Here is a 132,972-nt window from a genome sequence, read left to right on the forward strand (position 1 = left end):
ATGAACAAGACAAATATCCACAGATCCTTTCACCAGGTCAGCCTCCAGCAGGACAGAGTAATCCAGCTGTTTATTCGGGAAAGAATGTAATTTCTGCTGGATCCTATTCCCTGCAGGCCTCGAGGACTTGGCCTGTGAGAAGAGGCCATTTGGGTTTGTCTGTCCACAACAATGGGAAGTTGGACTGGTCGGTTCCTTATGAAAGCCATTGGTCCTGAGGAGCTCAAAAGACAATGTTCTGCCCGTGGTAGAGGCTCACACCTTTCCCAGAACTCAGGAGGAGAAGGCAGCAGGGTTTCCATGAGTTCAAGGCTAGCCTGGGCTAGTAAGACAATGCTCAGGACCCTGTCTGACAATCACCCAAAACCCATAGGAATCATGGATAAAGCCCTTCTCTCATCCCTCATCTTCAAATTCATCATGCTTTAAATTTTCCCTATCATTCTTGTAGGAACTTGCTCAATACAACTAAATATTTTTAAAGTAAGCAACTTTGGACTTTGCTGATTTCTGTTTCTGAATTGTTTTTGTTGTTGTTGTTGTTGTTGTTGTTGTTGTTTTCTGTTGTGATTTTTTACATTTATTTTTATACATTTAATGTGTGCATGTGTTTGTGTTTGCGCATGCGCTAGCACTAGCCCTTCTAGCCTGCTACCGCTAATTGTGTCTGAATGAGCTCTAACCAATAATTTCCGTGTGTTATTTTTAAAAACTATCTCGTCTGTGGTTGTTCCTAAGTGGTCACTATTCAGGGCATCTGAGTCACACATGACAGAGGTTGACTTCTTTTTCTTTTCTCTCTTTTAAATAATCAGCTCCGATAGAATCCAGAAAGACTTCACTTTATTGACATCAGTGAAAGCAAATGATACACTGTCACTTGCCTCCCAAGAGTTCTGATCCTCTTTGTTTCTGGAGTCCTGACTTGTCAATCACAGTGCACCGCAGAGGAGCCTATGTGGCATGCCTGGGCATCTACTGACTACCTTCTGCCCCATGCTGGAGTCCACATGCAGTTAGGTTTGGGCCTTAGTGAGGCTCTTCACCACAGGACCTAATGCCGAGGGACAGGTCACCATAACCTCCTTATAATACAGCAGAAGGGGACCAGGCTTAATTCCCGAGCCCTTGCCCTCAATTTGTATGCCATTCCCTGGCCCAGTTAGTAGTTCAGGGAAGAGTCTGCTGTGAGTGTGGGGGCTTCAGGTCACATCTTCCTTCTGTGACCATCCTGCCCCTTCCCTAAAGCACATGCCCAAAGGGACATCAGGGTAATCTCGCTAATGCACTTCCACCAAGCCCCCACATCCTTGTCACTCTCACTTTACGGCAGAGGGCCAGTGCCATCCAAATTCAGACGATTGTTCAAAGAAATTGACTACTGTCTTGCTTATGTCACAGCAGAGTGACGATGCCACTCAGCTATGATGATGAAGGCTTGGGCTCCTTACTCTTGGGAGCTGCTAGAAGGTACACTTGGGTGAAGCCAACCATGTGATAACATGAAAAGGATGCGATGCAAGGGGACAACCACGGAGGGAACAATATTTCCAGGTGGACTGCACACTAGAAGGCAGTGCCAGAGCCCCGCTACCTGGCTCATTGCTGGGTCCTCAGTTAGTCAGACACTTAGCTTCCCCCTGTTGCCACTGCCTCCCAAGTGTGGAGGCTGGGCCTGGGACACAATAGCATGATCTTTGCTGTCCTCCGTCCCCATGGTGTCTAATTCTCTGGCACTGCCCCAGGTTGTAGGCCTCACTTGACCACAACATGTGCAGCTCGGGGACAATCAAGCTAAAGAGCTCTGAGACAATTGCCCCTGTCTGAGCGCTCTTGCCTTGGTGCTATCACACTCCGGAGAGAACAAAACACATGAGAGGCGCTGAAGGAACAGCAGCTTCAGACAAAGCTTCCTTTCACCACGCCCGTTCCTGTGTCAGCCTGGGGTCTGTGGAGAAGCAGCGACAGCGGAAGCGTCATTCGAAGAACCCTTAGATGTGATCTCCTCATCACAAGTGCCGCCGACTGCCACAGAAGGGTGGGCACTGAGAATAGTGGCACCTACCAAGGAGTTCTCACATTTTCAGACCTAAAGGATCCCAGGGGCTTGTGTTTCCTGTAGCTGTCACTGTGTCAGACATTTTAGGGGTGTGTCTAGCTAGGTTGAGGCCTTAGCAACTTCTCAGCTACACCATGCTTCTGCCCCACAAATGATAGGAACTTGTGCTGGGGATTCGAGGAAACATGTTACAATTGCAGATGGGGGTGGGGTGGGCTCTCACACCAGCATAAGAAGAAATCATACACAGGTGTCCCTCCTGTCCATCACACACTCTGTTGTGTGTAGAGATCTGGCTGGAGAAGCAAGCGAGGAGCCAAAGAAAGATGAAGTTTTGAACTTCAGGGTGATGGACTGAAAACCGCTGTACCGACATGAGCTGGAGTCAGCAGAGAGAAGGGAGCCTCAGTTGAGAAAATGTCATCATAAAATCTGGCTAGAAGACATTTTCTTAATTAAGGATTGATATGGGAGGGCCTAGTGCATTGTGGGAGCAACACCCCTCCATGGCCTCAGCATCAGCTCCTGCCTCCAGGTTTGTGCCCTGTTTGAGGTCCTGTCCTGACCTCCTTCAATGATGAACAGCAATGTGGAAGGGTAAGCTGAATAAACTTTTTTCTCCCCAACTTGCTTGTGGTTATAATGTTACATCACAGCCAGAGAAACCCTGAGACAAGTTGGCACCAGGATAGCGGGGTGTTGCTATGACAGACCTGACCATATCGTTCTGGGGAGGATTGGGAAAGAACTTTGGGCTAGAAAAGCCATTGAGTGTTGAGAGTTCAGTGAGCTGTTATGTAGGATCCAGGGAGTAAGAGTGTTGAGGGCAGTATAGACAACAGCAGCCTGGCTTGTAAAGTTGTAGAGGGAAACAAAGATTCTACTGGGCCCTTTGTGTGAATAATGTGCAGTTCTGATCCCCTGGAGCTGGAGAATCATCTGTGATTAACAAGACACCAGAACTACCAAAGTGAAACCTTTGCTTTGCTGGGATACTCAATGCTTGTCAACTGGAGCTAAGAAATTAGCGGTTATGTTTTTTATTTAAGAGTTATTTATTTATTACATATACAGTGTTCTGCTTGCATGCCAGAAGAGGGCACCAGATCCCATTACAGATGGTTGTGAGGCACCATGTGGTTGCTGGGAACTGAACTCAGAACCTCTGGAAGAGCATCGCTCATAACCTCTTAACCTCTGAGCAATCTCTCCTGCCTGAAATTAGTGGTGATTAAGAAGAGAGCAGCATCACTGAGATGAAATCTTCTGGGAAGTGTTTCCTCAGGGTCACACACAGAAGCTATGTTCCAGAGGTGGCCAAGGTTATAGCTTGTGCTGGCAGCTGAACTTGGTGATGTAAGAGTCACCCAGGTGGTGCTGGTTTTAAAGGCGTGAAGGGGTCATGGAAAGCAGCTGAGGCTTGGCACTGCGTGGCAGGGCTGGAGTCCCTGAAGAGATCCCAGGAGAGGCTATTGGTGAAAGTGCACCCCAATTGCAGCAAGGAACCCCAGTAGTTTGAGATGTCAGTGCCATGGGATGACCACCAAGAACAGCAGCAGCAGTGGAGTGAAGTCAACCAGAGCCTAAAAGACAGGTTGTGTGTGCTGCGGAGGACAGAGCTGGAGAAATGATCCAAGACCCTTGGAGGAGCCCAGGAGATTGTGAGTGTACCCCAGACACTGGATATTGAGTTATTTACACAGTTGGAGTTTGGTTTTGCTTTGTTCATATTGTGGCTGCGCCCTGGTTCTTCCCTTTTGAAGAATGTACTTACTTTAATTTTCATTTTTATAGGAACCCACAGTTGAGAGACTTTGAACTTTTAAAAGAGATTTTAGATTGTTAAAGAGATTGGATATTTTAAATCCAGAGACTGAACTTTTAATGTGTTCGAATTTGTAAAGACCGTGAGACTTTTAAAGTTATTTGTATATTATATTGTGGTATTAATATTAGCACTCCATATTGGGGATAAATGAAAAAGGAAAGGTTCTAATTAAAAAGCAGTGTGTTTGTGTGTCAAATTGACAAGGGTCAGTTATACGGGCTACTTTTATGTTAACTTGACACAGCCAGATTTATATGAAAAGAGGGATCCTCAATTAAAAAATGCCTCCAGAAGATCCAGGTATAGGGCATTTCCTTAATTAGTGATTGACACAGGAGGGCACAGCTCATTGTGTGTGGTGGTCCTGGGTTCTACAAGAAAGCAGGATGAGTAAGCCGTGAGGAGCAAGCCAGTAAGCAGCACCCCTCCATGGCCTCTGCATAAACTCCTGCCTCCATATTCCTGCCCTGCTTGAGTTCCCGTCCTGACTTCCTTCAGTGATGAACAGTGATGTGGAAGTGTAAGCCAAATAAACCCTTTCCTCCCCAAATTGCCTTTTGGTCATTGGAGCACGATCTGGTGCTTTGTATTTGTTAATCGTTTGACCACGAGATTCTTACTGTTTATGAACAAACTGTCATCTACCCCAAGTATTGCTCTTAAACCTACCCTAAGAAATTATTCCTGATTGGCTGATTAAAGGCCTAAACCTGGGCAGGGCAGAATGGGGTAGGCATGGCCAAAGTTCGAGGGCTTTGGGAGAGGAAGGAGACTGAGGGGAAGAGAGGAGAGAGGGGGATGCCAAGATGGGTTAGTGTGGAAAAGAAACCAGGTGGTCCAGGAGGAAGGACTCCAAGAATGATGTGGATGGAGGGAGAATCCAGACAAAGGTTAAGCAAGTATTTATGGACTTATGGATGGGAGGCATCCCAATTAGGATTGGTTAAAGCAGATGGAATGAGATGCAGGCTGAGGGTATATGAGGGAGCATAGGTAGAATTATCTGCTCTGCCCAAGGTAGAGTAAGGCAATTGTAAACTCTACCAGATGTCAGTGTTTTATTGATTTTGATATCGGGTTAGATACTACCACCATCATAACTATAGGGCTAATAATAAACATATATAGTCCATACCATTTTATTGTCAATAACAGGTCATGGTATTTCATCGCAGCAAGAGAAACTCTAAGAACAGCAGTAGACCAGGGGTAAGAGAGGTAGCTCTGTATAGAGTACTGACCTAGCATAAAGCACCTGGTTCCACCCCAGCACCCCTCAGCCAGGTGCAGAGACGCACACCTGTATTCCCAGTGCTCAGGAGATGGAGAAGGATCAGAGGTTCAAGATCATCCTTGGCTGTATACAGAGGCTGAGGCACACGGGAGGGACCTTGCCTCAAAAACAAAAACAGGCTGGAGATCAAGGCAGTGGTGGTGCATGCCTTTAGTCCCAGCACTTGGAAGGCAGAGATAAGTGGATCTCTGAGTCTGAGACCAGCCTGGTCTACGGAGCCAGTTAGAGAACAGCCAGAGATGCACAAAGAAATGCTGTCTCAAAACCGAAACCAACCAAACAAAAACAATAGCAAAAAGAGGCTGGGAGTTGGCTCTGAGGTTAGGGGTGCCTGTGTGGTGTCTGGCACCTGGAGGCAATGAGAATACCCAATAGGCTTGTCTACTTGCAGCCCCATGGTCTGGAGCCGTTTTCCCCATTGGGGTTCCCTCCTCTCCGATGACTAAAACCAGTGCCGAGTTGACATAAAACTAGCTAGCGAACCAGCCATCTCCTGGTCTGAAGGTAATCACAGAGGTTCCCAGGGGTGTGCCGCAAGGCTACCATTGGCAGCTGGTGTGCTCTGTGGTGAGTAACTGATGCCTCAGAGGGTGGAGGGGAAGGGTGGGGAGGAGCTGCTGTGGCAGCACAGGGGAGCAAAAGGGGCAGTAGAGTCCACTGTTCTCTTACCCAGTGACAGCTGTAACTGAGGCGCTGACTGGAGAAATGGCTGCCTCCCTGCCCCAAGAGACCTTCAGGGCTAATGTTCCTGTGTAGGAGGCAACAACGGGTAAATGCCGTGGGGATAGCATAAGATCAGATGGCTTACTCAGTGGGGGAAGAAACAGCAGATCAACCAGCAGGGCCAGGGTGGGGGCAGGACAGGATTAAATTAGGTGACCAAGGAAAGACTTAGACAATGTCCAATCAAACACTGGGGGATTCTGGACTAGCAGAGTACAAGGAAACAGAAGGCCGAGCCACAAGCCAATCCAGAAGAGGGCCTGGGTGAGGTAAGGTGAGGCAGATCACAGTCGGGCAGGCCTTGCCTTCCAGAAGGCACAGGCACAAATGCAGGGAGTCCCTCGCCCTTGATGAGGTGTGCACCTGTCGGAGGCAGAGCCAGAGGGACAGCCTGTGGCTCAGTGGTGAGCACCAGACCAGCAGAGTATCCTGAGATGACCCTGGAATCCTCACCAACTAGCCAAGCATGAGAGCATAGTCTTTAAAAACTATATTGTGTGTGTGTGTGTGTGTGTGTGTGTGTTTTGCTTATGTGTATGTGTGTGTGCTGTGTGTATGCCTGGTGCCTGGGAGGCTAGAAGGAGGCACTGGATCCCCTGGAGCTGGAGTTACAGGAAGTTCTGGGCCACTGTGTGGAAACTAGGAACAGACTGCAGGGCCTCTGCAAGGGGCCCTTACTGGCTCTTCCTGGTGGAGCCATCTCTCCAGCCGCAAGAATGTCCTTAATAACCTGAGCCCTCTCAGGTTCCTGGGGGAAAACTCTTCTCAGTGCTCGGTGGAGGAAAATGCTGGGGTGAGTAGGAGTTCCTCAAAGCCTGAGGGAGCTGGGATCATTGCAAGCACAGCACACTGAAGATGGGGAATGGTTGGACCCAGGATAATGGCTGTTGGCAGCTCTGCCTGGCAGGCAGCTGAACTCAAAGTGGTTGCCTCCTCTACGTTTTCAAGGAGAAGAATAGACGCAGCATTGCTTGTATTTCCACAGTTGGCCTAACTAGGCATGGAAGGGATGTTAGCGGCATGCAATGTGCAGCAGCTTTCTGGGGCGTAGGAGTGTGATTTAAAAATAAAAAAGCAAAGAAGGTGTAGCTGGGAGACCCCAAGTCTCTCCAGAACCAGAAAGCCTGTGCCACAGGGCCAGAGGCTGAGCGATGGGCGGGCAGAACACACCAAGTGCCCTGCATTCATTACCAGGGCTGCCTTGTTTTGACAACAGAGTGGCTTGGAGCCGGTGGTGAGTCTGCCTGAATCTGACTGTGGGAGCCACAAAATCCCAACCTCACTAGGTGGGCACAGCTGATACCCTGGTGTAGAGGTGGGTGGGATGTGGAGGAGGGAGAGGAGGACGAAGCAGGGGCACACACCTGCTCTCAGGGAATCTGGACACTGACTACATGGACCCAGAAAGGACCTCTGGCCTGATGGTCTCTCTAGGGACTTGGGGTGGCAGGCCTGGAGGTGAGGGTGTGTACAGTAGCCCTGGCTTTAGCCAGATGTAGGTAGTTGGGTACCTGGTAGAAGAGATGTCTTTTGCAAAATTAAATCTAGCTGCTGATGCCAGATTGCTCTCCCCTCTAGTTTTTGGGAAGGTTCAATTAAAGAGATGTCAGGGGCTTGGGTTGTAGCCCAACTGGCAGAGAAGTTTACTTAACAGAAAAGCAGGAATTGGGATGGTACAGACAGGAGAATGGGGAGGGGAGGTTAAGGACATCCTGGGCTAGATAATGAATTACAGGCCAGCCTGAGCTACATAAGACCCTATCAAAAATACGTTTTAGCACATCCCTAAATATTCTGGGTAATCTTGTGAATTCCCACCCCATTATAATGACAAAGAACGACAGTGTCAAACCACTTTTCTTCCTGTCAGTGTTCTGTGTGGACTTCCCATGCTCAGTCCTGGCTGCTTAAAAACAAACAACCCAGGCCAGCAGGCAGTTCGTCTGGCTCTAGGAGGATGGCCAGGATGACGTCACTGGGCTCCTCAAGAGTCTACCCTATCAGGCACTTCCCAAGTTCCTTCCCTCCCAGGCCTCCTAAAGATACCCACTCCTACAACCTGTATTCCATGTTTGCTTTCTTCCCTCTTCATCCTTCATGAAGATACAGGATGGAGAGAAACTCCATGCTTGGGGAGGGGACAGAACGTTCCAGAGAAAAATTAGTTCCCAATAAATCCGAAAAGAAAAAAAAACAAAACAAACTGCGGTCTGAGTTTCTGCACAGTTGAAACATCTATAAAGTGGTGGTGAGGAGTCACATAGATGAAGCTGATGCGGGGCCTGGATAGGACACACCCCTCCCCCTTCCAGATAGTGGATCCTAGGGCAGGACCTTGAACTGCTGACTGAGGTGGAGCCTTTCCAGTGCTTCTGGCAAATGAAACTTTGGGGATCTACAGGGAGACGGAGTGGCCCTCAAGTGTTGGGCACATGTAGCCAGGTGGCTTTGGGGATCAGTAATCGAAGTCACGTGGCTATATTTGATGTGCCTGAGCCCCACGGCTGTTGCTCTTCCCATCACCCGTGGGCCTCTCTCTTCGGCCAGGTGACTTCATTCCCTCCCCACAGCCACAGGCTGTCTCTGGGCCTGCCCTGTGCTGAGCGTGCCCTCTGTATTTACAGGTGTAGTTCCTCAGATCATGGCCACAGACCTCTACACTGACCGCACGGACTTGAAGCGGCCTCTCCCGAGACGTCGCCTAGCACAAAGCCCTCACCAACAGGTAACTGCATTGATGGGAGGCCATGGAGAATCAGAAACGACATCTAAGTTGGAAGGGACAAATGTGCCCAGCGCCTGAAGCTGTGGCACGCCCTCCTTCTGGCTGTTGGCCATAGGGGTAAAGCATTTGTGTAAACGTTAACACAGCTAAAACTCCTTATAGTCGGGCATTGTGTGTGTGTGGAAAATCCCGAACTCGACTCCATGGCACCTACAAAGGTCCCAGCAAAACTGAGTAATCCGAAGTCCTGTTCTGGTTCTGACTGGCCTGTGCTAGAAACACACCTTCCAGTGGTGAGGCCAGGTCTGTGAGGAGGAGGGAGGAGGGAGAGTCCGCTGAGAAGGGGGAAGGAGACTTTGAGCACCGCTTGCCACCACCCAATCCTGTAGGCAGCTGCCTTCAGGAGCGGGGCTCTGTTCAGGTATGGCTGCGTGGCTTAGTGGCTCCCCCAGCGGAAAGCCTCCTGTGGCATCTGCCTCTCAGCGCTCACATACTTAGGGAGCTTGTTCTCACTCTGCTCTGTGCGGTGCTCCTTGTCAGAGGGGAAAGCCTTAGGGACGCCTGAGCATGTGGGGCGCAGCACGCCCATCATCGGGCTACCTGACCGCTTCCTTCCTCTGTTCTGGAACGTTCATATCTGAGGCTGCACTGACCTGAGTCAATGGCACCTTACCATGAAGAGACAAGCAGCCTGGCCCCAGTCCTGGTGAATGAGTGTTTTTCTGGAGGTACCCAGACGTAGAGAAGAAGACAGCTGCTCAGTCCTTGAGTCAGAGGGACAAGCTCAGCCAGCTGACAACCAGGGTGTGTGTGGAGGCGGTTGGAACTCTGACTTCTAACCTCGCTGTGGTGGGGGAAGGGGATGCAGCAGGCCTGCTAAGGGTTATCCCAAACTTCTCAAATGGAGGTGGCCTGTCCAGCAATAGCAGCACCCCAGGGAAGCCGGCAGGAGGCAGCCAGAGAAAGTTGCCACACTCAAGGGTGAATTTTACCTTGTGAACTGTGGCTCTTCAGAGCTGAGGGGCCACGATTCCATTTCTGGGGGGTCGATTCTCTAAGTCCTCTGAGGCCTCCTCCTTCCTGCTCACCTGGCTCCAGCTGTGCTGGGTTAGCACAGTGCAGCCTTGCCGCCTGGCACCCCCATCTGGATGTGAGGTTTCACTCACAGGTTCATGTGTTTAAACACTGGGTCCCCAGATGGGGGCGCTGTTCGAGGAGGCTGTTAAACGAGGGAAGTCTCAAAGCTCATGGCCACTGACTGAACTGCTCCAGCTGTCACACCATGATGGCTGCCATGATGGATCCTCCGAACCCTGAGCCAAAATGAGGTGTTCTGTCAGGCACTTCTGCCACGGCAAGAAGGGTTGTGCTGAGTTTGGTCCTGGGTGGTCCTCAGACTCACTGACCAGGCAGATGACTGGTCACTCATGCTCCCCTCCCAGCCCGTGTTCATGCTGGTGGTGCTGGCACATGACCTCTGCCATGGGCTGTGGGCCATCTTTAGTGACTGAAGCACGCAGGCCTCCGGACAGTGCTTCACCGGGTGGGTGCTCCGTCTCTCCTTTCTGCATCGAGTCCCTCTGCTAGGAAGGGCTTCTGTCCCCTCTGATAGCTCCACTCCTGTACAGCGTCTCTGCTAGGAGGTTTCAAATGCTTGATGACTCACTGGTGACTTTTAAAACTGAGGCATGGATTCATGAACAGGGGACAGCCCTCTTTCCTTTGGTCCTGATGTGGTGAGCACTGGCTGATCCTTTGCCCCCGGACATCCAGTTCTCATCCTGCACGGGCACAGCTCCTAGTGTCACCTAGATGGTACCTTCAGCACAGGAGAGGCTCTCGGTTGCCTGTGGATGGCACTGGGGGTTGGATGCAGAGCTATGTGCTTTAATTAGCCCCTTCTACTGCATCCTCAGCCCAGGTAAGCCTTTTACATGCTATTTCATATAGTATTCGTATGCTAAAAATTTATTTTAAAACACCCTTTAACTTTACACGAAACAAGAAGGTTAAAAACATGCTGGCAGACTGTTTCTCTGTTCACGTTTCTGTGAACATTCCAAGCTGCCTCACTGCCAGTTTCTGTGCCTGGTTTCTTGAGACCACATGGAACGCTATCTTTGTCAGTGATGCTAGGTCTGCCTTTCAGTGTGTGTGAGTGTGCATGCATGCATGTGTTGTGTGTGTATGTGTGTGTGTGATATCTTGATTCTTTCACATACTTGCCTTTAAGATCAAGGAAACCAGGGCTGGAGAGATGGCTCAGTGGTTAGGAGCACTGAATGCTCTTCCAGAGGATCTGGGTTCAATCCCCAGCATCCACATGGCAGCTCACAACTGTAACTCCAAGATCTGACACCCTCACACAGACATACACATGTGAAGCAGGCAGAATACCAATGCATATAAATAAAAAATTAATTATAGCCAGGTATGGTGGATCGTGCCTTTTATCCTAGCACCCAGGGAGAGAGAGGCAGGTGATGGCTGTGAGTTCAAGGCCAGCCTGGTATACAAAAGGAGTCCAGGACTACCAAGGCTACACAGAGAAACCCTGTCTTAGAAAAACAAAATGAACAAAATAAATAAATAAATAAATACGAAAATCTGTTCTTGGGCTGCAGAGATGGCTCAGAGGTTAAGAACACTGGCTGTTCTTCCAAAGGTCCTGAGTTCAATCTTAGCAACCACATGGTGGCTCATAACTGTCTATAGTGAGATCTGGTGCCCTCTTCTGGTGCACAAGCACACATGCATGCAGAATGCTGCATAATAAGTAAATGAATAAATGAATGAATAAATGAATGAATGAGAAAACCTGCTTTTCTTTTTTTATTTTTATGTTTAACTGTGTGTATTTGTCTGGGTGGGTGGGTGGGTGCACATGAGTGCAGTGGCAGTGGAGGCCAGCAGAGGGCATCAGATCCCCTGGAGCTAAAGTTGCAGGAGAGCATGAGCTGTCCTATGTTGGGGGTGGGAATAGAATTTGGGCCCTCTGTAAGAGCAGGAAGCACTCATAACTTCTGAGACACCTCTCTAGCCCCAAACCCTGCTTTAGATAAATTTGAAAAGAAAGAATTTACTTAAAAATTACTCGAATGTGTGTACTCTAAAGTACAGGTGTTGCAGGTAAACAGGATTTAGAAATCAGCCTCAGGAGGCCATTAGACCAGGAGGTACCCTCCTGAGAGTGAAGTCAAGATCCCTGTGAGAGGGGGCTTCATAGTGCCCTCCCCCATCTTGTTCTCTGCCATTCAAGGATGCAGCTATGGCCATCACCAAGCACTGTCTCGAAAAACCAAACCTAAAACCAAATGAACAAACAAAGATTTGTTTCAACAGTGCTTTGTTCCTACTGGACCATGAACACTGATGTTAATGTTTGCAGGTTTGGGCCTGCCGCCTTTGGCTCTTGAGTGAGAGGTGCCTGTTGTATGACCCATGCTTGGGTGAGGCTCCCAGCTTCAACTCTGTCTCGGAGTCTGGTTGGTAACCCAGTGTGCCTGCTTAGAAGGAGTTACCACCCAGTCCTTGCTGCCCATTCGAGGCCCAGTAGCACCGCTGAACATATTCACATCCGCCTGGTTTGTGTACAGACGGATCCTTCTGTTTTCCTTCTTGGTAACATATACTGTGTTCTTTCCAGTGCCAAGTACATGAAGTATGTACATGGCCACAAGCTCTGAGACTTTCCAGGAAACACATTTCAACACTTGATGGGCCAAGCGTGGGCCGTAGACAGGTTGAATCAGCCAGAAAAATAAAGTTTAGACAGCTCTGGTTGACTTTGGGAAGTGACCCCACATCCTGTAGAAGTGGAAGGCACAGAATAGCTATAGCTGGGGACAGGGGGACCTCAGGACAAGTGGGGAAGATGAGAGAAGTTTACCAGGTGGCAGAGGACAGAAATTTGGCAATGGCGCAACTAGCCTCGCAGGTGGCGACAGGGCTGCAAGCGTGTGAAGGGGCAAGGCAGGGACACCTTCCCTCTGTGGACATTGGGCTGGGGGGACAGGAGTGGCTGAGGCCAGCAGAATGCACATGGCTTGTTGAGGAGAGGGTCACACCCTCCCACCAGGGCTGAGGAGACAGTCACGTCCTCTTGGCTGGGCCTCCTCCATCACACACTGTGGGTGTTTTAGGATGAGAACTCTTGGTGGAGTTGGGTGAAGGGGGAGCATATCAGGGGCTTTCTTGAACACTGTGGGATGCTTGGCGCACTGCTCCAGATGCTGCTCCTCCCCCCCCCCGCCCAGAAACCAGTACAACCCACCCTTGGCCTTGGATACAATGCCCAGGAAAAGAGATAATATGCAGGAACAGGTCCCAAGGTTCATGTGGTAGAAACCAGAGCATAGTGGAGATTGGTGGAAGTGGCGGAAGAGAAGGTGGCAGAGAGAACCGGGCAGCTGACGGTGGTGTGGAGCCTACAGAAGCTAAGAGGGGCTTTGGCTAGCTTCACAGTCTTTCTGGGCTGTCTGATCACACAATGCATCGTCCATCCCAGGCCTGGGCTCGAACACATCCTGACAAGGTGTACCTCCCAATGCTGAAACAATGACTACACCTCCACCCTGTTCCCAGGGTCCCTTGAGGCTCTCTTTTCTGCTTATTTTAGCTGTGCACTAGAGCAACCTCCAAGTGGCTTTTTCATACTACAGCTTAGTTTGTATTGTCTGGAATCCTCCGTGTGAAGTCCTCCAATATGGACTCTTCGGTCTCCTTGGTCTTGGGGAGCTGACCTCGGGAGTGTGTGGTATCCTGATTCATCACTGAGAAGTTTGGATATCCAGTCACATCTTGATGGACATCTGGGTTGTTTCCAGTCAGGGCTATTCAAACAGGATGGCTGTGCTCGCTAGTCCCAGGCTTTGTGCACACGAGCTCTCTCTCTTGGGCAGCTACCCTGAGTAAAGGAGTAAATGAATTGTCTTAACTATATTTTTCTTTCGGGTTTTTGAGACAGGGTTTCTCTGTGTAGCCCTGGCTGTCCTAGAACTAGCTCTGTAGACCAGGCTTACAGAGATCCAGCTGCCTTGGCTTCCCAAGTGCTGAGATTAAAGGCATGTGCCACCACCACCCTGCCAATTGTCTTAACCACTAAGGTGACTGTGTGGAGTGGTCATACATATGAGTCCACATATATGGTATTCCCACCAGCCAGTGAGAATTAAGCCAGCTAGCTCTGTCTGACTCTACCTCGTGGGTGCTGGGATCAAGGATGTGTGCCAGGCACACCCAGCAATCTTATCTGTGTGTGTGTGTGTGTGTGTGTGTGTGTGTTTGTGTGAATGGATTACGGTTTTCCCTGCATGTATGTATACCACGGGCATGCAATGCATGTAGAGGTCAGAAGAGGGCATCTGACCTCTGGAACTGGAGTTACAGAATGTTATGAGCTGCTGAGAACCAAACCTAGGTCCTTTGTAAGAGCAGCCCATGCTCTTCACTAATGAGCTCTTTTTCCAGCCCAGTCTTAGCTTTTCTTAGAAGTCTGTGGCAGAATCTTGCTGTTGTTTTCTTTTTCGCTTTATGAATATAAACTGGTGGCTACTATTTTTATTTAACATCCCTGTAACTTTCCAGTAACATAATTTGACTGCTTTTTCACGCGTTTCCTGTGTACATAGGCATGTGCTGAGGTCAGATAACCTCCAGCACTGTTCATTCCCCACGTGTCATTCACCTTTTGTTGTTGTGTTGACACTGGGCTTCTCACTGGCCTGAGTCTTGCTGTGTAAGTCAGGTTGGTGGGCTGGTGGGCTTCAGGGATTTGCCTGTCTCCGCCCTCCGAGTTCTGGGATTAGAGTGCATACTAATGTGGGCTCTGGGGATTGAGCTCACATCCTCATGCTTGTGCAGAAAGCGCTTTTACTCACCGTGTATTGTCAGGCTCCTGACTTGCCCATGTTAAGATGAGTCCCTGGCCTCAAGGGAGAATGATGGAGATGTAGTTTCCTCTTTTGACAGTCAGATAAGGATAAGAGGACCCTAGACAAGAAAACCCTGCCACAAGCTCCCAGACTGGATCTGGTGAACTCTGTGCAGCTACAGGCTCAACGCTTAACCCTGAGGGGGACCCTGTAAACTTCCAGAAGCTTTCTGGGTGAACTCTACTCAGACAGTTGATGCATAAGCTGGACCCCAAACACTGTGGAATTAGCTCAGAAGCCCTGCTTCTGCCTATGAGACCTGGACTGTGCCCTGAGAGCCCAGTGTCAGAGTGACATCATTCCCTGTAAATTTAGATCAGAGTTTTGGTTTGTTCATTTTTGTTTTTTGAGACAAGGTTTCTCTGTGTATGCCAGGCTGTCCTGGAACTTGTGCTGTGAACCAGGCTGGCCTTGAACTTAGAGATCTGCTTGCCTCTGCCTCCAGATTGAGTGCTTGGAGGTTTGCGCCCCACAGAGCTCAGATAGCATTAGGCTGAACACTGGCCCTTACTCCCTTCATTTCCTGATTCTTCCTCCCTCTCAAAACTTTTTAATACGATTTTGCTGATGCTAGATGTTCCTCCTCTATTGCCCATCCAGCTTCATGCACTGAGCACAAAAGGGACCCAGCCAGGAGGCCAAACGGGCAACTCATTGTCAAGCCCCCCTGCCTTGTAGGGACTTGCCGCTCTCTCTGCCTCAGTAAACTTTTGCTGGATCTTCTACTGTTCTCGCTCACTTATCTAGCCTTAAGCTCGTAGAGATCTGCCTGCCTCTGCCACCCGGGTGCTAGAATTAAGTCCATGTGCCACCACACCCAGCAGTTTTAGCTATTCTTTTGAAAAATATATTTATCTGGGGGCTGGAGAGATGGCTCAGCAGTGAAGAGCACTGGCTGTTCTTCTGGAGGAACGGAGTTCAGTTACTAGCACCCACACGGCGGCTCACCAACTGCCTATGACTCTCCCGCCAGGGCATCAGACACCCTCACAGACGCACGTGCAGGCAAAACACCAATGCACATAAAGTAATCATTAAAACTCTTTCTTTTTACGTGGGTCAGTATTTCCCTGCACGTGTGTGCACTATGTTGCGGGTATAATGATATGACCAATCTGGCTCTGAGTGACTCTGGTGGCCATTGCATTTCCAGAGTCCTAGTTTATTGTGTTAAACCCATCTAAGCCAAGAAACAAGCTGTCACATTCAAAGACCCTGAAACAGAAGGATTCAGTTTTTGGTGGCAGGAACGTATAATGGACACAGAACCGTGAGGAAATGCAGGCGCAGGCACGGAGCGTGTTTTTCTTAAACATTTTAATTTGTAGCGTTTGCTTTAAGAGCCTGAGTTTTCTTTCCTCGGGTGACTGAAACATCAGCGTGCAAATGTGTCCTGGGGATGAAAGCCAGAACCTGCTCCCAAAGCCAGTCCCTTTTCTACACCAGCATCTGCAGCTGTCTCTAGTGTGCAAGGGGCGGTCTTTGTTCTTGGAGCCCTTGAATCACACGGTTCATCTTCCTTTCTCTCATTTCATCATTGGTGAGTTGTAGGGGACTGGCTTGAATCTACTGCTGGGCCTTGATCCAAGTTTCTGCTGTCACCGAGAAAGCGGGGTTGTGTCTGCCCCTCCCCCCTCCTGCGTCTCTGGACCAGTCTCTGACAAAAGGGGAAAAGATTTGTCAGAGCCGGCTGCCAGGGCCAGGCCTGTGTAGCCTTGCCAGCGTCCTCTTTAGGCTTGCGATGCCTCCCCTCCTGGCTGCCCCGTGGAGGTGGTGATGACAACTGGAGGTTTGCAGGGGCCCTGCCTTGGCAGCCAGTTTTCACAGCCAAGGAAAGGGGCCTGATGAGATAATAGTGACATGGCCATGGCAGAGGAGATGTTGCTATGGCAACACAGCAGCAGGCCTCTCCTGGGATGCCGAATCATAGCCCTACACACCACAGATGACGTTGATACCATGTTGGCCTCCGCAGGGCTGGCACACTTTCCCCTCCTGCTCAGGCTCACCAGAGATGCTGCATTCAGCTTCAGGAGGAAGCCAGGGCCGGACATCGGTGCCTTCTCTGTCCTTGGTATGGCCATTTCACCATCATGGGAGCACCTGATGCAGCCTCTGCTCAGCCGTGCAGGCTCTTCTTTCCTCGTGCTCGCTCTGTTTCCAAAGCTAATTAACACCAGGCTGCACTCACGTGCTGTCAAGTTCCCTGAAGCTCCCCAGGCCCCACCACCTGCTCTTCTGCCTCTCTTTCTGGTTTCCCTACTCTCCTCTAGCAGGAAGCTGTGCCGACCTTGTCTCCGACCTGGCCCCTGGTACAAATGTGTGTTGTTACATGGTGATCTTGTGTGTACACTTGGAACAAAAGCTTAAGGAGACAATGTTTACTCTCACTATGTAAATGCAAATCTTTCCCACATTGTGTAGAGCATAGTACATGATTTTTCCTTCTATTACATAATATTTTGCTGGTCACACCTACTTGGTTACGTGACCCCAGTGGTTTCATAGTTTAAATGCCTTGTTCAGGTCTATATGTCTGACCATGGATGGCTCAGATAGCTCTCTCCTTGATCCCTACTCCAAGGCTGAATGGGAGGGGTTAGTTGATGTCATTCTTTAGGGAGTACCACAGATGGGACGAACATGAAGTCCTTCCTCCAGTCACACATCTGTAGGTTTGCAAGCTCATTGTTTGACCAACAAAGTGACTGGTGTTTCTGCAAACCATAATAAGTCATTCAAAAGAAACAGCCAAACTCTAGTTTGTTAATATAGATTCATCATGCCTTCTCTCTCTCCTTCCCCACTCTCTTCTTTGGCTCTCTTCCGTTGTTTTCATTAGAGGAATACTGGATATCCAACACAGAGCTTCATGCATGCAAAACAGGGGCTCTATTATGGCCTGGCATAATAGTCTTAGAAGAAATTAAGGATAAAGAGTGTGGGAAAATAGTTAGAATATATTTACTTCCAACTCTTATCTTAAATCTTGTTTGGGACCCAGATACTAAATCAACACTTATTTCCTCAAATTCTACTAAGATATTAGTAGAATTTTTCTCAAGATCCAATGACAGCTGGGGGTGGTAGGACACACTCAGAATCTGGGCACTCAGCCCAGGAGATCGGCTTCCTGTTCAGAGCTAGCCTGGGCTACATAGTGAAACCATGCTGCAGATGAACAAAAACTACAAAGATTCTGACTGAGCAAATATTTCTAAAAGTTTAAATAAAAAGTTATGAGAGGTTAATGACACCACACTCTGGAAAGAAGCAGGAAGTTTCATCTTGAGTTTGACAGGGTGCCTGTCAGTGACTGTGAGTTAGCAGACCAGGTATGGCTGCCCTCTTGGGCCCTGGGGTCTTTTGAGCCACACACTCTACCCTCACGCACATACATGCAGAAAAAAATACCTGCACACATAAAATAAATCTAGTATTTTTGGTAGCAAGCCTAACTTTAATGGATGAGCCATCTCTCCAGCCCCAAATAGATAAACAAAAAACAAAAACAAAGACAAATCTTTAGTTGACTGTTTCTGCTCTTGGTTTCTGCCTGTCTTAGTGAGGGTTTCTATTGTTGCGATGAAACGCCATGACCAAAGTGGAAGTTGGGGAGAAAAGGGTTTATTCGGTGTACATTTCCACATCGCTGTTCATCACTGAAAGAAGTCAGGATAGGAACTCAGACAGGGCAGGAACCTGGAGGCAGGCTCCAAACGCAGTCATATTCTGAGGTGGTGAGGTTGGAGCTTCAACGCAGTCATATTCTGAGGTGGTGAGGTTGGAGCTTCAACTTGAGACTACAGGCGACAATGACTCAGCCTGAATCATCTCTAAAACCAGAGAGTAGATGAGGCTGTGAGTGTTGGAGAAGTGGGGCTGGGGCAACCTCTGATGAACAAACACTGTGTGTCTTTGGGGGGTGATGAAAAATGCTCAGAATTTGATTATGGTGACTATGCACATCTCTGCAAAACGCCACTGAAGCCCATTGAATCATAGGCTTTAAAGACTTATTTTATGTATATGAATGCTCTATCTGCACGTACACCTGCATGCCAGTAGAGGACATCAGATATCATTGTAGATGGTTGGGAGCCACCATGTAGTTTCTGGGAATCGAACTCAGGACCTCTGCAGAAGCAGACAGTTCCCTTCACCACTGAGCCATCTCTCCAGTGCTTGGGAGAAGTCTTTTTTTTTTTTTTTATATAAGAGAACATCCTGCAGAGGTCAAGAAGAGGTCATATGGGTGGCTGAGGGGAAACAGAAGGGGAGGTGAGGATGAAATCATAAAGGCTGTCTTTCAGGTGCCCTGTGATAGCTGTCTGTGATGGCTACCAGTCTCCCACAGAAGCCCTAACTCAGAATGCCCTGCCTCATTTCCAGTGCCTTTGATAAAGCACCTGCCAGGGTTCCATTCCACCCTCCGGCACCCCTCAGTCCTGTTGCTCAGCTACAGAAATCAGAGCATTGCTAGCTGATAGGATCACAAAGCCAAGAGACAGAGGGAGCAAGGTTGGAAGGAGGGGGATGGACTTGAGTCAGAGCATTAGGTCAGCCAGAGCCAGGCTGGCGGCTTCTGTGGTTAGCAGCCCCTCCCGGCCTAGAGGCTCTGTCTGTTGGGCTTAGGAAAGCAATTTCCTTTCCAGTGGCATGCGGGGGGTGGGGGTAGGGGGGAAGGGTGCTCAGAATTGCCTTCCATGCTTCCTCATCTTCTGTGACTGTTCCTGTGTGTGTCCACTTTGTGCCTTAGCCAGCATGGGAGGATGGCCAGTTTGCAGCATCAAGGAGCTGTTGTTTCCGTGTACTTTGTGAAAGGGCTTCCTGCCTATGTTCCTAACTGCTTCCAGAACTGGCTTGTGCATCTTTTCATTTCTTAGGACACACATGCCCAGGCAAGCTAAGTGTCCAGTGAACCACAGTATAAAAAAATGTCTAACTCTTTTTTGAAAAAGGCTGTAATTCAAAATTTGATGTGCATTTTTTTTTTTTTGGTGGATGTTATTGTTTCTGTGATTTAGGATGTACCAGATCTTGAGAGACTATTTAAGAACATCAAAGGACAGAAAGACAGGGCCAGTCAGGCCCAAGTGGAGAACAAAGAGGAGGCAGCGCAGCAGAGCTTGCCCGAACAGGTTGCCACTGTTTGTACCATCATGAACAAAGGGCGTCAATCTTGTGTTTGCTCTTTGTCTGTTTAATATCTCAGTACATATTCTGACCACACAACCACACTGAGTGGCCAGACATTTCACTGCACACTTGGAAATGCACTGGTAGCTCCAGAGAATTAAAATCGTAAGAACTGAGAGAACATAAAATTACAACAAAGTTGTTTTTGCTTCTGTTTTACTTTTTAAAGTTAGTTGCATTCTGTCATCCGAGGTTGCACGCTGAATCAAAATCACCCAAAAGAATGATATGGAAAGTCTATGAACAAAGGCTCCTTGTTCTTCGCCGCCCTCTGGTGGAGCTGAGAGGAAGTAGCATATCTGAAGCGAGGGGCACAAGCGGCTCAAACCAGGACCCAAAGGCTCCCTTCACACTCTAGCAACCTTGACACCAAAGCTCAAACCATGCAAATCCCCCTGTGTTCTGTGACTCCATCCTTGATTTCTTTCTTGTCTGTTTTTGTTGTTTCGATACAGGGTTTCTCTGTGTAGCCTTGGCTGTCCTGGAACTCCTTCTGCAGACAAGGCTGGCCTCAAACTCACAGAAATCCACCTGCCTTTAACACCCAACTGCTGGGATTAAAGGTGTATGCCACCACTACCAAGCCTTTGTAGTTGTCTTTCTTTTAAAAATTATTTTACCCTTCAGTTTCAAAATCCAGAAACGTTAAGTCTGGAGAAGAGATTGCGTCTACCTCAGGTAGATGTTGAGACCAGAGTTCAGTGGCTGTTGAGGTGGGTGATGGGTCGGAGACACTGGCAGCCCTAGATGGGGCTGCTGCATCTGGGGCAGCAACTGGGCTGGCGAGCACAAGGACGCTGCCAGGCATAAGAGGTCCATGCAGAGGCTTAGTCCTGGGGCCCTGGTCCTGCCTCTGCTTGGCAGGGGACAAGCCTGTGAATGGGCTGGGGCTGTGCCAGGACTTGGCAGCCTGTGGACCAGTGTAACCAGAAGAATGAGGCTGGCAAAGACAAAGAATGGATCAGAGACATGCGACCATCTTAGGAGCCATGCTGGTGCTCCTGACAGGGCGTGCTCTCATACGGGAAGGGATCCATTTGACCTGAGATGTTTGAAATCACTGTCACCAGCTGTCCCAGTTTTCTGTATCTCACAAGTGACCACATTTCTGGTTAAGCACAAGAAAGAAAACACCCCCTTTATTTTTGTTCACAGATTAAAGGATACCAATGAGAGATCCATGGATTTCTAAACACACACACACACACACACACTACCCCCAAATGTCATTACTAGAAAAAGTATAAATTTAGTCTCTGACACCACTTGCCCATCTCACAGCCCCTGAAGCCCACATGCACGTACACACACAAATGAACACACACACAAAGACAAAGGAAACATTTTGAAAAGAGGGCCAAGATGGTTGGTGGTGTCCCACACCTTTAATCCAGCACGTGGGAGGCAGACACAGGTGGAGACACAGGTGAGTCGATATTTTTGAGACTAGACTGGTCGATGGAGTGGGTTCTAGGACAGCCAAGGCTACATACAGAAGCCCTTTTCTTGGAAAAAGTAAATAAATAAATAGATAGATAAATAAATAGAGAAGTAAATAGATAAGTAAATAAATAGACGGAAGCCAAGCTTCCATGGTGTAGGATGAAGAATGCATGTGAGCTTCAGCATTAGCAGTCCCCTATTTAAAAAAAAAAAAAATTACTTTTTTCACTACGAAGATAGTGGGTAAAACATTTTCTTTGCAGGGATAAGCATGTGAGTTCTATCTCCTAAACCCATACAAAGCAGCCAGGTGTGATGGTACACACCTGTGAGTCCAGCAATGGACAGGTGGAATGGCAGGATCCCTGGGCTCACTGGCCAGCCAGCTTAGCCTGCTTGGTGTGTTCCAGGCCAATGCCAGGTCCCTTGCAGAAAACAAGGCAGATGGCATCCTGAGGAACAAGAACTCGAGGTTGACCCTGGCCTTCACATATACACATTAAAGGTATAACATTGGCCACGCTCTCTCACACACACTTACTAAAGAGGAACAGGGCTGGGAGATGGTTCGGTGGTTAAGAGCCCTTGGTGCTCTTCCAGAGGACTTGGGTATGAGTCTCAGCAAACCCTTGAGTCATCCTTGACTCAAGTTCCAGAGGATCTGACAACCTCTTTTGTTCTCTGCCGCAGCCAGGAATACAAGTGGTGCATAAATATAGACTCGGCAATAAAGCACCATGGTCCAAACAACCCAGGGATGAAAGTGTTTATTCCACCTCACAGCCTGTACTTCATCACCTAGGGAAGTCATTGCATGAGATCGAAGCTGGAACCTGGGGGCAGAAACCGCAGCATAAGCCACAGAGGGGTGCTGCTTACTGGACCGATCCCCACAGCCTGTTCGGCAGGACTGCCAGCCAGGGGTAGCACCACCCACCTCAGTCACCAAACAAGGAAATGTACCACAGGATTGCCCACAGGCCGATCTGGTGTGTATGTGTGGGGGGGGTGTGGGGGGTATTTTCTCAATTGAGATTTCCTCTTCCCAATTGACATAACACACCTCTAGCCAGTTCTCATTCCCATATTGAGAGTGGAGCTTACCCAGCTTGTGTCAAACTGACATAAAACTAGCTGGAACAATACTCATACACATTAAAAAATAGTTAAATTAAAGTACAGGAGGAACAACTTACAGCCCTCAGTGGTCAACAGCTTGTCTGGTCTCAGGAAGGCCCCTAAGAGCCACTCAGGCCCAGAACAGGACTGCATTCTCAAGAGCCACAGACATAGAACAACAGTTGCCTGTAGCCTCCAACCTAGCAATCTTCCTTCCACAGTTCCTTCCAGATGCTATTGGCACAGGGACAAAAAAAAAAAGGACCGGGAGGCAGTGTTGTTAAAGACAGTTTTATCTGACAGGGCACAAGATGGAATGACCCTGAAGTTTTATACATCTGAGGGAACAGTAAAGCTCGGACACCCTGGTCTCCACTGTGGTCCTTTTCTAGCAGGGACCCCAAGCTGCTGCTGGGCCACCAAGCAGACCCCTCCAGCTCCCCCTCAGGAGCACACTCAAGTTTGTGAACCCCTACCAGGGCACCATGGGTAAAGTACATATAGTTTCCTGAAGGCTCTAAAGGCAACTTTACACCTTTCAGAAAGGTCACTGATAAGGAAATAATTCTTCAAAAATCACGGGCTCTCCAGGCCTGAGTCAGTCCCCAAACCCATTCCCTGCCACTGGGAGATCCCACCTGTGCCCTGCCTCCCCCCCCCACCTTGATGGGATTAAAATACCCCCATACTTTTTTGTTGACAAGACTTAGTGTCAAATGCCACTGTCCTTGCAGGAGGCCGATTACCATTTGATTAATATGCACATAAAATGTTGTCTGAGCCCAAATACACAAGTTGGGAAATCAAAGGGTACCCCTTCACACCCTTTTCTGGCTTCATCCTGACCGTTTATTTTGTTTTGAAACAACTTCCTCGGTTTCCTTCCTAAAAGAAAAGGAAATCTCCATTTGAAAGTGAAGTCAGTCCCCCATCCCAACACCTCCTCCACCCCCCCGCAAGAAACACACACACACACACACACACCACACCACACCACACACACCACACACACCTCACACACCTCTAGCCAGTTCTCATTCCCATAATGAGAGTGGAGCTTACCCAGCCCTTCCCGGGTCCCTCTCTAAGGCTGTAGGTGAGACGCTTTAATATATATTCCCGGGAAATTTAGAAGCTGCAAAGGGCTTGTGTTTAGCCTGGACCCTATATTAATACCTAAGTGATGTTTATGGTGTGTGTATCTTTAATAATTACTAAAATACAGTATGTTTTGAGTTACAATCCCATAGATAAATGTAAAATATCTTTAATGAAATATTTGTGGACAATAAAGAGTGGGATTCCTCCTGAAAGCTCCATCCACCATTGTGTTCTAAAGAGCACAAACAGGAAAAGAGGGACCTACAGAGCACATGGTTCATGAGCTTAATTACGCTCAGCAGACAGATAAACGGCTGACAGATGAACGGCTAATGCTTCCAAGACATCAGAATGATTTGTCTGGGTGACAGTTTGCTTCTGAGAAAGATTTTTTGGAGACTTACAGTTATAACAACTTGTTGAGTGACTGTTTTTTTCTCCTGACCAGAACGAGACTTGTGAAAAACAAAGCAAAACAAACCAAAACCAAAAACAAATAAATACACTTTTGAAATCCAACAAACTTTAAAAATATTTCCCCCATTTATTATTTTCCAACAAAGGTAAGGAAATAAGGATTGCCAGAAGCTATGAGTAGGTGAAATCCCAGCCTAGATATTTTGAATGAAAAGCTTCACAGATGATTACTTTTTGGAATAGTACTTAATAATTTTCATTCACTAAAACCATCTGTTGTTTTACAAATTAGCAGTGAGTAGAAGTTGAGTCCAGGGTATGTGTTTACCCTAATCTGGGATGAGGCATTTCTGTCCTTCACTGGTCTAATTAGGCCCTGCTGCTTCGTGTGTGTGTGTGTGTGTGTGTGTGTGTGTGTGTATGTGTGTGTATGTATGTATGGTCTGTCGGTCTGTCTGTCTGTCTTTGAGACACTCTGGCTATGCAGTCCTGGCTGGCCTGGAACTGTTTTTTCTGCTTCGTTTTTTCTGTATTGGGACCACAGGCCTTAGCAGCTGTTTGTAAAATCTTCAGTAGAGTTTGAGGTCCGTGTCATTGATACCTCGGAGCTCACATACATACACGCCACACATACATGAACACGTACCATGTGCATGCAGTGTCCTTGGAGGATAGAAGAGGTGTCAGATCCCCAGAACTGACAGTCTTGAGAGGCTGTGTGGGTGCTGGGCACTCAACCCGGGTCCTCTGTGAGAGCAGATACTTCAACTCTCAGAGCTAACTCTGTGAAGCCCAGGCTGTCCTCTGGCTCCAGGGGGTCAGAGGTACTTGTGTGTTACCATCTAATTGATAGGAATAGCAAACCAGTATTTATTTCTCTTGTATTTATTTATTTTGGTGTTTGGCGTTTTGTTTGTTTTTCGAAACAAGGTTTCTCTGTGTAGCCTTGGCTCTCCTAAACTCACTTTATAGACCAGGCTGGCCTCAAATACACAGACTCTTAATAAACTTCCTCTGTTTCTAATCAGCTGCAGTATTTAAGTGGGTTATTTACTCAGCAGTACGTTGTATTGATATCCCTCTCTAGACTTGCCTCTTGAGGGCGCTTTTCCAAGACGTACTAAACAAGGGTGCCTTAAAAAGAAACATCAGGGGTTTGTGTAACAAATCGCCCAGTTTAACTTTGTTCTCACTTTCCCACTTTCTTTATTTTCCTTCATTCAACCAAAACAAAAGGCTTAGGAGATAAAACAGGGAGATTGATAGAGGACAAGGGCCATTAAAGAGAAGCCCAGGCTTGTTACCACAGGGAAGCTCAGAAGTGTGGCTGCAGCTCACCAAGATGGCCTGCGCGTGCGCCCCCCTCCCCCTCCCCCGCACGCCACAGTACTCTCTGAGATAGCTCTAGGCTCCTGGGAGGACAGTGAAGGGGGCTCGGAACCAACAGTACAGCGTATCCATTAGAAGCCTGGTATAAAGAGCAGCAGAAGAGGAAAGCGGTGCGGCATTGGTGACGTCCCTCAGCTCACGCCCTGTACCTAAGAGTAGGATAAACGACAAAAGCCCGTTAACATTTTTAAATGTTTTTATTTATGTGCGTGCATGTGCACACGCACACATGTGCCGTGGTACAAAGGTGGGGGTCAGAGGACAATTTAGGGGAGCAGGTTGTCTCTTTATACCATGTGGATCCCCAAAATTATACTCAAGATAGCCAGGCTTGGCAGTGAGTGCCTTTACTCACTGAGCCATCTTGCAGGCTCCCCAAAGTACATTTTTAATTTGCTCATCTAAATGATGGAAGGGATGGTCATTTTTGCCTGTAGGGGAACGGGGTTTTAGGCTTCCCCACAGAACATTATCAAGACTTTGGTATATAATGAAAACAACTTTCCCATTTTAAGTAAGACACTGAGATTAAAAACAGTACATGTAGCCGAGAAATGGCAGCACATGCCTTTAATCCTATCACTGGGAGACAGAGGCAGGTGGATCTCTGTGAGTTCAAGGCCAGCCTGCTCTATAGAGCGAGTTTCCAGGACAGCCAAGGCTACACAGAGAAACCCAGTCTTGAAAAACAAAAACAACAACAAACAAAACAGTAAATGTCGTGATAAATTCTGACAATTGAATTGATACTACTTTACAAACATGATTACACAACTTGTTGAGAAAATTCTCAAAGAATGTTTTCTATTCTCATCAACAGCACTGTATACATTGTAATAGTGACAGACTACTTTGTGACTGCTGCCGAGGCTGGGTTGCAGGGCGCTGGCTTCACTGGCTTTCCGTGGCACCTGTAAGAGAACCCAAGGGTGCAGAAGTAGAAAGAACAGACTGAGACATGAAAACATTCTGCAGTCGTGGGATCTCCAATTGTCACTGCTCACGAAGCAAGAAAACAGTTCCCACACAAATGGAAAATAAACATGGCAGACACTGGAGAGATGGCTCAGAGAGTAAGAGCAAGTCGTTGCTCTTGCAAAGAACTTGGGTTTGATTCCCAGCATTTGTATGTCAGCTCACAACCATCTATAACTACAGATCCAGGAACTCCAACAGACATACAGGCAATACATATGCACGCAGGCAGGCAAAACATTCATATACAAGGTAAAAGAAATAAATCTAAAAAAAGTATGCATGGCAAGGATTTGATTCAACAAAGTAGTTGCCAAAAGGATAAGTTAGATGTTAAGACTGACTTTCCTGTGGAGTTGTTGCCCATTAAAGTCCTAGACCCACAAACATTACAGGCTAGGTCAATGCTCTAGAACACAGAAGCATTACAGGCTAGGCCAATGCTCTAGGACACAATCATTACAGGCCAGGCCAATCAATGCTTATTCATCCTCCAGAACTTGACAGTAAGACCTTCTTGCATAATTAAGTCATAGACCATAGAAAGGGATGGGAGAGACAGCTCAGTGGTCAAGAGCACCATGCTCTTCCGGTGAACCCAACTTCAATTCCCAGCACCTCCATGGTGACTCATTAAGTCTCCAGCTCCAGGGGATCTGAAGCCCTGTCTGACATCCGCAGGTATTGTGTACGTGTGGTATACAGATACACATGCAAGCAAACACTTGTATACATAAAAAATACATCTTAAAAAAAAAAAAAGACACGGAGAAACCATGCTGGTACTATCTTAGAAGCTTCATCCCTCTTGGATAGTGTTTATAGCTGGAAGATGCTGTGCACACTAACAGAGGAGAAAAGCAATCTTAGCTGTGAGCTGTAGTAATGACTGGCCTGGCAAGACATGACCATTGGTTGCAATAGTGGCACAAATGTTTTGGGAGTGAGCAATGGTTTTCTGATTGGATTTAAGGCCTACTCCACCAACTGAAATCCATATCTGGTCTCCTTATTGGAGCCAAGAACCTGTGGCTAGACAGGTCATAGGCCCCCAAGGATGAAGTATTTAATTGAGTCCTACTGATGTATTATTATACCCATAGATTAGTGCATTGGTCAGCTCTCACGACAGAAGCCTTTATCAGTAGTAGATGACAATTAACACAGAGACCCACTGCTGGCCAATGTGCAGAGACTAAGAAACTTTGAAAGGCTTAACCCTAAGTGGGACATCCACATCAAGACCCTTCTACCCAAGGAAGAGGGGATGGAAGGATTGTAGAAGCCGTAGGTGGTCGGTGACTACGAGAAAACAATGTTTTCTGGCCGTGGCAGGGCAGTTGCACACATGAATTCACAGCAGTTGAGACAGTGTACACAAGACTCACTCAGGCCAGAAGAAACCACAGCATTGAGGAGAGGAGGAAACCACAGCATTGAGGAGGGATGCAGCCCCTCCCATCCTTGGTTAAGGGCTATTGGCAGTTGACAGCTGCTTGGAGAGGGAGAGTCAATTTTCTTTAAGAGTGTGGCCTCTGGTGGGGGGGCCACTGTCCAGTGAAGGCCACTCATCTAAGAGTGTATGAGCAGCATACACCGTACTTGATGAGTTAAAACAAAACAAACATGCAAAAGAAAAAAAAATAACAGAAAGTTGGGTAGTTAAAAGGGGGGGGGGGAATAATTTGAAAGACATTGGAGGAAGGGTAAGTATCATCCAAATGCTCTGTACAAGGTTTTCAAAGAACTAATGAAAATGAGAAAAGGAGTTGGTGTATGAAGATTTTCGTGGTCAATAGATGGGCTTGCCAATAACGTAAAACAGGTTATCATCCTACACGGCCTTGAACTATAGCCTGTGGAGATGTCCTTATGTTGGAAAGACATCTTCACCTCTAACCTTAGCTGGAGGTCTGGTTAGGGGTCGGAGTTCAAGTTAAGTCTGCAGTAAATCACCAAGTATGCCCTCTTTATGGGCAAGCTAAAGAACACATACATCTACCCAATATCACAGAAGCGCCCTTTAGACGCCTAGCATTTAAAAAAGATTTTATATTTATTCATGTGTGAGTGTGTCGTTGCGAGTGTGTGAACCTATGGTGCCTTGTGGCCAGAAGAGGGTGTCAGATCTCCTGGAGCTGGAGGGTTCTGAGCTGCCTGTGGTGGGCGAGTCTGAAATACGAAACACACCTAGCCTCTCTGTGGCCTAACATTTCTCCAGACCCATCCTCTGCCTTTCTACCTTCCTCTCCAGCCGCTTTTCTAGCTTTTCCCAAGTTTTGCACAATTTACCACAGCCTAAAAGGATCTTTAAACTTTTTTTTTATAGTTACAGTGTTTTCTGTGTTCCTGTGGGAAAATATTTTCCTAAAATATTGGAAGAGTCAGCACACACCTTTAATCCCAGCACTCAAGAGGCAGAGGCAGGCTAGTCTCTGAATTCAAGGCTGGTTTACAGGACAGCTGGGACTACACAAGAAAGCCCTGTCTTGAAGACAGACAAACAAACACCCCCCAAACAAATGTAGATTGAACAAGCAAAACTTTGTATTGCAGATTTTAGTTTATAAAAATATAGCATGTAGATACCATAATTTATAACAGCTGAGAGTTGAAATTTCCCTCAGTAATTGAATTTCCATCACCCTGTGGATGGCCTTAACTTCACTCTCAGGTGTGGGCCCTGGAAGTGAATTAAGGGGTAAAGAGTAGCAGCTTTAAAAATTCTGATCACAAACTGATAAGAAAAAAAATAAAATTAAAATAAGTAAATAAATAAGTAAATAAATAAATAAATAAATTCTGATCACAGACATAAGCCAACAAACCTCCAGGCTACTGAGTTTCTCTTTGGGTTGAGTGTCTGATGTGGAGCATTCTGGGAATTTGGTATGAGTGAGTTCCTCCTCAAAAAATAAAGGAAAATCTCCCAGGAGACCTGAGATTTGTATAAGAAGGAGTCTCTCTGGAAGCCATGCATTGATCTGAGAAGGCCCTCACAATAAACGGGACCTGTAAAACGATGGATCCAAAGAGAAGAGATGGGGGAAATGGGGTGCACACCTTTCTCTTGGGTGGTGGTTAATAGGTATGTTCCTTTCACAGTCAGGGGTAATATTCAGTGGAACGGACAATGGGAGAGTATGGTTACTCTACTATGGTTACTCTGCATGGGATGAAGTGGGTAATCTGTGATGTTTTAAGATTTCTGAGCACTTGTGTGTTTGTGTGTGTGTGCGTGTGTGTCCTGTATTAAATTCCTGTGTTTCGGGTTCTAGTTCAGTTAACTAGATGTTAACTAGTGTCAGTAACTCCATTCCAAACTGGTAATAGGCTGCTCAGTGCACGGCACATGAAATATACAAACGAAAATATATTTGGATTTATTTTTGTTGAGCAAAATGAATTGACAGGCCTGTGAAAGCGGAGTCATGTGTGCACACACTCACTTAGGGACCCCCGGGGAAGGCAGACTTCATTGGTAGGAAGGCACCCACTCTTTACTACATTTCCTACCGGCTTGTTTAAAGTGATTTGCCCTGGCTCTTTAAATTGGACTAAGGTATTTATGACGATCTACTTATATGATACAACCTCGTCTTCCCTTCGAGGATCATAAACAAGTTTTTGGCGATGCTAAGAGAGCATCTGCACAAACATCTAGAGCCATCCTGAAACTGACTCTCAGCTGGTTTTCCCACACACTTCCTGAACCATCTAAGTTGCGAAGGCTTGAGAGGCTGGGAATTCCTAAGCCCCTCTCTGTGTGTGGTCTGGGGAAATGACCTGGAGAAGGACCTGGGAGGTGGCCCAAGGCTCTAGGTACCCGGGACCGGGAATGGCATGTGCGAGGGATGGCCGCTGGGTGTCGCTGCTGCAAGGGCAAGAAGGTGCGAGGACCAGCGTCCCTGAGGACCCTAGCCCGCCGGTCATCCGGACAGTGTCTGTAGGAGGTCCGACAGCTTCGTAGGAGCTGGGACCCACCCCTGCGGCGGAAGAACGCCAGCTCGGCGGCAAGCATTATGAAATCTCTTAGACAGGCCACTACTCTTGTCTAAGCAATTTGGAAGTGGGGGATTTACAACTCGGAGAGACCCTGAGGAACATTTGGGAAGTCAAATGACCTCTTTTAAAAGGAGAAACTGTTTCAAAAGACTCTGGAAAGTGGGTTTAACACCCCCGCTCTCCCACTCTGACCAGCAAAGGTGTGTGTATGCAGGAGCAGGGTTGGGGGTGGGGGCAGCAGGCAGTCCTTTACCTTGGAGTTGGGAGCCCATCTGCCCCCTGCCACTGCGGGTCCTGAGAAGAGATCACAGCAACCGAAGGTCCATCCTACTCACCCCTAAGGACACAAACTTGAAGGGGAAACCGATGGAGACTACAAACAGGTTTATGGCCTGCCAGCGGGGCTCTGGGCTCCAAATTGCCGGACAAGGCAGTCCCCGGTGGTTTTGGCAGGGGGCCGGTGCGCAGGGCCCCGCGGTGCTCTCATTAGCGCTCACTCTGCTTAATGGCTTCCTGTGGCTGCTTGTTTACTTCTCCTTTGCCCGAGGCTTTGTTCCTGGCCACTGCTCCTCTTGCTCACCACTTCTCTTTGCTTGTTTGCAGCCACAGCCTGAGGCCAAGTCAGCATCCCCGCCCAAGGCCTCAAGCGCATTCCCTCCAAGGTCCAACGCCTACCTGGTAAGAGAGTACCCCAAGCATGTAGTCCTCTGAGCGGGAGCACACTGAGCACTCCAAAGGCTCAGGAAAGGAGGACCCGGGCCCCTGCTGTGCCAGGCAGGCCTTTGCCACAAGGCCATCCATCAGGGACAACCACCAGTCACTTGCTCAGGAGCCAGGAGGGAGACCCTCCACATTCAAGCTCTACACACGCCTGGTCATCTGGGCCTGGCTCTAAGGCTTGAGGGATTCCCCCTGGTCCTTTAAGCACTTCCTGTAGAGGGGGTAAGAGTTCTTCCTCTAGAGAGTCACTGCCTGAATCAGAGGTAGTCCACAGTCTCCACAGAAAAAGCAGCTTAACCCGCTTCCCATTTCTGCGTTAGAAACTGGACTCTGGGGTGGGGTGGTATCTGTGGATTGTAAACTGCATTTTGATCAACGAAAACAGACTTAAAGAACGCTAACCGACCCCTAGCTGGGGTAGCAGTTGCGCGGCCGATTTTATTTTACTCTTGGATTTGTTAAATCCCAGGCCATGTTGTTTTGCACGAGGGCCTGCCCAGTCCTCCCCCCCACCCCCTCCCCTTACCCCCACGCAGATCAGACCAAACCTCTCGTGCCAGGTGTCATGAATTCGGGCTAAGCTCTTACTCTGCCAGTTTCCAGAAGAAATTCACTTACCGGAGGCTGCGCCAGAAGCCCAGCTGTCAATGTCTGCTCGGAACGTGACCTCAGAAAGGCCCTTTCACCAAACAACTGTGGGCTTAGTTGCTTGGTTCCAGAATCGCATATAAAAGCCTCTGAGAATATGTAAATGAGTACTTTTGCCTTTTCACAAACCGGCCTCAAGTTCTAAGTCCCTGGGATGCCTCTCCCCAAGCCAGTGTTGGAGGCAGCTGTTCCTCCATGCGTGGTGGCAGAGATGGACCCCTGTGTCTACAAAGCAGAGCTATATTTGAGAGGGAGAGTCCTGCTGAATCGGCAAGCGTTTTGTGCCTCACAGCAAATAGCATATTGCTGTGTGGCAATTAGGGTAAAGGGTGGTGGTCACACAGGGCTGGCAATGTTAGAAGCTCCCTTCCTCCACTCTCGCTCCTCCCGTCCAAGGATCCCCCAGTGTTAACTTCAGGCTACTACTAATTAGCTTTTTTTAAAAAGAAAGAAATCAGACTGTCTGCCTTCTGATGGGTCCCTCCAATCATTTGAAATGTAAATAAATGAATAGAATTTGGGGACAAAAAACTTCAGAAGTGTGATGGGTCATTTTAATTCTTGTGTCTCTCCTGACAGTAAGCCTGAGCTGAGGTAAGCCAACGTTTTCCAGAAGTTATGCCCTGATGTTTAGAAACAGGATTATGTTTTCACTCGTCTTCTGATTTACAATCTCCCTTTTAAAAATGTCGTTCTGGAGCTGACACACGCCTTTAAGCCCAGCTCTCAGGAAGCAGAGGCAGGTGGATCTCTATGAGTTTGAGGCCAGCCTGGTCTACAGAGTGAGTTCCAGGATAGCCAGGACTGTTACACAGAAAGACCCTGCCTCAAAAAACAAGCAACAAAAACTCAAAACAAAACAAAAATGTCATTCCAGAGTATGTATTTATCTATATACCCATTCTCTTTGAAAATAAGATTATAGGCTTGCAAAACGAGCTGATCAAACGTGGAATCTTGAAGAACATGAGCGACTATGAGGATTTCTGGAAGCTGGTTCAGGAGAAAACTCCAGGAGAGGAAATTAAAGAGAAGCTCCAGAAGATAAAATTAAAGTGTTTGTATATTTCTATTTTTTCTCCTCATTGGGGATTTCTGTTACTTTTAGCAGGCAGTTCTAGGAAGCAATAAGCGGTCTGTTCTGCCAGGTTGAGCTCTCAAGACAGCTATGGTTAGAGGTTTTAAAGCTGTGTTGATTTCTAATCATTTTATTAACCCAACAAAGACTTTGGTGATGAAACGAGCACCAGGAAAACTGTGTTAAGCTGGGCGATGTTTTCCTTCCGGGTGTAGAGTCATCTGAGAGTTGGCTCTGCCGGGTCCCGCTAAGGAATATTACAGAGTTTTCCCCCTGGATTTTGTCAGGGCTTCCCGCCTCTTTCACTCGAGTGAAAAAATTCATTTTGATAACTATTGATTATTTGTTTCTTGCTAAGAACTGAGTGTGCATATATGTGGCAAATGGGTACGGTACCCTACCGGCCCCGAGATTGCTCCATGAAGCTCCAGGAAGGTGGTCCAGGTCATGCAAGGTGGCATTGTTTTTCACAGTGAGCTCTCTGTCTGTGTGTCATCAGGACTGAAGTCTGGGGGAACTCATAGGCTGTACATCTTTTTGAGTGAACACAGAAAGCCACGGAGAGAGCCATGTGACTTGGGCAAAGGGTTTAAACAGTTTGTAAGAGTTAGAGAACACAAACTGTTTCCATTGTTGAAAACACCTTTTGTGTGAAGGTAAAAGGCGCAATTTTCAAGGTCAGTTTGGAAGTGTTGTCTGCTGCCAAAGCTGTTCTTGCCCCTTAGTGATTGCATATATATATATATATATATATATATAAAAGCAGTGTGGGGTTGGGGAGTTGGCTCAGCCAATGAAGTGCCTGTCATGCAAACATGAGACCCTGAGTTTAATCTCTAGTGTCCATGTAAAAGCCATGTGTGGAGCAGGACACATAATCCCCACACCAAGGAGACAGAGGATCCACAGGGTTCAGGCAGTGCCCAGCCAGGAGAGCTTCTGGGCACTGAGAGACCCTAGCTTAAAAAGGAAGGTGGAGAGTGATTGAGGCAGTTGACCTTTGGTCTTTACATGTACCTATATACATGTACACACACACACACAAATACGCAGACAGCAGTGGCACCTTTTTTAGAAAATATTTATCTATATTCATACAGCATTCTGCCTGCATGTGTGCCTGTGCACCAGCAGAGGGCACCAGATCTCACTATAGATGTTATGAGCCACCATGTGGTTGCTGGGAATTGAACTCAGGACCTTGGAAGAACGGTCAGTGTTCTTAACCTCTGAGCCATCTCTCCTGCCCCTCCTTTCTTTTTCTTTTTCTTTTTTTTTTTTAAATTGCATCTGGTGCTTTCAGTTGAACCCAGACTCACAAGCATGCTGGACAAGTGTTCTACCATTGAGAGACATCCTCAGCTCCCCATTAAAAAAACAAAACAAAACAATAAGGAAAACATTTTGAGGCACATTGCCCAGACTGACCTCAGAACTGCAGACTGTTACCAACCCCTTCTCTATCACATCAAGCATTTTTTTTTTTTTTTGAAGACAAGGTCTCTCTATGCAGTGTCTTTGGCTCTCTAAAACTTGTGCCTTTCCTCCTAAGCTTCCTGGGTACTGGGGATTCGGGTGTAGAATGCCTCACCTAGCTCTGTAAATAAAAATACCGATTATCACTTACATATACCAATCATATAATCGAATGCTGAAATTAAAAAATAAATCTCGCATAGGTGAAAGGCCTGGAAATTTCCAGTTTTATGCCTAAAGGAACAGTCTGCTCAAAAACAGCTGGATTTTCAGCATTCAGCAGCCTATCTCTACATTAATTCACACTTTTATTTATTTATTTTTACCCAGGGTAATGGATATTTATACAATTACAGATTTGGCTGTTGCTAACCCTCCAGTCTCTCTCCCCAGTGATGAATCCCAGGCCCTGGCTGCCAGCTGCTTCTAAGAAACAGGAAACCGGGAAGCCAGTCAATGCCGATCAGGACAGTGGGGCATGCCAGGAGACACAGGTAAGAGTTCCTCATGGGATGAAAAATGCATTTTTCAATGCAAAATTTTAATTTCTATTGTGTTTCATATCTACCACATTTCAAGGTCCCCCCCATTGTTTTTAGTTAGCAGTAAAACAACCATTTAAGAAAGTAATTCATGTGGCCTGTGTTTTAAAATTCTTATTATATGAAAAGCAGTGTTTTTACATCACCTACCTAATTTCATTTGAGTTAAAAAAGAGCAGTCTTGATTTCCTGTGTTCCTGGGGCATCTTGGGAGAAGAACCATGGGATTGAAACCACTTGTAGAGGGGAGGTGAGCAAGGTAACTGTGAGTTGCTTCTACATCACTATGACCAAAACACTGGACACAGTGGGACAGAATACATGCTAACTGTGGGAAGGGCATGGCACTCATGCCTGTAAGAACATGTAGTGAGGTGGCTCCCATCATGGCAGAACAGGAAGCCAAAATCAGCTGGACCCAGGGAAACCTTCAAAGGCCCACCCCTGGGGAACATACTTCCAACAGCCAGACATTACTTTCTCATAAGATTCACAGTCTCCTGGGTAAAGCCAGCAGCTAGGGAATGAGGATGTAAAGCATGAGAGTCCATGGGGGAGATATTATATTCAAACCGCAGCAATTACCAACCGGAAGCAATTGTTTGAAGTGAAAGAAAATTATTATTTTTTATTTTTTTATTTTTTATTCTGTAAAATCACAGTGCAAGCAATTTAGGAAACCTTGTTGGGGATGGAGAAAGACCCAGCAGTTAGGAGAACTAGCTGCTTTTCTAGGAGGCCACTAGATCAGTTCCCAGCACCCACATCAGGCAGCTCATAACCACCTATAACTCTCACTCCGTCCTTGCTGTTCTGTGCATTTCCATTCCCTTCAGCTAAGTGAGTGATACCATGCTGAGGAGCCCCTCCATGCAGTCAGAGGGCCAAGGTTTGGATATTAAAGACTGAAGGATCTCGGGAGCCAGTATGGACTGAGCATACATGTCGGGGCTGCACTGGGCCAATGGTATTTCAGTTTTACTTGCTGAGTTTTAAGTTATAGGCTCATCATGGCGACGTACAAGCCCAGTTCTGGGGAAGGAAATCTGAGTTTGCCTTTTGACCTTACTCCCTAATAGGTGGTTTGGGCAGGGCTTTAACCTTCCCAAGTCACTTCTTCCTAGAGGTACAACAACCTCTGTTTAAAAGGTCTTCATAAAGCCATGTGATGGCACAGGGTACTCTTTCATTTATTTCACTCGGGATGGCAGAGGCAGATGGATCTCAGAGTTCAAGGCCAGCTTGGTCTACAAGTTAAGTTCCTGGACAGCCAAGGCTACACAGAGAAAAACCTGTCTCAAAACAAAACGAAAGCAAGACAGACAGACAGATAGACAGATAAATAAGGTCCTGGAAGGGCTTGCACAAAAACATTCTGGAACCAACTGCTTGGAGTATAGTCATGAAGAATGATTGCTGCTGAGAATATTTTCTTTGACCACAGATGGTTGTAGTAACTTTGAATGTTTTTTTGTTTGTTTGTTTGTTTGTTTGTTTTAAATAGGGGCTTGCTATCTATCCTGGGTTGACTTCACATTTGTAATCCTCCTGTCTCGGCTCCCCAAATGCTATGATTGTAGCTGTGAGCCACTATGCAGCTGAAATGATCTTACTAACTTAGCACATTGTGTTTTGAACTTCTCTGCTGGAGAGCTCTGGCCAGAATGGGAGGCAACATACTTAGACACATTCTTTCCACTCTGCGCATTGGCAAACAGTGATGAGCCGCGCTCTCCTGAAAGACTGCCTTACACACAGGTGCAAGGAGCAACTCATTTTCGGTTTGCTACCCATATTGGGAGAAGGGCAGTCTGCCAGATGGCTGACCTTGGCTGAGAGTTTAATTTATAGCCAATGGTTTCATTTACTTACCAACTGCATTGGCTGGAGTGGGCACATGGGCCTTTGACTGTAGTAGACTCCAGCTCCGTCAAGTAATTTCAAAACAAAATAAGCCTTACACACAGTTCAGGAAAGGTGGATTTCTCGATTTGTGGTAGAAACAGGCAGCTGTCAAAGACAATCCCCACCTTTATCATCTTGGTGGAAATCTCAATACGGTGGGGTTTGAGGTGTGTGGGAGGTGACTGGGTTTAGCTGAGGTTCTGAGGTCGTGATGACTGTCTTCATCAGAGGAATCTTGAGGGGGGTTCTTGCTATCCCTCCCTCTACATGTGGGTTCATGGAAGCGGGGTATGGGACTGTCTCCATCCCTAGGACATGCTGTGCTGGCTCCATGATCTCTGACTTTATGAACCAGGGGAAAACAGATTTCTGCTATTTAAACAACCCAGCCTGTGGTAGTCTGTGATAACCACCAGAGCTAAGACAATAGTTCAGTATTCACATTGCGTGGTCTTTCTTTGTCATGGGTAGCTTCAGAGACCAGAAAGAGGACCCATGGGAAGATGGTCAGGGAAGTAAAGTTAAGGTCAATATGAGTGGCATTCTCTTGGTTTGCTGACAACTGGCACACACCTTTAATCTCAGCACTTGGAAGGCAGAGGCAGGTAGATCTCTTTGAGTCCCAGGACAGCCAGGGCTGTGTAGAGACTGTCTCAAAACAAAGGGGGGGTGGGGATCATTGACCAGGCTGACTTTGACACTGTGGTTCTGTACATGCTCCACTCTCCCAGAAAAGCATATGGTTCTGCCAGGAAGGGAAGGGTCACTGAAGGCTTCAGCTAACTCCGGATGTTTAATAGACAGAAGCAACTAGAGAAATGGACACATAATGTGGAAGGCAAACGCCCTACCACCCCTCTCTCAGCACCTATTAGTTACCAATGGCTCTAGGGGTGGGGCCTTGTGAGATTTCCCCCACTTGTGTTGGTATGTCCACTGGTATCATTGTTTGGGTCTTGTTTAGGTACCATATTTTTGGGACTTCATGGGTGAAGCTTCCTTGTCAGATACAGAAGAAATAATCTTGCAACAGATGTCCTGGGCCTCTGGCTCATACAGTCTCTCTTCTGTGATGCTGCCTGAGCCTTAGCCGAAGGAGTTGGGTTGTAGATATATCCATTGGGGCTGGTCGGCTGGTCTCTGCATTTGGACCAGTTATGGATTTCTGTAATGGTCTCTACCTGCTGCAAAATGAAGCTTCATTGATAAGATATATATATCTGTTTGTTTTTAATAATTTGTTTATTTTTATTTTATGTGCATTGGTGTTTTCCTGCATGTGAGAGTGTTGGGTCCCCTGGAACTGAAATTACAGACGGTTGTGAACTACCATGTGGGTGCTGGAAATTGAACCTGGAAGAGCAATTAGTGCTCTTAACCACTGAACCATCTCTCTAGCCCAGGACATACACGAGCCTCCCAGTGGGTTCTAGGAACCAAACCCAGGTTCTATGGTAAAGCAGCAACTGCCTTTACAGCTGAGTCATTTCTCTACCCCATGGCCTAATCCTTGATCCTCCTGTCTCAGCTGGGATGACGGGCCTGTATAATCACACCCAACTTGAACTCAGTCGCTTTCTATGGGATGTTAATGTCATTATAACCCCCGAATTTAAACGGTGGCCATTTAGAGGACCATCTGTAATAATTCAAGGGCTGCGGGAAAAGACCCAGGAGGATGAACTGAGCAGTGTCCTGGGTAGGTGACCTGGGGAAGCCTGGTCCTCATGGAAGGCAGTGAGCTGCCAGCCTGGCACGTGACTGACAGCACTGGATATGTACTAGACACGAGCTCGACTAATCTGCTCTCTCAGCCGGGGCACTGACGTACTTGAAACTCTCAGCAGACTCATTTTAGAGGTGAGGAAGAGGATTGTGGAAGAAGCTGGTCACACATGTCCACCAGCTAACCCCTGGGTACAGTTGGCCTTGGATCCAAACCCAGCTTACCTTTACAACCCATTGGCCTGCCTAGCTGTGTGCCATCTCCCCAAACTGGGAGGTCACCAGATTTGCAGGACAGTGCATATAGGACAATGGCCATGAGTTTACTGATTCCACCAATGTGTTTATTGATGTTTTAATATTTATTTACTTATGTATGTATGAGTGCTCTGTTTTCATGCACACCAGAGGAAGGAATCAGATTCCAATACAGGTGGGTGTGAGCTACCCTATGGTTGCTGGGAATTTAACTCAAGACCTCTGGAAGAGCAGCCAGTGCTCTTAACCACTGAGCCATCCCTGCAGCCTGTATTTATTTTTAAGGATACATTTTGTTATTTATGTGCGTGTGTGTGTGTGTGTGTGTGTGTGTGTATGTACATATGCATGTTGGAGAGAAGGCCAGGACAGAGTGTCAGATCCCCTGGAGCTTGAGTCACTGTGAGTGCTGGGAACAGGACTCTAGTCCCCTGTAAGAGCAGCAGGCACTCTTAGCCACTGAGCCATCTTTCCAGCCTCCAATGTCGAAATTTATGAGTAAATCATACAGAGCGACTTTTAAGCCTGAAAGGCCTTCCTCAGATTGCTTTCTGCTGTGTAACTCTTCTCCTCCCCGCTGAGGAAAGTCAGGTGGATCTGAAATTAGTTTCTATAGAGAGGCTGATGCAGCTCGCACCAAACTGTGAGAGAGTCCCCCGCCTTTAATCTGGCCTGGCCCTCGGGAGGCCAAGCTCCTGTTTGGTCTGAAGGAGCAAGGCACACACATCTGGGCTCCACACGGTGACTGAGGAGGCCGCCAGGAGGAGGGGATGGTTCACAGCAAGGTGAGAAAAAAATAAAACTGAAATGAGGCAAGACTCTTTTAAACATGAAAAGGGGAAGAAGTGCCACCGAAATTAAATTCAAAATGAACTCAAGGTAATGGTCCTAGCATCTTGTCAACAAGCAGGACCATCCAGGGATTACACAGGCAGCTGTGGAGGTGGTCCAGATGAGGAGAGGAAAAGACTGGGCTGCACCAGCCTGGCTCGGGTCCACACGTGCACCTGGAGACACAGTTGTGTGCTTTCACAGCTTGTGTGTGTGTGTGTGTGTGTGTGTGTGTGTGCTCATGAACACTCGTGGGCGCAGGCTCCGGACATTGTCTAACCACATGGCATGGGATGCAGTTCTGTTTGGAGGTGAGATTTGGGTTGATGTGTCCTGAAGTTGGAACTAAATGAGATGTAACCATCAAGCACAGGTCTTCTGAACTAGGAGTTCCATGGTGCCTGTGATGTGATACTCTTAGGCCTGACTGTGTGGACCAGGAGCAACTCCCAGTAGGCTTTGTCCCATAGGGATGGCCATATCTCCTCCCACCGTCAGAGATGCCTGCAAGATGCCAGTGATGCTGTTAAGGGAAAGCCTGAGAGCATCCTCCCTCTCTCTGTCTGCTGTGTCTGTCAGGTCCAAAGCTGGCTGGGTTCCATTGGGAGGCTGGTTGCGGTCAGCTCCTTGCTATTGCTTTGCCTTCAAACAATGCACACCCAACGACTTTGCTATAAGTAGATGGATGTTACCCTTCACCGTTGAGGAGTCAGTCTGATCGTATAAGAGGAGATAGCTGGTAATTTTGCAGCAGACTGATGCTCCTGTCAGCCTGGCTGATGACCAAATGCAGGTCAGCTCCTAGGACCCTTCTCCACATACATGTCCTAGAGCAGGTGGCCCTCTCTCAGGAAAGCGGCACAGTGGGTTACTGTTTACACAGATGGCACAGTAGGCCCTGAATCCACCGATGCCGTAGACACACTTCTAAATATACAGCTCAGTGATTCTAGATTGATGACCCTGAGGTATGTTAGAATGTAAATCCCCAGGCCTTCCTCACTTTCTAAATCTGAAGCTCTGGGCTTAGGACAATTCTCCGGTGACATCTGAGGTAGACCCTAGCTTGAGAACCAGGAGCTAGGCACCAGCTCAGCTCAGGTGTCCAGGCATCCATGTTGAATTAGGAGCGCCACTCTGGGCCTGTCAGGGACAGACTACCTGACTTCTGCGTTTTGCACACCAGCCCTGTGTGGCACCTCTCCGGCTTTCTCTGTCACACTTCCCTTTCCCTGGACTTTCCATAGACCTGATGAATGCCAGAATGCTTCCACCTGAAATACTTCCTCACAGGTGGACTGTCCCTGTCCTGGAACCTATGGATCATGGGACAATATGGGAATTATTTCATTTGATTGTTGCACTGGGTTTTGAGACAAAGGTCTCACTAGACAGTCTCTCCCAGACTGGCCTTCCTGCCTCAGTAGCTGGGAGTTAACAAAATACATTGCTAACCAAATACTCTGTCACTGAGTAAATACAGCAATCACCATCCCCCCCCCCAAATTCACTTGAGACCAGGTTGCTTTGTTGTACAACTTGTCTGTGGGATCACATGGACTATGTGGACACCTGTGGCCATAGGGTGAACTATCGAAGGCTGTGGTGGCGTAGTGTGGAAAGCTGAGGGAGACTTAGCCCCACGTGTGTAAGATCTATGGCTGCCAGTCCATGATGCGCTGCGGTAATGGAATGTCAGAGGTCCCATTTCTCACACTTCTGAAGGCTGAGAGGTTCAAGGTCAAGGGGCTTGCATCTGGGGAGGACCTCCTTGATGCATCGTTCTGTGGAGGAAGTTGAAAGAGAAAGAGATTATGAGAGGGAAGGTGTGGGGTACTTGTGTGCCCAAATTAACCTTACTGTCAATAACCTGCTTCGACTTGAAGAATGCTAACCCATTCCTGAGGGCAGAGCCTTGTGGTCCAGTTACCTCTTGGCAAGTCCCACCTTTCACAGTTATTGTAGTTACCCCCAACAGGTGGATCTGACAGCCCATCAAACTGCTACCTGCCCTGCCTTGCTCAGCCTGCAGGCATCCAGCCTGAGCAGAGGGACAGTGACCTAAGCTGGTCACTAACAGAGCACCAGTGTGCTTCCAAATCAAACAGAGGGCCTGGCCCTCAACCTCAGGCATTTCTTAGTCCCAAATCCCCTGTTGACAGGCCAGTGAGATCCCGGCACCTGAGCAATGTGTGTGGCCCTAGTGCTGTGAGGATCCTCAGATGGCCAAGCTCGTTGGGCAAGTGCTGTGTTCTGCTGTGCCCTTGTCTTTTCCTGAGTGGGTGTGTAGCTCGGGATGGGCACCCGACGGGCCACTCTGCACAGAAGCTAGGCAGAGGTGAAGGAAGACGGGACGAGGAGGAGGGAGGAGACCAAAGTAGAAAGTAAAGCATCTGGAGGCATCAGTCCTTGGAGAGAGTGGTTGGGGGCTTAATTTGGTTTGACTTTGCTATATATGCGCATTCGAACCCGTGAGGGCCAGGAGCCCTCCGGCAGTAGCTCTCCGTCTTACTTTTTGAGACCAAATCTCTGACTGGCCTAGACTGGCCAGTAGTGAGCCCCAGGGAGGCAAAGCCTCAGGTTGCTAGAGGTTATGGCCTGTGTCTCTCAGGCAGTGACCCAGAGACAGGAAGGCACCATGTACCCTGTGCGGGCATGATGACGGGATATATTTGCCTCTGATTTACCAGGGTCCTCTGCTCTCAGCTAGTGTGGAGCTCTGCGGTGAACCCTGTGGTGCAGTGGTTACAACCAGGGAAGACTCTCCCCCTCCCCCTTCCCACCGGTGAGCAGGCGCTTTCGATTAATTTGGAAAGAAGACAGTTTTCGTGCTTTAAAACTTATTTCCTTAGTGCACTGCTTCCCGTATGCTGGGCAAGTGCTCTGCCACTGAGCTGGCTGCCCCAGCTTCAGCCCCAGCCAGAGCTCTCTGATAGATCTCCAGACGCCGGTCCCCCATTCTGCCCATGTACATGGTCTACCCAAAGCATCAGCTCCCACCCAGGGGCGTCAGCAGCACAGTCCTCACCTGTGTAGGGAGAGATCCTTAATCCCCACACTCTTGTGGGCACTTCTGCTAACGTTTTAGTGAGGAAAGAATTAAAACAAAAGCAGGCTGAGGTAAGTGTGAGTGCTTTTAGAAGCACTTAGCAGGTACTCTAGCTGTGCACGCGGAGGATTTATTTTTATTTTTATTTTTGGAAAACAGTTATCTGACCATTATTTATTTTTTAATTTTCATTTCTTTCAATTTTTAAATTTTATTTATCTAGATCGTGTGCCTATTAAAATTTATTTTTGCAGTTAAAAAAATCAAAATATAATTACATCGTTTCCTCCTCTCTCCAACCCCTTTCATACCCTGTCTTGTGCCCTTTCAAATGCATGTTCTTTCTTTGATTATTATTTTTACATATAAATATATAAATAAAACCTACCGAGTCCATTTAGTGTTGCTTGTGTGTATATGATGTCAGGGCTCACGATTTGGTATTGGGTCACCAGTCCCTGGGGAAGATTGATTTTCTCTCAGCATTTCTTTGGTGCCTGTAAACTAGTTTGTCATTTGGCAGTGGCATACAGCTTTAACCCCAGCACTCATGAGGCTGAGGCAGGTAGATCTCTGAGTCTGAGACCAGCCTGGTCTACAGAGTGAGTTCCAGGACAGCCAGGGCTACACAGAGAAATCCTGTCCCGAACAACAACAAACACCCATCCATTCCTTAAGATCTCTTTCTTTCTTCTTTTGGACCCTCTCTAGTCTCATTGTCTACACACACACACACACACACACACACACACACACACACTTAAATCTAGACTCTGCACAAGAGAGAAAATATGTGCTCTATTTCTCTCTGAGTCTGGCTTATTTGATTTGGCCTCTAGTTCATTTTCCTAAAATTCCAGTGTGCACTTGTACTTGATTTTTCTTTCTCCTGTCATCTGTTCTCTAGCCTTATTTTGCCTACACAGCTGCTGTGAAGGCATATGCCACTGTCTGGAAAAGCAATTAAAAACCATAGCTTTAAGCTGCGGCACATTCCTTTAATCTCAGCACTCGGGAGTCAGAAGCAGGCAGATCTCTGTGAATTCAAGGCCAGTCTGATCTACAAAGCAAGTCCAGGACAGCCAAGGCCACACAGAGAAAGCATGTCTCAAAAAAAACAAAAACTAAACCAAACCAAAGAAAACAAAACAAATCAGCTTTAACAGAGTTAGTGCAATCAGTCATTAATATCCTCTGACAGGGACATTTTCTTCTTTATAGCTTTCTTTTCTTTTCTTTTCTTTTCTTTTCTTTTCTTTTCTTTTCTTTTCTTTTCTTTTCTTTTCTTTTCTTTCCTTTCCTTTCCTTTCCTTTCCTTCTTCCTTCCTTCCTTCCTTCTTCCCTTTCTTTCTTTCTTTCTTTCTTTCTTTCTTTCTTTCTTTCTTTCTTTCTCTCTATCATCTATCTATACATATATTTAGTATTACTATTTGGGGGGAGGGGGCATTGTGCAGGTTCACACTGAAGCCAGAAGAGGGTGTCAACCTATAGCTAGGCTGCAGACAGTTATATGTGCTGGGAACAAAACTCCAGTCATCTGGAAGAGTAGTACATGCTTTTAACTACTCAGCCATGCCTCTAACCCAGAAGGATATTTTAAAAAACAAAAGATACTTTTCTTTTACAAATGGCACAAAAATCACAATACATTTGAGAAACTTATTATTTAAATTTAGTAAACAGTTGTTATATGTTGAGAATACAGGCAGATATAATGACTATATTTAAATGAGAAAAAGTTATATCAATTGACAAATATTTATGAAGATAGACGTTTAATTCCAGGAACATGGAAACACCTCTCCAAATAGGAGCATTTTCTCTTTGTGTGGTGTAGTGTGCCATTTCATGCCTGATCTGGATGCTGACCTGCCATAAGCAGAGATATGATGTTGTTTTGCTAGACCCAGGCACATTTTCTTGAACCAGAGCCTTGTCTGGTTCAAATGGAGAGTAGGAAAGAGTCTTCTTCGGGTTATTTATTAACTTAGCAACTAGCTCAGGATCTAATGTGGCAAATGGTCTTTTCACCCAGGATGTCTCTGTAGACTCTGCTTTGGTGTGTGTGATAATTAGGTTGTATGTGAATGTCTCCCCACGGAGATGAATCAGAGCGTGTGCTACCATTGTCTTTTCCTTTAGAAAGGGATGGCGTTCTCCACATCAGTTCTTCTTAAACTTTCCCAACTTGTGGGCTAAGGAGATGGCCCACTGGGTAAAGGTACTTGCTGCCAGATGACCTCAGTTTGACCTCTTGGTCCCACACAGTAGAAGAGAGCCAACTTCTACAAGTTATCCTCTGACCTTCACACATGTACCATGGCATATACACACAACAACAACAAAAAAAAAAAAAAAAAAAAAAAAGGAAAGAAAGAAAGAAAGAAAGAAAGAAAGAAAAGAAATGCAAAAAAACCCCAAACCCACCCTTTTTCCATTTGTGACCTATTTTTGCTCAGGACCTTTTTGTATGATCCATAAAGTACTTATACAAATCATTTACAAATAGTAAATTGTAATGCTGTTTATCTTAAGACATTTTTGCTATACATAAAAGTCACCATTTATTAAAGACAAGGGCAAATCTGCATACTAATAAGACGACTTATTTTTTTACATAAAGAATTAAATCTTTATTGAATATTTGATCCTTCGGATCATAGCATATCCAGTGTTTATCATAGTTGATCGATGTTTAGATTTTATGACCTCTAGTGCTGAAAACGTCACTAAGCATTCGTACGTAATAATGATAGCAGAAATGTGTCTTCCGTGCCGAAGACTCCACTTGGCATATGTACATGATAACAGCAGAAGTGTGTGTGCAGCCATTTCAAAAAATTTTGGAGATTTTTCTCTCATCCCTAGTCAAAATTTATTTAATAATACTTCGAAAATGTCAAATTCAAATCAGCCAGCAGCTCAACTAGCGATGTTCAAAATCAAACATTCCAACACAGCTCCGTGCAAAGATGTACGACACTGATAGTTGTGGGCTAAGGAATGATGGTGGGGAAATACTCAGAAACCTCTTCTGTTGCAACATTTTTGGTGAGTTCCACATTTAGTTATTCTACTTTAATGATGTCCTGACCCAATCTTTAAGCAGCTATGTTCTATAAGAGGCTGTATCTTGTTAAAACCAAAGGCTCACGTCTAACCTGAACTAGATATCACACTCCTACCAATCCATACACTTGCTCACCCTCATAACCATCTACCTGATGACTTGCCCATTTATTCATATACTCATCTGTCCACCTATTGGTCCATCCTTCCACCCGTCTATCTACCTGTCTGTCTAACTGCCCATCTATTCTTCTAGCCATCTGTATACCTACTCATTCACTCATCCATCTATCCACTTACCTACCTGAATGCCTATCAACTTAGCTATATGCTCATCTGCTTATCAATGTATTAGTTCCTTAGAAATCTATCACTTAGGTCTAGAGAAAATGTTTATTAGTTAAGCAATGCTGTTCTCACAGCCCTGGTGATTAGCGATCAATCACTGTAACTCACAGAAAAAGTAAGATTTAATGGCACACATCTGCAATCCTAGCACTCTGGTAGGCAGAAACAGAATTGTCTGTGTGTGCTGTACACAGGCACATGTGAGTGAAAGTCGGACATGGTGGCACAAGCCTGTAATCCCAGAACTCAGGGAGGCAGAGGCAGGTGGATCTCTGTGAGTTCAAGGCAAACCTTGAACTACAAAGCTAGTCCAGGACAGCCAAGAGCTACACAGACAAACCATGTCTGGAGAAACAAAGCAAACAAACAAAAAATCAAAAAGACCCAGATGCTGTAGTCCCAGAACTTGGGAAGCAGAGGCAAGAGAGCAGGACGAGTAGGAATTCTAGGTCATCCTTAGCTACATAGTGGCTTTGAAATCAGCCTGGACAACCTAAGAGCCCGTCTCAAGAACCAAAACCTAACTAAACCCAAACAAACAAGTCCCTCACTTGACTGGACTTCGGAATAGACTGTGGGAAATGGACAGATGAACCAACTTGTCAAGTGACTGATGTTTCGATAGGTTTAAAGCATCAATGTGCTGAAACATGTTTTGGAAAGGCTCTGAAGGAAGGGGATCAGAGTAAGAGCTAGTGAAAAATCTTCACTGAAACCTCTCTCTCTCTCTCTCTCTCTCTCATTTTCTCCTGAGCTGACTGTTAGTGTTTCTATTTTCTTTTCATGCTGCCCAACCTTCTGGGGTGAGTACTGAGCACCAATGGCTTCCCTAAATGTGGAGAAAGTAGTTGTGATGACAGTTGAGCAAAGATGTTTCTGCTGGGAGATGGAGAATGTCTACAAATCCCCCTAGGACTCTAGTAGCTGGATTTTTAAAGAACTTGGTGGACTCACATGAGTGCTGGTACTGGTGCCCTGGAGCCGGACGAGCATGCAATGGCTGCTCCTCTTAGGTCTCTGCTCTGCTGTCGACAGACCCCTAGTCAGATGCTGACCTTTCACCTCCCACGGAAAGTGGAGAAAGTCTGACCCACCTTTACAAGGAAGAGGTCACTTGCTTATAGAAAGAGCACTTCCCTGAAGGACACAAAAGCATGTCTTCCAAGCATGTGTATGATACTTGAAGACAGTTTCTTCTGTCCCAGAGCTTAGAGGGATAGAGCACTCAAACCTTAAACAGCCTGTATTCACTTAAATGGATGGGGCAGGGCAGGACACACTTCTGCCACGCCATCTCTGCCTCCCCACCCCATCCCTGCCTTCCTACCATCATCCCTGCCTCCCCACCTCATCCCTGCCTTCCCACCATCATCCCTGCCTCCCCACCATCATCCCTGCCTCCCCACCATCATCCCTGCCTTCCCACCATTATTCCTGCCTCCCTACCATCATCCCTGCCTTCCCACCATCATCCCTGCTTTCCCACCCCATCCCTGCCTCCCCACCCCATCCCTGCCTCCCCACCCCATCCCTGCCTTCCTACCATCATCCCTGCCTCCCCACCCCATCCCTGCCTTCCTACCATCATCCCTGCCTTCCCACCCATTCCTGCCTTCCTACCACCATCTCTGCTTTCCACTCTCTCCCTGCCTCCCCACCCCATCCCTGCCATCTCATCATCATCCCTTTCCCACCCCATCCCTGCCATCCCATCACCATCTGTTTTCCATGCCCAAGGCCTCTTTGAACATTTGCCTTGGCTTGTAAACACTACAATGTGTTTTACTCTCAGCTTCAAGGTGATGCCATTTTGCCAACAGAGGCCTCTCTATTCAGTCTTCCTCCTTGACTCCTCAGTGCAGAGGCTAGGTGCTGGCAGGAGAATTTCTGTTCCCTGCCTTTTGCAGATAGTTTAAAGCATTCTCTATTGTATTTGAGACAATCTGGGGTCCCGGGTCACTCAGGAAAACACACTGTTGCACAAGACCAGCTTGTGAGGCATGGAGGGGACATAGAGTGGGACATGGTTGTGATCTTACCATCTGCCCCCACCCGGCTGTGTGTGTCTGTGTCCTGCAGAGCCTCTCTGGGGCTGAGAGAAGGCCTGCAGAGGACTCAGTCTGCCACACTTAATCAGCTCAAGTCCTTTGTTAGGAGTGGAGCTGAATGCACTTCCTTGTGGTGTGAGGTAAACCAAGAAAGTCTAACCATGCCTAGTGTCATGGTGAAAGGTGAGGTCCCGTGGTCATGCCACTCACGTGCCAGCACTGCATTGCTCGCTGCTGGCTGTCCCTTGGAGGGTGTCACCTCCCAGTTTGCAGACCTTGCGTTTCACTCCTATTAGCCGCCTGCTCTTTACTCTTTCTGGACAGCCATGTGGCCCCTTGCCGCTCCTCACACATCCTGACACACTCCCATTCTGGATGTTAGCACATGCAGGTCTTTGAGGCTGCTGTTATTTGATTTAGGAATTGCACCTTGGCTGCCTCTTCCCGCTCTGGGGGATGGAAGTCCATCTACTACTTTAGTTTCCTTAACTCTTAACACCACCTAACATAAATTTATATTTTATTATATTGTCTTTATTTATTTATTTTTAATCACTGTGTCTCCGTGTGTAGAGAAGGCCTTGGCTTTCAGCATTTGACGCATCACCACAAAGACTGGAGAAATTCTAAGAAACTTTCAGTAATGATGCCTTACATTTCCCTTACATACCATGTCTTCATGTGTGCATAGGATAAATTTCATATATACCTGTGTATGCATGTATGCATAAGATAAATTTCACATATAAACCAAGTGTGCATGTATGCATAGGATATCTTTCATATATATACTATGTCTGCATGTGTGCATAGGATAAATTTTACATATATACTGTGTCTGCATGTCTGCACAAGATAAATGAATGCACCCCTGTGTAAGGGCGCAGACAAGCTCAGCATTCAGGCAGGGCCTTCTGTCACGTGCTGCCCCAGGTGGAGCAGCTGTCCTATGCCCTCTGCTCCTGGATATTGCCTCCTTCATTCCTGCAGATGTCCTCTGGCCATGTTCATATCTTAGCACCTCTGCAGGCTTTTCCAGTGCCTTCAGCCAAAGGACACTCTGCTTTCCCTCAAGGTTCTTACAGTCCCCAGGCTGGGTTGTGCTTTAGTTTCTGGTGGGTCTTCTACTATGTCATCCTGAAGTATCTCAGAGCATGGTCCACATACACTACTTGACTGGGCCTTGTGCCTGGACTCCTTTATTGTGGGGCACCCATGTTCCTGACCCCTGACCCTTCTTCTCATCCGGGTTCTTCCAGTCCTTGCTTATCTCTTGTTGCTTGTGCAGTGTCCTACTTTCTACCCACACAGCTTTTCATCCTCAGCCCATTAAAATGTCTTAAAATGATTTAGACATTTTAAATCATTTGATTTAGACTTAAAATGTCTCGAGGGCAGATGATGCTTCCTACAGTCCACCACTGATGTGTCTCAGGGATGGTTACTGAGAAGTGGTGTTACAGAGACTGTGGCCACGGCTTTACCTCTCCCTAGCTCTGGCATGCTGGCTCCTCCCATCCAGCTACACTCACTCACTCAGAAGGACAGGCCCGTGGCTGGCTCATGTCTCTGTCAGATGCACTGGTGAGCAGACAGTTGCTCAAAGCGGCCTCCTGTGCTTCAAAACCTCTGCTCTTCCCTTGGGGACTTTGCTTCCTTCACTGTGATGACGGTGACTTGAAACAGACTTCTACCAAGCACAGGTTACAAGCTGAACCCATAGTGTTTGTGGCTGTGACGCAAGAGAAGAACGGGAATTAAAGGAAGGAAAAACCAGCCTTATCACTCAACCGTTGTCTTCCAGGCACGTCTTGCTGAGCTTGGGCAACACCAGTTCCTCCATATTTCAGTTTCCTTACCTCTAACTGGCCCTTTGAGAGTTTCTACTTCCACGGGGGTTACTCTGTTTAACTAAGCACACCAAGTTATGGGACGTGCACACAGAGAACTTCCTCAAGCGGCTCTGCAACTTACCTCAACTTAAAAGAAAGCCTCACTACGTATGAAACTGCTTTTGGTTGGAAAGGGGAGTAAAAAAACGAAAACAATGGCAGAGAGCACTTTGCAGGGCCCCTCCCCCATGTTACCATTAATCAGAATACACGCAGTCTTCAGATAATGTCACAGCCGCTTCGGTTCTCGTCCTACCTTTACAGGAGGGTTCCCTATGACATGGATCAACACGTAGTGTTATTCTTTTGTGTGCAAGTAGGGCAGAGCGTGCTGGTTGGAGCGCCACAGCTGGCCTTGCTCAGAGCTGCTGGCTCAAGGTTGCAAGCTTAGCAGCCAAGCTGGCCAGACACACTAGCCCCAGTTCACTTAGGGGGTGTAAGTGACAAGACTCGGGGCCCCATGGATGCAGCTGAGCCCTCACCTGGAATGTGTAATATTCCCTTCCCCCACTCACCACCACCACCAAATTCATAGAACCAAAAGGCCGATGTTAGTTAGTCTATCCAGCAATGTCTGTTAGGAGGCACATCCCTTCTCAAACCTTGCAACTCAACAGAGCTCACTGGGGCTATAAAGATGTGCTCCAGTAAGTTCTGCGTCAAGGGATGGGGAAAAACAGCTTTGTGAAGATGGGGCTGTTGTCCCTTTAAGATCTGCCCTCACTTACTCAGGTTCGGAGCCAGCTGCCTGCTCCTCCTTCCTCACAGCTGCCATTGGGGGTTTTCTAGGCAGTCACCTAATTGTAGCAGACAAAATGCCCAGACTCATACCCTGCCGGTCTAGAATATTGTGCAACTCCATGCTGGTCCCGGTTGTATCCCAGGGCTCTGGGATGTGCCATAGTCCTCCATAGTACAAATGGCACTAATGACCTTAAAAGACAGAAGCCAAATGGGCCTGTGGCTTTTAGGGACTTCCGGTACTCTGCTCTCTCCCAGGATGGAGCTTCATCTAATCTCAGGAAGCTATGTTTTTGTTATGTTTGTATTCAGTGAGTAAATGATCATTAAAGCCAGAAAAAGCCCCAAAGAAGTTGCATCTTGTTTGATTTTCTTTCCTTTTAGAATCTCTGCTTTTGCATAAATAAATAGAGATTGGTAGCTTTTCCCTTAACTTCACAAAAATGTGTGACTCTCCACTCACTTCCAGTGCACCTCAAGCTAATGTAAGATGCACAAAGTTCCAATGGCTGATTGTCCCCAGTAATAGAAAGCTGAAGTGCAGGCTTCTGTCTGCTCCTGGCACATAATGTAATTTGAAATTTTGTTTAAGCCAGGCAGACACAATAAGTAAGCAGTAACTACAGTTTTAGTGTCAAATGGGTGTGTCTTCAGTGTTAGCTGTAATGTGGCTTGTCCCCAAGGGAAACTGGCCTTGTGGGTCCCTGCAGTTAGAAACCGTGGACCTTCGGAATTCACGTGATCAGCCCATGAGGTGGCGTGCGCCTGTAATGGTGGGGAGGCAGAGTTCAAGGCCAGCCTGGTCTACAAAGCAAGTCCTGAACAGCGAAGGCTACACAGAGAAACCCTGCTAAAAAAAAAAAAAAAAGAATTCAGATGATCTGCTGGGTGGGGTGGTACACACTTTCAGTCCCAGCACTCAGGAGACAGAGGCAGGTGGGTCTGTTTCTGAGTTTGAGGCCAGCCTGGTGTACAGAGTGGATCTGGGGAGGCTGGGGGGTGTTGGAGGGGTTGGGAGTTGGGGAGGGGGAATGGAGGGGAAGGGGTGGGGTGATATTCAGATGATCCAAAATATGTTTCTTCTGACCATGTGCAGTATCTGAGTAAGAGTGAGAACCTTGGTGAAATGGTCAACAGGCTGAGTTTTCATTAAGAAAAATGTCATGTGGCTGATGAGATGACCCAGCAATTAAAGGAGCTGGGCAGCATTGGATGAAGAAAGCATTCATGGTGGGATAAAGCATGGGGACCCAGCACCCACATAGAAGAAATGTGTTTATCACATGTGCATACAAGCAAAACAAGCAGTCTCAGTAAGTTGTGTGTGTATAAAACAATAATAATTATGGAATAAGACCATCAGGTGACAGAGCCGGGAGAAAAGTCAGAGGAGGGGAGGTGAGGGCGGGGTGGAAATAATACAAATATACTGTATTAATGCGAAATTCTCAAAAAAAAATTGCCCGGTAGTTCTGGCAATTGGGAGGCAGAAGCAGGAAGATCTCTGTAAATTCAAGGCCAGCCTGGCCTACAGAGCAAGTTCTGGGATTGCCAAAGCTACACAGAGAAGGCCTGTTTTGAAAAACCAAAAATAATAACGACAATGATAAATAACATTTATACAATAGTAAACATCTTTATTTCTTAATCTGCCCAATAAGCCCTTTTAAATTGCTTTAAAGAAATGTTTTCTTTTTGCTTCAAGCATTGGTATAAATGAGTAAGGTCTAATGTTCAAAAATTCATCCGTGTTTTCTGTCAGCAGCCTTGTGGGTATTCCATAATTACCAGTTTCACTTTACTGAGAAAAAGGCAAAGTGCTTTGTGTGAGTGTCAACAAAAGCCTGTTATCTTAGCAAACATACACGTTTGACTTTTTTTTTAAAAAAAGATCTATTTATTTATACATATTAGCACTCTATTTGCACGTATGCCTGCATGACACAAGAGAGCATCAGATCTCATTATAGATTGTTGTATGCCACCATGTGGTTGCTGGGAATTGAACTCAGAACCTCTGGAAGAGCAGACACTGCTCTTAACCACAGAGCCATTTCTCCAGCCCCGTGACTTTTTAAAAATAAGTTTTTTTTTTATTCACTTGACATCCTGAACACAACCCCCTCCCTCCTCTCCTCCTGGTTGGTCCTGGTCCCATCCTCCCACCCTCTTCCCTCTTTCCCCTTCTCAGAAAAGGAGAGCCCCCCCCCCATCAACCTATGCCAGCACATCAAGACACATCAGGACTGAGCCCATCCTCTTTCACTGAGGCCAGACAAGGAAGCCCAGCTAGGGGAAAAATGATCCAAAAGCAGGCAACAGAGACCATGTCCGAGGCAGCCCCTGCTCCCCTTACTAGGGAGCCCAGATGAAGACCAAGCTGTGTAGGGGTCCTATGTCCAGCCCATGCATGGTCCTTGCTTGGTGCTTTGGTCTCCATATACCCTCCTGGGCCCTGGTTAATTGGCTCTGTTATTCTTCTTGTGGAGCTCCTGTCCAGTCCAAGTCCTTTTTATCCTTCTTCCTACTTTTTTGCAAGGCTCCCTGCACTCTGCCTAATGTTTGGCTGGGGGGTCTCAGCATCTGTTTCAATCTGCTGCTGGGTGTAGTTTCTTAGAGGACAGCTGTGTTAGGCTCCCATCTGCAAGAATAGCAGGATATCAATAACAGTGTCAGGGTTTGGCTTTCTCCCATGGGCTGGGTCTCAAGTTGGGCCAGTCAATCTCTGCTCCATCTTTATCCCTACATTTCTTGTAGGCAGGGTAAGTTTAGTGTCGAAGGTTTTGTGGGTGGGTTGGTGTTCCCTTCCCTCCACTAGAAGTCCTTCCTGGCTGGAAGATGGTTACTTCAGTCTCCTTATACCCCCTCCCCAACCCCTTTTATCTGTTAGGAGTCTCAGCTGGAGTCACCTCTCGGAGAAGCTGGAGACCTGTGACAGGGTAGACTCCTGGGAGGATATGGGAGTGACTCTAGCTGACACATTTGATTTTTTAATCTCTGTGTGTGTGCATGTGTTCATGTACACACGTGTTTCTAGAGATGACGGCTCACTATGTAGCCCAGGCTGGCTTGGAACTCGTGTTCTTCCTTGTAGCCTCCCAAGAGCTAGATTGCAGATGGACACCATTACCTCCCAGCGGCTCATTTCTCTTCGGCGAGGGATGCAAAGCCAGCCAGACGGCTCTCAGAGCATTTGGTACTCTTGCTTGCTCTCCATGACACCCCTGGGTTATGAAGCACCTGAAATGCTCTGGCAGTGGCTTTGCCTCCAGTGGTCTAAGACTCAGAGGTTTGCAAGCAAAGGGTTTCTACTGGGAGACACACGCAGGACCTGCTCTGCTAAGGGCGGGGAGGCCAGGACCCTCACCTCATTCCAACTGTGGCACAAGGTTGAACCCAGCTCATAGGCGTGCGGTGTGCCCACAGCACCTCCCCCGCCTCTCTTGGCCTGCCACTCCGCCTTCAGCAGCTCCCAGAAGCATCGGGAAAGGATCACTAGGCCACTCCTTTTCTCTCCTCCCACACCTGTACCCACTTCCCTGCTGTAGTTTTATGGGCCCAGGAGGAGGCAGGTTTGACACAGGGACACAGTCTCTGGGGACAGCTGCAGACGGGTTAGCTCCCCAGACAGTAAAATGTAAAGAGGGGGGAGGGGCGACCTTTGAAGTTTGCAAAGAAGCATGACTTTGACCACTTCCTCTTCCTCTTCGCCCGGGTGTCCCAGGTATTATGCTGAGAGCAACTGCCAGCTAACTTTACAAGGAAGGATGCATTTCCGTCCCCGAGGTCTGTGTCCTCCGAGTTTTACACAGCTCTGAATGGCCGTTCACAGGAGTCACATGGCGACACTTGACTGGAGGTTCTAGAGAAGGGCCCCAGGGACCTCCTGTGCTGTGAATGTGCCACAGAGAACACTCTGGATTCAAAGTTCAAACTGAACATACCCCTCGCTTCTTCCAGCCTGCTTCTCATGTGCTTTCTCTGTACTGAGCCTCCTTGAACTCAAAAGGATGAGTTGTAGTGAAGTGTCCTGAAGCTGTGACACTGAATTTTTCCCTTAATTTCATAGCTGAGTTTTAGTCTTCGTTCGACATCTTTTCTTCCCACTCTGTTGGCAGTATTTTTTTTTTTTCTGTTTATAAAAGAACTCCAGGGGTTTAGACTTTTGTTACCTTTTGACAGTTTATCATGAAATATCCCAAAAGAGGGGGTGGGGGTAGGGAAGAGGGAGAGAGTGGGAGGGAGGGAGAAGAAAGAAGAGAGAGGGAGGAAGAGAAGAAAAATAGAGAAGGGAGAGAAGAGAGCTTGCAGCAGAACAACAAAACTTACTTCCGGGGAACTGCTAACCTCAAGAAACTGAGGTTAATCTGCACACCTGACAGTCTATAGGGCATTGTGAGGCCACCAAGGCCCTCATTCCCTGTCCTCCCCAGTGCCAAATAAGGCCGAGGGATAGAGTGTTGTAGGAATTAAATATGGAAGCATGAAGTGAATGATCGGCAGGCCAAAAGCCCGGGTCTTCCCTTCTATCACCCCCACCCACCCACCCACATACACATACACACACATAGAGTCTGGCTCCACATCCCACAGCCGGTCCTCCCCAGTGTACGCTTCCTCCCTGTTCCCGTGATAAAATAACCTGGTTCAAGCAACCAAAGGGAGGGAGGATTTAATTTGGCTCACAGCTTAAGGGGATGTGGTTCTTTATGTCAGGGCAGTCATGGCAGGGGAGCTATTGGCTGGCTGAGTGCTCACAGCTGGGCTGGTTTCTAGTTCCCAAAGGTTTTTGCTTTGTTTTGTTTGTTTGTTTGTTTGTTTTGGCCGTGGGTATGTGTGTGCCTACTTTTGTCCACGGTTGCCCTTTTGCTCAAGTGTGATTGGTGGGAAAGAATTTGCTTTTGTGCCTTTGTCTTCACTTGGGCACAGTTGGTAGGTGCATTCTGCGTCTGCTAGTTTCTTCCACTGACTTATGTGTGTGTATGTCTCTGTATCACACAGTCTTCATTAATGTAGCTGTACCATAAGCCTTCCTGTTGGGAAGGGTGACACCTGTCCCCTTTATTCTTTTTCAACCTTTCCTCCTGCTTCTACTTTTCCATATGGATGTTAGAGCACGCTGGTCTATTTTTATAAGAACTTGGCTGGAATCTTTTAAAAGTCATCATGTATTTATTGTGTGTGTGCATGCCTGCGTACATGCAAGCGCATGTGCACTGGTGCACGTTCCGGAGAATGCATGCAGAGGGAAGAAGACAGGATGACTGCCAGGGGTTGGTTCTTGCCCCTCTCCCCTCCTTTTTGTAATTGGGGGGGCGGGGCTTGAGGCAGGATTTCTCTGTGTAGCCTTTGCTATCCTGGACTCACTTTGTAGACCAGGCTAGCCTCGAACTCACAGAGATAAGCCTGCCTCTGCCTCCCAGGTGCTGGGATTACTGATGTGCACCACTGTGCCCAGCTAGCCTTTCCCCCTTTTGAGGCTGGGCCTCTCTTGTCTTACTGCTGCTGGGCTGTGTGCTCCAGGCTATGTGGCCCGCAGCTTTTGCCTTCCTGTCTCCACCCACTTTTTGATGGGCACGAATTAAATCATGATGGCTACAACAGGTTTTATATGAAGAGGTTTATTAGGTGGCTATAGGGAGAGGGAGAGAAGGGGGGAGAGCAAGACATGACAGGGAGAAAGAGAGAGAGAGAGAGAGAGAGAGAGAAAGAGAGAGAAGGCGCCCCAATAGAGAAAGGGGAAAAAGGCCAAGAGGCCAGGAGTAAGAGAGAGACCACGTGTCAGGTTGTCCCTTTAAGGGGCAAGGTAACCACACCTTCCAGGTGTGGCCACCTGGCCAGAGACACATGATACATGATGACATCATAAGTTGCTAGGCAACCCAGAAGCAGGTTTGGTTCCAAAATCGTAACACTTCCCCCCCATCCCCCTCCCTCCAGGCATGGTAGGGTTAGAAATGTGAACCACTGGTATGGCCACCACCAAATAGAAGCTTTTTATATGGGCTCCAGTTTGAGCTAAGTCATGAGGCTGAAGGAGCTAGCTCTTCTTCAACCCACGGAGCTCTCTCCAGCTTTTGGTTGGACTCCTGGTATGAATTGTGTTTACCTATCCATCTGTTTTACTAAACTGGTGCATTCCATGAACATGGTTAGGTTTGTTTGTTTTTTTTTTTTAAAGTATTTAGATCTTTGTTTTCTTCAGCAACATTTTGTAACATTAAAATGCATCTTTGTGTGCTTTATTGGGTTTCTACAGAGATGTATATGCTCCTAGATTGTATGTTGACCTTGTGTCCTGCATTCTCACTCAGCCCTGTTGCTGTTGCTTTAAGGTTTCTTTGCTCTTGTTCCTAGCCTCACCCCTGGTGTGCAGCAGCATTTGTGTGCATTTTAGTGTGTGATACACGAAGCCCATATGATGCTCTTCCCTCTCCCATTCCTCATTTCTGACTCAGTGCATCCTACTCTCTTTCTGATGTTCCTGACTGCTCTTCTCCAGCCTGTGAGGTGGGGCTGAGGCATCTCATGTACCTGTTTTCACAGACACAAGCCTAGAATTCTGAATTGAGGGCAGGGCTATCATGAGGTGGCAGAGGTGTGAGGGCCAGGGGACAGCAACCAGGCTTGATGGGAAGGGCCCGTTGGAGGGCATTCGTAAGAAGACGTCTCTTGCTTTCTTCCAAGAGTCTGCTTTCTCGACTCACAGAATGGAGGAAAAGGTGCCAACAGCATGAAGTGTCTCAGAGGCTGCAGCAAGGGCCTGAGGAGGTGAGTGTGTGAGGCTCCACCTCGTCTTTGGGTGCCCTCTCTCCTGTTGGGCAAACGGTCAAGGTCTGAGTGAGGGATGAGTATACATATAATTGGTTTCCTCTCTCAGGCATGGGGCAGACACGTTCTCCCCAGTGGAGGCACTCCCTCCACACTTCCCTCCTCTTCAGCTTCTCATTCTCATCATTTCTAGGTCGATTTTCTTCTTTTTGGACTATCCTTCCACCTAGCTGACTATCCTTTGCAGTTTAATTGTATGTTGTTTCTGTTATTGTTTTTTAGGCAATTTCTGACATGTGGATGTAGCCCAGTGTGTGAACATAGATTTAGTCTGTGATAGAAGCCCTGGGTTCGACTCCTAGCACTGAAAACAAAAAAGCAAATATTTAGATAAATGTAAATATTTTCCCTCATTTTTAAAAGAGTAGCGTAATTATAACAGTATGTTTAGGTTTTTAAAATACTATCCTAAACCGCATAATGGCTACTACCTTCAGCCATTATTAAAACGATATATTTGTTCTTTCTAGTGTCAGGCTGGTGCAGGCTCTCTTGAGCTGCCTGGCTCTCTGACTGTTGGTGCTGTCCTCTGAGGTAAAAGCCTAAGCGCTGACATCACACCTCCAGGAACATGAGGCTGAGGAGGAAGGTGAGGGTGCCATGTCCACACACCACGTGCCCTATAAACCGAAACTGGAGAGAGTAGGTGTTACCGTGTAACCATCATGAGAAACAGGACAGTGGGCAGCTACTGCACGTGGAATTGACCTAGCTACAATGAGCATAAAAGATGTGTTCACCGTGAAATGTGTCTTACAGAGCAAGAGTATGAGTAAGACAAAGATGGATTCCCGAGGCAAGATATATCTTAGTCGGTTGTACCAGATGTATTCCAGATCCCTCGCTAACATGGAATTCTCCAGAAGGTAACATCCCCTCACCTCTGAGACGGGGTCTTGGGAGTTCACTGTGAAGCCTAAACTTAAAATCCCCCTGTCTTAGTTTCCCAAACTCTGGATTATGATGTAAACCACCACACCTAGATTTCATTTCCCCCTCCCCTCCCCTTTCCCTCCTCCCCTCCCTCCCTTCTTCCTTTGTTCCCATCCCCCAGGAATGCTTGAGGTAGGCCCACGGAGCTAGGTGTCTGCTTCTATGTTTGATGTCTCCTCACAGACACCTTAACTATATTTCCACATAGACACTAAGGAATCCACCACTGAACAGCCTTCAAGCTGCCTCCTAGACAAGGAGGAACATACAATCTACCTGTTGTAGTGTAAGATGAGGATAAAGGCTCTGCCACCCTGTGAGGATGGGAAAGAATATGGGAGGGAAAAGGCAGAGGCGAGGGGTGTGTGAACGTGTGTGTGTGTGTGTGTGTGTGTGTGTGTGTGTGTGTGTGCGCATGTGCATGCTGTACGCGTGCATGAGGCACAAGCTCACCATCCACCCAGAACTGGGATCATTCAAGCTCCTTGGTTTAAGCTTGAATCTACAACCTACTGCAGCATCTGGTAAGATGGAAGCAAACTTAACCTGTGCACCAATGTGGCCTCTGTGCTCCCCCCTTCCCATGACCACACTGCTAAGTGGGGTGTGGATGTATGAGGTCAAGATAGACATAATCTGCAAATGACACATGAAGCAGAGGTAGAGTAAATATAACCTCCAAGCACGCACACACACACACACACACACACACACACACACATTGTGACGATGGCAACGACAGCCTCTGTGTGTATGTACTTTTCTGCAATAGCATGGATAGCTGGGTATTGCCCTCGCTCCCGGTAAACAGACCAGCAACGCAATGACCCTCTGTGTAATGGTCTAGAACCTGGCCTGAGGTTGCCACCTAGGAGTTGAACTTGGCCCAGCTGACTCTGGCCTGCCCCGTGAGCTCAAGGTGCATAAAACAGGCAGGTAGGGACCTTGGGGGTGTGCAGGCAACCATGATGGATAGAGAGCTGAGTCCTACCTAGAGAGCTGAGCAACCAACCAAGTCCTTTATTTAGAGTCCACAGATGAGGGGTTATTCAGAAACTGGGATGAATTGGGGATATGGTCTTCTTCCTCAAGGCATTCGAAAGATTCATCCAATCTGTTAAAATGCCCCGAGTTTGCAGCACGGGAGGTGTCTCTCCAGGAGACCAAGTTCTTTTCCAGCTTGCGTGAATGGAGGCCTCCCCTCCCCCTCTTCCCTGGGAAATCTGCTCTCCTGCCACTAGGGTGTTTCCCATGAAACATTTAACAGAGCATACACCTGGGAGAAGCCTACGGATTCTGGTGGCAAAGAAGCCCCTTGCTGGTCATTTGTGGGGTGGTGGGCGGTGTTGGGGGAGTGTTTCCCTCATTTGGGGACCAATTCTGGCCCGGCTATTAGCATTTGAATCGGGCAGCCCAGTTGTTTTGATTGAATAGAGAAAGCAAGCCTTTGTTGTGGCAATTTAAGGAGTAAGTTGCTCTCTGGCCTCCTTTAATCAGCTGGAATAGGGGAAATGGCAATGGCTGCCCGTCTGGGCTGGGAATGCAACCTACTCTCAAGCTGCCCCTGTGAGAGCCCCAGATCCCATAACACTTGGGATCAAGCCTCTGCCCACAGCTGTCCTTTCCTTCAGAACTTCTTTCAGCGTCTTCAAGATTTTTTTTTTTTTTAAGATTTATTTATTATTTATACAACATTCTGCCTGCACACCAGATCTTACAATAGATGGTTGTGAGCCACCATGTGGTTGCTGGGAGTTGAACTCAGGACTTCGGAAGAACAGCGAGAGTTTTTAACCTCTGAGCTTGAAAACAAAATATTCTTTTTAAAGCCGATCTACATAACCAAGGAAACACAGCTTGTCCGGATGGTAAAGCCAATCAGCCTATCCTCACTTTCCCGGTAAGAGGGGCGGGCCTAGGACCACTTCAGGGATGATGTTCAAGTAACTTTGTGCTCACTGCACAACAGGTAAAAAGGCCCTTTCAAGGGCTTGGTGCTCCGAATAGCATAGCCCTTCGCAGTGTTTAATTTACAGGACCCAGAAGTGTAAATTACCTTTATTACTTCGGTAAGTAGCAAAGTTGCAAGTTTGAGGTTAAAAAGACAGAGAAGGCTAAGTTTCCAAAAATCCTCCATTCCCTGCCTTTCATCTGAAGTTGGCACTACAGTTTATATATTATTTTACACTGAGCATAGGGACGTAAAGACTGGAGATTCCTGAGAATGGAGGTGACTCAGTGGCTCCCAGTGAGGAAAAAGCCTCCTAGGTAGCTACTTTGAGCATCAAGTAAGCCACTCTGGCCTGCTCACATCTGGGCTTCCCTCCCTCCTCTGCTCTCCCGGAAATGGGAGATGACCACCTTCTGAGGCTGGCCTCGGTCAGAAGGCCTCCTGTGACAGCCTCCTCTCACCCACCCCTGGTGCACACGGAGCATGTAACCCTGGGACTCTGAAGTTCCTTCCTTGCGTTGCATTCTCTCCAGCTGGAGTCCCCTCAAAGGAGCCACCTGGGGTCCTAATTAGCAGGCATCCTCCCTCAGGCCGGCCTTCTCCAAGGAAAGCAGTTTGTCAAACAGCTGTTCCCAACTGATAAAAGACTGTTTGCTTCTACCTCGGTGTTTGCTATATCCTGTGTACAAAGACAAATGTCACCTGTCCTGTCCTGGCTCAGCAGAATCTAGCCCAGACTGGCTTGCCTTTGCCCCCTAGTGACCCTGCAGATTGGCCCTGAGACCCCCAGCTGTGCTGTGAGCTCAGCTGAGTCCCTTGGGCATGGGTGGCCCACTTCTTTGCCTCAGTTGTTCTGGACACACCAGGAGCAGTCCAGGAGGCAATGGGAAGCCCGCACAGGCTTTGCCACTTCTCAGGCAAGTAACAGCGTGGTTATTTATTGGTTCTAGAGCCCATTACCTCAACAACAGCCCCAGGGCCTGGCAGGGTAACACACAGGCCTTTAATGCCAGCACTCTAGAGACAGAAGCCAGCAGAGCTCTGTGAGTTTAAGGCCAGCTTGGCACACGTAGTGAGCCCTAGGCCAGCTGGGGCTATATAGTGAGACCTCGTCTCAACAAACAAACAAACAAAAACCAAACAGACAGAAAAATAGTCCCAGTTCTGTAACCCTATATTCTCACAGATCTGGTGTAAGAACACAGTGAGAGCCCCAGAGGGATTCTCAATGGAGGGATGATCCTGAGACTATACAATGAAGTCTATAGTTTAACCTGAGACAAAGCCAAGGTTGATTCAAGGTCCCATAGTTTCTGGGGCTAGTTAAAGATATTAAAGTAATTCTCTGCCATGGGCATGTATACAGATGTGTATACACAGGTGCATACAGGTATATGCACACACACACACACACACACACACACACACACACACACACAGTGTCCCAAGTGTCTCCCCTCAGCACAGAGGAGATGTGCACTGCGTGCCAGATGCACCTTTCCTTCATGATCAGACATGTGTGTGTGTGTGTGTGTGTGTGTGTGTGTGTGTATGTGTGTGTGTGTGTGAGAGAGAGAGAGAGAGAGAGAGAATCTTCGTAATGGCAGACAGCCCTCATCATTCACTGCAGACCTGAATTTAGGCTCAGAGAAACTAGTGGGGTCCATTAAAGACTACAGTGAACCCTCCTTCAGATGGTACTATGCCCCAAGTCTGTTCTAGGAGCCTTCTCTCCAGCATAGAGTGCTCTTCAGCTGTAGGCCCATTTTTATGCCAAACTTTTTGTTGTTGTTGTTGTTTAATACATTATAAGAGAGTCCTCCGAGACTCATGCCACTTGCCCAGCGTAACCGCAGGCTACGTGAGAACTGTCCTGTCAACGTGGCCTCCGACAGGACGGCCCAGCCAACGGCATTCAGCCTGAGTACATGGAGGGCCTGCGACTGTAGCCTCTGTGTACTCAAGGGGTGCTGAGCCTGACAGCTCCCTCTGTGTTTGCTTTTCCCTGTTTGGTGCCACCCGGGCAGACTGCTGGAGAGAGACGGCCGCTTTGCAGACATGCACGCTGAGCACGGAGCTGGAGGTCTGGTCAGTGTTCCGGGGGCCCAGAGAGTGGACAGAGATTTGGGAGGTGCAGAGGTTGCCGGGATGGCATGTACACTTTCTCCCAGCTGCAAGATGCAGTCTGTTCTCACCGAAGTGTGATTCAAGTTAGAGCCTCACGCGGTGGCGGTCAGGGACAGAAGGGTCCATTCGGGCTGTGGTGGAGTGAAATCTTGAGCTAGGGTTGGAGATATAGCCGAGTTCAGAGAGTGCTTGCCTAGCATGCAGGAAACCTTGGCTCAAACCCCAGCATCATGGCATGGTGGCACGTACCTGCTACCTTAGCACTTGAGAGGAAGAGACAGGGACATGGAGAGTCAGAGTCATCCCTGGCTCCACAGTGAATCTGCGGCCAGCCTGGTAGCCCTGAGGACTCTTGTCTCAAAAGAAGATTAACAAGTCCACCTTAAGAACAGGACAAAGCCCAAACCACCCCACCTCCCCCTGGTCTTACTTCCGCTATTATCCGAATTCTACACTGAGCCAGTAGGACTGGTGAGAGAGAAGAAAGAGATGGACTCACATGGCAGGCGTGAAGGGGACCCAAGTGGTGGTTGTTGGTGATAAGGCTTGGCTTTCTAGAGTGGCGCGTATCAGACAACGAAACACTTAGCGTGTATGTCCTAACATTGTTACTCATCATCCCCAATTCTGATCTAAAATCCACTTCTCATCATTTTGAAAGACAACAAAATGAAGCTGTTTTTCCTTTCAAAGGTGGATTACATGGTCCCAAGTGGACCTTTACAGGCAGATGCTCCCCCCAGAGAAACGGAGGTGGCCGACCCCCTGGCCCCTGACCAGCAGCTTCGAGCACCACCTGCCCTCCGGTTTCTGAAGAACAAAAGCCCAGGAAGTCCACAGAGAAGTTCCTACCTGAAGACAGGAAGACACCAAGTGACCCTGTGCGGCATGTGAGTTGTCGGATTGATGATGGCAGGGCCAAGTTGCCCTCTGACTTCCACATGTCTGTACACACACACAATAAATAAATAAATATGAAAAAAAAAGGTTAGAAATGAAGAGATGAGAAACGTACCCAAAGCAAACGAGTAACCAACAGAACTTAATACCATGGAATTGAAAGAATTTGGAAAAAAAAAAAAGAATTTGGCCGTGGGTAGGACTCGAGAAGCAGGTAATTTGGATTTTACCTGCACATTCCCACTTTGGGTCTCTGCTAGCCTCAGACCACTTTCTTCACAATCCTTCCCAGGGCCGCTCGCTGGCTGGGGCACGTGCCTCCCCCTGCTGCCTCCAAACACAGGCCTTTACCCCCTGAGTCCGGGGGTGTGACCTGCCATCTTCTGCCTGCCCCTCTCGGCTCATGTGTGACACCCTGGGATGCTCTTTCAGTTAGTTTTATTGAGGCCAGCCTGGTCTACAGAGTGAGTTCCAGGACAGTCAGAGCTACACAGAGAATCCCTGTCTTGAAAAAAATCAATTAGTTGACTATGAATAAATTAGTGAATTTACAGTGCTAGGGATTGGACCGCAGATCTTGCCCATGTCAGACAAATGCTGTACCACTGAGCTATACCCCAAGCGTGCAGTCTCTTGACTCCCTGCTTCGCACCCCTGTGAGGCTGACTGGCATGGCTGGTGTTATGTGTTGGAACAGCGGGGTCCAGCTGTTCTGCTTTCCCTCATCTCGAGGAAGCTTGGTATGTTTCATCATCTTATGCCGTGTGCAGGATGACACCTGCTCCTTGGGCTGTTGGAGAACTCAGTTCAGGGATGAAGATGCGGCGCTCTCCATCACACTTGTCTGTGACGTCAGCTCTTTGAATGTTCCATCCATGTATGTGTATATATATATATATATGTCGTGTCTAGTTCATACCCAGTTTCTCCTCCTGGCCAGTAATCTAATAAGGGAGAAATGTGAGGGCTGTTGGCTGGTCCTCGAGGGTCACACTGGGTTAGATCTAAATCCATGCTCGTCCTGTTAGCTCCTCCCAAGATGCGAACACATGTTCACCGTGACTGCAAATCACATGGAATCTCAGGCTTAAGTGAGTGAGTGCTGTCTAATCAAATATTGGTGAGCCTGCTGTAACAAGCAGAAGTCTTGTCTCAGCCTGGTCTCTGATGCCCTGTGACCCCTGTGATGCCCTTTGACACCCTCTGACAGAGTGGTTTTATGGACAGCCACTTTGTCCACACTCCAGTCTGGTGATGCTTTCACCAGAGCGTTCCCCTCAGTCCTGTGTTACTTTGGTAATAAATTTTCCGATGTTCTGTTTGGAATCCTATCTATATCAAGTGCAGTGAAGAGAATTGGCATTTCACCAAAACACCTCATATCCTAGAATGAAGCCATCATACAGCCTCTTATCCTTTAAAAAAAAAAAAAAATATATATATATATATATATATAATTTATACAGTGCTCTGCCTCATGTGCCTGCACATCAGAAGACAGCACCAAATATCACTATAGATGGTTGTGAGTCACCATATGGTAGCTGAGAATTGAGTTTAGGACCTTTGGAAGAACAGCCAGTGCTTTTAACCTCTGAGCCATCTCTCCAGGCCCCCACCCTCTTATCCTTAAGAAGCAGCTTGCCAGGGCTGGAGGTATGGCTCCTTGGTTAAGAGCATTTATTCTTGCAGATGAACACAGTTATTCATAACTCCAGTTCAGAGGATCAGATGCACTCTTCTGACCTCTGGGCACTAAGCATCCATATGGTGTACATGGATGCTGGCAAGACATTCATACACATAAAATAAATCTAAAAAAAAATAAAAATCAATGCAGATTATTTCAGGCAGCACAGGAGAGCCTCAGATGCTGCCAAGGCCCTGCTATCATGCTGTTGCTGAAGGATGAGGGCCAGTTCTCCTGTTCATTCGAGAGTCACACTGCTTTCTGTCCTTTAAAGTGACATAGACACCATTTTTGTGGGATCCTTTGCAGCACTGTGGCTGAGGACAGGCGGGGCCGCAGTCATTTCATCCTCTGCTTTCTCTGGGTGGTGGTCCCCAGGTGCGCCAAGTGACAGTATGTTTAAGTCAACCCAACTGGCAGGGGAAATCCTCTCATTTCCTTGTATCTTCATGCAAGTTTAATGACACCTGATATTTTCACACACATATACACAAATGTTCACAAAGACACGCACATGAGAACACACACAAACACATGCACACCCAGACAAGCATACACATGGACAGACACGTACAAACACAGACTTGCACGCAGACACACACCGAGACATAGACACACAAGACACATGCAGAAACCCACACAGACACATGTGCAGACACACACAGACACATGTGCGCACACACACACACACACACACACACACACACAGATACCTGCAGACATAGGCCTGTGTGCACACACACATAGGCATGCTCCGTTTTCTTGGAGATAGGACACTATAGATTTCTTTTTTTTTAATACAGTATTGAAAGGGCTGGAGAGATTGCTCCACAGTTAAGAGCCCCCACGGGCTGCTCTTCTTATAGAGGACCGAGGTTCAATTTCTAGCACCCACATGGCAGCTCACAACTGCTTTTAACTCCAGGTCCCAAGGATATAGTGCCCTCTTCTGGCCTACATGGGCACTGTATTCATGAGGTACACAGACGATAGACATACATGTGGGCAAAGCATTCACACATATTAAAATTTTTTTGAAATTACATTGAGGGAGTCTGTGATCCAAAAAAGGTTAATGTTATGAAGATGAATGAAGCGGGGGGGGGGGGGGGGAAGGGGGATAAAACACTATTATTTGCAGAAAAAAAGTTAACTCCATTTTGTGTTTGTGTACAGAGAACACCCCGAATGCCATCTGTGAGAGAATCTCTCCTCTCTTTAGGAGCAAGCTTTCAGAGCAGGAGAGGGGCACAATTGCTCCTGCCCGGATAACCACAGAGCCTGTGAGGAGCAAACCTGCTCCTGCCAGGGTGAGCCCAGACCCCAGGCCCGCAGTACCCCTGACCCTGGAACATATGATCCAGACCCATCCTGTGGTGGTAGGTTCCTGTTTTCTCTCTGCCTGTGCTGGGTGGAGCTGTGGTTCTCCACAAGATCAAAGGACAGTGGAGGGCAGGAGATGGTGGAAAGATGGGAGGTGGGGCAGAGCAGGATGCCAGCAAGTGTGAGATTTCTGAGGATTTCCGGGCTGGGGGATAGATGGGCCAGCAGCCCAGAGATGAAGGCTGGGACACCTCAGGATAATGGTAGACACTAGAGAGGAACGAATAGCTTTCTAATTTCCTGTATTGGAGCAAATAACTCTGGCTGAGTTGAGTGTTAAGAAAGTTAGTGCATAGTGCAATCCTTAGACTTTATCTGTTATGAGCAATGAAAGAGTTCATGTAAATATATGTGATTTTCTCTTTTATTTATTATAGGAGGTTAAGACAGCAGCGAGCCGATACTGGGTAAACTATGTGGATGAAGAATAAGATTTTATATGGCCACTAGCTGTCATTTCCAAGCAGGAAATGACAATTTTCCTTTTCTTTGGTCCAACATTACCATATGCAGAGGAGTAAAGCGATAAAAAGATGTGCATGAAATACCTGGCATGGGTGCTTCAATCATTCTTTCGTTAGAAAGGTGGCACCATCGTGTGGAACCTAGGACCATGAATTCAGATGGTGGAGATGGTCGGACACAGACAGCACCGTGGGTGTTGTTTGCAGGCTGAGGAGATTTAAAAATGGGGCTTCAGCCAGTGGCTTTCAGTTCTGCTGACTCGTGGTCCTTCCACCCGGTGCCCTCTCTGTAGTGTCTTAAATGAAAGAAGCTGTTTTCTTTCTTAAAAAATTATTTTTAAGAAAGCGTTCAAATTATGAGGAGGGATGAGGAGGCATGAACATGAATCAAGATGAAATCAAATGAGCTTTATGAGCTAGAAAAATATAACTTGGAAGCAGTATCCAACAAGTGGCTAGATCAGGCATGCCTGAAGACACAGCGCATGAAGTAGATAGGCCCAAGGCATGATCACGTGTGTAGCACTGAGAGACAAAGTGCTGGTCTTAATGGGCCAGTGGGGTTTAATCCCAGGCCCAGCAGCAACGGTGGAGAAGCTGTGAAAGGTGCAGGACAGAAGAGAAAGAGATTTCCAGAGTGGGTAGGAAATATCAACCCTCAGATTTAGGGAGCCCAAAGAATCACAAACACTAGTAAAAATGACAGCACCGGCTGGGGATGTGGCCCAGCGGGAAAGTGCTTGACCTGCATGCTCAAATCTCTGGGTTCAGTTCCCAGCACTGTAAAAGTAGTAGTAAAAATATTGGGCTCTTGCAGAAGACTTGGGTTCAATTTCCAGAACCCAGTGGTGGTTCACAGCTGTTTGGGATTTCAGCGTCAGGGAAGCCGACGCCCTCTTCTGGCTTCTACAGGGACTGCAGGCACATGGTGCACAGTGCATGAAGGCAAAACACATAAAAGATGAAAAACAGATTTTAGAAAGTAATAGTTAAAAAAGCTCAGCCAGGTATAGAGCACACACCTTTAATCCCAGCACTCAGGAGGCAGAGGCAGGGGGATCTCTGTGAGTATGAGGTCAGCCTGGTCAATGGAGCAATTTCCAGGAAGGCCAGGGCTACACAGAGAAACCCTGTTTAAAGAAGAAGAAGAAGAAGAAGAGGAAGAGGAAGAAAAAGAAGAAGAAGAAGAAGAAGAAGAAGAAGAAGAAGAAGAAGAAGAAGAAGAAGAAGAAGAAGAAAGTTCACAAGAAGAGTGAAGATCCTTAAAGTTCCTCCTAAAGCCAGAGAAAAAGGCAGATCTCACCAAGGAGTAACTCCCAAAGTGCGGGCAGCTTCCGAGTGGGAATGACAGCAGACTCTTAGAGAATCATTTCAACAAGAAGTAGAAACACTCCTATAACAAGCCAAACCCAGTACTTTATTTCTCCCTCAGAGAAAGTAGAAAACGTTAGGCACGCCAGTTCAGCTGTCGAATTCTGCAGGTATATAAGGAGGAAACAGTAGAACTTAAACACAGATTCTCTAGAGAAAGGGCCAAAGGACCAGCCCCCCCCACCCCCCGTTCCTCCTGTGAGGGGAGCGTATCCTGGGCCACAAAGCCGGAGCCACGCAGTTGTCGCTCACAACATGGACAATGCTCATAAAAGTACAGTGACAATCTAATCTACTAACAGTCTGGTCATCTCCATAACTTCTTCCCATGGGAAAAATAATAGCAAATTATGAAAGGAGGAAAAATCCTTGAACTAAGTATGGGTTTAAATATACATATGTAAAAAAAAATGGTGTGTTTAGCAGTGACATAGGACAGGCTTTTCTTCTGAGGTTAGGAACAACACAAGGATTTTCATCAGTTCCACTCTTGTGCAGTATTGTACCAGAAGCTTGACCCACACATGGCGAAAAGAAAGTATAGCACTATTATCTTCTGTAAGTTTTAATTTTTATTTTAGGTGTATAGATGCCAGTGTACCATGTGCATATGGTGCCTGAGGAGGCCAGACAGGGTGTTGGATCCCTGGAACTGTAGTTACAGGTAGTAAGCTTCTGTGTCAGGGCTGGGAGTTGAACCTGGGTCCTCTGGAAGAACAGCCAGTGCTCTTACCCTCTGGGCCACCTCTCCAGCTTCATCTTATACAGTTTAACTGCTACAGGAGAACTTAACTGGGTTTAATTATTGCAAACATTTCTTCTGTGAGGAAGTAGATGTTTGTTTCTAAAGACAGGGCTTCTCTGTATAGCAAAGCTCCAGCTATCCTGGACTCACTTGGTAGACCAGGCTGGCCTTGAACTCACAGAGATTTGCCTGCCTCTGCCTCCTGAGTGCACTACCACCCCTGGCTAGCAGAATTCTTCTTTTAAAGATTGAACTTTTAAATGTGTGTGTGTGTGTGTGTGTGTGTGTGTGTGTGTGTGTTTGTGTGTGGTTGGCCAGACATGTCCAATCTCCTGGTGCTGGAGTCACAGGTGGTTGTGAACTGGGGCTACGTAGGTGCTGGGAAACAAACCTGAGTCTTTTGCAAGAGCAGGTATACTCCAAAGCACTGAGCCATCTCTCCAGCCCAGTAAACAGAACTTTAAAGCTACTTGAATAGTGTCTTCTAACTTTAGGTGAGGCTCTGTCTCAGTCTCAGATGGTCCAGAGGAGGAGAAGACCCCAAGTTCTGAGCTGCTGCTTTCAGGTTCCTTGGAAGGAAGGTAGAAGTTGTCCTCCGGTCTTTGTTTTCTTGTCAGCATCTGTTGATGGCTTACTTCTTCACCCCTGGCACCTGGGAGCAGGGAGCTGGTATTTCAGGAATACAGTCTCAGTCACCTTCCCCATCTCAAGGTGACACTCTGTGCTTAAGTTTAAGAGAAAGTAGGAAAAGCTGTCACCTTGGAAGATTTGATTAAGTTGAGGGAGCACTTAAATAAATATTTAATGAGGCTAATGGACTGTCAAGTCATATTAGAAATAGAATTGTAATCTGTAGAAGTGTATATTCCCATGGCTGACTTGTCTGAGCTCTTGGGAAAATCGGAAAGTGAGTTACAGAGTAGAATTAGGGGTGAGTTCAGAAAATAAGTTTGTGGCATTCCTTCAGTACGTGGATGACAGATATGTTTAGTAAGCTATCATGTCATTAGTCCAATAAGAATATTCATGGTGTGTGTGAGGGGTGAGGAGGGATGAATCTCAGACCTTTAGGATGGTTGAGATGGGAAAATATTTTGAGCCCATGAATTCAAGACCAGCCTGGTCAACATGGTATTGAGGAAGAAAAACACAGAAGGAAAGAACAAATGAAGGAGAGGTAGGAGAAAGGGGAGGGGGTAAGAAAAGAAGGAAGGAGTCAAGGGAGGAAGAAAAAATGGAAGGACAGGGAAGGAAAAAAAAGGAAGAAAGACTGCCACTTTCCCTCCTCATCAGCCAGTGAGCAAGAAAGAACCAAGAAAAATAAGTAGTCTAACTAAGTGCAGTCTGTTAACACCATTCGAAGCACCAGACATCTGTGTACACAGCACAGTCCCGGAAGGTTGCAGATAAGCTGAACCTGTTTATGCCAGTTAAGGGACCAGAAGTGTTTAAGATGTCAGGAGTTTTGCAGGTTTTGAAACCTTTTTACAGACTTTCATGGTTGAGCATCTCTCAATGTCTGTTTCTTAAATACCTTGTAGCCAAGGCTAGAGAGATGTCTCAGTGGTCAATAGCCTTTGTTTCTCTTGCAAAGGACCTGGGTTGATTCCCAGCACCCACATGGAAGCTCATAACCTTCCATAATGCCAGTTCTAGGGGGTCCGATGCCCTCTTCTGACCCTTGTGGGCAACGCACAGGTGATAGGCTTTTGTACACACAGCCAGAATACACAAACATTTATATGATAAATCTTATGCTAAAATAATCTAACAACAACAACAAACAAACAAACCCCATCTTGCAACCCAGTCAGAAATGCTGAGTGGCAGCCGCAGAAATGGTAGCTGGATAGGAAAGCAAAGCACATCCTGTGAAAATCTCAGTGTGCTTTTCTGTTTCTGAAGAACTCTGGGTCCCCAGCTGGCATGGAGCTGCAGTTCCATATGTCCTAGTGGACTGGAATGATGCCAAAGCTGGAGGGGTGACTCGATGCCCTCTTTGGACTTTCATCCATTGGCTGTGTGATCATCAGCTCGGGCACCAACTTCCAAAAGGTGTTCAAACCTGGACTGAAAATGAAGCCATGGGGGCTGGGGAGATGGCTCGGAGGTTAAGAACACTCCTGCTCTTCCAGAGCACGGGGTTCAATTCCCAGCACCACATGTCAGCTTGTAACTGTCTGTAGCTACAGTTTCAGGGGGACCCAAACCTTTCCGCAGCAGTATGAGTTTAATTCCTGGAGTCCACGTGGCAGAAGGAGAGACCTGACTCCTATAAATTGTACCCCATTTCCATGTGAGTGTAGTGGAACATGTATGCCACACAAACACACTTACACACATAGGCACTCAATGTAAAATATATGTCTGCACACACACACATAATGTCTCATTTTGTACCTCTGTCTGCCTTGGAGACTTGGAACAGGCTATGTAGACCAGGCTTAGCCTCAAACTCACAGAGACCTGCCTCCACTGTGGCATTATGTGTACTACCATGATTGAAAAAAACAAAAAAACGACAATTTTCTTTTCTTTTCTTTTTTTTTTAAATAAAGTCGTAGAGAACTGGAAAGGAGTTTAGTTCCCAGTGTTCATTTCAGCTCACAACTGTCTATAACTCTAGCTCCAGGGAAATCTGATCCCTCTGGCTTCTATAGATACCTGTGTGCCTTAGTGTGCATGTGTGTGTGTACATAGACACACACACACACACACAGACACACACACTGAAAGGCTCGTTCTAACATAGACCTCCCATTTTTTCCTCTTAACTCCTGCAAAGCTGTCTGCTTCAGATTCAGCCACCTTGTCTCTTTGCCTTGCTTAGTAAAGAATTACTCTGTGCTGGAAATTGGTGTTTGGGTGTGGCCTGTGTCAAGAAAGGACCACCTTTTACTACTCAAGTCCCTTCACACATAATTAAAAATAAAATATAAAAAGAAAAAAAAACGTTAAGAGAAAAGCCAGATTTTCCTGCTCGTGTCCTCTTTTGAACTATGTGCTGTTAGTTTTTTTGTAAACTTGACACAAGTTAGAGTCATCTAAGAGGAGGGAACCTCAATTGAGAAAATGCTCCCATAAGATTAGCCTGTAGGGAACTCTTAGGACATTTTCTTCAGTAATAATTGATGTGGGAGGGAGACTGGTGCTCCCCTTGGCCTGGTGTCCCTGGATTCTATAAATAAGCTGGCTGAGAAAGTCATGCAGGAGCAAGCCACAAAACAGCATTCCTCCGTGGCCTCTGCTTCAAGTCCAGCCTCCAGGTTCCGGCTGAGCTCCTCAACTGACCTCCCTGCATGATGGAACATAAGTTGTAAGTGGAACAAACCATTTCTTCCCATCTTGGTTTTTGCCCTGCTGTTTTATCACAGGGATAGAAACTCTAACTAGACAGAAATTGGTGCAAAGAGTGGGGTGTTGCTGCGACAGACCTGACTGTGTTTTGGGGAAGATTATGGTGGTGTTTGAACTTTGGGCTGGAAAAGCCATTGCGTGCTCAGCGGGCTGTTCTTTGGGAGCCTGGAAGATAAGAGTGTTGAGAGTAATGCAAGATGGTGGAGGGCTGGCTTGTGAAGCTTCAGAGGGAGGCAGAGATCCTTTTTAGGCCATTTATGCGATACTGTGAATGAAGATTCTGTGGTTCAGGTCAGTGGAGCTGAAGAATCAGATGTGATTAAGAAGAGGCAAGCATCATGCTTTGGGACAGTGTAAACTTTTTCTTTTCTTTTTTTTTTAGATTTAAGAAGGAGTCACCGGGCATAATGGGAATTTAGGACGTGGTGAGAGTTCAAGGCCAGCCTAGTCTACATGATGAGTTTCAGGCTAGCCTGGGCTACGTAGTGGGACCTTGTCTTAAAAAAAATGTAGTCATATGGGTAGACTTTGCCCTCTCCAGGTCAAATGTCTTTTGTACCTAGTTGTGTGAATGTGGTGAGTGAGCAAGAGGAAGCAACAACAGCACCTCGTTTCTACTTTCTATAGACTTAAGATATTTTAGTGGAAATAAAATAGTTTTAAATAAAGAATCAGCAGTCAAAAGCGCACTCATTTCTGTGAGCTTTAGTTTCCTATCTGTAGAAGACTGTTGCCGCCTGCTTTACAGGGTTATTCTTCTAAGTGCCGTGTAGCTAATTTCCTGCATACAATAGGCTCTCTTGTATTAGCTGGGACAGGCCTCTGGAAGATGGGGTGTGGGTCCTAGGATGTGCTATTTCTAAGTGGGCTTTCTACTCTATTCAGCTTGGTAGGGTCTGCTGTTGGGAGCTACTGATTCTGCATCTATTCTCAGAAGTGTGTTAAGAGTCCCTCCTCCCCCTCTCCTCATTTTCCTTTTTAAAATCAGTCTTGCCCTTGATATGTGGGAAGATTTATCTTAACCCTCCCTTTCCTGCCTGGAAGCTCCCTCGGGCCTTTCCTGTTGGCTAGCTGTCAGCAGGTGGGCACAGCCTCCTACCTCACACCTACTCCTCCTGGAAGCTGCCTTTAGGCTTCAACCCACTTCGCTGGTCACCCTCCTGGGATATTCTCACAGTCAAATCATTCTCCTGCTAGTTACTATCTTTGTCTTTAATGCCCCTGGAAATTCCTATTAAAAGCCTTTAAATCAGGGCTCTTCTCTTCTGGGATTTTTGTGGGACTTCAAATTCCACCTACCAGGACCCTGGAGACCACCAAACCTCCCCTGTGTAAGAAGTCTGCTAGGCAGCTACCCTCTCAGAGTCCTCCTTTGGGCATACCCCTCAGCCCTCCCGTTCTTTATCAGCTCTGAAGTGTCACACCAAAAATACCTCCTCTATGCCCCCCCTCCATCTTCGTTCCCAGTCGCTGGGGAGTCTTCACTGTCATTTAAATTAGGCTCCGTCACAGTTTGTTGTTCTCCTCCAGGCCCCAGCCTCACTGGGGTTCTCTGCATGTTCCAAATCCCTCTCCAAACATTAAGGATTCCAGTGGCCCCTGGACCTAGAGAAGCCTTGTAGTCATGGCCCAGGTGCCCAAGGGAGCTTGGCACACCCTCTTGTCTCTGCTCTCCTGGGTGAATGGTGGGTCCTAGCTGGAGCTCAGAGCCTGCTGTGACATGTGGTTCCAGTCCCCTATGGCTTGGAAATAAGGCCAGCCCTCTCCTGAACCACAGACCCTGGAGTGAACAGTGTGCTTCTACTGCACTGCCTACTGTCTCTTCTGCTAGAAGATGGGATTTCAGGGCTTTCCAAAATAAGTGTGTGTGGGGGAGGGAGCACAGTACAATTACCTGTATACAACCACTTGCTAAATCGACTGAGCTCCTGTAATGATTTGATTTCTGGAGTAATTCTAAGCCTCTGTCTACCTCTGCTTCCTCTGGGAAGACACACTCAGCTCACTTTTTGAGGGCTCCGTTAGTGGTAAACAGAACAATACAGATAGGAAAAAAAAAATGCCTGGAGTTCTGTCTTCAGAAAGTGTGCAGGACCGGCAGGTCTGTGTCAGTTTGTAGGCGGGTTTTAATGAGGTGGCTGCTGCTCCTCCTAGACACAATGACACCTGCATTCCACTGTCCCTGCGTTCAGGAAGAGCTCCATCTGAGCGGAGTCGTCTGTGCAAAGATTCTTTTATCTCAGATTTGGCCCAGGTTGAGCAGAGGAAGGAGAAATAGCATGGAACCCCACCCCCCTCCCCAAAAGGGTTAATGGAATGAGCAGGAGAATAGGCCAAGACTAAAAAGAAATAACTCACATTGGTCACCTGGAAACAGCTGTTAGGCCAGAGGATAAGGCAGAACCTGGTGGAGACAGGTTCAGGAGACACTGCCTGAAGGAACAAAAGGCTGCAGTAGAAGACTATGGAATAGCATGACAGAGATCCAGAGGGAACTGAGACTGCCAAAAACTCAAAGGCACAGCAAAGAAATAAAATCTGCATGGGAGGCCGTAAAACCCAGGAGTGGCATAGAGACAAATTGACAGGGTGGTGTGGTGCAAATACTTCACACACCATTCAGTGCCGTGCAGAAGGACATGAGATGAAACAGCCCAGGGGAGCAGGAGAAACGGAAAATAGTCAGGGGCTGTCATTCCCAGGCAGATGACTGCGGATGTAGAAAGCGAAGGTATGGAGGCTGGGGAATCAAGCTGCCTGCCCTAGAAAGTACCAAGCCATTGGCCATAGAGTCCCCTGTTTAGCCTTGGACTCAAAGAGCAGAGGGTTTTAGGGAGAAATGTTGGCTGGTTTATTTGTTGTCTGTGTGCCAACTCCTGTCCCTAAGCCACCAGAACATTGGCTCATGGCTCGTGAGGACAGTTGGGATAGGATTGGACCTGAAGATGCCTTCTTGGGCTGCCCCTCACTCACTTCTGCAGTCTTCCTCTTGCTTGCACGGCAGACTCTTCCCAGTCACAGTGACCTGTGAAGGGGAGTCCTGCTGGCTCATTTCAAAAGTCGTTTATTCTTTTCTGCAAAACCACAGCCACAGAATCCGATGTCCCTTTAAATAAAAAGCTCAATGTTAGGCAGCCTAAAGAGTCCTGCCATTGCAAAAGCGCTCACCAAAGCCACTGCTTTCTTTCATCATTTGGCGACAGACTTATTTTCACTGACGCCATCTCTTCACTAAGTTAGGATTAGGGGATGCTGTGTCTGCTTGGTCAGCTTGGGGCATCAGGAAGTAGAGAAGGGCTAGGTTGCTACACTGGGACCTGAACCGTGATTGTGGCTCACATACAGCACTCATGTGTTCTGCAACACGGATATGCTTATTCCCAACATCAGAAAAGGAGTGCGTTTGTTTATTCATTCATCCACCCACTTATTACTTATTTAATTTCCTTCAAGAAAGAAGACTCTGGAGTGTGAGGTCAGGATTCAGAATGACTCCTCTTTTCCATTCCAGCTCTGAAGGACAGGGGGCTTTGTTGTCTGAGAAGGGGTGCGACCAGGGAAACTGCCCCTCTGGGAATTGCTGTGGGCATACATTTATGGTTCCTGGGCCTTTTCCTTTGTTTGTTCTTGGTGGGAAGGTGCAGAGGCCTAGGCTTCAAGCCTCTCTTTTTCTGGGATGGTTGAGGCTTCCCTAGGACAAGCCAACCTGAGAGAGGAGCGGTAGAGTAGTGCCAAGGCCACGCCTCTCCCAAGGAAGCGCAGGTTATTAACTGGGAATTCTTTACAGCTGGCCCGGAGGAAGCTTTTGGCTGTAAACTGTCATGCACCGCAGCATTCCTTGAAAAGGCTGCGAACAAGTTTCTGAGGACAAAGATCAGAGTCAACCACAGAAGACAAAATAGCTAACTAATCCCTGAAAGTTGCTTCTAGCCCTACCCGGGATGCGGCTTCACTGACTGCACTGTGGAGTGCAGAGATTTCACTGCTCAGGGTAGAAAAGTAACATTATTTATTTGCCCAAGCCTGTTTGGAGAACAGTTCCAGAGCCATCTTCCATGAACCTCCTGGACGATGGAGAAAATCCATCTATCTGAAGAGCAATCATAGTCCCAGGACCGGCTCCGCCTTCACGCCAGAGGTTAGACATCGTCAGTCAGTCACTTTTTCGAACCCACGCTCGCCGGGCCTCCACGTCCCGCCCACCTAGACCCTTTATTCCAAGTGCCAGGCCAGTCTCAGGCCTGAGCGTCTCCTAAGGAAAAATGGTGGTGTCTCCCCCGCATACTCCTGCAAACCCACAATACCACAAACTGGCTGGTGGGCGTTGCAGGAGGCTCAGGGTTGGGCGCAATTGAGGGCCTTTTGGCGTCCCTGCAGAAGGAAGCGTCCCCCTCCAGTCAGCCCCAGATTTCTTTATACCCTAGACTACGGAAGGGCAAACGAGCAGCCCAGTAGCCAATTGGAAAAGGGTGCGGGAAAATAGTCGTTCAAGACACGTTCCCACCCGACTCCGGGAGTACACCCACCCCAACCCCCCGCTGCCGCGCGCTATCGGCTCCGGGACCCTGGGCCTGGCTTGCTCTATGGACAACTCCGACCCCAAAGATTTTCTATGGAGACTCTCAGGACTGAGGGTCCCACCTGCTGTGAGAACCTCTTCCAAGGAGCTTCGGGATGGAATGCGCTGCGCGGGTGGAAGACCGGGAGGTGGAGGCTGGGACCCAGGCCCTCGTTAAAGAGCTGGGCGCGAGCTCTGGCTTCCTTCCCGCATCCTGGGCTCCCGTTTTAGAGGAATGTTATTGTTTAAAGAGACCCCATTGAACTATTTCCTGCTCTTTGTCACCTTCCCCTCGCTCTCCGGCAGAGGTTCTCACCGAGAGGTAATAAACCAACTGCTGCCCACACCGCTTGGCTAGGCGAGCAGGGAAACGCGCCCAGCGCGCGTTCCAACAATCCCGCGAGCAAAGAGGCCCGGGACTCCCGCGGCCACACTCGGTGCAGACGCAGCCACCGTCACCAAAGTCCAGCTTTTACGTGGGACGCGAGGACACCTCCTACTAGGGTCACTATCTGCTCGTCTATTTCCCTCTCTGGACAAATCCGCATTGAGCTTCCCTCTCCACGCAGGTGAAGATCGTGGGGAACCCGGATGACGAGGTGGGAGTTAGTGGCCGTCCACGGGGTGAGGGGACCAGTGCTGCACCTCGGGAGGCTGAGGCTTCAGAGAGGTCAGGGACACCGGGGAGACGCAGATCCGCCTTAGTCCCGCGCAGGTGCGCGCGACGTGGACCCTCCGCGAAGCAGAGCCGCAGGGGCGCCGGGGTGCGCCAGGAGAGCGCGTGGGAGTGGAGGGCATAGCAGTTCGCTCTGGGAGCCGCTGGCCCGGGTAGCTCCGGCCTTGCTCCCCCCGCCCTACACCAAGGGTCCGCCCCGTCGCTTTGATGGAGGTGCAAACATTTGGGGGAGGGCGGGGGGTGTCGGGACTGCGCCCGAAGCTTTCCTTACAGGAAGCGCGCTCCGGAGCCCATTGTTGGCCCCCAGCCTCGGGGCCCGCCCGGCCGGTCTGATATGGCCGCTCACCGCCAATGGGCAGCGCCTCCGTACTTCAAAGGGTGTCCCGCCCAATCCGCCGCGCCCCCTGCGAGGCCACCTCGGCTGTATTTATGGGGAGGGGACCCATTTTCTCTCCCCAGAGACTTACTCTTGTCGCGCCTTGCGGGAGTTCAAGTGGAACCACGGCTCCCCAGCCCCTCTCCCCCATCCCTGCCCCCTTCCCCCCATATCCCGGTCCTGGTCCCCCTTTGGCCAATGTACTGGGACCCAGGTGTGGTCTTTGGGCTCCGCCGAGTGACCTTCTTTTCTTGGAAAAGTGGTGGCCAGGGAAGTGAAGGTGGCTGTTGGGTAGGGAGTCAGGACTCGGGGGCGGTGGAGAGGGTGGCAGGAGGATGAGCTCCCCGGGCACAGAGAGCGCAGGGAAGAGCCTGCAGTACCGGGTGGACCACCTGCTCAGCGCCGTGGAGAGCGAGCTGCAGGCGGGCAGCGAGAAGGGCGACCCCACGGAGCGCGAACTGCGAGTGGGCCTGGAGGAGAGCGAGCTGTGGCTGCGCTTCAAGGAGCTAACGAACGAGATGATTGTGACCAAGAACGGCAGGTACATACGTGCTGCCTGGGGCCTGGGGTGGGTGGAGCACCTTTTCTTCGCAACCGGCCCATTTTCTGTTCCTTCCCGCTGCCCTGTTTACAGCCCCTGCAGAATTCCTAACCCGAGTTTCTCGGGGACTTTGCCCTACGTAACGTGGGTAGGAGGTATTAGAACTCTGGGGTGGCCAGGTTTGTCCTTCTGCTGTCTCAAGAGAGCAGTGGTTTAGTCAGGGAGACGATTTGGTTCCAGGACCGAGAAAGCTCTGGCAAAGAAGCTTGCAAGACCGTTTGGTTGCAGGGGCTCCTCTTTGCCTAGTAATAGACACTTTGTGCCGGGCTTCCTTTCTCCAACGGATGGGTCCTCCTGCCGCGCCCTGTCTTTTCCAGGAGGATGTTCCCGGTGCTGAAGGTGAATGTATCCGGTTTGGACCCCAATGCCATGTACTCCTTCCTGCTGGACTTCGTGGCTGCTGACAACCACCGCTGGAAGTATGTGAATGGGGAGTGGGTACCTGGGGGCAAGCCAGAGCCTCAGGCGCCCAGCTGCGTGTACATCCACCCAGACTCGCCCAACTTCGGGGCCCACTGGATGAAGGCACCGGTGTCTTTCAGCAAAGTCAAACTCACTAACAAGCTCAATGGAGGAGGGCAGGTAAGGGCAAGCAGGAGACAGCCGAGAGGCAGAGGGGGTTCCTCTCCCATCCATCCTGGAGCCTAGAAAGACTGCATCAGCCTTTCTCAGCCTCACGGAAGCCACCACAGTCTTCCCCAATTAAACCTTTAGTACTGTTTATATTAAGCTGATAAGGGTCACACCAAGGCCTGGAGGAGGGATCTGGGAGTCCTCACTCACTCACCCCGGAAGGATTGGTGCAGGCCTTCCGCTTGGAAAAGCGCTTGGGGAACAGCTCTGGCCCTAGGTGAGCTTTGGTTCCGAATCCGCAGTCACATTCAAGTCAGAAGGGAATACTGTGGGAGGTCTGCACAAACGTGTACATTCCGCTCCAAAGTCTTTAACTGGGGCTTGTTCCTAGAAAGCTCACTCCAAGTTGCTGTCAAGCCAGGCACTTAAAGGTTGTCTGTGGCCGTATTCTGACAGGGTTTAATGGAGCATAGCACCTCTCGTCTCAGTTCCAGACAGCTGCTGGAAGCAGATGTGTGAAAAGCTGACACAGTCTCCTGACGGACCCCTGCCCTCCACACTGTAGGCAGTCTTCTGGAGACCTGTAGCTCCATCCCATTCTCACCCAGCAGTTCTTGTGGGTGCTGTGGTGTGTGCAGGTAGGGCAGGTCTCCAGTCCTTGCCTCTTACCTCCTGCAGATCATGTTGAACTCCTTGCATAAGTATGAGCCTCGGATTCACATCGTGAGAGTCGGGGGCCCGCAACGCATGATCACCAGCCACTGCTTTCCTGAGACCCAGTTCATAGCTGTGACTGCCTACCAGAACGAGGAGGTGAGGCCCCCAGAAGGGAGGGGACCCTCCCAGTGAGCCCTTTATGCATAGGCTTGGGAAGAAGAGGTAAACTCACCCTGGTGAATAGGGGCAAGAGTCTCCTTCAGAGTTACCACTTGTGTGGCTAAGAGGGGAGAAGTTTAAAATGCTCCATCTTGCTGTTTGTCTCCAAAGATGATCTAAGATAATAAAGATCTACAACATGCTTGAGAGATGGCATGAATCACAACCCCATGCTTTTAAAATCTCCTGGAGAGGGTAGGGGCAGATCTCAGCAGTATGAAGTCCTGGCAAGGGCTGTCAGGAAGCCTTAATTTTAGCCCAATATCTCACACACAGGCTGCCCCTGTTGGCTTAAAGAACTGCACAGCAGCCCCCTGCTGTGTCAGAACTGTTGTGATTTATAGACATGATGTAGACTAAATTTATTAACTTCACTCAGAAATTGCTTTTCTTTGTAATTTCTCGTTGGTTTCAGAGTCAGATGGAAAAACAAAGACTGATTCAATTTGAATATTTTAACTTGGCTCTCTTCTTTCTCAATTTTTTTTTCCTTTGGTAACTCCACTTCCCCTGCCCCGTTTGATACAGGGTCTTGCTATGTAGCCATGGCTATCTTTAAATTCACAGCTGTCCTCCGCACAAGATGCCTCAGCATCTTGATAGGCTGATAGGCCTTTGATACTTCTCAATTTTCCCCATCAAAGTTCCCATCAAACCATCTGGTAACTAGCACTGTATTAGTAAATACTCTTTCTTATTTTATTTTATTTTATTTTTCAGATCACAGCCCTTAAAATTAAATACAATCCATTTGCTAAAGCCTTCCTTGATGCAAAAGAAAGGTGAGAGAATTCTAACCCCACTCCTGGGGCAAAGGACCATGTAGAAGGAAGGATGCCCAACTGTCTCCAGGCAGTTCTCCTTTTGACCATTCCGAATACTTTTTGGCAGAAATGACCACAAAGATGCAATGGAGGAGCCTGGGGACTGCCAGCAGCCGGGGTATTCCCAATGTACGGTTTGTTGCACCCTTATTCTCCATATCCCTCTGGCTTGTTTCAGGACTAGTCTTGCTAAAACCAGAACCCGTAGGGAAGCTTTGGTTTTTGGGAATGGTGGGGGTAGCAGGATGGCTCTTCTTTGTGCCCTGGGTACAGGCCCTTTGATTTGGGAGCTGCTAACCATCTTGGGCTTTGGACACTGGCAGCCCCTATCCCCCAAACTCTCTTGATTTGTTTGTTTTGTTCTGCAGCAGCCAGGGTCCCCCAGCCCAGAGCCAGGGGTGGACTGGACTCCTGGGAGCTTAGACTTGGGTATGATGAGGGTTCAGCTTATCACAACCCCTTGGAGATGGCTTTCTGCTTTGGTTAGCGGCTGAAAACTGGGCACTATTTTTGGAGCTATACATGAGCAACCTTCATGCTCAGCCCCCTTGGCTCCTCTGGTGGCTTGTAAGGTGGCTAGCTAGTTCTTTTAAAATTCCTTTAGGAGTTCTAGCCAGAGTGAGGGGGTGCAGACCTATACAGGTGCATATAGGGAGAGGAAAGGCCTGGCCTCAACCCTCTTCTCAAGGAGGGATCTGCAAATTTGAGGAAGTCATGACTGAGGGATAGAAGGGTCTTGTAGGCCAGACCAGCTTAGCTCTCTGCCCTTAAACCAAGGTCAGCTATTCTAAACTGGTATTTCAACACCATTTTCTAAACAAAATTGACAAATGAATTTTAACAAACAGGCCTCCTACTCTGCCTCATGGGTAGTTGCTTGAGCGCAGACCATGAAGAAATGTATGGGGTCACTCAGGGCTGTGTGGACACGTGTGTTCCTCAAGTATTGCCTGAAGAGGTGTCTTGTTTGGAACTAGAAACACAGTCGTTATTGTCTCATGGAATGCTCCTTTTGCTTAATTAAAAAAAAAATCTTTCTAAAAAAATAGGAGGAAAAAAATTAGTTTCTGTAGATAGATCTATCTTGGAGGAGGTGTTGTAGAGAGAATGTGGGGAGGGTTGGGGGGTGGGGTCATCAAAACAGAAGGGTCCGAATAGGAAATGGGTCCACTAGCTATTTCTGAGTCAGGAGCATCTCTGCTGGCCTCGGCAGCTGAGGAGAAGCAGTCCTGAACAGTCTGTGTTTCTCTATCTTCATACTTCATCCGTTTAACCTCTCATCTGATGGAAAGCCATCTGCCTGCAGAACATAAGTTCCAGGAAGGCTGGGGGAGGTCTCAAGTCCAATCCTGTAAGACAGGGCGCTGGGCCCAGCTCCAGCCATTCCAGTGCTGGGCATCCCAGGCTTGTAGTGTGGAGCTCCACACTGACATTTCGAGATTAGGCTGCACAAGAGGGTGGGCACTGTGCATTCTCAGAGCTTGGACAGTCCTGAGTCTCATGCAAGGGTCAGTTACCCAGCATGCTTTTCTCACAGCAGGGGGGTGGCTAGTTCCTGGTGCTGGCACCCTCTGTCCACCTGCCAGCTCCCATCCTCAGTTTGGAGGCTCTCTCTCTCTCCCCTCCACACACGGCTGTGAGAGGTACCCGGCTCTGAGGAACCACCGCTCATCGCCCTACCCCAGCCCTTACACTCATCGGAACAACTCTCCAAGTAGGTTCTGTACCTCGGCTCATCGATCGACTGGGGGTGGTGGTGGGAGGACCCCTCTGGAGAGGCATTTTTATAGGGGTGCAAGATAGGGAACTCTAGCTCCTAGTGGCTCCTGAAGAGACTTGCTGAAGGAGGTGGTTTAGCCAGAGGTCCCTCTCAATATTTGTGTGCCTTAGAACATGCTCCAGGTTTTAAAAGTCACGGCTTTCTGGGCTTTTCTACTGAGCCATAGTTTGATCCCCAGAATGGAGCCCTGGTTTAGATGGTTCATGAACCTCTCTAAAGTGACCATATTGGATTAGCCAGGTACAAGCATTCCTGAACAGACCAAAGATTCCCCAGGTATAGAACCTGGGCCCTCAGTGTTGGTGTCACCTGAGAACCAGGCCCATCTCAGGTCCACCCTGCACCCAGAAGCTGGAGTGTGGCCCTCTAGACAACCCTACTACTTCCCAGATTTCAGTCCCAGGATAGCCAGAGACCTTTGCCGGATCCTGTAAGCCTGTCTGCTCACACCGACCTTTGTCTGCTACAGAGGGAGGGGAAAATGGCTAAAGAACACCATAAAACAATTAAGCAATTACAGCTGATTCAAAATGAAAGGCAACATCCCTAGAGACCTGTTCAATCAGACTCTAGGCTCTGAGGTGGGGAGATCGTGTATTTTAATTTGGTGAGGCCATAGTTTCCATAGCCTAAACCCTTATGGAACAGCCTTTATGGAAAAGGTGAATTAAAGTGGCAGGTATTTTGGTTTTTTTTTTTTTTTTTAGGTTTACCTTTAATAAATAAAACCACTCGGTGGATCAGCACTTACTTATCTAGCATTTGAGAGGCTCCGAATCAGATCCCCAATGCCACAAAAATAACAAATAAATAGATAAATAGACAGAACAAAAATAAAGAGAAAGATAAGCAATACAGTGTCTGCAGGCCGTCTCCTGGTGGGATGATGAGAGATGCCTTAGGTTAACTGGAACATAGTTTTGAGTAATTAGCTCTGACGATAAATATTTCCCTGCTGACTACCTAAGGGGGCTAGCGGCTTATTCTCTGCATCTAATAGCCACTGTTTGCAGTGTTGGGTTGGGCCAGCAGCTGGTATCATTTTGTTGCATTTTACTCCTTTCGGAAGACCTGTCAGGTAACTCCCCTCTCCACACCCCTCAGCCTATGCCGACAACTCATCTGCATGCTTGTCCATGCTGCAATCCCACGACAACTGGTCTAGCCTCGGAGTGCCTGCCCACAGCAGCATGCTGCCCATGGGTCATAACACCAGCCCGCCGACTGGCTCCAGGTATGGGTGTCTGGGGAGTGAGGCCAACCGTCCTGTGGCTGGCCTCTGCTGCTTCCAGTTCTGTCGGACTTTCCCTTTCGTCTCTCTATTCTGTATCCCACCTGGGGGTGTTTGGGTTTGTGTTTATAATTAGACAGCTGGATGAGACCAGGGACACCTGGTCCCATGACTGCGCAGTTTTGATTCCTTCCATTTTCCCATGGTGGTTTGCTGTACTCCACCCGAAATAGGGTTCAGCCTTCCTTGGGTCTTAACATGTGCTGTGACGGATGGTCCTTTCGTTTCTTTGAGCCTCACTTTTTCCATATGTGAAAAGATACTAAGGAGCTCTAGCCTCAGTCTGTGTCTCAGGCGGAAGGGGTTGGCACATGGAGTTTAAAGTAACATTGCAGAACTTTTATTGAGTGTCGGGCAGTCCGTGTCTTGGCTTTTCTGTGGAAAAAGCAGTAAGAGTCCTCAGTACTACCCTGAGAAACAGGTGGAGAGTGTCTGACCGACCAGCAACTCATATAATGGGAAGGTTTAAGAACACCCAGCAAAGCTGGTGGTGATACGGTAATAGCAAAGAATAACAGAGCTAGATGCCAAGCCTCATTTCCCAGTGAGGAAAGGGACCCAATGATAGCAATTCTGGGACAGCATGATGATGACCTGTTAGTTTACAATGGAGCGAGGCTGCCATCACTCGAAGGTTTAAACCAGCCACTGTCCTGCTACCTAACACTACAACCCTGTAATACGGTCCCTCATGTTGTGGTGACCCCCAACCATACATTTATTTTGTTACTACTTCATAACTATAGTTTTGCTGCTGTAATGAGTCATAATGTAAATATTGGATATACAGATTCTGATATGTGACCCCCACGGGGGTCATGACCCACAGGTTAAGAACCACTGGTCTAGAACACGAAACATTTATGTAAGGTCCTAGCTGCTTTAGTTGAGGAGATAGCTCTTTACTGATAAGAATTTAGTTGTCTAGCTGTTGTGTGTGTGTGTGTGTGTTTTGTTTTTGTTTTGTTTTGTTTTTTGAGATAAGGTTTCTCTGTGTAGCCCACGCTGATTGTCTTGGAATTCACTCTGTAGGCCAGGCTGGCTGCAAACTCACAGACATCCACCTGCCTCTGCCTCCCCAGGGCTGAGATGAAAGCTGTGCACCATTACTGCCCGGCTATCTAGTGTTTGTTTTGTTTTGTTTTGTTTTTTGATAGAGGGACTCCCTGGCTTTGAACTCACTACACAGTCCAGAGCTCATGGTTTTGATTCTCCAGTCTCAGTCTCCTGAGTTATTGGGGTTATTGGCAGGTATTACCAAATTCATCTTAATCTGCTCTTAAGGCAAACACACCTCAGATGACAAACTTGTCAGTGGCCCTGGGGACATTGTTTAAGAAGCCAGAGGATCTGCAGGCAGCCATACCCCAGCCACACGTCCCAATTTGGTGTTCTAGCCTGAAACTCAACACCTGTAAAAAATCAGTAACCTGCCTTAACTTACCCAGGCTTGCTTTCAAATTCAAATGCCTTTGAGGTAGGCAAAGGATAGTGTATTAAATAATAGCAGCCTTGTATCAGATCACATTATGTGTCTATAGAAGAACCTGAAGGAAGGTTTTCCCCAACAAAAATGTTGGCATGGTTTAATGAAGTTCATTTCTAGGGCTTAGGCCAGAGGGTTTAACGCTCACCTCAGCACCCTCTTCATGGGGCCAGCTCTACAGTCCCTTGCATATTGTCCCATTTTGACATTGCTAACCCCTGTCCACTGGATGAGCCCAGGCCAGCGGTGATGGCCTCCTGAGGAGTGCGTTCTTCTGTGAATTCGGGTGTTGCTGCGGTGGGGTTGGGAACACACTGCCTCAAGCCTTGGTGCTCAGTGCAAATTCAGTGTGTCAGTGAGCACAGAGCAACCTGCCCAGAGTTCCTCTTAGTTCCTCAGTACACTACCATACGCATACCTTCGTTTCAGTCTGCTTCCACTGATTTTGTTTAAGATGGTAGCTTCTATACATGAGGTAATAGGGGGAAAATCAGCCTGCAAAGCCATGTGATGCGATTATTGCCAACAATGTTCTCAGTACTTGTCCTTCCCCTTCACCACGACCCCACTCCCTGTTCGGGGCCTCTTCCCAAACCTCTGACATCTGTTTTCTTCATTTCAGCCAATACCCCAGCCTATGGTCTGTGAGCAATGGCACCATCACCCCAGGCTCCCAGACAGCTGGGGTGTCCAACGGGCTAGGAGCCCAGTTCTTCCGAGGCTCCCCTGCACATTATGCGCCTCTGACGCACACCGTCTCGGCCGCCACGTCCTCTGGCTCCCCAATGTACGAAGGGGCTGCCACGGTCACAGACATTTCTGACAGCCAGTATGACACAGCCCAAAGCCTCCTCATAGCCTCGTGGACACCCGTGTCACCTCCGTCCATGTGAATCGAACTCTCCTCCACGTGCTAAGACTTGTTGTATGAACGAGGGTCGACGGGATCTTCTAGGCACAGCGTGGCGGGCTTTTGGGACAAGGGAAAGAAATAAAAGCTTGCTACCAACTCCATTTTCAAGTAAGAGGAATAGTACAGGTTCTGTGTATCATGTCCCACAAACTCTTGCTTGACCCCTGCAATAGTGATGTGGGTCGTTCATGTGAAGCCAGGAACGGAGATGAGGCTATGGTCCAGGGTCCTGACTGGCAGTCAGAGTCCCTTGCTAGCAGCCTTTACCTTGTGTTTGTCTCCTTTACAAGGTATAGGTGACTTTGAGATGCTGGAATTTGCCCACCCATCCCTCTTTAGCGAGGCACAAGCACACTGCTAATGCCCTTTCTTGTTGTCTTAGAGGTGTTAGCTCTGAGGACAGAGAAAAATCATAGCCAGTGGATTGTCACCAAGCTCGGAACCGCTCTGGCCTCTAGAAGATGTCTACTTTAAGCACACGTAGATTTTTGTGTTGTGAAGTCAATGGTGGGATACTTTTCTGTTGACAAAGTAGCCAAAGACAATCTGCAGAAAGCTTTTCTGCACAATAAAGGCAATATGCAGCATGTGGTCCTGGCAGTTATTTTGTATGCTCTCCTTTTAGGAAAGGTTTTCTCCCCGAGATGTATTTTAGTTTACTGTGAACTTTAATGTTGTAGCTAAATCAGTTGCTGAACTAAAGGTATGCATTTTCTAATGGCTAAAGAAGGTGAAATGATGTGAGTTGAAATAATATTGAATCATAGATGAACGTGCACAGCAGAATCGAAACGTGCTAATGTCATAAAATGCAGGCTATCCACCTGACAGGGAAGGCAGCAGAGGAGTTGATAAAGTTCATCAATGTAAAGTGTAGTTGCTATAGGAACCCGTCTGCCTGGCTTTTGGGATCACTTGCCTCTTCCCCATCAGTGGGGAGATGCTCCAGGCATCTGGGGTACTTGCTCCATCTAGTGGCGGAATCCATTAATATGACCCTGGTTTTGGTTTAACTCAAATCTCTGCTTTTTTTTTTTATTAGTTAATTATTTTTTTATTTTTAAAATTCTTTATTAATTACACTTTATTCACATTGTATCCTCCCTATGGTTCCCTCTCTCCTCCCATCCCAGTTCTTCCCTTTCTCCCCCCTCTGCATGCATGCGCCTCCCCAAATCTACTGGTAGGGGAGGTCTTCTTTTCCTTCTGATCCTAGTTAATTAGATCTCATCAGGAGTGGCTGCATTGTCTTCTTCTGTGGCCTGGTAATGCTGCTTCCCCTCTCAGGGGGAGGTAATCAAAGAACAGGCCAGTCAGTTCATGTCAGAGACAGTCCCTGTTCCTATTATTATGGAACCCACTTGGATACTGAACTACATCTGTGCAGAGGTCTTAGATTATCTCCATGCATGGTCCTTGGTTGGAATATCAGTCTCAGGAAAGATCCCTGTGCTCAGATTTTTTGGTTCTGTTGCTCTCCTTGAGTTCCTGTCCTCTCCAGATCTTACTGTTTCCCACTTCTTTCATAAGTTTCCAAAAAAGATTCAGCTACACCACTCCTAGGCATATACCCAAAAGAGTCTCAAGTACACAATAAGGATATTTGCTCAACCGTGTTTGTAGCAGCTTTATTTGTAATAACCAGAAGCTGGAAACAGCTCAGATGCCCCTCAACTGAAGAGTGGATACAGAAATTGTGATACATCTACACAATGGAATATTACTCAGCAATAAAAAACAAGGAAATCATGAAATTTGCAAGTAAATGGTGGGATCTGGAAAAGATCATCCTGAGTGAGCTATCCCAGAAGCAGAAAGACACACTTGGTATATACTCACTCATATAGACATATAATATAGGATAAACCTACTAAAATCTGTACACCTAAAGAAACTAATCAAGAGGGAAGACTCTTGCTAAAATGCTCAATCCCTATCCAGAAAGGCAAAGAGGATGGACATCAGAAGAAGAAAAGAGGGAACAAGTCAGGAGCCTGACACAGAGGACCTCTGAAAGGCTCTGCCCTGCAGACTATCAAAGCAGATGCTGAGACTTATGGGCAACCTTTGGGCAGAGTGTAGGGAAATCTCTGCTTTCTTAAAGCTGCAAGATAGCCAGTTTGGTCATCAGTAAGGAGGAGCCCTGCTTGGATAATGTGCACATTAAGTAGGAAGAGGTTGAGGGTTGGGGTAACAGTCCTACAGCACTGCCTTCTTCACATGTTGAGGATGGGAAGTGATGGCTTCTTGAAGACAGATGTAGAATTTAAGTATAAATGGCTGCACTTTTGGTGTTTACACTCTTCCTGTAGAGCTCCCTGCCCTGAGATGTTGGTGAGGAGGTTTTTTGTTTTTTGTTTTTTGTTTTTTGTTTTTTTTTTTTCAGGATTAATCCACAGCCAGAACTGGGAAACAAAACAGACCCTAGTTTTTGGCTGTGGGTCCTGACCAGAGCAGGTGCTAAGATAGTGGGCATGGGTTGAGGGGCTCTTGAAGGCCAGGTAGGAACAGGTGCTGCCTGTGGTGACTCCCACGCTGGATCATGCCCCCGACTATGTGGATGGGAGTGTGATCTTGTATTCTCAGGACCTTCACTGCCCCGGTGGTGTCTGCCGAAGCTGCAGGACACTCCTGGGTCTGTGTCTTTACCCTGTTGAGTCGGAGGAAACCAAGCCCTTCTGAGGAGCCTGTGCAGGATGGGGCAAGATCCATGCACAGCAGTGGATGGCTCCCTGCTTCACTTCATAAAAGCGTTCAGATTCTAAATGACAAAAGTAGTATTTTAGTGAGCCAATCTTTCTGGTGATAAAGTGGGAACAGAAGAGGCCATAAAATGGAAAGAGCCTAGATTTGAGTTCAACAGTCTTCCTTCATCCACAAGGGATAAAGATGACTGAAATCATGGGTAGTGGGAGTGTGTACATTCCCATCCATCCATCCATCCATCCACCCACCCACCTAATCCCCATCTATCCATCCAAGTGATAGAACTTAATTTGTAAAGTAGGCACTGCAAGAGGTTAGCAAATATAATAATGAAGTTGAGTAGATATTACAGTATAATAAGATCATCTCCACTACATTTACTCTGTTGAGTAAAGATTAGTCACTTGCACGGTGATGCTACACAGATGTGTAAGGGGGTTGGAGTAGGGTGTAAGGCTGGGTACCCTGGACAGAAGGATGATTCAGCCCAGGTGCGATAGATCAGGCTGGTGCAGGATTATGTTTTTAACTTACTTTCATGAATATGAGCATTTTTCCTGCACATATGTCTGTACCCCACATAGCCACAGAGGTCACAAGACAGAGTTAAATCTGGTACTGGAGTTACAGATGGTTGTGAGCCACCACATGTGTGCTGGGACTGAATCCATGTCCTCTGTAAGAGCAGCCAGTGCTCTAACTGCTGAGCCATCTCTCCAGCCCCTGGTGCAAGTTTTTAACCACATTACTCAAAGCGGTGTACAATTTAAACCTTATAACTGGTTTATTTCTGGAAATTTCCATTGAATGTTTTTAGGCTGATATTGACTTGGGTCGGAGCTTCTGTGATTGGGGGAGGGGTGCTCTGGTCCTCCTCACTGGGTGGAGACCTGAGGAGGTTAGCTTTCTATTTCCAAACTTCAGCTTCTTCACATGTGACAGCTGAGAAAATATTTAGCCTGCCTGTGAGAAACAAGGCTGGTTTTGGAGAGCAGGCTGACGGCCAGGCGTATTGTAGGGTTTTGGCATCAGGACAACTGTAAGCCCAGCTCTGTTGATGGAGTCCTGGGGTAAGATACCACTGCGAGGACTCTCAGATCAGCCAGGCCACCTGAAAGACATACCTAGGAGACCCAGACAAGCTGAGCTGCCTGGAAGGCTGACGCTCACAAGGGTTCTGGGAACTGAACCTGCATGGTCTGCAGGGGTAGCAAGAGCTTTTAACTGATGAGCCATCTTTCTAGTCCTCAAACTTGAATCTAAAGAAATTAATGCCATTTATTAACATGGATAGAAAAGTCTCTTAAAAACAATATGAATGAAAAGCAAAGGTGGATCAGAATACTGAGTGGGAGGCAAATACAGGGGATGGGAGTGGAGTGGGGTGGGGGTGGGGTGATGGTGATGGTGGGGTGGGGGTGAGGGTGGTGGTGGTGGTCATGGTGGTAGTGGTGATGGTGGTGATGGTGATGGTGGTGGTGATGGTGGTGGTGGTGCTGGACATATCTTCTCTATACAAGGGCTTCGTCTGATAGAATACTTTCTCTGATGAAAGGTTTATCAGAATCATTTTTTTCAGATCCGTATATCCAAGTACACTCTTCCTAAGCACATCCTGTTGCCGGCTCAAGAAACAGCTGAGTTGCTTTTTATCAAAACTACAATAGCCTCTGAATTTCAGTGGCTGAACCCCAAATGCTGTAAACCCCATTTACAGCAAGGTGCTCTGGACTCTCCCTCCCCCACTGCACCCAAAGACACTCTCCTTTCAATGAATATGCATTTTTACACCCTAAGGCTTGATGGGAGCTGCTCCTCTCAAGGATATCATTAATCTTTTTTAACAATTGTAATTACTTTTCTGAAGTCTTGATAACTCTCATTTTCAAATCCTTTTGGCTCATCTCCTCCCTCTTGATTCTCTGTATAAACATATCTAAAAGTAGCCTGCATTTCCTGCACCCACACTAAATGCTCTGCTTTCTTGAAACTTATTCTACCACAAAGTAATCCACTGTTTTGAATCTACCCTTTCTTTTCGGACCCAGACACAGTATAGCTGGATTCTGTGTCAGGATGTCACCTGAATAGCCTGTAGGACAACTTGCAGCAGAGTCTTGTTGAATCTGAAACACTATGAGCACAGTGTTTGCTTGACACATGAGTCTCCTTACCCAGACTCCCACCAGAATGTCCCACTAGACTTGGCATTCAGAGCTCCAAGGCTGTTCTAGCCTGTATTTCCTGTGTCTTCCACAGTCTTCCCAGGTCTACAGAACATGTAAAGTCTACAAGAGCACAGGTTGAGGCTTAGCAGAACAGCACCGCTTTTACTGGTGAAAGCCTCCTGGGTCAGTTACTTTTCTTGCTGCCATTACAAAATATCTGACAAAAATTACTCAAGAGAGAAAGGGTTTACTTTGGATCATGGTGTCTGAGCTCATCGTGGTGGGGAAGGCATGGTGGCTTGTGTGTTTCAGGACAAGCTGGTGGGAGTATAAGGCTATTCATGTGGCAGAGGCGGGAGAGAGTACAAGGGTGGCTTCAGCCATCAAGAATTCATCCCTGGGCTGGAGAGATGGCTCAGAGGTTAAGAGTACTGCCTGCTCTTCCAGAGGTCCTGATTTCAATTCCCAGCAACCACATGGTGGCTCACAACCATCTATAATAAGATCCAGTGTCCTCTTCTGGTGTGCAAGTGTATATGCAGATAGAACATTGTATACATAATAAATAAATAAAATATATATTTAAAAAAAAAAAAGAATTCATCCCTAAGGCCTATTCCTAGCAGCCAGACCCTGCGTCATAAAGTTTTCCCAGCTGAAATGTCACCGCCCACTGGGGACAAGCATTTAAAACATGAGCCTGTTATGATGTCTCCGATCCAACTCACAATAGTTGGTGATGACGATGATGATGATGATGGTGTGTGTGTGAGTATGTGCATGTCATGTCTTCCTACATGTGCAAGTGTGTGTGTGTGTGTATACGCACTCGGGTATTGCTGAGTGGATCTCTGTGTATCTGTTTGTTAGTGTAGTCCCAGGCTGCTTGTCTGTGCGGTGGATTCATCACAAACAAACTCAAGGTAGTTGTAAGAGGCCGAACAAGCTAAGTGTAAATCCCGAGCTTCCTCTAGTAAGCAGGGCAGCCAAGCTGGCGTATGTTGTCATGCCTCTCATGTCAACCTGGTTGCTTGTGACCCCACCACCATAGCAATGAGCTTTTCTTTTTGTTTCTTCTGCAGATGGTAATTTTATGTGGTGGCTTCATTCCCGAGCTTTTTAAAATTGCCTTGATGTTTCATCTCATTTCTCAATAGAAAAACTTCTACCTTATTTTTCCTCTTAGTGACTTTGTTTTCTGATATATTAGAAGCCAAATAAAATGAATTGAAAAGTTACTGCATGGTAAAGAGTAGTGTCTGGTTTCTTTGATCATCTTGGTCACAGGATAGTTGTTTTCCAGCACAGATTTTACCTTCTTCTAGCCAAATTCACTTAGAAAACAAAACACCTGAGATTTTCCATCTAATATGTGGTCATGCTACTTTCCTGTCAAAGACTAAAATTTTTTTTGAAAGCACATTTTGTCAGTCTGTACTGCAGGGGGGGAGGAAGTATCCCAAACAGAGATAAAGGTCCCTCTGTGAGTGGTGAGCGCTGTGGGGCTGGCGATGCAGTCAGCACACTCTGGAGTTTGGCACTGGCTTCTTGCCAGGTCTGGGATGAGGCAGCCCCCCCCCTGAGGCCGGCTCTGTGTGCTCTGTTCTTAGAGGCTGAGTGTGGAAAATGCATGGCATTCCTCATCTGGGTAGGAGAATGTCCTCATGGAAGACACAGTTCGGAGGGCGCGGAGGAAAATTCCCCTGTCTGAGTGATTGATGGAAGACATAGCGAGAAACAGGAGATGGTGTGTCTTCCACCTCTTGAATGGCACAGCTGTGATAGTTAGTGGTTTTTGATTTACTTCTGAGTGGATAATTAAGTGCGGCTTGAACGGTGACTTGTATTTGATGGCTTTGTAAAGTGTCTCTTACAGAGGCTGCAAACTAGCATTCGTGTGGTCTCTTTGGATCTTTTGCTTCCTGTTGGGAGAAGATTTTGAATAGTATGTGCATCATCAAGGGAGGTATCCTAAGACCAGCTTGGTGGACTAAAACGCTCATAATTTTGTTTGTATATTGTCATCTGATATGTTGAGATAAGATTAAAGAAAGAGTGCACTTTTATTATACTTAGGAACAATCTAGCTTTGTACTTTTCCAGGAGTACTACTATATTGAGAACATTAGAGTAAAAGGAAATTTCAGCAAACAAAATTTCCGTTACAAACACTGTGAGCACTTAGGGAAATTTTAGATTTTATTATCTGACCAGTAATCACCTACTTTGAGTGACTCAAGTTTGGGATTTTGGAAATATCTTCACTCTGTGTGTGCAAGTTTTGCAAGAAATATGTTGACCTGTGGTCTGGACTGTAGTAAATTGCTCTATGTGTCTTGCTTTATTTCTGCAGCACTGTGGATAAGGAAAGCTGGGACATACATGTGTGTTCTATCTTTATAGTTATCCCCTTTTACCCTTTTCTTACGCACTGTCTTTTCTTAATAGACATTTACCTTTCATTCTTCTTTTGCCTAAACCTTGTAATCTTCTGATAGTTCTGGAACAGCTCTCCTGCAATTTGATTTCCTATTTGCATTATAGACGTTGTATGGAGGGTACTTCCAGTATTTATTTTGTTAGAATTTTATATGTTAGCTTTTATCATTTTTTTTTTACATAAAATACGTTTTCACTAAATTGATCCATGTTTGTTATTTTTCTATAAGATGTATGTACTTCTGGTACAGTGGGCATTTGTGTTTTATTTCAGCAGTTTATTTTACTAAGTTTTTGACAGGCCGTTCAGCTTTGGTGAAGACGGTTTATTCCATGAATTGACATCATAGAGGATACACCACCTAACTTATTTTCAGTGTCCTTCTGGTCTTTTGTATCTCCATTTGGATTTTAGAATTAACTTCTCTATATGGACAACATAACCTTCTGGGATTGGTCTGCTATCTCTTTATACATTTCGACAGTTTGGCTGGGTATAAAAGTCCGCTGTCCAAGGAGAGCCTGTTCTTTGGTGGGGCATCTGCAGACCTTACCCCACTGATGCCCAGCAGGGAACGTCCCTGGTTGTCACTTTGGGTACAGGAGGGTAGCTTACAAATGACTCAACATTTTTTTTTGACTTAACCTTTTTGTTCAACCAAAAGTTTTTTATTCTTTGCAACTGCTTTCCAGTATCATATGGTCACTGTGTCAATTTTTCAGTGTTTACAGTGGGCTTTTGATATAAAGAGCACACTTTCAAATAAAAAATCTCTTAAGCTTGTAACTTTTAGTTTATTATTTCATTAGAAAAGCTGCTTCAGTTTCTTGGTTCAGTTTCTTTGGGATTACTTGCTATACAACTCTTGGATCTAGTTTGTGTGAGTGTGAGTTCATCCTCTTCAGTCTTTTTATTATTTATTTATTTATTTTTTGTTTTTCAAGAGAAGGTTTCTCTGTGTAACAGAGCCCTGGCTGAACTGGACTCACTTTGTAGACCAGGTTGGCCTCAAACTCACAGAGATCCAACTGTCTCTGCCTCCTGAGTGCTGGGATTAAAGGTGTGTGCCACCACACCTGGCCACTTCACACATTGTAATTCTTTACATGATTAGGATGAACTGATGATAGTCCCAGTGTTTTTTGTTATTATGCTAAGTCTTTATATGTGAGTAAGGATGATGTATTTGTGGGATGCTCGTGTGTGAATCCAGGCATGTGCTTGCCATGGCACATGTGAGGAGGTCAGAGGACAATGCTAGGTGTTGATCTTCCTTCCACCTTGTTTGAGACAGGCTCTCTTGCTGTTAACTGTTGCAAGCCTCAGGCTAGCTGCCTTAATCTTCTTGTCTCTGCCTTCCATCTCATGATAGTGGTGCTGGGGTTGCAAACATGTCACTGTAACTGTAAGCTTTCCCCTGGTGCCCCAGTTCCTGAAATAATGGCTCTGAGACCTTAGTATTTATGAATAAATGCCTTGGCCATAAGCTTTGGCTCATTCCCTGACTAGCTCACGTCTTCTTTTACCGTTTATTCTATTCTATGTGTGCCACTTGGCTGGTTACCTCTCCTCAGCTTCATGAGTCTGTCTTCCTCAGATTCCAGGGTGAAGCTCCCCTCTGATTCTGTCTCAGAGTTCATCTCTCTCTCTCTGCCAGAACTCCCACATCCTGTTTCCTGCCTCAGCTAATTGACAGGTGTTGCTTCCATACAGTACACAAGAGATTATTCCTACACGTTACCATGTTCAGTTTCATTTGGGTTGTGGAGATTTGTACACTTGTACAATATGTACCTTAGTCACTGAGATGTCTCCTCATGGCCATTGTGCTATGGCCGGAACCATAGGATAAGATTGGTAGAGAAGGGATACAAACAAAAGGACAAGGAATCTCCCAAACATGCCTTAAAACGATCTAGTACTCCTCTGAGGGGGGGAACAGCCTTGCCAGGCCAAAGAGGAAGACATTGCAGCCAGTCCTGATGAGACCTGATAGGCTAGGGTCAAAGGAAAAGGGAGGAGGACCTCCCTTATCAGTGGACTTGGGGAGGGGCATGGAAGGAGATGAGGGAGAAAGGGTGGGATTAGGAGGGGAGAAGGGAGGGGCTACAGCTGGGAAATAAAGTGAATAAACTGTAATTTATAAACAAACAAATAAATAAATAAGCAAACCAAACCAAATCAAAACAAAAAACAAAAACCCTATCTAGTTCAGGACTAAAGAAAATTAAACTCCAATATATTTAACCTGTTACTGTTTTACCTGATGGATACAATGCAGTCTACATCAGCTAACTGTGGAATTTGCTGTATTTATAAAACTTGCTGTAAAATACTACTGATGAAATTACCTGGAGATTTAGGCTAATGAAGAAAAACAACGAGCACCAAGTAGAAGAATTGCTAACAGTTAAAAAAAAGTGACAATTGAGTGACGGTAGAGAATGGGAAGAGCAGCCATCTAAATATATGTTAGAAAATGCTTAATGGTTTTGAAAAATATTAAGAACTATATACCCCATGCCTTTATTCCCCCTACTCTTAGATATTGTCCTGGTTATTTATTTATTTTTTCTATTAACTTGACACAAGTCAGAGTCATTTGAGAAGGGGAAACCTCAAATAAGAAAATGCCTTCCCGTGCCCTGGGCTGGAGAGATGGCTCAGAGGTTAAGAGCATTGGCTGTTCTTCGAAAGGTCCTGAGTTCAATTCAATTTCCAGCAACCATGAGGTGGCTCACAACCATCATATAGTGAGATATGGCGCCCTCTTGCGCCCTCAGCCGTACATACAGGCAGAATACCATATAAAGAACAAACTAATAAATCTTAAAAAAAAAAAAAAATAGAACAAGGAAAAAAAAAAGTGCCTCCACCAGACCCCCCAGGTTGCTTTGGGTCATGGTCTTTTTATTACAGTGATACAAACCACATCAGAGATACATTGGAATGGGCCCTGCACCTTGCCTGGGCAACACGGCAGAGCTGGCTTTGGTGGAGAAGGTGCAAGTGAGCTGGCCCAGAAGGGGAAGCAAGTATATGAGAGGAACGGGAGATGACTGGGCGTGGAATACACAATGTGGACCTCACAAAGAACCAATAGAAAGTTTTCTAAGGAAGAGATAAATTGGTACCAGGTTGTGTGTGTATGTTGGGGGCTGGGGGTGGGGAGGTTTGCTGTGACAGACTTGACCATCGTTTTGGGGAGGCTTTTGGTGGCACCTGAACTTTGGGATGAAGAGAGCAATGAGGACGCTGGAGGTCTGACTTATCGAGGCTTAGAGTAAAGTAAAGGCCATTCAATATTTTGAAGTAAGAATTTGTGGCTCTGGTCAGTTAGGGCTGAAGAATCGGCTGCGGTTAACATGAGACCAGCATCACTGAAGTGAAACCTTTGCTTAGAAATGGATGCTTTTCAGCTTCCAGAAGCTATGGTCTGGAAGGGGCCAGAGGCTCCGTCTCATGTTGGCAGCTGAAGTTGGTAAGGTGTAAGCGTCACAGGTGGTGCCGGTTTCCAAGGTGTGAGGGGTCCACGGAGAGCAGCTGAGTTCCCGGGCGAGTCCAGGAGAGAGCTATTGGTGAAGTCCTAGCACAGCTGCAGTGGAGCCCCCAACGTGCTGGTCAGACCAGGACCGTGACAGAACCCCGGAGGATGGCAGCACATGACGAGAGGCAGCTGGAACCCGCAGGACAAGCTGCGAAGGCAGAGGCGTGGAACTGGAGCAGGTTGGAGCCCAGAGGGTCCTGAGTGAGTCCCAGGCTTCAAGCACTGAAGTTTTTACAACGTTGAATTTTCGTTTTTCTCTAATTTGAGTGTGACAGAGTCCTGGTTTTGCCCTCTTAGAATAAGAAAGCATTTAATTTACTGTTTTGATTTTATAGGAGCCCACAGTCGAGAGACTTTGGAGTCTTAGAGAGACTTGGAACTTTGAAAGAGATTTTGGATGCTTTAAAGAGACTGAACTTTTAAACTGTTTGAATTTGTGGAACTTTTTTTTTTTTTTCTCCTTAAGACAGGGTTTCTCTGTGTAGCCTTGGCTGTCCTGGACTCACAGAGATCTGCCTGCCTCTGCCTCTCTGAGTGCTGGGATTAAAGGCGTGCACCATCATGTCCAGCTTCCAGGGAGGATTTGGTGTGGTCTCAGTCATACAGACAGCATAGAGATCATCTGGGCTATAAGCCACCTATGATCCTGGTTGTGGAAGCTTGGTATGGCCTGGTCCTACAGTTAGTGTAAGGATCAACGAGGCTGTTAGCCACCTCCACTCCCCCCACACCTTCTGGGGGGAAAACAAGTTATACATTTTTCTCTTGAAAAGACTTCTGGGTGCAGTGGCACACGCCTGTAATCCCAGCACTCGGGGAGGCACAGGCAGTCGCATCTCTGTGAGTTTGAGGCCAGCCTGGTCTACAAAGCATGTCCAGGACAGCTAAGGTTACACAGAAGAACCCTGCATCAAAATACAAAAGAAAGAAAAGAAAACTCTGTGTGTCTAATATTCCTGGTTTCCCTAGTGTTGTCTGCGAGCATATGGACTTTTGTGCTCTCATTATGGGATATTTCATACTGTGGTGTTAATAGTAATATGAAATATTGGGATGAACCAGGAAGGAAGGGTAATGGTTTAACAGTAATGTGTGTGTGTCAAGATGTTCAGATGTGTGTGTCAAGCGTTCAGATGTCCTTATTATCCAACTCTTGTCTACTTGGCACAAGGCAGTGTCATTTGAGAAGAGGATCCTCAATTGAAATGCCTTCATAAGACTGTCTGGTGGGCAAGCCCATGGAACATTTTCTTGATTAATGGTTGTTGTGGGAGGTGCTGTCATTGAGCTGGAGGTCCTGGATGGTATGAGTAAGCCATGGGGAGAAAGTTAGTAAGCGGTGTTCCTCAATGTCTTCTGCTTCTCTGGGTTTTAGCCCTGGTTTCCTTAATGATAGACTGCAAGTCTTTCCTTCCCTAGTTGCTTTTGCTCATGCTGTTTTGTCATCAGTAGAAGCCCTAACAAAGACAGACACCTACCCAAAAAAAATGGGAATTCTATTTTCCAGGAACAGTAGCACACGTGTGTTCCATGACACATGTGTTTCTCTTGCTGTGATGAAACACCAAGACCAAAGCACCGTGGGGAGAGAAGGGCTCATTCAGCTCACCCTTCTATAGCATCGTTCATCCTTGAAGTCAGGACAGGAACTCAAACAGGGCAGGAACCTGGAGGCAGGAGCTGGATGCGGAGATCATGGAGGGGTGCTGCTCACTGGCATGTTTCTCATGGCTTGCTCAGCCTGCTTTCTTATAGAACCCAGGATCACCAGCCCAGGGTTGGTACCACCCAAAATAGGCTGGGCCCTTCTGCATCCGTCACTAATTAAGAAAGCACCCTACAGGCTTGCCTACAGCCTGATCTCGTAGAGGCATTTTCCTAACTGAGGTTCCCCTCTCTCGGATGACTTTAGCTTGTGTCAGGTTGACATTAAACCTGCAGCTCAACGATGCATATGTCAGTGAAAGCTTAAATGTAAAGAATTTAGAGTGATGGGTGGAGGCAGGCACGGGGCAGAGCAGAGACAAGTGGGAGGGTGCGTGAGCTGGATGTGTCGGGTAAGACGACCAGCTGAGGGCTCCTCTGAGGGAGGTGGCAGCCAGGGCAACCTCAAGTACCCAGGTACCTGGGTGTTCCTATTTCCTGTAGAGCCCGTGAGCCCATCAAAGCTCACCACATCCCCCTCAGGTCTCTCTCTCTCAAGGAGGAGAGGGGAAGAAAGACTTCACTGTTTGAAGTGCTGTGGGTGATTGTGGGGCTTTGGTCCTGATGGAGCAGGGTACAAGGAAGTGGCCCTGTGAGAGTCACTGTGCACATGCACCCATTCACTTATGTGTAAACACACTTCATTCACATTAACACATATATACATATTAATATTCACATTCATATATTTACATATTCTGGTGTAAACATGTACACTATTCATATAAATAAAGTATTAAAATATATTCATTTTTGCAGTACACATTTAAATATTTATCCATATACAATATTTATGCACATATGTGCATGCTATTTGTATATCATTTACAATATATGTATCTTGAAGTGTGCATACAATATACACATTTACACTGATAGAATGCACACACATATATGCATATACATTCACACTTATACACATATACAATATATTGACACGTATGACATTCATGGTCTTCAATAGCTATAATCAGATGCACAAACAATGTCCATGTCCATATACGCATACATGATTTCTTCCAATACCGTTTTGCCAATGAGAAAAACATCTCAGAGATGACAGCTGCTCACTAATAATGCACAATCAATGTTAACTGAGAAGTGGGGCATACAGCCTAGATCCCACATCTGTGCCCTGCACTCTGCACCGGAGTCCCTCCTTGGGTAGGGCTGGCTCTTCCTGCCACAGACTTCCCAGCTCACAAAGGGCCCCTGTGCCAAGCCTCCAGTCCTCACCACCTTCCTGTCTCCCTTTGGTCTTGGCACTCGCTGAGTATGTGTCACATACTCCTCCTCCCAGCAGTGGCTGTTCTTCTCTATTCCAAGTCTGCTCAGTGTGGTGGGGCGAAACTTTGTTTCTCGTGCCCTTGTCCTCCACGGTCGTCCCTGCAGGGGACACTTGGGAGCGTCTCCGCAAGGAATGTACTTAGCTCTCAGTGTAGCCTCTCCATTGCTCAGTGTCCTTCAGCCCTCCGAGATTTAGGTGACTAATTAGAACTGGTGTTGGGAGGAGACGGGCTCTGCTTAGCAGTGGGGGAAGGTGCTAATTTTCATACTGTGGTCATTGGTCATCTCTGGAAGTCCTTATCCAAGGGAAGAGGTGGAATATTCCCCACATAAGCAGAAAAATCCTAGCTTGGATCGGACAGTGAGGGCGGTCACTCTTGACGACCCAGGTCCATGTGCCCCAGACATCCCCCTTCCTTGCCTTCGGGCTCCCTGCTGACTCTCAGAGGCTCCTGAGAGGGACCCTCGGTACTGCCTGTGGCAATGCCTGAGAGGGACCCTCGGTACTGCCTGTGGCAATGCCCCCAGTTGCCTAAGCCTTGGGCAGCCACATCCAGATAACATCCTCCCTGCTGTCCTCTTCGCAGTGACTCTGGCGGGAGCATGTGGAAGTGTTTATGACTTGTTCCCCGGAACCCTATAGTCTAGGAATGGTTTCTGCTAAGGAGGGAACATATGGAAGGAGGGGGAGGAAGGGAGAGACACTGCAAGGTCCTTAAACCTAAGGGAAACCCGCAGGAGTCAACTCCTGCCAGTAAGCTACTTGGGCCCCAGAAGATGATAGGGAGCACAGTCTCTTCCTGGTGCTGATGTCAAAGACCAATGAGATGCTCAGAAGGCAAGATTCACAGCCACGGTCCTTTGGGAGTGTCTGAGCAGGAGGAACCCAGAGCTGTCTCTTGGAAAACCTTGGTCTAAGCCAGAGTCTTATTCTGGTTCCCGCCACGACCTCTGGCCCTAGTGCTTGCCCACACTAGCACCAGCTCTCCCACAAGCTTCAGACAGGTGGAAGCCCAAAACTGTGAAGGGGAAAATGTCACAGGACTAGGCTTTACTCAGAGGTCAATTTCGAGGCTATGGGTGATTTTCAGATGAGAGTGGGCATGATCTGGGCAATATGGCTGTAATAATGGGCAATTTTCAAACACGCCTGTCAGGTAACCACTTCAGAGGCCTTGGAGACATTACCCTCCCCCCCCGCCACACTTGGATACTTGAGCACATGCATGTAGAATCCACCTCCCCAGAGCCTGGATAACATGTAGGAGCTGTTGTTCCACTATCTAGCTCTCTATGTGGGCTTTGGGGCTCTTTACCAGAGCCATCTTTACCTGAGCCATCTCCCCAGTGGAGATTTGGGATGTGTTGGGATGTTAGAGGAATTGGCATGAAATCCTGAGGAGCTATTGTCTATAGACCCAAAACAGGAAGAAAGTGGTCAAGAGAGATAAAGAGACAACTCAAACTGATGATCTGAGAGTGAGGGTTTTCAGCAAGGCGAGGAGTGGGTGCTCCTGAGGTCATGATGGGAGCCTGAATAAGACAGGTTCAGGCAGAGGTTTGCCAGGAGACAGCTCAGGTTCTTTTTGCTCAGTCTCCTGAATGACTATTGCTGTGAATCTTGCCTTCTGAGCATCTCACTGAATCTTTGACATCAGCGTCAGGAAAAGACTGTGCTCCCTGCACCCAACTTGGCTTACCATCCTTTGGGGCCTGAGTAGCAGGGTTTCCCTTAGGTTTCAAAGACCACAGAAGAGGTCTGGCTATCTGCAGCCTTGGTCCCACAGTTGCTTCATGGATTTGGCTCAGCACACACGAGCCTAGGCTGACCAGATGAAGGGAACATTTAAGTCTTTCCGTCTACTTCACCAACAGACTGAAGCAAAAGAAAATAACAGTCCCCGCAGGGCAATTGTACATGTCTAGGGAAAGTGATTTGTGGTTGCTAGGGACTAGCTACTGTTTCTAAGGCATCCATGAATCACCTGTGCTGAGGGAAAACATTTGCACAAGTATGGAGCCAGAGTGAGGGTCTCCTGTCCCTTCTTGAATGGCAGATGGTATCTTCATGAGACAAGAGCAATCTAGTCGTGTGATAAATGGTCCTTGGGGGAGTCCCTGATTTCTTCTCTTTCTACTGATAAGACAGCACAGCAGGCAGAGTACCCTCGGCCACAAGGTGGTTCAGGAGCCTCAGGGGAACAAACTGACTTACGAAGATGCTGAAGGCCTCTTCAAATCAACAGCCACGACCCAAGAAACTCTGGGCATGGTTAGGGAGAGGTGCTCCTGAAGGCTGGTTGTGATTTTGGTGGCTTTATTTTCCATATGCTTCCCTTTCAACAATTTATTATAAGACGAATCTGAGCAACATTTTCAAAGAATCGTGTAGTGAGCACTACACTGGGTGAAAGTGAAACATTTCAAGTCTTTCCCGCAGCTGGCATGGATGTGCTGCCTGTGCTCTTCCGCTGAAACCCCAGGGACTCTTTCTTCCTCCCTAAGCAGGTGCGCATGCCCAGAGACTCTCGGCTCCTCCCTACTCAGATGCGCATGCCCAGGGACTCTCTCCTTCTTCCCACTTAAATGCCCGTTCAGAAACCCATGTTTTCACAGCACGTCTCTCTCTGTGCTGCCTCGGATGTTAAATCTTATAATTATCTTAGACTGAACAATGTTGCAAGAATAACAAAGACACTTCCCCCATTTTCCTGAGAGTAATAAGACAGGAAGTTTCCAAGACACCACGGTGGACTAAACTACAGACTGTATTCAAATTCTGTGGGTTAACAGTTTATGTTTGTAGATCGTTCTACGTAACACATAGATCTGACAATTCCTTTTCTTCCCCCCAAGGTCTGAAATTTATTATTCAGAAATCAGTGACACTTAAAAAATTTAAACAACATAATTAAAAAATAATATGTCATGAAAGCTAAACTTCAGTTTATGCTATTCATATAATAAATACCTTAGAGGGAAGTGCCTTTTTCATATATTTTGATCATATTCTTTCCCTTCCCCCAACTCCTTCCAGATACTCCCCACCTCTCTACCCACCCAACTTTCTGTTTTTTCTCTGTCTCCCTGTCAAAAAAAAACCAAAAACATAGACACTACAAAAATAAGAAATGAAAACCAAAATGAACAAAAAAACTAGAAAAAAAGAAAATCACGACGACAAAGACTTCCCAAATAAAACAACAACACACACACAGTCTATTTTGTTTCATTTCCCTCTGTCTATTATGTAGTTCCTCTCACACCCCCTGAAAAAAAAAAACTGATTTTTTTTTTTTTTTAAACTTTACACTACTAGCTAGAGTAACCTAGGAAGGCCAACCTCAGTTGAGAAAAGGCTTTTTATCTTATTGCCTGCAGGCAAGTCTGTGGAGCATATTCTTGATTGCTAATTGGTTAAAGAAGGACTCAACCCACTGCTCCAAATAAGGTGGTGTCTTATTTGGGCAGATGGCCCTGGGGTACATAAGGAAGCAGGCTGAGTAAGCCAGGGTCCCTCCATGGTCCCTGCTTCAGTTCCTGCCTCCAGATTCCTGTCTTGAGTTACTGCTCTGGCTTTCCTTCGTGAAAACTACCTTTCCTCCCTGTGTTTCTTTTCTCATGGTGTTTACCACAGCAAGAGGAGACCAGACTAATCCAGTGCCTATTCGGGATATTGCTCATCAACAGAATCTTTTGGTATGTGTCTCTTGCCACTGGCTTCTCTCTAATCCACTCCAATTGTATGTATCACAATGCCCCTCTTCTTAGCACTGAGTATTTCAATGTATGGATACATTGTTTCTCTCCAACCAGTTTATTATTTTCTTTCACTGGTGGTTATTTAAAAAAGTTACGTGTGTGCTTGTAGGTCAGAGAGCAACTTGGTGAAGTTGGTTCTCTCCTTCAAAGGATGTTAAGATCAGATTGCCTTTACCAGCTGAGCCATCTCACTGCTGGTTTCTTTTGATGTATGAGGTTTTAAATTCTAACAAAGTCTAATATACTATCTTCTTTAAAACTTATATATTTTTTAAATAATATATGTATGGGTACTTCTCCCCCTCTGAACCAGTATTTTGTCTGTGGATCTACATATATGTCAATGTGCCACATGTGGTACCCAGTGCTGGTGGAGGGAAAAGAAGGGGTCAGAGTCCCTGGAGCTGGAGTTACAGATTGTTGTGAGCTGGGATTTTGGTGCTGGAATCACAGCCAGGTCCTCTGGAAGAGCAGTCAGTGTTCTTAACCACTGAGCCAATTTCTAAAACTCTCTTTAAAACAGTTAATTATTCCCATGTGTGCGCATGTGTGGCAGTGTGAGCGTGGAGGCCAGAGGACAGCTTTTTGGAGTCTGTTCTCTCCTCCCACCTGCTTGTGGGTTCCAGGGATGGAACAAAGGGCACCATACTTGTATGGCAATTGCCTTCATCAGCTGAGCCATCTCGTGACCCTGATTTTTTTTCTTCTCGTTTGTCACTTGTGCTTCTGGTGTCTTAAGCAACCATTGCCAAAGTCATGAGTATTCACGTCCTTGCTTCCCCTAAGAGGGCAGAGCTTTTGTGTCTTGATAGTGGATGTCTCTGTTTCAGTTGACTTTTGTGTGGTGTGTGGAAGGGAGCCAAACATCCTTTAAGCAGTGGGTGTCTGCCTGTCCCAGCAAATATTATCTGCTGAAAATATCTCTTTTTTTCCCCTCATCTTATTGTCTTGGAAAACTTGGCAGAAATAAACAGGAAGGTCATTTGATTGCTCGATTGCATGTCATTCCTCCAACCCCTTCCTCTTTACAGTCGGCTTGCTTGCATTTACTTTGCGGCACACTTTTTTGTGTTTTGCCTTGACGTTTGGCTTGTCATTGGCTGGAGAATAGAGGGATGGACGCACAGTAAGCACAAACCCACTAAAAGATACACACAGAAATCTTTTCTAAAAAGCAAAAAAAAAAAAAACAAAAAAAAAAACAAAAAACAAAACCCAAAAAAACAAAAAACAAAAAACAAAAAAAACCAAACCAACCAACCAAACAAACAAACAAACAAACAAACAAATGAGAAAGACTTGCACACATCACCGCTGAAGTCTGGAAGTAACTGAGAGTTTCTAGTTTCCTTGAAGAATACTCAATTTTCAGGGCTCTTCTTATTTGATCTGACTAACCGTTTGTCCACTGGAATACCCTGCTCCCCAGAGCATCTGCCAAAACCAGCTGTGAATCATGTAAATCCCAGTGGGAGTCGCCGAGATACACAGACAAAATACTCAGGCAGGGGAAAAAGTCACCGTGGTGCCCAAGAGGACACACAGTGGACGTTGTGACCCAGGGGAGCTGGAGCCAGCCCCTGAGAGCTAAGGGCTGTGGACAGGGTGCTAGGCCAGTAAGGGCATCTACAGGGAATTCCAACCTGCTGGGCAGGACGAACAGCGGCTGTTTGGATTCCGAAGAGATGAGCAGCTTTAACCTCACGCGCAGAATCAGCTTCAAAAGGCTAAGGGTGACAGTCCGGTTCCAGCACCCACACTCGGCAGCTCCTTCTTGCCTGTAACTCCAGCGCCCTCTTCCGGTCTCCACAGGTACTTCCACACAAGTGGGATCCTCTCATAGACAAATCTTGAAACGAGAAAACATCTGTTCCAATAAATTGTGACTATCTGCAAGAACCAGATGAAATTCGAATATATATGAACCAGCAAAGTTAAAATAAAAAGATACAATAAAACAACTTAAATAAACGGACAATGGTCAGTGAGATTGACACAGCAATAGTCTCCCAACTGCAGAAAAGCCCAGAATCACGTCAGACCCAACACCAGTGAGTCTCAGGTTGCTACATGAAGGAGGAGGAGGAGCGCTTCTACGGAAATTACCCTGAAAGCATTTCCTATAAAATCAAGGAACGAGACAAGCACAAGGGAAAGAATTAAGAGATATAAACAGGAAAGGAAGAGATGAGTTATCTTTATTTGTTGATTCTATACTTAAGCATGTCTCTATACTGAAGGGATTCCCCCCCCTAAAAAAAAACCCAGAAAACTGTTACATGTGATCAAAACACACAATATAGATGTGGGAGAATGACCTAACGAAGCCTAGATTTTTGTACAGGAATAGGCCTTGATTTAAAAAAAATGAGTTGTATGTGTGAAAACCTTGTGGGGTGATGCAAGCCTGTGACGCCAGCATTCCGGAGGCTGAGAGGGAAGGTTGTGTGGTCAAGGCTTCAGCCTCAAGACCGTCTTCCCTGCTCCCAAACTAAGATCTGGAACTATGATCTGGATTGAGCTGAGGCTATGAACTCATTGGGAAGGCTCAACAGACAACAAATGAAGACAGCAAATGAAGAGACGGCAGAGGGGAAGGTGGGTAAAAATAAGTTACCTGACGATGAGAGATTGATGTCATTGAAAACAAACACTTACCTGAGAGCGCGTACCCTGCTGTCAGTCACAACCTGAAGACACCCGGGGTTTCCCTCAAACAGGGCAGGCACACGTGAGATCAAATGAAGGAACTTAGGAAACATCGCAGTCTGCCTGCCAACGCAAACCAGAGCGTCAGAATTTGTGTGTGGCCGCAGTCTTCAGAGACTGGCAGGCCGCTTTTTATACTTGTCAGAGGGGTGTGAGTTTGGGGAGGGGGAGAAGGCCTAGGCACGGAATTAACAGGCATTAGCACCAAGATGCCACGGGCCGACAGAAAATTCGTGGCTGTGAAAGCAGAAGCAGCTGCCCCAGGGGAATAAAATGTACAGAACGGAAGATGGAAGCTCGCAGTCCCAGAGTTGAACACTGTGCAGCCGGCCCGCAGCTGCAGTAGTCCAGATGGCCACACGGTGGCGATGGTGAGCCTGCCTTGTGAAGCATCACAGGGCAGTGATGAAGTGTGAAGGCTGAAGACATCTCTGGTGGGGCCAATACTCTCGAAGTCACTGCTGTGTGCCAGGAGGGCTTCTGGGAAACCTGAGCAAGAAGGGAGGAGTATTTTAGGATACCTGGAGGACACAATCGGACCTTCTCAATTTATCTTCATTTTATATACTGTTTTGTCTTCACGTATGTATATGCCCCATGTGCGTGCCCGGCGCCACAGAGGTCCGGAAAGGGCACTGGATCCCTTGGAACTAAAGTTGCCAATGGTTGTAAGGCAGGTAACGGGAACGGAATCTATGTCTTCTGCTGGAGCGGCAAGCGCTCTTCACTGCCGTGCCTTCATCTCTCTAGCCCCCAAACTAGGCCTTCTAGGAAGGAAGCTGAATGGCAGAGACACATGCGTGCATTCACCCTTCTCGCATACTCTTCCATCTGTCCATTAGTCCATGTGTCTGGCCATCCATCCACCCACCCACCCATTTGTTAATCTGTTTGTCTGTATGACCATCCCTTACTGCCATCTCTCCATCCTGTTAGATACTTCTATCATCTCCCAAACAGCTTAACTCGGGGACATCATTGCATCACGGGTGTGATAGGGATTTTCTGACGACAAAATGAGCCAATTAAAGTATAAAGGCAGGTTCGTTGGGGGCAGCTGTCACAGGAGGGGGGTCGGTGAAGTTGTCATGCAGAGGGAGACAGAAAGCAGGGTGGAGAGTGAGAGAGGAGAGGAGGGGAGCAAAAATGTCCAGATGATAATATAGTGAAGACCCTCTGGGGGAGAAGAAGCCCCGCCCCTGCACTGGAAAGTTCCATTCATTCCGAGATGTTGCGAACACTGAGATCTCTACACATCGATTTCCTTTGACTGATTATCCCAAACAAGGGAATTGGTGGGTTGTGTGTCCCTTGCTGAATTAGGAGCTCACGGATTCACCTCGATAGGCTGTCCTGAGAGCAGATGTCCTCCTGTCTCTGTGTCCCTGGTGTTAGGACTGCAGATGCACACAGCTTTTTTACACTGGTTCTAGGGACTTGAACTCAGGTCAGCATTGTTATGTTGCTCAGGCAATTCAATTGGCCTGGCTTTAGGGTCCTGACAATATCCTGTGCCAATAGTTGTGTCCTATGACATCATCTGGGCCTTCTATCTAACCATAGCCTATCAGGTCTCATCAGGACTGTCTGAATTGTCTTCCTCAAGATCCAGCTATACCACTCCTAGGCATATATCCAAAAGATGCTCAAGTACACAACAAGGACATTTGCTCAACCATGTTCATAGCAGCTTTATTAGTAATAGTCAGAATCTGGAAACAACCCAGATGTTCCTCAACTGAGGAATGGATACAGAAATTATGGTACATTTACACAATGGAATACAACTAAGCAATTAAACACAAGGAAATCATGAAATTTACAGGCAAATGGTGGGATCTCATCCTGAGTGAGGTATCCCTCGAGGCATATTTATCAGGGGACTCATCTCTGACCTCACAGTCCACAGGGCTCTCTTTAGGTGGAGTCTGAGCTCCATGGACCTCAGCGACATTCTGGAAGGAGCCACCAGAGGGCGCCGCAGGCTGCTGTGGAGGCCCCGAGGCTGGAGACTCAGCCCCAGAGCCTGTTCAAGGCTCAGAGGAAGATGCCAAACTGAAATTGATGAGTCTCGTTGTGAGGACAGGAGATTGCTATCCAGCCCGGGGGTGCAAAGGACTTGAGGGTTAGGTGCCTACTGGGATGAGGAGAGGACTGGGAACCCAGCTTAACCAGCCTGACTCTCTGGAACCCCAGGACCCACTGAGACGAACTCAGACCGAAGAGCGAACCCAGCTCAGTCTCCGCTACAGTTTGGGGCTGGCTGGACAGAGGAATTCAGACGAAGACTCTCAAGTTTGGAGCTCTTCGGCCTTAAAAAAAAAAAAAAAAATGTACATTTTAAGTCAGATACCTCGTTTGTTGCTGTGGGGCCGTTGAGTGCTGTGACTATCAATTCCTCTCGAGGCCAACAGGCTACAGAGACTCTCGCTTTCTGGGGATCGTCTGGGTCGTCTGCGGATGGCAGCCTTTCTTGTTTAGAAGCTTTTGAGTTTGATATGATCTCACGAGTCAACTTTTGCTTTTGTTGTCTGTGTCTTGGGGTCATATTTAAAAACTTCGCAGAATCAGTCTTTTCAAGGGTTGAATTCCCTGACTGGCTGTCCGGCACCAAGTGATCAGCCCTGAAAACATAAACCTGCCAGCAACGGGAGATTGACCAGGAGACAGTGATCATCGTGGTTAGATGTTGGGATTAGCCTCCACGACGATGAGGCTAGCCTGGACTACCCAGGGAGTTCCAGGACAGCTACAAGACACCCTACCTCAAAAGGACAACAAACACATGAAAAGAATAGGCCGTTTAGGACATTTTAAGAGCATTTGTTCTTCAACCTACTAACGCAGTGTGTCTTCTTTCTTTGTGTCCCCTTCAAACTCTTTTGTCTGTGTTTGGTAAGTTTCATTATAGAGGCCACTCACTTCCTGAGTTATATTAATTCCTAGGTAGCTTATTATTTCTCATCACTTTTGTGAATGGGATTGCTCTTTTGATGTCTTTCTCAGAACTTTTGTTACTAGTATAGACAAACCTATTGACACCCCTTTGCTGATTTTGTATTCTTTAGCCTTTCTAAATCTGTTACTCACTTCTAACCCTTTTTTAAAAAGCTTCTATAGACACAATTGCTTTTGTTTTTTGTTCTTTGGAGACCGGGTTTCTCTGTGTAGCCTTGGCTGTCCTGGGCTCACTTTGTAAACCAGGCTGGCCTGGAACTCGCAGAGATCTGCCTATCTCTGCCTCCCAAGTGCTGGGATTAAAGGCGTGTGCCACCACTACCCAGCACAACTGCTCATTTATATAAAGCCTTGTTATCTTCACTTCTTCTCTCTTGTCTTACATCGCTGGCTCTACTACCCACTGATAAACACGGCCTCTTGAGCCATGTTCCATAACTCTCACAGACTATCTCAACAATTTCTTTTTCTTTAAATATTTTTGTCAGATAGTATGTAAATTTTTGTAAGGCCCTTAAAGCATTTGAAATTTTTATTTGTTGGGTTCTTCAGCTCCAAGATTTCTATCTGATTCTTCTTTAATGGTTTCTATTATTCTTTCCCCCCCCTCCCATTTTCTTAAGGCTAATTATTTTGAATTCTTTGTCAGGTAGTTCTCCAGTTTCTTTCCTTCGATGGGTGTCACTATGAAGTTACTGTACCTTTTATGCTTTCCTCCTTGTGTCTCTACAATGGTCTTTTCATGTCTGTGAGTCGGTTAAACTGTGGGGTTTCGCTCTCAGCTGGGAGGGAGCTTTCTTAGTGACACAGGCTCACTGGTGGCGTTGGGAATAGTGTGTTCAGCTGCAGATATTAGGGTTCCTGCCAGTTTCCATAGGTCATACAGGTTGCAAGTCTGCTCTTAAAGGCCTACTGAGGCATGGGCGGCTGAAGCACCGGCTGACAGAGAAGTCTTTAGCCCTCCCTGGCTGAGGGAGGATCTGCTTTACTTCCTGGAATAAAGAGGCTGCTCATGCCATGCCCATCTCTGCTCAGCCCCCTATAGTACAGACCCATCCTGATGTTCACTGACCAGGGTCCGTGAAACAGCCAAGCAGAGGCTACAAACAGCTCAGCCAGCACACCTCTGTGAACTGTCCAGATAATTTGCCTACCCTCCCACAGACTCATGGGTATCTGGGCAGCCCACCTGGATCAGCTCAATGTACAGTGTCTCCTGTGAAAGTCAGGTGGCTGTCCCCACCCTCTTACTGGCTTTCAGAGCTGTGGTCTCTGTAGCCAGTGCTCCAGCTGCCCATGCTATGAAGGGTGTGGCTGTGGCCTCCTGCTTTCTCTTTTGACACCAGCTTGGGGTTGAGATAGAGGGACAGAGGGCAGTGGCTTTGCGCCTTATATGTCGGGTCACCACGTGTCTCTGTGCTCCGTGACATCACTGCTACATCCCCACTGCACTCCAGGACTCTCCTATGAATGCTCCAGCCAAACAGCTGTTGTTTCTCTCTGTTTGGGTCCTTTGTTTGGAGGGGAATGTGCTAGGCATCTCTACGCCATCATCTATCTGGCATCCTGAAATACAATAATGTTTAAATGAAAAAAGATTTATCTACTTATTTTTGCTAATGTGAACCAGGTGCGTGCAGGTGCCCGAAGAGGCCAGAAGAGGATGCTGAATCCCATGGAACTGGCGTTTCAGGTGGTTGTGGCTGCCGTGTGGGTGTTGGAAACTCAACACAGGTCCTCTGCGAGTCCAGTCAGTACTCTTAACCACTGAGCCATCTTCCCAGACCCTTAAAATGGAGTTCCCCACTCTTCTTTTTCATGCGGTTGACACACTGCCTCAGAACATGCAAGGACCATTAGCTGCAAGCAGAACGCTCAGCCTTGACTCCTCGCTCTCATATAACTCCTCAGTAAGTCCTTGTCCATCTTGAAGCTCTCTATCTTTTCCTATCTCCCTGGCCACCATCTCTGTCTTCAGCACCAGCTAAGAAGACACTGATGAGTGTTTAGTCAAGGAGAGAGTCTTAGTTAAGGGATAACAGAGTGGCTCCCCACTCTGGGTCTCAGATAATGTCCCCAGAGAAGCTGATTACTACCCATGGGGTACAGTATAACTCTGGAATTCTCGTTTTTTGAAATTGTAAATTTCTTTATTATTTACTATTTTCAGTCATCTTGGGTCATTCCTTCATTTGTGGTGAGCTTGCTAACATTCTGATCATAGGTTTTGGTTGTTACCTGCAGCCAGAAACACTCTGACTGATCAACCATGGCTTGTCTTAAGGTAGATGTTTAAATGCAGTTTTGGATGAATAAAAATGTGCTTCTACACAAATGGCATTGTGTGTGTATGTGTGTGATTTTTGTATTTTTTAAATTAAGTTTATTTATTCACTCTACATCCTGATCATAGCCCCCTCCCTCTTCTCCCCCTGGTCCCACCTTCGCATCCTCTTTTCTCTTTCTTTATTTTAGGGAGAGGCTCCTGTCTAAAAGCATAGTAGGGTGTCATTAATAGTGTCAGGAGTTTGCATTCTACTGTGGGGTGGGTTTCAGGTTGGGCCAGTTATTGGTTGGCCATTCCCTCAAACTCTGCTCCCTCTTTATCCTTGCACTTCTTATAGGCAGGGTAAATTTTGGGTGGAAGATTTTGGGGGTGGGTTGGTATTCCTTCCCTCCAGTAGGAGTCCTGTCTGGCTAGAAGGTAGTTGCTTCAGCCCTCCTGTGCCCCCCCCCCCACTGCTAGGTGTCACCTCCATTTCCTCCCAGGAGCCTACCCTGTTAGAGGTCTCCAGCTTGTCTCAGAAATGCCCCAGCCCTCAGTTTTCCTTCTTTCTCTCAGCCCTCTCGCTTCTCACCACCCCCTTCCCCACATCTGATCTTCTACCCAGTTCCCTTTTTACATCCACTTTCACCGTCTATTCTATTTCTCTTCTGAGCGAGACTCAAGCAGCTTCCTTTAGGCCCTCTTTCTTATTTAGCTTTGTTGGGTCTGTGGATTGTAGCATGCTTATTCTGTATTATGTAGCAAATATCTGCTTATAAGTGAGTACATACCATGTGTGTCTTTTCTGGGTTTGAGTTACTTCACTCAGGATGCTCTTCTCTAGTGCCATCCATTTGCCTGGAAATAGCATGATTGCCTTGATTTAATAGCTGAGTAGTATTCTGTTGAGTAAATGTACCACATTTTTTAAAATCCATTTTTCAGTTGAGGGACATCTAAGTTGTTTCCAGTTTCTGGCTACTATTAATAAAAGTGTTGTGAACATAGCTGAGCAAGTGTCCTTATAGTATGGTGGAGCATCTTTTGGGTATATGCCCCAGGAGTGGTATAGCTGGGTCTTGAGGTAGAACTATTCCCAGTTTTCTGAGAAAGCACCAGATTGATTTTCAGAGTGGTTGTACAGTTTGCATTCTGACCAGCAATGGAGGAGGGGTTCTCCTTTCTCCACCTCCTGGCCAGCATGTGCTGTCACGTGAGTTTTTTATCTTAGCCACTCTGATGGGTGTAGGGTGGAATCTCAGAGCTGTTTTGATTTGCACTTCCCTGATGACAAAGGACGCTGAGCATTTCTTTAAGTGCTTCTCAGCCATTAGAGATTCCTCTGTGGAGAATTCTTGGTTTAGCCCTGTACCCCATTTTTAATTTGATTATTTGTTTTGTTGGTGTTTAATTTCTTATGTTCTGTACATATTATATATTATACAATATTCTTTATATTAGCCCTCTGTCTGATGTTGGGTTGGTGAAGATCTTTTCCTAATCTGTAGGCTGTCATTTTGTTGTACTGACAGTGGTTTTTTTGCCTTACAGAAGCTTTTCAGTTCACGAGGTCCCATATATTAATTGTTGATCTTAGAGCCTGAGCTGTTGGTGTTCTGATCAAGAAGTTGTCTCCTGTGCCAGTGAGTTCAAGGCTTTTCTTTACTTTTTCTTTTAGTAGATTTAGGGTGTCTGGTTTTGATCCACTTGGATTGAATTTTGTGGAGGATGGTAAATATCTTCTATATGCAGACATCCAGCCGGACCAGCACCATTTGTTAAAGATGCTTTCTTTCTCCCATTGTATAGTTTTGACTTCTTGGTCAAATATCAAGTGTCTGTAGGAGTGTGGGTTTATTTCTGGGTCCTCACTTAGACTCCATTGATCAACCTGTCTGTTTTTATGCTAAAACAATGCAGTTTTTATTACTATTGCTCTGCAGTACAGCTTGAAATCAGGGTTGGTGATACTTCCAGAAGTTCTTTTATTTTACAGAATTGTTTTAAGTTATCCTGAGTCTTTTATTTTCCCATATGAAGTTGACAGTTGCTCTTTCAAGGTCTGTAAAGAATTGCTGGAATTTTGATGGGAATTTTGTTGAATCTGTATATGGCTTTGGTAAGATGGCCATTTTTACTGTTATTCCTACTGACCCATGAGCATGGGAGATCTTTCCATCTCCTATAGCTTCTTCAGTTTCTTTCTTCATAGACTTGAAGTTCTCGTCACACAGGCTTTCCACTTGCTTGGTTAGAGTTACACCAAGATATTTTGTATTATTTGTGGCTACTGTAAAGAGTGTTGTTTCCCTAATTTCTTTCTCAGCCCATTTGTTGCTTGTACACAGGAGAGCTACTTTTTTTTTTTGAGTTAATTTTGTATCCAGCCACTTTGCTGAAGGTGTTTATTAGCTGTAGGAGTTCTCTGGTAGAATTTTGGGGGTCACTAATGTATACTATCATATCACCTGCAAATAGCAATACTTTGACTTCTTCCTTTCCAATTTGTATTCTCTTGGTATCTTTTAGTTGTCTTATTGCTCTAGCTAGACCTTCAAGTCCTATATTGAACAATTACAGAGAGAGTGGGCATCCCTGTATTGTCCCTGATTTTAGTGGAATTGCTTTAAGTTTGTCTTTATTAACTTGATGTTGGCTGTTGGCCTGGTGTATATTGCCTTGATTATCTTTAGGGATGTGCCTTATATCCCTGATCTCTCAAAGACCTTAAATATGAAGGGTTGTTGGGTTTTGTCAAAGGCTTTTTCAGCATTAAATGAGATGCTCATGTTTTTTTTGTTTTTTTTTTTTTTCCTTTCAGTTTGTTTATACAGTGCATTGCATTGATGGATTTTTGTATTTTGAGCCATCCCCGTATCCCTGGGATAAAACCTACTTGATCATGGTGGATGATTTTTTTTTTTTGATGAGTTCCTGGATTTGGTTTGTGAGTCTTTTATTGAGTATTTTTGCATCAATATTAATGAGGAAAATTGGTCTGAAGTTCTCTTTCTTTTTTGGATCTTTGTGTGGTTTAGGTATCAGGGTGACTGTGACCACATAGAATGGGTTTGGCAATGTTCCTCCTGTTTCTATTTTGTGGAATAGTTCCAGGAATATTGGTATTAGCTCTTCTTTGAAAGTCTGGTAGAATTCTCTTCTGAAACTGTCTGGCCCTGGGCTTTTTTTTTTTGGTTGGGAGACTTTGAATGACTACTTCTATTTCCTTAGGGGTTATAGGACTATTTAACTTGTTTACTTGATCTTTATTTAATGTTGGTAAATAGTATCTATCAGGAAAATTGTCTATTTTGTTTAACTTTTAAACTTTTGTGATGTATAGGTTTTTGAAATAAGATCTTTGGATTCTTTGGATTTCTTTAGTGTCTGTAGTTATGTCCCCCTTTTCATTTCTGATTTTGTGAATTTGGATACTCTCTCTGCCTTTTAATTAGTTTGGCTAAGGGTTTGTCTATCTTGTTGATTTTTCTCAAGGAATCAGCTCTTGGTTTTGTTGATTTTTTTGTATTGTTCTATTTGTTTCTACTTAGTTGATTTCAGCCCTGTCTACTCCTCTTGGGTGTGTCTGCTTCTTTTTCTTTTAGAGCTTTCAGATGTACTTTTAAATTGCTAGTATGAGCTCTCTCCAGTTTCTTTATGAAGGCTCTGAATACTATAAAGTTTCCCCTTAGCGCTGCTTTCATTGTGTCCCATAGTTTGGGTATGCTGTGCCTTCAATTTCATTGAATTATAGAAAGTCTTCAATTTCTTTACTTCCTCTCTGACCCAGTGGTCATTGAGTGGATAGTTGACCAGTTTCCATGAGTGTGTCAGTTTTCCTTTGTTTCTGTTGTTGTTGAAGTCCAGCTTTAACCCATGGAGGTCTGATAGAATACAAGGTGTTATTTCAATTTTCTTGTATCTGTTGAGGTTTGCTTTGTGACTGAATATATAGTCAATTTTGGAGAAGGTTCCATGAGGTATATTCTTTTGTGTTTGGGTGAAATGTTCTATAGATATCTGTTAGGTCCAATTGTCTCATATCATCAGTTAGTTTCATTTTTTCTCTGTGTCAGAGACTAAACATTGGTGAGAGGTCGGTGTTGAAGTCTCCTGTTATTAATGTGTGGGGCTCAATGTGTGATTTAAGCTTTAGTAATGTTTCTTTTATGAATGTGGGTGCCCTTGCATTTGGGGCATAGATGTTCAGAATTGAACTGTAATCTTGGTAGATTTTTCCTCTGATGAGTATAAAGAGTATAAAGTGACCTTCCCCATCTCTTTTGATTACTTTTGGTTGAAAATCTATTTTATTAGATATTAGGATAGCTACTCCAGCTTGCTTCTTGTGTTTGTTTGCTTGGAAGACTTTTTCTAGCTCTTTACTCTGAGGTAATGTTTATATTTGTTGCTGAGGTGTGTATCTTGTCTGCATCAGAGTGATGGATCCTGTTTTTGCAACCATTCTGTTAGCCTGAGTCTTTTCTTTCTCTCTCTCTCCCTCTTCCTTTTTTAAAGATTTATTACGTATACAGTGTCCTGCCTCCTGCAGGCCAGAAGAGGGCACCAGATCTCATTACAGATAGTTATGAGCCACCATGTGGTTGCTGGGGAATTGAACTAAGGACCTTTGGAAGAGCAGCCAGGGCTCTTAACCTCTGAGCCCTAGCCTGTGTCTTTTTATTGGTGAATTGAGGCCACTGATGTTGAAAGATATTAATGACCAAAGATTGTTACTCCGTGTTATTTTGATGTTGGTGCTGTTAGTGTGCATGTTTGTGTGTGCTTCCGTTCTTTTGTTTTTTGCTGTTGTGAAATTATTTATTTTCTATGTTTTCTTGGCTGTAGTGACCCTTGTCAGGATAGAGCTTTACTTCTAGTATTTTCTGTAGGGCTGGATTTGTGCATATATATTGTTTAAACTTGGTTTTGTCTTGGAATATCTTGTTTTCTCCATCTATGGTTATTGAGAGTTCTGCTGGATATAGTAGTCTGGGCTGACATATATGGTCTCTTAGGGTTTGCAAGACATCTGCCCGGGGCCTTCAGGCTTTTAGAGTCTCTGTTGTGAACTCAGGTGTAATTCTGATAGGTCTGCCTTTATATGTTGCTTGGCCTTTTCCACTTGATGCTTTTAATACTCTTTGTTCTGTAGATTTAGTCTTTTGATTATTATTTGGCAAGAGGATTTTATTTCCTGTTTCAGTCTAATTGGTGTTCTGTATGCTTCTTGTATGTTTATAGGCGTCTTTTTCTTTAGATTGGGGCAATTTTCTTCTATGATTTTGTTGAAAATATTTTCTGGTCATTGGAGCTGGAATGCTTCACCTTCTTCTATTTCTTTTATTCATAGGTTAGGTCTTTTCACAGTATCCCAAATTTTCTGGATGTTTTGTGTCAGGAATTTTTTTAGATTTTATATTTTCTTTGACTGATATATCAATTTTATTTAATGTATCTTCTATGCCTGAGATTCTCTCTTCTGTCTCTTGAATTCTGTTGATGATGCTTGTGTCTGTAATTCCCGATCATTCCCCTAGGTTTTCCATCTCCAGGATTCCCTCAATTTGTGTTTTCTCTATTGCTTCTACTTCCATTTTTAGGTTTTGAACAGTTTTATTCATTTCCTTCACCTGTTTGATTGTATTTTCCTGTATTTCTTTAAGGGATTTATTCATTTCTTCTTTATAGGCCTCTATCATTGTCATAAGCTTGGATTTAAGGTCATTTTCTTATTCCTCAGCTGTGTTAAGATACCCTGGGCTTCCTGTATCTTGGGTTCTGGTGTTGCCATATTACCCAGGCTCTTACTATTTGTGTTCTTATGCTGGCCTTAAGCCATCTGGTTGTCTCTGGTAATTGGCAGGCCTCAGGTAAAGCAAGGTGAGTTGTGAGTCAGAAAATGGAGCATTGGGGAGAAAATGCAGTTTACCTCTGTTGGGAGTGTTTTAGGGGGAAGGGCTGGCCAGGGGTAGGGGTGAGGTGAGTCTTACCTGGTGGTCTCTTATAGCCCCAGGCCTCTGGGAATGCAGGTTTGACTATGATCCAGGAGATAGAGCATGCAAGGCTCACTGCTGTTGTGTTTGCCCAGTGGCCTGATGCAGGTGGTGGGCTGGGTTGTAGAGGTCTCACTTGTCTGCCCCAAGCTGTGGACTGGGAAGAGGGGTGAGCCCAGATGGTATTATTTTATTTCAAGTAAATTTGTTAAAGATGAAAAAAAAAAAAAACAAAACCAAAGTGCACATATATGCTTTGTAAACAAATTTCAATGGTTTTTGTCATTAGGAACAATATATTATGTACTAAAATTTATGAGTATATAATAACAAGTGAACCGTACACAGACTTTCCTTCAACTGTTTCATTATTTGTGGACACCGCCCAGTTTGATGTATTTTACCCTATGAAGTGCAATTTTTATGGTCGAAGATAAAGCTTTTCCTCCACTCTCTAAGTTTTTGTCAAGTGCTCCCTCCATGCATGAGCTGGAAGCTGGGGGCAGCGTTCATGGGGCTGGTATGAGCCTAGTCCTCATAGAATGCCCCCCCAGACTAGCGAGAGTGTCTAAGACAGAGAAGGGGCAGCAAATGAACTTTCTGCTGAGAATGTGACTCATGGGAAGAGCTTAGCTACAAGAATTCCAGACAGAGGAAGTTGCATGTGTGAAAGGCCTCTCATTAAGAAAATAATTTGGTGTATTTTAGAAACTGGCAAAATGTCCTGAGAGAGAGAGAGAAAGAGAGAGAAAATAGTGATGGATGGTACACCCATCAGATACCACTAAGTGTCCAGGTCAAAGCCTGGAAGAAATTCTAGGTTAGAGCTTGGCACTTGGAACCCACACTGTAAACATGGTTGTCAAATCCCTCAAAAAGAAGACAGTTTAGGATCACACATTACTTAGGGCTCAAGAGGGCTGGACACTCCCTGTGAGATGAAGAATGACAACCTGTCAATGGGCAAGGAACCCTGTGTAAAGCAACCAGGAGGAACGTTCCAGAGAGGTGAGCACCTCCAAGATGAGGCACTGGCCTCAGGGAGCCTGCTCCAGGTGTGACTAAAGTTGACATTTGATGAAGTGGAAATCACATCCAATAACTCCTAGCTGATGTAAGAGGAATGGTGGGGATGCAAGCCAGCTTGAAAGGTGCCTGCAGAGGCCAGAGGAGGGCGTCGGATACCATGGAACAGTTTTAAGCACCCCTGGTGGTGCTGAGAATTGACCTCTGGAAGAGCAGCCAGTGCTCTTAACTACTGAGCTATCTCTGTGGTCCATATTAACATTTTCTAAGCCTGTACTTGTCACAAGACGTTCAGCAAGAGAGGTTGACTCCAAATACTCGTCCAATGAAAAGTGTGCAAATCTGAAAGCGTATGTCAGGTGGCCTGTGCCACTTAGCTCTGAGAGACAGCAAGAACAGGCTCTACTGCCAGCCACAGGACGACAGCCACACACAGCTGTGGAGTCTTTGGGCCATTCTGTTTTGTGTCTGTTTGTGCTTAAGTCATTTGCTCTATCTTGGATGTCACCTAATTTTTTTTTCTTCCAAAAGTAGATTTCTTCGGAATACAAATTGAATTTCCAAAGTTGGTACCTCCTTCCTATCCATTGGCTTAATTCTTTCAAACTGAAAGAAATAAAATCACTGTTTGCTTGAACATGCAGACTTTTTTTTTACAGCAGGGTTTTTATTTCACACACAAACCCACACAGGCTGAGAACACAATTAGGATCTGTTTTGATTTAAGTCTAGAAATGAAGTCCACTCACACCAGCTGGAGGAACTTCTATATGGGCCCACGGAGCTGTGTAGCAGCTTGAATTGAAGTTGGAAGTCATGCCATATAAGTTGGTCATCATAGGGCAAACCTGGGCAAATTCTGGTGTTGTCAATGAGTTTTTCCATATGCCATGGTGTGTGCAAGTCCCTCGAAGATCAGGGGCTGAGAAACTGATTCCCAGTCTATCCTTGCTGGGGAGCGAGGGGCCTAGGGGGGATTTGAGGTGATCAGGGATTTGTGCCAGGTACCAAGCTCTGCAGAGAGGACTAGCCTGGCCTTTGTGTTCTCTCACTTAGATGATGCCATTACCATGAAGTGGTCAGGCAAGGGGGCCTCCTCAGAGGCTGCCCTCTGTCTTTGTGAGAAATAAGTTTATTTTCTTTATAAATTACTTAGTTATGATGCTCAGTGATATCAATAAGCAACAGACTGCTGCACATTCCTTATTCAGAATTAACAAGACAAAGCAAAACAAACACCTCAATCCATCCCAACTGATCAGAAACCTTGCTGGTATGAGTATCTTTGGGACATGGCTTTTCTGTGACCAGGTGCTCGTCTCTCTTATGCATGCACACACACACACACACACACACACACACACAAGGGTATACACACATTCCACTATGCACACGCCTTTCCAGGTAATCTGGCTGGACAATGTACGATAATGACCATGTGCAATGCACAGGGATTAAAGCCGAACAGATCTTTGGAACTCTGCTCTTGTCTTGTAGCGTGAAATAACACCTATTCATTCACTCTGTGGGCCAAGAAAAGGATTCATCCAGGTCTGAAATCCAGCACAGGCAGAGGTGGAAGGTGATGCAGTTTGAATCTCTGTCTAAAAAACAGAGAGAGGGAGAGAGAGAGAAAAAAAACATGCAGCAATGAGAATTTGTATTTCTTCTCAGTATATGGCTCTGTCCTGGACTTTAATTGTTTTCATTTTATTTTGCTTTATAAATCAGCTTCCATTTTATTAGGTTGCATGTCTGGCATAGATTGAAATCAAGTTCTATTGTGTCTTCAAATAGAAAAGCAACAGCTTTGGACAATATCAAGCCAGTTTGCAATGGTGAGTGACAAGGGACTGATGAGTGTAGGTGTCCCAAAATCCCTGTCCTCACTGGTTGACCTGATCAGTCTCTGAAGTACCTCTTTGACCTAGTGCAAGCCTGGGGTGATCAGTGTCTCTTTTCTCAAGAGCTTAGAGCTGAATGGAGATCATAAAGCCAGCCACTGGTTTGTCCATAGTGTGGCTATTGTCATAGTTCATATTTTTATTGCTCTGCTCAGAGTGGAGTGGCATTCCCTATTTCATCCCTTAAAGAGAAGGCTTAGCAGGATGTGGTGGCACACATACCTTTAACCTTAGCACTTGGGAGGCAGAGGCAAACATCTCTGAGTTTGAGGCCATCTGGTCTACAGAGAAAGTTCTGGGACAGCCAGGGCTATGCAGAGAAAGCCTGTTTTGAAAAACCAGAAAAGAGATGGGGTGGAGTGGGCTTAGTCTATTAATCAGTTTTTTTTTTAATAAGAATAAAACTGATTCTGTCTGTCTGTCTGTCTGTCTGTCTATCTACCTACCTATCTATCATCTATCTCTGCATATATATGTATATATGCTGGAGAAGGTTATTTGATTGGTTCACAGGGTGTGATTTGGGTAGTCCGGCACTGGCTATGTACTTCCAGTCTGTAGCCAAAGGCCCAGAACATTCCTTCAGAGCTTCTGTCTTCAGTCTGTGTTGCAATCCCTCTGAAGGAGGCTCTAACACAGGAAAAGGAGTGTCTCGGCAACAGGATAAATGAATTTGCCAGTGAAAGCGAGGGCAAGCAGGCAAGGAACAGTTTTCTACCTCTGTGTCCTTTCACCAAGGCTGCACCGGAAGTTGCTACCACATTTCCTGTGGATCTTCCAGCTACCCATAATGGAGCCAGGAAAACCTCTTGCAGGAGTGCCTGACGACTTAGGTTTTAGTGGACTCCAGATGCAGTCAGGTTGACGACCAGAATTAGCCATCTCATTTAGGCTGTGGCCAGTTTCTACATTTAAATCAGCCCCAAAAATGTTATTTGGAAGCTAAGCGGCCATTCAATCTTGTGACATGAATGGCTTGTCAGGAGTCCAGCTTGTTTACTTTTCCAAGTGGGTGTTACAGCTATGGTCATGGGAAAGCCCCACGGTCATGTCTCTTATAGCCAAGAACCCATTTCCCCTACCCAAAGGGCTTCAGCCAGTAAGTCCCCGACTATAACAGTCATGGGCGAGCGTTCAGAGTGGGGGAGAGGTGGCACATTTTACACTGCTGACTCCAGCACTCAGAGTTTTTCCAAAGCTATTCTAACAGCCAATAAAATTAGTCAGCAGAGCCAGCAGAGCCTGTTCAGCTGCTCACTGGTCAAGATGCTGAAAGGTTCTAGATTCTGCGAGAAAAAGGAAGAAAATAAAGAAAAGGAAGAAACCAGAAGAGAAGAGAAGACAGATCATTGGGGCAACAGAAATCCCATAATAAGCAGGACCTTTCCTGTACCCTCACTTACTGTCCACTCTGAATTTCATGAGACACTTGAGAACTTTCTGATCTGATTAGAGTCTAAACAGTCTGAGGAGAGAGAGATTATTGTCATTCATGCCACACCTGTGAGTGAAGAAGAGCCAAAAACTGTAGGAGCTGAGCCAGTGTCCCTACCCTGCTCTAACTGCTATGGACAGACTTCTCTTCACATTTTAATTTTTTGTTTATCTATTTGTATTATAAAAGAGGTGTTCATTTAAAAATTCCCAAGAGTGTGGCTGGCAAGATGGCTCAGTGGTAAAGAGCACTGTCTGCTCTTCCAGAGGTCCAGGGTTCCCTTACCAGGACACACACACTGACTCACTATCATCTGTAATTCCAGTTTTTGGGGAACTTATGCCTTCTTCTGGCCTCCACAGACACATGCCATGCACGTGGTACACAAAAACTTATGTAGGCCAAACACATACACATTAAGAAAACAATTTTTTTTTTAAATTAGGAAAGTATAGGAAGAAATAATCTAATTTTTTCACAGTTTTACTGACTAAATATATAAAGCCTAGTGCCCATGTGGCCTACTGGCATTCAAAAGTACAGTCCAGCAACCAAAAATAATTTGAAAGGGAAAGTGTTTTAACCAAAGTATACTGACACCTCATCAGGCTCTGTGGCAGCATGGTCCCCCTCTCAGGACCCCAGAGTGTCCTTGTTTGTTCACAGTACTCATTAGATGCTGTCAAGGTGTGTGTCTTGGGTCGCACAGGGACAGTTTCAGATTTAAATTGTGTGAGTCACTGGGCAGCCCTCAAGACTTCTGCATCTGTTCTTTGAAGAGGGTGGACAGTACCTCATAAGATGACGCACACCTGACCCAGAGAGGGTTTCACTGTCTGTTCTAGTCATGCTTTTCTTTCACTTGTCTCAAAAATATCTCACGCCAAAAATATCTGTTGTGCAATTCTCTAATGAAAGAAATATAGGCCAGAGATCCTTGCAAATTCTAGCTGGGAAGAAAAGGCCTAGATATAAGAGGGACAGGGGACAGTATAGACAGCTGGATTAGACTGGAGGGTTGGCAACATATCTATTGGTGCTGGGTGGACAAGGTCATCTCTGACAAAGTGACACTCAGACCTCTCCCTACCATAGGTGCTGCCAAAACAAACAAACAATAAATTAGATAGATAGATAGATAGACAGATAGATAGATAGATAGATAGAGGGACGAATGGATGGATAGATGGAGGGATGCATGCATTCTCAAATACTTTCAATTGTGGTATGATTTCTCCCTTCCAAGAGAATGAAGGTTTTTTTTTTCCTTTTTATAGTTCCCTTTATTGAATCTCAACCACCTTATTAGGAATTATCTACTTTCAACTAAAAAGAAAGCTATCACACTTGATCTTAGCATAAAGGCCCGAAACAAGTAAGGGCGATCTTTTATTTACTTATTTATTTTTGTATTTTGAGACAAGATTTTGGTGTATAGTTTGGCTTGTCTGGAACTTGATCTGTAGACTAGGCTGACCTTTGAACTCATAGAAATTTGCCTGCTTCTGCTTCCATAGGTGTTGGAATTAAAGGCTTTCCCAGCAATGTCTGACAACTAGTTTTAGATGCTTAGGGTTGTAAAAGAAGCAGAATAAGTGGATGGCACATTTCCCACACAGGGCAGTGTTTAGTACTTGTAGGATAGCTGAACTGGCATTACAGGGAATCACTGTGCCAGGTGAGCGAGCCTTGTATACGGAGCTAGTTGCCTGTGTCCCTTAAATTGGTAGTTGTTATGTTATGCACCAGCAGCTACCAAAATGCCTAAAAGTTCTACTGTGTTCCAGATGCCCTACTAAAAACCAGTCCTGGACAAACATCACACATGTGCCAAACTGCAGCACTGGGAAGGGATATTTGGGGAATGGGGATAAAAAGGGATTTGTAAACAAAGACATAAGTAAGATAATAAAAACAAGAGAAGGGCTTTGGATGGGTGCTGATGAGAGTGACAAGAAGCCAGGATGTTCTGAACTCAACCTTTTATGCCAAAGGCTCAAAAGAAAAACTTAGAAAGATTCTGAGCCTGACTTTGGGGATTCACAGAGAAGAGCAGACTCACCATGCATGAAAGTTGTGCAGGGGTTTCATGCATCTTCACCTCAAATAAGGAAAAGCTGGGACAAACAGATCGTGGTTTCCATGCGATGGAGTGAGGCTCAGTGGCAGAAGCCATCGAGGCAGGTATTGTGGGTGAATCTTCAGGAAGGCAAAAGTACAACCCTATGCCAGCCAAAAGCAGACCTACGGAGGCTTACAGTCACATGACACTGTTCTAGGTCACGCAGAACAGATCGACAGTGGTGTGTGTGTGTGTGTGTGTGTGTGTGAGAGAGAGAGAGAGAGAGAGAGAGAGAGAGAGATCACATGATGCTGCAGTGTGGAATGTTGGGGCATTCAGCACATTCATCAGAACAGAGGAGAAACTCCCAACCTGGTCAAGTGCTCTAATCCATAGATGTTTGGAGACTTGGCTGCTTGCCTTGTTAATTTCACTCAGCACTGCAGTCGAAAGTGAGGAACTCTGAATGTGCTGCATGTTTCTGACAGCCAGGGAAGTGTGTGTCCAGCTGGTAGCATCTTCCGGGAACACTGGAGCCAATGTGTGTCTGTGTGGTTGGTGCATGCAGCTGTTTATATATGTGGAAGCCAGAGATGGGCCATGGCTGTCATTCCTAGGCACTGACCACTTCAGTTTTTAAAAAGTTAAAATTTATTATTTTGTAACAGTGTTTATCTGCATGTATGTATGAGGTCCATGTGCATGCCTCGTGCCCTCAGAAGAAGGCATCATATCTCCCTTGGTACTGGAGTTACAGATGGTTATGACCCACCATGTGGGTGCTGGGAACTAAACTCGAGACCTCAGCAAGTGCTCTTAACCAGTGAGCCATCTCTTCAGCCCCCACCTTGGTGTTTTGAGACAGGAGTTTCCACTGAACGTGGTCTCTGCAAAGTAGGCTACTCTCTTAGTCACTGTTCTATTGACCAAGGCGATTGATAGGAAGGAGAGCATTTAGTTAGGAGGAGGGTTTGCTTACAGTGTCAGAGGCCATTTTCATCATGGCAGTATGCATGGCACTGGAGCAATGGCCGAGAGCTGCATCCTGACTTAGAGGCGGGGGGGGGGAGAAGGAGGAAGAGAGAGAGAGAGGGAGAGAGAGAGAGAGAGAGAGAGAGAGAGAGAGAGAGAGAGAGAGGAGAAACAGTTGGGCCTGGCATGGGCTTTTGAAACCTCAAAGCCCACCTCCAGTGACACACTTCCTTCAACAAGGCCAAGCCTCCTAATTCTTATAATCCTTTTAAACAGTTCCACTACCTGGTGACCAGTCATTCAAATATATGAACTTATAGGGGCCATTTTTATTCAAACCACCACAGCTGGGTTATCTGGCCACCTAATCCCATCAATCCAGTCCTTCTGACCTTGCCTTCCCAGAGCTGGGATTACAAACTCAAGCCCCAAGGCCCATTTTTCATTTATATTTTCATACATAAATTTGGGGGGCTGAACTTGGGTCCTCATATTTGAGAAGCGGACACTTTACCAACCGGGCTTGCCCAAGCCAGGCTATTCCTTTATGGTGTTAAAATCTTCAACCATTGAAGGCAGATATTGAGTATCCTTTTTTTCCCCCTAAATTTCATTTTGTGTGAGAGTTTTACCTGCATGGATGTATGTGCCTACCTGGTGCCCTTGGAGGGGCAGAGGAGGATGATAGATCCCCTGGAACTGTTACAGATGGTGTTACAAGTGGTTGTGGGCCAATATGTGCTAGAAATTGAACACAGCTCCTCTGCAAAAGCAGCCAGTGCTCCTAACGCCCATGGCGTCTCTTTAGTCCCATGTTTTGTGCTTTTGAAGCTGCACATCATTGGTTAATTCAGCCTTTCCTCCCCCAGCACCCTGTGCTCATACACATACACTGCTTTGCCAGTACCTCGTCAAGAGGGGGCGAGGATTACATCCTGGTTTTGGCTGCCTCAGGACCAACCATGCTCATCTTGGTTGAACCTCCTTTGATGGGTCTAGGGTACACTCAGCTGGATTCCCAGCTAGGGAATTATGGTGCTAGGTCCTCTGAAATTTCAAAGTTTGTAAATCTTTAAGCTGCTATTAGGTGGCCAATGTAATATGATCCTTAGGAAATTTCCTCCAGTTATAGAACTTGGGAATGGATCAAAGGAGAGGACTGAGGTTGCTATTGATGAGGTGGCTTTTTTTTCCTCTTTGGTGGTGGTGGGGCTGTTCTTTGCTTGGCTTTTAATCTAATGTGTACAATTACTACCCAACAAAGCTTTTTTTTTATAATCTTGAATGAATGTGGCAAGCAGACAATTATTTGTCCAAACCTAAGACTTTCCTAGAATACCTATGGCATTCAACCAGTGTTCTTCTTGTCCCATCACAGAGTTTGAATTTTGGTGGGCCCACCTAGTTACCTTCATCCAGTCTCAGAGAAATGCCTTCCATCCAGAGGCCATGGCTGTGAAAGAACAAAGATCACATGTGCCAAGGTTCCACGATAGCTGATGTAATGGTTTTCCTATCCCTTAGGCAACTTTTCTTTCTATAGTAGCGCGTGCCTGAAATGATCACTGAAATTAATGAGAAAGCGTGGCACACTTTTATCCACAAACCCTTTTCCAGACAGGACATGTGAAGGCACGTAGACAGGATCAGTGTGAGGGGGAGCTGCTGAGACCATGGGGCCTCTGAAAGTTTAGATGAGTCAGGTCCATGAAGCACAGCAGCAGTGGGTGAGTGTGAGGCAGGGGAGACTGTTCAGGGGTGGGGGAGGAGTTTCCACGAGGCCCCACTTGGTGCTGGGTACTGTAAGAACTGGCAGACACTGATACTGAGGAGTGTAGGCCTGCTTGCTTGCTAGCCCCTTCCCAAGCAATGGACTGAGAGGATTCAGGAAGTGGGGATCAGATAGAAGCTGTGAGACTGTGAAGAAATGAAGGGCCAGCTCAAGTGGCCTCAAAGCTTCAGAGAAAAATGGGGCTAAGAAACCAGAGAGGAGGTGTGTCCAGGGGCATCCATATTCAAACACGGAAAAGGATGGGGAAAACCTGGAAAGGTACTGATTGTCTGTCCAAATCATAAATTACTCTGTACTTTTTTGGGTGAGATGAGAATCCCAGCACAAATGAGGAAACTAGAAATTGAGGGAGCGATGAGGTGGTCAAAAGAGGTGTCTCCAAACCATCACCTCCCAGAAGGGCTGAATCTCACCTGTTGCTGTGGTTCTCACCCAGCCCCCATTGGCCTCTTTTTCTTTTCTGAGACTCAGGATACAGTGATCATCCTAGAATTGAGTCAGATTGCCAACCTAACAGGAGAGATTTGGGGCTAAAGTAAATGCTAGCACAAAGGAGATTATTGTAAGAAAACATTCCAACTGGGCATAGTGGCACACTCAGGGAAGTAGAGGCAGGCAGATCTCTGTGAGTTTAAGGCCAACCTGATCTAAAAAGTTAGTCCAGGACATCCAAGGCTGCACCGAGAAACCCTGTCTCGACACCCCACCCCCCTGGAAAAAAATTCTTCTTTACATAATGAATTATTACTAATTTTGTTTCTCCCACCCAGTAGTGTGCTGAAATATCACGGTTTTGCTGTGCGTTTTTTTTTTCCCCAATTTGGTTTATTTGCACACCATCATGGCACAGAGGCATCCCCTTACGTAAGTCCAATTGAAGTAGTGATTGTTCTTTGCACATAGACTGAAAAACCACGGACAAAATCATAGATCTTAGCATGCAAACAAAGATAATTGATCAGTCCATTGTAATAAAGTCAATAATCAACTGCTCCATACTTCCTGGCAGCTGGCTGGGCAAAATCTTCATTCTCCATTCCATTTAAAAAAAAAAAAAGGAAAAAACAAACAAACAAACAAACAAAAACCAAAATCTGAATTGACACGTTTAACATCAACCTCTTTTGAGAAATCAACATGTTATGAACTTGCACAGCTCACACTCGATTCCTGTATTGTTTTTGTTGTTACATCACCGCAGGCTGAGGGTAGCTTGACCAAGGAGTCTGTGAAGGACACGAATATCCTTGAAAACACTGGAGGGAATCTGAGGACCTGACTGAGAAGCGGAGCCTTGCTGAGAGCGCTGGATGGGAGAAAGGAGCGTGTAGGAGGCAGGCTGAATGTGAGCTTCCTGCAGATGGGCTCTGCCAATTGACGTCAGCAACATGAGCCGCCCCCGGATGCTGCAGACCAGCTGGGCCAGCCAACTGTGCGGGCTGCACCGAGCGAGCGAGCGCGGAGATGTTTGCACTGGGCCACTGACAGCATCACTCACAGCTTCAGGCTGTCTTCTGTGCTAGCACAAGCCCTGGAGGAAGGGCGTCCTTCTGGATCCGTGCTCCCCGGTTACATAAGTCAGGAGCATTCAGAACTTTCAATCAGACTTGAGTGCAGTAATGATATCATCGAGTCCACAGCTTGGGGAAACAGTCAGTTCTGCGAGTTCATGTAGGGCTCAAGAACTTGAGCTTCCCACATGTGGGTGAGAATGCGGTGATTTTACTGAGTGATAATGACCCCTGAAGAAATGTGGTGAAATCGCAGAGAAAGAGAGTCTCTAAGTTACTAGAGATTTTACAGACACCTACTAGGCACGTGGGAGAGGGCAGTGGTGTTCCACATACCTAAAGTCCCCAAACCATTACTGTCTCGGTTGGCCTCTTTTTCTTTTTTGGTCTCAGGATATGGCGCTCATCCTAGAATTGAGTCAGATTACCAGCATAACAGGAGAGATTTGGGGCTAAAGTAAACGCTAGCACAAAGGAGATTTAAAGTCGGTGTGCAGACTGTGGGCCCAGTGGAAGAGGCATAGTTAAGTGTCCTGCCTGAGAGGGAGATGATATGTAAACAGAGCGGAGTCTGGGGGGTTGGAGGGGCTTTTTAAGGGAGGGGGCAGGTGCAGCTTTCCTTGAGGAAGTTATCTGACAACGCCCTGCGAAGGTGAGAGCTGAGCCTCACAGATGTGTGCAGTGTGGCGGGCAGGGGTGGTGTGTAGAGAGAGAAAGAGAGAGAGAGTGTGTGTGAGAGAGAGAGAGAGAGAGAGAGAGAGAGAGAGAGAGAAAGACACTATGACCATGGCCTCTCTTACAAAGAAAGATATTTAGTTGGAGCTGGCTTACAGTTCAGAGGTCTAGTCCATTATTGTCATGGGAAGCATGAAGACATTCAGTCAGAGCAGAAGCCGAGACTTCTACATCTGTAGAGGCAGGCAGCAGGAAGAGACAGTGAGTGATTAGGCCTGGTTTGAGTTTCTGAGACTTCAAAACCTACCCTCAGTTACACACGTCCTCCAGCAAAGCCACACTGCCTAGCAGTGCTACTCCTTATGAGCCTCTGGAGGTCCTTTTTTTATTCACACCACCACACCCACCTACAGTGATACACATTTTTTTTCAAAGCCACGCCCCCCACAGATCCTTCCATAAACAGTCCCAATCACTGGGGACTAAACATTCATACATATGAGCCTATGGAGACCACAGAGGGTTTGAGCAGAGAAGTTGGAATGACACAGCTGGCTTAGTTTTCAAGAGTCATTTTGGGTGAAATCTGGAGACTCACACTAGAGAAGTGATTGTGTGTGTGTGTGTGTGTGTGTGTGTGTGTAAAACACACAGTGATGAAAGTACCACACGTTGGAAGGGCACCAAGCAGAGGCAGAAGAGGAATGCATGTGGGCTGTGAGAGATGAGTCCAGGCTGCCACTCAGCTGTTGGCTACACTTTTTGGGAAAAGTTATTTTGTCACCGTCCAAAATAACTGGGGAGGACAACCTTTCTCTGTTGCTCATCGTGGGGCAGGCACAGAGTAGATGCCAGCTTCCTAAGCACAGGCCTAGACTTCCTGTCTCCATGCTGCGAACACTTGGGTTGTTAGAAGCAGCAGGTCTGGGTTGATTTTAGAAAATCAGATGGAATAAGGTTCTGGATATAGGTGTGCTCTTCCAGGGGTGCCAGGATGGCTAAACACTGACAGTCACACAAACTTCAGGAGATATGTACATGACTTCATGGAGGTTAGGTAGGACAGAATTCAGGAAGTGTTTATTGTGGATTTTTTAACCCATAGACCCATGGGTTATGAAGTGTTAGTCCGGGTGCTAGTGTGAGGATTGGATGTCTAAGCTGTGAGACTCAGTGGGGTGTCGATGTCTTTAGATCCTCAGGGATTTGACTCTGAAGGGAGTTTCCACACCTTTGTCTTCTCTTTTGTTTCTGAGCACAAGATAAGTGACTTGCTTTCAGCGCGTGTTCCCACCATGGCTAGCTGACCCAGATCCCAGAGAAATGGGGCCAATTCGTCATGGGCTGGGGGTCCCAAGACTCTAAGCCAAAATAAGCCTTGTCTATTTATAAGTTGACCATTGTAGGCATTTTATTGCAGCATGGAAATCTGTAATAACCAGATTTAACCCAGGTCCAAAATATAAAAGATGAGGGAGACACAGAGAGAAGGAGTACCACAGACTTGTGGAAGGCTCTCTCTCTCTCACTGAGGGAGTACTGGCACAAGTATACTAGAGAAGCAATCACCTATGGGTAAGAAAATAGCTAAGATGAAAGTAGATTGTATAGTCCTGTAGCTCATTCAGGACTGGGAAGGCCGGTGTGCGCATTCAGGACAGAGGATGACCTTTGTTCTACAGTGGTGCCTGACTGAGGCAGTAGACATCCTTTTGCTGTTCTTTACCTTAGTAGGCTGCCTAGTTTCATGTCAGCTTGATACAAGCTAGAGTCATCAGAGGGAAGGGAGCCTCAGGTAAAAAAAAAAAATCCTCCCTAAGATTTATTTGTAGGGCATTTTCTTAATTTTCTTAATTTCTTAATTTTCTTAATTGATGGAAGGGCCCAGCCCATTGTGGGTGGTGCCATCCCTTGGCTTGTGGTCCCAGGTTCTGTAAGAGAGTAGATTGAGCAAGCCACAGGGAGCAAGCCAGTGAGCAGCACCTCTCCATGGCCTCTGCATCAGCTCTTGCCCTGTTTGAGTTCCTGTCCTAACTTCTTTCAGTGATAGACTATGAATGCGGACATGTAAGCCAAATAAATTCTTTTCTCCCCAGCTTGCTTTTTGTCTTGGTGTTTGTATCTTAGCAATAGTAACTTAAACCAAGACTCGTGTCAATAAAGTAATTCATAAATGGACACAGCAGGAGAGCAAAGCAAAAATTTTATTTTGAGGAATGAATTTTATATATATGAGGAAGTTAAAGGTCACTCACTGGCCCACCCAGAACAGAGTAGCCTTCATTAAAAAACAAGAGCAAAAATAAAACAACTTATTGGTTACTTTTTTATTGCTGAGATCAAATACCATGACCAAGGCAACTCATAGAAGGAAGGGTTTAATTGGGATAATGATTTCAGAGGAAGAAGATTCCACAGTGGCTTGGAAGCATCAAAGCAGGCAGGCATGGGGGCTGAAGCTGGCAGATGGGAGCTCACATCTTGAACCGTAAGCAGGAAGCAGGAAGCATGTACCTTTGAAATCTCAAACTCCAGCTGCAGTGACATTCTTCCTCCAGCAAAGCCACACCTTCTAAGCCTCCCCAAACAGTTGGGGAACCAAATATTCAAATACCAGAGCCTATGGGGGATATCACAATCAAACCACCACAAACACGAGCAGCAGATGCCAGCAAGGATGTGTGGAAAAGGAGCTTTCCTGAATTGTAGATGGGAACATAAATAGTGCAGCCACCATGCCGATCAGTATGGCGAAGCCTCAGGAAAAGAACATTAAAAGCACTGTGTGATTTAGCTCTACCTCTATTGGAAAGCACCCAGGTGAATCTAAGTCAGTGCACATCAGAGACACCGGCTTTCTGCAGCACTGCTCACAGCAGCCAAGCCATCCAGTCAGTCTACGTATCCATCATTAGATGAGGCTGTAAGGACAAGGTCGATTTGTTCAGCCATAAAGAAGAAGATTATGTTTGCAGGAAAATGGATGGAAGTAGAGAACCTGATGTTAAGTGAAACGAGCCAGGCTCGTTTCTTGTGATGTATTTTATATATGGAACCTAAATTACATGCGTACAAGCATACATACACATTTGACATGAAAACAGATGGGAACTATCTGAGAAGAGGGTGGGGGACAAGGAAGGAGGGACAAGGAAGAGGGTCACATGATGCCAAAGAACATGTCATACTTGAACAGAAGCCTACTACTTCATACGATGATCGCATACTAATAATTTTTAAAAGGACAAATAAAATTGAAAACAAGAGGAAAAGAAAAGAAAATATCCATGCTTAGGCAACGTGTGCAGCCTCGGAAGGTCACCCTGGGGGAAGGCTGTGGTGGACTTTTATGGACTCAGCGGTGTTGGCGGAGTGCCTGTCTAGTAGAACTGATTTGACTAGTTCCACCCTTCATATGTGATGAGTTACACAACCATGCCTTTGGCCATGTGTACATTATCAACCTGAGGCTGCAGGACACACAGAACAGAGGGGATTTCCTTTAAAAGTTTCCCTTGTGGGTGGAGAACCACTAGAGAAAGTTGTATTCTTGTCACTGGTGAAGGTTTTAGAGTGCTCCCTGTGTTGTGGAGCTTGTAGCTGGCAATGATTTTGAAGATCTGGGAGAGCTTCCAGGAGGGCAGAACACCTCCCTTTTAGATTAGCTAGGAGGGATGAGTGTTTGGTCTCATTGAATTTAAAACAAGAAAGAGTATAACAAGGGCATTGGCCATTGTCCCTGGAATTTGACTTCATGACAAGCAACACATCCTCATTACCGTACAATAGACATCAGGCAGGTCTTT

The 132,972-nt window shown here is 46.5% G+C and overlaps 2 protein-coding genes across 9 annotated transcripts; both read left to right on the top strand.

The window, feature by feature from the left end:
- Positions 1 to 1,441: 1,441 nt before the first annotated feature.
- Positions 1,442 to 77,267, top strand: LOC110564988 (uncharacterized). Of its 7 annotated transcripts, none has more exons than XM_060373365.1 (12): positions 1,442 to 2,656; positions 8,529 to 8,629; positions 30,814 to 30,888; positions 32,497 to 32,635; positions 34,526 to 34,626; positions 57,228 to 57,311; positions 58,131 to 58,237; positions 62,283 to 62,343; positions 63,076 to 63,272; positions 66,195 to 66,351; positions 76,315 to 76,430; positions 77,157 to 77,267. In XM_060373365.1, the coding sequence occupies exons 1-11, from the start codon at positions 2,647 to 2,649 to the stop codon at positions 76,384 to 76,386; spliced, it is 1,104 nt and encodes a 367-aa protein (XP_060229348.1). In that variant the 5' UTR covers positions 1,442 to 2,646; the 3' UTR covers positions 76,387 to 76,430; positions 77,157 to 77,267. The 7 variants fall into 7 exon arrangements, with proteins under 7 accessions (XP_060229348.1, XP_060229355.1, XP_060229349.1 ...); XM_060373367.1 differs by lacking the exon at positions 1,442 to 2,656 and adding an exon at positions 5,506 to 5,748; XM_060373370.1 differs by lacking the exon at positions 1,442 to 2,656 and adding an exon at positions 5,831 to 5,950.
- A 953-nt stretch (positions 77,268 to 78,220) lies between these two features.
- On the top strand, positions 78,221 to 86,838 carry Tbxt (T-box transcription factor T). Of its 2 annotated transcripts, none has more exons than XM_021662561.2 (8): positions 78,221 to 78,443; positions 78,821 to 79,085; positions 79,755 to 79,889; positions 80,673 to 80,734; positions 80,844 to 80,905; positions 82,317 to 82,490; positions 83,661 to 83,790; positions 85,956 to 86,838. In XM_021662561.2, exons 1-8 carry the CDS (start codon positions 78,238 to 78,240, stop codon positions 86,224 to 86,226), a joined length of 1,305 nt encoding a protein of 434 aa, XP_021518236.1. In that variant the 5' UTR covers positions 78,221 to 78,237; the 3' UTR covers positions 86,227 to 86,838. The 2 variants fall into 2 exon arrangements, with proteins under 2 accessions (XP_021518236.1, XP_060229344.1); XM_060373361.1 differs by having other exon boundaries at positions 82,314 to 82,490; positions 85,956 to 86,827.
- Positions 86,839 to 132,972: the final 46,134 nt, after the last annotated feature.

The sequence above is a fragment of the Meriones unguiculatus genome, chromosome 20, assembly GCF_030254825.1.
Source record: "Meriones unguiculatus strain TT.TT164.6M chromosome 20, Bangor_MerUng_6.1, whole genome shotgun sequence".
In the NCBI taxonomy this organism is placed as follows: Eukaryota; Metazoa; Chordata; class Mammalia; order Rodentia; family Muridae; genus Meriones; species Meriones unguiculatus.

Bases quoted from the DNA above. Each gene is read 5' to 3' on its own strand.
- LOC110564988 (XM_060373365.1), top strand. The intron at 32,636-34,525 runs GTTTGTATATTT...CTCTCTCCCCAG, and splicing joins CCAGAAGATAAAATTAAAGT to TGATGAATCCCAGGCCCTGG. The intron at 66,352-76,314 runs GTAGGTTCCTGT...TATTTGCCCAAG, and splicing joins TCCAGACCCATCCTGTGGTG to CCTGTTTGGAGAACAGTTCC.
- Tbxt (XM_060373361.1), top strand. From the start codon at position 78,238: ATGAGCTCCCCGGGCACAGAGAGCGCAGGGAAGAGCCTGCAGTACCGG. The intron at 82,491-83,660 runs GTAGGTTCTGTA...CACACCCCTCAG, and splicing joins TCATCGGAACAACTCTCCAA to CCTATGCCGACAACTCATCT. The intron at 83,791-85,955 runs GTATGGGTGTCT...TCTTCATTTCAG, and splicing joins AGCCCGCCGACTGGCTCCAG to CCAATACCCCAGCCTATGGT.